Source organism: Zootoca vivipara, chromosome 10 (assembly GCF_963506605.1).
Source record: "Zootoca vivipara chromosome 10, rZooViv1.1, whole genome shotgun sequence".
NCBI classification, from domain to species: domain Eukaryota; kingdom Metazoa; phylum Chordata; class Lepidosauria; order Squamata; family Lacertidae; genus Zootoca; species Zootoca vivipara.
The window spans coordinates 69,435,321-69,568,420 of record NC_083285.1 but is presented as its reverse complement, the minus strand read 5'-3'; the positions used below and the strand labels follow the sequence as shown (position 1 = coordinate 69,568,420).

Sequence of the window (133,100 nt, the reverse complement as noted above, 5' to 3'; positions counted from 1 at the left end):
GATGTTGGGAGCTGCGGTGCAGAGCTCAGGCCTCCGAGAGGGGTGGGGTGAGGGTGCCGCTGACTGGTGATGGTGTTGGTGGGGGGGGGGCGAACTTGGTAAGAAGAGCCTGCTGGATCAGGCCAATGGCGCGTCTAGTTCAGCATCCTGTTCTCACAGTGGCCAAATAGATGCCTGTGGGGAACCTGCAAGCAGGATCCGAGCACCAGAGCAACACTCTCCTCTCCTGTGGTTTCCAGCAGCTGAGATTTGGAAGCAGCTGTGGGGCAGAACATAGTCGTCATGGCTAGGAGCCATCAATACCCCCTTCCAAAATTCTGCTGTGTTGGATGCTCATGAGTTCTAACGTCATGAGAGAGGGGGGAAACTTTCCCCGATTTGCTCTCTCCATGCCCTGCATCATTTCATGAACTTCGATCACATCACGACTCGCCTGTTCTCTAAAGTGAAAAGTCCCAAATATTTCTCCCTTTCCTCCTAGGGGGTCTGGAAACCGAGCCTTATGAGGAATGGTCGAAGGAGCTGGATATGTTTAGTGTGACAAAGGGCTGTCACAAGGAAAAGGGACCAAGCTTTTTTTCTCCTGCTCTGGAAGGCGGGACTCGATCCAATGGCTTCCAGTTACAAGAAAGGAGATTCCAACTCAACATCGGGAAGAACTTTCCGACTGTAAGAGGCGTTCAGCAGTGGAACGGTCTCCCTTGGCAGGTGGTGGACTCTCCTTCCTTGGAGGTTTTTAAGCAGAGATTGCATGGCCTTCTGACCTGGATGCTTCAGCTGAGATTCCTGCATTGCAGGGGGTTGGACTAGATGACCACTTCTGACTCTGTGATTCTATGATAGGGGAGTTGCTACATGCCCTAAGGATTGGTTTGTTTATTTCTCTCTTTCCATATGCTGGGGTTCGGCTTGCTTACTTCAGTGACCTGGTGTGGGCATCAGAGAGCAGTGAGAATTACGGTGAGTTGTCTCTCCTCTCCTCTCCCTCTTTCTCTTGGTGAGGAATGTTTGAATAGTCTGGTATGTTTTCAGGGAAAGCCCCAGGTCGCCATCCAGGAAGGATATGCTAAAAGTTTATAAGGCAAATTATTCCAACAGGACTTTGATGTGAGTGGTTGGCACAAGTCTGAGTCAGGGTAATCCACTCACTCAGTTAATTGCCTACCATTAAGATGAAGCAAAGGTTTTCAGGCCACATTTCAGGAAACTACGAGTAATAATAATAATAATAATAATAATAATAATAATAATAATAATAACAATAACAAATTTCTAAGCTTCCCATCTGGCTGGGTTTCCCCAGCCACTCTGAGCGGCTTCCAACAAAAGATTAAAAATACATTAAAACATCAGTCAAAAAAACTTCCGTAAACCGGGAACGTTATTCATACACCCGTGTTTGCACAACATAAAACTCATTTGAAGCACACTATTGTCCCACTACGTAAAAGCAAAATACTTCCTTGCTTCTGGGTCATGTTTGCCCTTAAACAAAAATTCAACTTGCCCTTTTGTGCTTCCTCCTATCTATGCAAATGCAAAACCACTAGCCTCTCACTAAACTCTCCAGGGGATATAAATGACCCAGAACGGTTTGTGTTTGTCTCAGATGAAGCGTGAATTGCCACCACAGCAGATCAATCATCCATTCATCCAGGTGGACAGGTGAGTAGCCAAGCTGGTCCCTTTGTCCAGGGTTCAACAGCAGCCAAATCCCTGCAGAAGAATCATACTGCACCGTGCAAGTGAATTCTCTTGACCTGGGTATGTTTTTCGGGGGCACCTCAATGCCCCAAGATCAGTGGTTTTCAACCAGTGTGCCATAGCACCCTGGGGTGCCATGAAGGATGGCCGGGGTGCCCGGGCAACACTGGGCTCTGTCCCTCTGTCCTTCCCTTCCTCCTCTGATGCCCTCTCGCGACTCTGCCTCCCAAAGGCTTGCACAGCTGTTTGTTGCAGCAGCCCTGGCTACAAGACCCACAGGCGAATGGTGCCTCTGGGGCTGGCCAGGGGGTTTTGGTTTCCAGGAGCTGAGGTGGCCTCGGAGTAAGCAAGCCAGCAGGTGAGGGAGCCCAGCCAGCCAGTCGACCAGCCCTTGCTGTTGGGAATGGACAGACAAGTCCCAGGCCCCTTTGGGGCAGTGTGAGGAGGCACCTCTCCTTGGGGCAGCAGGTGGGGCAGCTCAGAGACCAGGGATGGCAGCGGCAGCTACCCAGAGGACTCCCAAGGAGGGGAGAGGAGATAAGAAGCTGAAGGAACACTCCACAAAGGAGGTTGGATTTGGCAATTGTCATAACAGATGGGGGGGGCATTCCAAAGGTTTGGCACCGATCACCTCTCTCAGCTCCATCTCCTCTTTCGTCTTGACACGGAACAAAATAAAAAAATTGCTTCCAGTAGCACCTTAGAGATCAACTAAGTTTGTCATTAGGATTAGGTTTTGTGTGTGTCCGGGCTCCATGCAATCTGAGAGGGCCCTTTGGAGCCAGACAGTCAATAGCCCTGGTTAACTCTACATTCCAGCGGGCCACCAGGGAATTGGCTGAAAGGCCATCAACATGGGATAAAGCATCCCCTACCACTCTCTGGAAACCATTTGGATCCATTAAGTGGCGGGGGCGGACCATCCAAATTGGTCCCACCTCCCTGCAGAGGAGAAGGGTCGCGGAGAAGTCCAGTTGCACCAGGTAGTGATCTGACCATGGCACTTCTTTAGTTTCGCTTTTCCTTAGTGTCAGATCACCAACATCCATAGAGGTAAACACCAGGTCCAAGGCACGTCCGCGGCTATGAGTTGGGCCAGACTTATTCAGGGACAGCATGAGCGTCACAACCCCATAGTCACATTTGACTGGACTTAACCACCCAGAGGTCCTTTACCTTTACCTCTTTCTCCCCACAGAAAAGGAAGGAAAACTAAAGATGGGGGTTTTGGCTTTTTTTGGTCTCAGCTTCCTAATTGCTGCTCCTTTCTCGAGAGGTGAGTTCCATTCTTCCAGACAGAGCTAGGGAGGGACCTTGGGCTCCTTGAGGAAAGGTGGGATAGAAATGAAACAAACAAGCATACATACATACATAACTTTTTATTAGTAGAATATGAACTACAGTGGAACCTCGGTTTATGAACACCTCGGTTTATGAATTTTCGGTTTATGAACGCCGTGGACCCATCTGGAACGGATTAATCCAATTTCCATTACTTTCAATGGGAAAGTTCGCTTCAGTTTATGAACGCTTCAGTTTATAAACAGACTTCCGGAACCAATTACACCCATGCTTCGGGTTAAGTACACTTCAAGTTGAGTACTCCGCGGACCTGTCTGGAACAGATTAATCCACTTTCCATTACTTTCAATGGGAAAGTTCGCTTCAGTTTATGAACGCTTCAGTTTAAGTACTCCGGGGACCGTCTGGAACGGATTAATTCACTTTCCATTACTTTCAATGGGAAAGTTCGCTTCAGTTTATGAACGCTTCAGTTTATGAACAGACTTCCAGAACCAATTGTGTTAATAAACTGAGGTACCACTGTACAGTCATACCTCGGCTTAAGTACACCTCGGTTTGAGTACTTTCAGTTTAAGTACTCCGTGGACCCGTCTGGAACGGATTAATCCACTTTCCATTGCTTTCAATGGGAAACTTCGCTTCAGGTTAAGTACGCTTCACTTTAAGTACGGACTCCCGGAACCAATTACACTCATACTTCGGGTTAAGTACACTTCAAGTTGAGTACTCCGCGGACCCGTCTGGAACGGATTAATCCACTTTCCATTGCTTTCAATGGGAAACTTCGCTTCAGGTTAAGTACGCTTCACTTTAAGTACGGACTTCCGGAACCAATTACACTCATACTTCGGGTTAAGTACGCTTCAGGTGGAGTACTCCGCAGACCGTCCGGAACGGATTAGTCCACTTTCCATTGCTTTCAGTGGGAAAGTTCGCTTCAGGTTAAGTACGCTTCAGGTTAAGTACAGACTTCCGGAACCAATTGTGTTTGTAAACCGAGGTACCACTGTATAGGGAATTGATAGGTACAATTGTATAATATGCAGAAACAATATGAATATACAAATCAGATAAGGGAGCTGAGGGAAGTCCGGGGAGAGGAGGGGGGAAAGGGGTGGGAATGTAATTGGTTGTAGTGTTGACACAATATTTTACACACACACACACACGTATCTAAACAAATATCTAAACAAATAAATGAAAATCAACCCCAGGCCAGCTTCTGACTGGGCTTTTCTTTGACTCCGTGAGCAGCTGCTGAGGCCTCCTGGTGCCACATGGACTGGTTTCCATATGGTGGCTATTGCTACAAACTCTTCAGCAATAAATTGACCTGGGCTGAGGCAGAGGTAAGTGCAGCCTCTTGGATTGATCGGTTTACTTACATGCTGATTTTACACAACGAGCCGTGCCTAAAACGTCTTGCAGCAAACCTTAAAAACACCCAAACACAGAGCACTAGAAATACAAATATTGTAGTGAAGTAAGATTGTCAGGGCCGTCTTCAGCATATCTGGCGCCGTGGTGCAAAGCTCCCTCCGGCGCCGCCACCCATTTCCCAGAGTTTTTTAGGGAGGGCGGCGCTGCCGGTGGGGCTGGAGGAGGTGGGCAGCGGCTGGAAGCCGGCTCCTCTGGCGGGGAAGAGGTGAAGGCTGCATGGCAGAGACGGCCAGGGCGGTGAGCTGATGCCGGGAGGTGCCACGTCCAGCCTCTGCCTCTTCCCTGGCAGCCACCAGAACTTGGCGCCTCTATGGGTAAGATGACCCTGAAGATTGTCTTGCATAAATGCGGTCTTAACAATGAGTCCGTAAGTGACTGTGGAGGCCAATTCTGGATCCACACGTCCTTTTACAGTGGGGACATTGGTTTCTGGGCGGGAGTTGATGCCGGTTTGTAAATACAAATACAAATGTTGTTGTTGTTGTTTAGTCGTTTAGTCGTGTCCGACTCTTCGTGACCCCATGGACCAGAGCACGCCAGGCACTCCTGTCTTGCACTGCCTCCCGCAGTTTGGTCAAACTCATGTTCGTAGCTTCGAGAACACTGTCCAACCATCTTGTCCTCTGTCGTCCCCTTCTCCTAGTGCCCTCAATCTTTCCCAACATCAGGGTCTTTTCCAAGGATTCTTCTCTTCTCATGAGGTGGCCAAAGTATTGGAGCCTCAGCTTCACGATCTGTCCTTCCAGGGAGCACTCAGGGCTGATTTCCTTAAGAATGGATAGGTTTGATCTTCTTGCAGTCCATGGGACTCTCAAGAGTCTCCTCCAGCACCATAATTCAAAAGCATCAATTCTTCGGCGATCAGCCTTCTTTATGGTCCAACTCTCACTTCCATACAAATATACAAATACAAATACACAAATATACGAAATACAGAACAGGGGGGCCTGGAAGCGCAATGGTGCAAGCCCTTGTCTCAAATCTGCATGTGCTAATTCATAGGTATCTGGGGTGCCAAGTATTGGGGGCTGAGGGGTCTTCATCCCTCCCCCATTTTTCAAGGAGAGGGCTGCCCCTGTCCTTGGCAGGGGTGGGAGGACAGGTCATGTGCCCCAGTTAGGTATACGTGCGATTTTAGATGGAGGGCAGGAAAACAAGCTCTGCCTCCAGCTTTCAGGGCTTACTCTGAGCTATGGGATGCCACAAAAGTGCCCAGGACCCTCTTTCCCACCTCCAAACTCTTTGGGCTTCCATGCATGTTCCCTCATCCCTGCCCTTTACTGAATTCTCCCTGATTTCCTGCTCTTTGGGTAATTTTTTTTTAAAAAAAATTGACGCTTCTCCTGCCCTCTCTCAGGTCGCCTGCCAATATTACTTCCCCTACGGTCACCTGGCCTCCATCCACAGCATCCATCAATCTGCCGTGCTGGCCGAGTACATCATGAAATACCACAAAGATGGAACTAGTGTCTGGATTGGACTGCATGATCCCCTGAAGGTGAATTTGCTGGCTTATTTTAGCTTCTAAGGTGCTTTTGGACAAACGACTCCAAAGCAGATTGCGGGGGGCCTTGTAGGAAGATGCTGAACTTAATGTATTTGGAAATTCATTGGGATTCTTCATTGTTGTGAACCATTTTCATATATATTGATCAGTAGCAGAATAATTTATTTTTAAAATACTATGCACTGCGGCCGCACTGGCTGAGTGGTTATTATTTAATTTATTGCATTTGTATCCTGCCTCTCCTCCAAGGAGCGGAAAGTGGTGTACATCGAGGTAGGCTAGACTGAGAGCATGTGGCTGCACTGGAGGGAATGGTCTTTCACATTTGGTACAATGGTATTAGCAAATGATCCATAATGAATTGGGGGGGGAGTTTAAAAGTACTCCCCCCCCCAAAAAAAACCCCCAAGAGTCCTTTCTGTTGGGGATAATTCAGTCATAAATTCCCAGGTGTCAAAAAAGGTTCTTTATGTATGCAACAACTGCGTTTCGTTAGCCCCCAAATGGAAAACGAGCGAGGTCCCAACTAACGAAGAATGGCAACTTAAGTTGACAGAATATGCGCAGCTTGCAGACTTAACCTATAGAATAAGAGAACAAGAAGAACATACGTTTAGAGAAGATCGGAAAACGTTGATTGGATATACGGGAAATAACTGTGTACAGCTGAAAACCCTGGCAGCATTAATTCAACGGTGTAAATAAGTTTTGATGGATGCAATAATGGAATACTGAATAGTATAGTTTTTGTAAAATATGCAGGGATTTGTGATATGTAAAATAAACCGTGGAAAGAGAAGAAGGGAAGCCATTGATATCTTAAGGATGTAAAAAATGAGTAATTTAAATTGTAAAAAAGAAAATTAAATAATATATATATGTGTGTGTGTGTGTGTAAAAAAGAGAGTGAGCATCTGCTGCAAGGAGACTCCAGGTCTCCCTTCTGCCTAGCGAGAGCCTCGTCTGGGCATCTTTGCTCTCTTCCCTGACAACCAAACTGCTTTCTCAACCAAACTGGCATCTCAAGGCAGCCCTGTTTAGGGAAGCTTTTAATGTTTGATGGATTTCTGTATTTTAATGTTTGATGGATTTCTGTATTTTAGAATTTCTGTTTTGTTGGAAGCCGCCCAGAGTGGCTGGGGGAACCCGGCCAGATGGGCGGGGTATAAATAATAAATTATTATTATTAAATTATTATTTCCTGCTCACACAGAACCGGCAGTGGCGGTGGACGGATTGGTCTTCAAACAGATACAAGAACTGGAATGCGGGAGAGCCCAACAACAACAACAACAACGAGAACTGCGTTGAGCTTTGGGCTGACACAGGTGAGCCCAGAGAGTGAGCATCCTGCTCTGGCATCCGGAGCGGCGCACATGCGGGGGCGTGGCTGGTGCGTGTCCCAGAGAGCATGTCGCAGGTGGGGGGGTGCGTGGCACAATGTCACACACCCCGGGAATGACACCTGGGACGGACCACACACCCCGCACCCCCTTCCTCCGCCAGTGGGTGAGCCCAGGTGACGTGGAGATGTTGGCGGGGGGCAACAGGGCAGTCTTGAGCAGGTCGGCCGCCCTGGCGCTGAGGGGCGGAGATCGCTCCGGCGCCCCCGCCCTCACAGGGCGCTGCATGGTTTCCGCCCGGCGCCCTACCTAACGGCCCGGCGCCCTGGCGCACCGCGCCACCGGGGGTCTACCTAGAGCCGGCCCTGGGGGGCAATGAACTGAGCAGCCCGGTTGTGGGACCCCCTAGGAATGGAGGGTGTGCTTGCAGAATGAGAGATCTCTTTGAATCTTATTAGCCGTCGGGCTAAAGGTAAAGGTAAAGTTATCCCTGACTGTTAGGTCCAGTCACGGACGACTCTGGGGTTGTGGTGCTCATCTCGCTTTACTGGCCGAGGGAGCCGGCGTACAGCTTCTGGGTCATGTGGTAAACCAGAGCAGCACACGGAAACGCCGTTTACCTTCCCGCCAGAGCGGTACCTATTTATCTACTTGCACTTTGACGTGTTTTTGAACTGCTAGGTGGGCAGGAGCTGGGACCGAGCAACGGGAGCTCACCCCGTTGCGGGGATTCGAAACACCGACCTTCTGATTGGCAAGCCCTAGGCTCTGTGGTTTAACCCACACGCAACCCACGTTGGGGTAACGAAGTGCAAAATCATGTCAGGTTTCATTTGATTGGTCTGCAGGCAATAAGCATCAGAGGCTGCATAAAGCTATCTAGGAAAAGCACGACCTCATCTTAAAACCAAAGTATAAAAAAATCTATGATCAGAACTCATATTCCCTTTATTTATTTTTAATAAACATTTTTATTAGATTTCCCAATTTAAACATCTAATCCATTTTCAAATTATACAAATATCAATTAAACAATTAATCCAAATCTTCTGCTGAATTATACAAATTTAAATTTGACTTCCCATACTTCAGACTCAGAAAGCCCAGTCCTCTTATATTCACTGCTTTCTAATCAATCAAGTCCATATCTTATCCAATAGTCTATTAAAATCCTTCTGTCTTCTTTCAAGCCCCTGAGTTTTTTCGAGCAAGCGAGTTTAACCAAACCATATATGTTTCTGTGTGAAAGTATGCCTATGATTCCTCTATGAATTAACCCTGTCTCTTCGCCCCCTGGTATTTTGCCAAGTCCGTCCAAAAATCCAAAGATCCTTCTCACAGCCGACAGCAGCCAGCCGCAGCCATCTTAGAGCAATCCCCATAAATCAAATATTTCCTGCGATGTTTCCTCCAGGTCGTCCCCGATCACTGCTCCATATAGTGTTTCCAGGGGGAGAGATGCCAGATCAAACCTATAAACACACATCTAATATTCCCTTTAATACTCCCTTTAACCATTGCATCCTAGTTTTGGTGGCTGCAGTGTAGAACTTGTTTCTGTTTTCTGTAAACTTAAGGTTGGAGTCTGCCATCAAAACAGGAGAGGGGGGAATCTCAGCTCTTCAAGTAGAAAGAAAGTTGTGGGGAGTGTTATGTACTGAGCTGAATCCTAGAACAATAGGATTCAGAATCAGCAGTCTGATTGGTCCGCAGGAGCTACCCAATCCAACTCCAGGTGGAAGTGAACCCGCAACCTGATTGGCCTGCAGGAGCAGCCAATCAGACTGCAGGCAGAAGTCAATCCACAACCTGATTGGCCCACAGGTGTAGCCCTGAAGTAGCCAATCATGCAAGGCCCATTGTGTAAATAATGTATATAAGCTGAATAAAGAGCATGAAATTCACTCTCGGCTCCGAGTATATTTCAGGGAGATAAACTACTTGCAACTGGAGTAGCCTTGGGCTTTGCCATCTTGTACTTCTGACTAGTCTGGGTGTCATAGCTCTCTGACTATCGAGTTCTCCAACATCCCTAGCGATAACTCAGTGACATCCATTGCAATATTAAACCTTGGAAAATCTCAGACTGGAGCATGAGACACAGGTTCTCTTTTGCTTTGCAGGATACTTGAAGTGGAACGATGAGAACTGCAGATCTGATCGTCCATACCTCTGCCAGTACAGACGCTAGGATGGAGCCGCTGCTTCTCATCACCTGAGAAGGCAGGATCAGGAAGACACACCTTCCTTTAGATAAAGGAAAGGGGATATTCCTGCAAGGACCCCAGCTCTACATCCTTTTATGATCTCTCCTTGTTGATTGGCTGTTGATTTGCCTGCGCACGTCTCCTGGTTGTTGATCAGAAAATGTAACATCCAATAAACTTCATCTTTATCTCTTTGTTCATTGAATAAGATTTTACTTATTGCTTTCTCTGTATAGGAGTTGTGTAAGACTTAATCCTCCATGTAAAATATAAAATGCTCATTAAAAATACTGAAGGCAAGCCAACCTAAAAATTATCAAAAGGGAAGCAAAACTTGCATAATATATGAAAATGTGTGTTAAAATGACATGTGTGGGTTAGGTTTGCCGAACCAAAAGAAGTCTTAAGCCCGTTAATGATTTGCAGAGCTAAATATTTGAACGGAAATACACCTGAACCACTTTCAGTACTTTAAATGGGTTTGTATGTGTCTCGGTCTCATGTTTGGCCTGATCAGAATAACATCTGTGGGGACCCATCTTTGAGCTACAGGAAACCATGGCTAAGGAACCAGTGTTGTGCAGTGCTTAGTGAAGGAGCGTCTCCACCCCCATTGTTCTGCCTGGACACTGAGATCCAGCACCGAGGGCCTTCTGGCGGTTCCCTCGCTGCGAGAAGCCAAGTTACAGGGAACCAGGCAGAGGGCCTTCTCGGTAGTGGCGCCCGCCTTGTGGAACGCCCTCCCATCAGATGTCAAAGAGAAAAACAGCTACCAGATTTTTAGAAGACATCAGAAGGCAGCCCTGTTTAGGGAGGCTTTTAATGTTTAATAGATTATTTTATTTCATTTTTCTGTTGGAAGCCGCTGGGGAAACCCAGCCAGATGGGCGGGGTATAAATAATAATAATATATTATTATTATTATTATTATTATTATTATTATTATTATTATTATTATTATTTAGAGTGTCAGAGTAGGACCTGGGAGACCAGGGTCCAAATCCCTGCTCAGCCATGAAGCTCAGCGGGTGACCTTGGGGCAGTCACTCACTCTCGGCCTGGCCTACCTCATAGGGTCGTTGTGAAGATAAAATGAGGAGGAAGAGACCTGCATACACTACCTTGAGCCCCTTGGAGGAGAGATGGGATATGAAAGTGATAAACACATGAAAACAAGGCCACTTTCGGCAAAAGTCCTCTTCCTCAGCAGGTCTTGCCCCTATGAGGCAATTGGGGGGACTGAAGGTCCCTCAGCCGCCCTCCTCTCCCGGGTCTTCCCCAAGCAATCTGAGACTGTGTCTGAAACTAACCTCTCCTCTGCCCTCTTCACGCCTCTTCTGGTTCTGGGAGACCAGGAAGGAGAGCTTGTCACAGAAGGAGGGAGAGATACCTGTGACTTTTCACCAGCCAGACTCATCACTGCCCCATGGCCTCCCTCATTCCACTCTCCTGCTTCTGCTTCTCTCTGCCACAGAACCTCCCAATTCAGGGTTACCCCTTCAGCTTCCAACACCTCCTCTTCCCAGTCTTCTCCTCCTGCCCTCTCATCATCGTCCCACCACCAATGCCTGGGCTCTGAGCCTTCTCAGAAGCAGCTCGGCCAGGAAATCCTTGGTGCAGCGGGGAGGTCTGTACATCAAAAGGAATCCTGTACTGCTCCTGTTGCCCAACTTCCAGAACATGCACTCGGAGAACTGGGTCTTCCCAATAGGACGCCTGGTGTAAACTAGTGACTTCATGAAAATCACTGCAAGGGCCATCCAGTCCAACCCCTTGTCAAGCAGGAAACACCATCAAAGCATTCTTGACATATGACCGCTTAAAGACCTCCAAAGAAGGAGACTCCACCACACTCTTTGGCAGCAAATTTCACTGCCGAACAGCTCTTACTGTCAGGAAGTTCTTCCTAATGTTTAGGTGGAATCTTCTTTCTTGTAGTTTGAATCCATTGCTCCGTGTCCACTTCTGTGGAGCAGCAGAAAACAACCTTTCACCCTCCTCTATATGGCATCTTTTTATATATTTGAACATGGCTATCATATCACCCCTTAACCTTCTCTTCTCCAGGCTAAACATACCCAGCTCCCTAAGCCGTTCCTCCTGTAGGGTGTTTTTGGGGTGTTCTCTCTGTGACGTGTGGGGGGGGGGCTACTATCTGAGGGGGTACAAATTGCAACGCGCTTTAGTTCTGGGCTGCTTCACTCCTTGCAGGGGGGGGCCCTGCGCGCAAACAGATCAACAGCTGCATCGCTTTCTTACTAGCCTCATTGTGTTACCTCTGAAGGGAGACACAAGGGATGTATTTACCTGGGAGTCACAGAGACAGAGTCCAAGCTTCTGCACCAATACCTAAAACATGGACGGATCTAATATCGTGGCGTGGGGTGGGGGAGGGGAGGATTTTGCTTTTTGCAACGTTTTTTGGGGGGGACTGGGGAACCCACTTTGCAGCTCCCTCCCCCACTCCCAACCGTCCTTCCCCCCCCCAAAAAAATCCTCCTCTCCCCTCCCCTCCCGGCATATCCTTCCCTCACTCCGCCCCTACAACCCCAAATCCCCTCCCCAATATGTTGCTCCTCCTCCTTGCCATCCAGCTTCTGTTCCGGGATGGGGGTTTGTGTGATCCCCCCCTCCCAAACTGCCTGCTTCTCCCGGAAGTGGAGCTTCTATGCCGGGTTGCTCCTCTGCGCCGTAGCTCTCGGGGCGCGCGCTTTCGGAAAGGGGAGGAGGCGCGGCAGGGGAAATCCCACCCCCCCGTGGGAAAGAGAATCGGGAACGAGGGAAAAGAGGTAAAGGGGCCGCGGGGGCGGGGAGAAAAAGACGCAGAGACCCCCGCCAGCTCCCCAGAGCGCCTTTCGTGGGTCCCATCGGCAGGGCCTGGATCCCTGCACGCGAGCTGCGAAGGGGGCTTTCCTTGGCCCCTTTGGCGCCTTGGCAGGGGGGACATGGGGCGCCCACCCAGGGGGGTCCCCACGAGGACCCCCCCTTGCCCCGTTTCCCCCACGCAGGGATCCCTGAGAAAGGCGGGCCATGAAAGGGTTAACGGGCGCGGGGGACGCCTGGATAGAGACCCCCGTGTAAGGGGGGTGTCCTCTGGATGGAGAGATGGGGCGCGCAGGGCGAGGGGAGATCCAGGGAAAGAGAGGGGGGGTCGAGGAAGTGGGGGGGAGCATCCCTGGGGCAGGGAAGGGCAGCATTGGTGGGGGGGGGGAGAGATAGGGTAGTGGACGCCTCGGCTTCTCTATCCTGGCCAGAGAGGCGACCAGAGAGGGATCCCTGGAAAGCGGGGGGTCCAGTCCCCCCCACCCCTTCCTTCCTGCAAGTTCCATCCTCTTCCCACCCCATAAGCCCCCATAAGCCTGCCCAGTCCAACCATTGGTCCCCCTGGAGAGGAGAGGAAATCCCCAGAGGAAGAGGAGAGGGAAGAGGCCTTCTCCAAAGCGGCTCTTTGCCAGAAACCTTTTCCTCTCTCTCAGGCTTCCATCTTTAAGTGTCTTTTCCACTGCCTGGTTCATTGAGGATGAGGATAATGTACACCTGTCATCAGAAACAGGGGTGCAGAGTCCGTGGAAAGACGCTCAGGATTGATATAGAAGTTGAAAGCATTTCTCTTCCTCTTATTGTAGGCAGTGACAGAGAGTGACTGACAAGCTGAGATTCTTTCCAGTCAAAGGACCCATTTTCATGATAGACAGTGCCTGTGGCTGGAGGCTCTACACACAGGGTGTGCCTATACGGGCCAAAGACTGCCAGTATTAGCACAGGTGAGGTATGTGCAGTACGAATTCCAAAATAACTACAAAAAAAATCACAATATAATAAGAATGATTGTAGTATTTATACCCTGCCCATCTGGCTCCGTTTCCGCAGCCACTCTTGACAGCTTACAGAACATATAAAATACAGGAAAACATCAAACATTAAAAACCTCCCGATATAAGGCTGCCTTTAGCTTTCTTCTAAATGTCAGATAGTTACCCATTTCCTTGCCCTCTGCCTGCTTCCCTGTAACTTCGCTTCTCACTGGGGGGGGGGGGGGAGGACCAGCAGAAGACCCTCGAAGGAGGACCTCTGTCCAGACTGAGCGATGGGGGTGGAGACGCTCCTTCAGGCCTACATGACCGAGGCTGTTTAGGGCTTTAGGTTGCAGATCACAATGATCTCCAGAACAAGTCCGACGTACACTTAGCAGAGTAAGAAAAAACGCTCAGAGATAGCAAAAAATTCCTTCAGCAAATAAATTTATTACTGAAGGCAAGGAAGCATAACAGGATTCCATGCCTGAAAAATGCAACCACGGCAATTGAAAGGTCAGCACCAGCTGTGTGAATTGTGCTCAGAAATGTACTGGGAGCCAGTGAATATCCATTAGGACTGGTGTTATGTTGTCTCAGCGGCTGCTCCCATTCAGTTGCAGTTTACAAGTTGCCTTCAAAGGTAGCCCCATGTAGCGCATGACAATAGTCCAAGCGGGAGATAACCAGAGCATGCACCACTCTGGGGAGACAGTCGGCAGGCTGGTAGGGTCTCAGCCTGTGTACCAGACAGCTGCCCTGGACCCAGAACTGACCCTAACCCCATTCAGGACCAGGGAGTCCCCCACACCTGCCCGTCCTCTGTGCCCCCAACACAATGCTTCAATCTCTTAGCCACCATCCATCCTCCAACCGCCTCCAGACACTCACACAGGACCTTCACTGGTTCCAATTTAAAAGAGAGGAAGCACTGGGAATCATCAACATGCTGGGGAACACCCAGCCCAAACCCCCTGATGACCTCTCCCAGCAGCTTCATATAGATATTAAAAAGCAGGGGGGAGAGGATGGAGCCGTGAGGCACCCCACAAGTGAGAGCCCAAGGGGCCTGAGCACTCATCACCCATCACCACTTTTTGGACATGGCCCAGGAGGAAGGAGGGGAACCACTGCATAACAGGGCCCCCAGGGTCCAGAAGGATACCATGATCAAATGTCTCCAAAGCCACTGAGAGATCTAGCAGAACCAGGAAACAGGTTTTCCCTCGGCCTCTAGCCCTTTGGAGATCATCAGCCAGAGCAACCAGGGCAGTTTCAGTCCCATTATGAGGCCTCAATCCCGATTGGAAGGATAATGGGGGCAGAAGCTTTCCCGGTCATGCAGCTCACAAAAGGTCCAGGCACAATACTTTCATTAGCTTTGAAGGGGCCATTGGTTACTTGGTGGTCTTTTCTTCAAAAGACCAATATATTGAATACTTTTTCAGTGACGTATGATGTAAATAGTGCTTCTGTTTCCTTATTCCAAATAGGAGAGACTTTGATAAACAGGTCTGAGTTCATCGCTCCGCCTGAAACTGCTGTGTTAGCAGCAATGGAAGCCTGGGCAGTGTGGTTGGGGGTCCTGGGCTGCCTAGAACCCCTCCTCAGCCTGTCTGATATGGTCCCAAGGAAGGCAGAGCAGAATGTTTGGCACCAGTTTGGCTGCAGGAGTTCCTGGACGGAGGTGTGCAGGACAGCATCCAACGGTCTTAGAGAGGTTCTCCTCCAGAGCCTTTTCTTCTCCTGAGGATAGCCCACGAGGCAGCGAAGGTTTAGGATCAGGGTTTTCCTTCTCAATGGGCTCCCTTCCCCGGTTGACGAGCCCCATCTTCCCTTCCCTTTCCTCTGCAACATGGACAGAATCTGCCTTCCTGACTGTGAGATTCACTATTGTTCTCATCCTCTCCATCCACCAGGGCCTGCCTTCACCTGCAGCAGAATTCCCCAACCCACCAAGGATTTGAGACCCATCAGCTATCCTCACTTTGGTTTAGCCGGCCAGTTGAAGCCGTTGCTTGGATCACGGCCCCTGTTACACGCTGACAGCTTCTGGAAGCCACAGGTGAGCGCTGAGTGCAGGGTGGGGACCAAGGGTGGATAACTTACCTTAAAAGGTGCATGACATGTCCCCCACCAAAAGTACTACCGCTCCCCTAATAGCCCAGGACACCCTATAATGATGATATTTAAGATGGATCAGGAATAAATTCATATCTCAAGATAACACAACTTCAGGTTGCTAATGAGACAATACTGCGTATTTAAGGTTGACGTTTCCACTAAGTACAGTTATTCATTTGCCTTTAATATCCTGCGTCTCAGTGTCACAAACAGGATAGTCCTGTGTCAGAAGACAAGATCAGGCAGCACATCATCATTATAATGAACAATGGGGGTGGGTGTTTCCACCTGGGATTCCCAGGCTCCAACTGCTTTCCTTCAGCTTCTCCTGCTTTCTCCATGCAGTGTGAGGCATGTAGACGGAGGTCCATTTCCAAGAACATCAGCTTTCCTAAGCACCCATGCAGCTGACCCCAAGCGCCAAGCCTTGTCACTAGTTCTCTGACTGACCCAGAACACAGTCCCTGGAAAAGACGTAGACCTGGGTCTCACAGAATGGTCCATATGGACCTCCTGAGGCCAATGGGACTGTGCAGGGGATTCATGAAAATCTAGAGGGGGAAACGGGGTGGATGGAGGAATGATGAACCAGAGAAAGAGAGGGCCTGTTCATTGATAGAGAGCAGCTGATGATTGATGACTATGAAAGGTTCCTGGTGCATTGCTATCATTTGATGACATTGCATCTTCATTTCCTAAAAGCTGGGAACATGTGTAGGAGGTGGGGGAATGTAGGAGACGTTGAAATAAGAGAAGGTGCTAATGGCGCTTGGTGTGCCCTATTTTCTGTGTTCTCTTCCTTGAAACCCAAACAGGACTTCTTCTCAGCCCACCCTGAGGAAAGTGGTGGAGAAGAGAGTCAGAATTCCAGGGGACCGGGCACCTTTCGTTTCATTAGGAATAGACATCAAAATGTGTGAAATGTGTAATATGCTTCGCTGAATGAGCACAAATAGCTCACATCAACTATCTCAAAGAGCGAAGAAACCATTTAAAGGTATGGAGAGTGGAAAGAGTTTTAGTGAGAATGCAACCCTTAGAACACAGCAACGGGTTCACACAGGGGAGAAACCATTTAAATGCATGAAGTGTGGAAAGAACTTCACTTTCAATGCATCCCTTAGAAGACATCAACGGACTCACACAGGAGAGAAACCATTTAAATGCATGGAGTGTGGAAAGAGCTTCAGTTTAAATGCAACCCTTCGAAGACATGAACGGACTCACACAGGAGAGAAGCCATATAAATGTATGGAGTGTGGAAAGAGCTTCAGTCAGAGTGGACACCTCAGTATACATCAACAGACTCACACAGGGGAGAAACCATTTAAATGCATGGAGTGTGGAAAGAGCTTCAGTTTAAATGCAAACCTTAGAAGCCATCAATGGACTCACACAAGTGAAAAACCATATAAATGTATGGAGTGCGGAAAGAGCTTCAGTCAGAGTGGACACCTCAATATTCATCTACAGACACACACAGGGGAAAAACCATTTAAATGTATGGAGTGTGGAAAGAGCTTCAGTTTCAATGCGTCCCTTAGAAGACACCAATGGACTCACACAGGAGAGAAGCCATATAAATGTATGGAGTGTGGAAAGAGCTTCAGTGGGAGTGGAGACCTCAATATTCATCTACAGACTCACACAGGGGAGAAACCATTTAAATGTTTGGAGTGCGGAAAGAGCTTTAGTCGGAATAGAGAGCTTAAATTACACCAGCGGACTCACACAGGTGAAAAACCATATGAATGTATGGAGTGCGGAAAGAGCTTTAGTGATCATAGATACCTTAGAATACACCAACGGGTTCACACAGGGGAGAAACCATTTAAATGCATGAAGTGTGGAAAGAACTTCACTTTTATTGCATCCCTTAGAAGGCATCAATGGACTCACACAGGAGAGAAACCATTTAAATGCATGGAGTGTGGAAAGAGCTTCAGTCGTAGTGGACACCTCAGTATACATCAACAGACTCACACAGGGTACAAACCTTTTAAATGCATGGATTGCGGAAAAAGCTTTAGTAGCAGTAGAGCCCTTAGAAGACATCAACGGACTCACACGGGTGAAAAACCATATGAATGTATGGAGTACGGAAAGAGCTTCAGTCAGAATGCTGTCCTTAAATTACACCAGCGGACTCACACGGGTGAAAAACCATTTAAATGTATGGAGTGTGGAAAGAACTTCAGTGGGAGTGGAGACCTCAATATTCATCTACAGACTCACACAGGTGAAAAACCATATGAATGTATGGAGTGCGGAAAGCGCTTTAGTGAAAATGGAAAGCTTAGAAGACACCAACGGGTTCATACAGGGGAGAAACCATTTAAATGCATGGAGTGCGGAAAGAGTTTTAGTGAGAATGCAAGACTTAGAACTCACCAACGGATTCACACAGGGGAGAAACCTTTTAAATGCATGGCGTGTGGAATGAGCTTTAGTCAGAATGGATACCTTAAATTGCACCAGCGGACTCACATAGGGGAGAAACCACATGAATGTATGGAGTGTGGAAAGAGCTGCAGTTGCAATGAAACCCTTAGAAGACACCAGCGGACTCACACAGGGGAGAAAACTTGGAAATGCATGGAGTGTGGAACAAGCTTCAGTAACAGTGGAAACCTTAGAAGACATCAACGAACTCACACGGGTGAAAAACCATATAAATGTATGGAGTGTGGAAAGAGCTTCAGTGGGAGTGGAGACCTTAGAAGACATCAACTTACTCACACGGGTGAAAAACCGTATGAATGTATGGAGTGTGGGAAGCGCTTTAGTGATAATGGAAACTTTAGAAGACACCAACGGGCTCACGCCGGAGAGAAACCATTTAAATGCATGAAGTGTGGAAAGAGCTTCACTATCAATGCATCCCTTAGAAGGCATCAACTGACTCACACAGGTGAAAAACCATTTAAATGCATGGAGTGCGGAAAGAACTTCAGTTTCAATGCAACCCTTAGAAGACATCAACTGACTCACACCGGTGAAAAACCATATAAATGTCTGGAGTGTGGAAAGAGCTTCAGTCAGAATGCGGGCCTTAGATTACACCAGTGGATTCACACGGGTGAAAAACCATATAAATGTATGGAGTGTGGAAAGAGCTTCCGTCAGAATGGTGACCTTAAATTACACCAGCGGACTCACACAGGTGAAAAACCATATAAATGTATGGAGTGTGGAAAGAGCTTCCGTCATAGTGGACACCTCAGTATACATCTACAGACTCACACAGGGGACAAACCTTTTAATTGCATGGATTGCGGAAAAAGCTTCAGTATCAGTGGAGACCTTAGAAGACATCAACGGACTCACACGGGTGAAAAACCATAGGAATGTATGGAGTGCGGAAAGAGCTTTAGTCAGAATACGGGCCTTAAATTACACCAGCGGACTCACACGGGTGAAAAACCATATGAATGTATGGAGTGTGGAAAGAGTTTCAGTCACAGTGGACAACTCAATATTCATCTACATACGCACACAAGGGAGAAACCATTTAAATGTATCGAGTGCGGAAAGCGCTTTAGTGAAAATGGAAACCTTAGAAAAAAATCAACAGATTCACACAGGGGAGTAACTACCATATTTTTCGCTGCATAAGACGCACTTTTTCCCTCCTAAAAAGGAAGGAGAAATCTCTGTGCGTCTTATGGAGTGAAGGCCCGCTTGCAACAGCAGGCTTGGTGTGCCTTATGGTCTGGTGTGCCTTACGGAGCGAAAAAATATGATAATTAAATGTATGGAGTGCAGAAAGAGCTTAACTTTCAATGCAACCCGTAGAAGACACCCAACAGGTTCACACAGGGAAGAGGCCATTTAAATATATGGCATGTGGACAGAACTTCACTCAGAGTGGAACCCTTGATTTACATATACAAACTTGCACAAGAGACAAACCATGTAAATGTCAGGAAAGTAGATAGAGGGTCAGTCCTAGTGGAAGTTCTACATCAACAGACTTATGAGCAGGAAGAACTTTAATAGTTTAAACCGTACAAACCCCTCAACAACTCAAGGAGGAGAAGCAGTTTAAATGGAAAGATTTGCAGAAAATGCTTTAGTTACAATGGAGTGTTTAAGAAACATCTTGGGACTCTCAAAAGGGAGAATCCATTTAAATGTATGGAATGTGGGACCTGTTCCTCTCAGAGTCCACTTTTTTCTTCACAGCAATGAACTCAGCAGGAAATCATTCTTAAAAGCATGATGTGTATGTAAAGTTCTTGTGTTTATATGTAAAACTGAACAGTAATGAAATATTGAAGGCAATGTCTCACAATAGTGAGTATAATTTTAGGTGTAAGATACCTTTTGATAGAGAGGGGAAATCTGAATTGCTGGTGGGGAGTGAGGATTAGGGCTGGGCGATATACTGATATCTCATCCAATACCAGTTTCTAGACCACATCGTGATAACCTTTGAAAAACAATTGATATGGCAATAAACCGTGAATCACAGCGTGTGTTTCTGGGATGTGCCTGGAAGCAGCCGGCAGAAAACTTTGCTTCGTGAAGCCCCTGAAGATGCCAAGTTGCTGACTTCCCTCCCAGACGACAGGAAGCGAAACACACACCTCCATTGCCCTGTGTCGTTCCAGCCTCTTTCCTCCCTTGCTCCCTTCTGCTGGTGTGTGTGCCTGACTTAGTTATCCTGTGTGGTGCATTCTTTTACTGCTGAAACTGGATTTGCTCTCAGGAGCTAAATTTTGTGCCTCACTGGGGACGCAATGAGAACTGTATGCCTTGAAAGCTCAGAAACTATGACTGAAGAAGTCCTACTTTCCCTGTGTGTGTTTTTGACCTCAGTGTGGGAATTGCTCTACATGTGGCCCCTATCCCACTACTTGGCTCATGCCCTGGAGTTGCTCTACTCAGGCATGCAAGACAGGTGTGTGTGTGTCATACTGGTTTTTGCACCAAACTCTGTCACCCCACCACCACCACATGATCTCCAAACACTGCTTCTTCACCAGAACATTATCCCCGCTCCCTGCACGTTCCGAAGAAAACTTAAAATTCTGTAATTTAATGGGAGATTCCCTGCCCCTAAGCCTAATTGCAAGAGGGGGAAGGAGGGACTGCAGGTACCAGGGAAGTCTCCTGGGGGGTCCATCTTCACTCATGAACCCCATGGGGCAGCCCCAGAGCTACTGCTTATTCTGGGGTTTGGGGAAGATGGAATTTTTCCATAGTCCCAGAAGTTATTATTTATTTATTTTATTTATTTTTTTAAAAATCTTTTATTTATTGAATTAAACCATTACATATTCTTTGATACATATACCACCTTGAAACACTTAAACCATTAAATATTAATTTACACTTATATATGTACATTATTTACATTATTTAAACTAAACAAAAATATACTAGATTGTTAAGTCCATTAGTCTAAATTCAAATAAACTAAATCATATAAACACAGACTTCCCCTCATTCCCCGATGCAAATTGCGTCTATAACATTGAATGCACTTAATACTTCTTACCCTACTCTTACTAAAAATTTCCAGTACTTTCTTATAACATATTGTGCCATATTTCCCTATTTCATAATATAGCGGAACCTCGGTTTATGAACACCTCGGTTTACGAACTTTCGGTTTACGAACGCCGCAGACCCATCTGGAACGGATTAATTCACTTTCCATTACTTTCAATGGGAAAGTTCGCTTCAGTTTATGAACGCTTCAGTTTAAGTACTCAGCGGACCGTCTGGAACAGATTAATCCACTTTCCATTACTTTCAATGGGAAAGTTCGCTTCAGTTTATGAACGCTTCAGTTTATGAACAGACTTCCGGAACCAATTGTGTCCATAAACCGAGGTACCACTGTATATGGTTTACACAAGAGTCATTCTAGTGCTGCCATAGAGATTATGTTGCTATTGTCTTTTTTTAGGTATTTCTTGAACATATCCCATTTTTGTACAAATGATTGTTTTGTATTTCCCCTTAGTTGGGCCAGTTCTGCATAATCTAATAACTTGTTCTGCCCCCCCCCCCACTGTTGGTATTTTTTCACCTTTCCAATTTGATGCAATTAATAATCGGGCAGCGGCTGTTGCATATAAAAATATTTCTCTTATATTTTTTGGGGATGTCACTACTTAAGATTCCGAGAAGAAAAGCCTCTGGTTTCTTGCAAAAGTTATGAAGATCTTTTTCATCTCATCATAAATGAGATTCCAAAACTCTTTAATTTTTCGGCAAGTCCACCACATATTGTACATACCTGTATCTCCTTTTGTTTCTCCGCACCGCCAACATTTATCTGAGATCAATTATACATCTTGGAGAGTGTTGATGGTGTAAGGTACCATCTGAATTGCATTTTCATCATGTTTTATTTCATTGTATAACATGCCGTAAAGTTCATATTCGTTTTCCAGAGGGCTTCGCATTCACTCATCATAATGGTACGTCCGATGTCTTGTGCCCATTTAATCATTACAACTTTCACCTCCTCCTCCTTGACTTCCCAGTCAAGGAGGAGGCGGTACATTCTGGAAACAACTTTGGTATTTTTTTTAGCAGTTCTTTTTCTAACTTTGAGGATTCATCATTAAATCCATTGTTTTTGGTCTTGTTTAAATGTCTCAAAGAGCTGGTGGTATTCTAGCCATCCTGATAGTTGGTCTTTTATTTCTTCGTATCTCTTTAATTTTATTTGATTGTTTTCTTTTATTAATAATGAATTATAAGTCAGCCAGTTTCCTTTCATATTTTTCTTTTTGACTGTCTTTGCTTCTAAGGGAGAAATCCAACGTGGAGTTTTTGGTTCCAACAGGGCTCTATATTTTGCCCATACTTTAAACAATGAATTTATTCTTATGTGATTTGTAAAACTTTTGTGTACTTTAGACTTTTCATAATTTGGATAGGCATGCCAACCAAAACTTAAATATTGCCCCACAATATCTAGTACATCTGTGTTTTTAAGTTGAAACCAATATTTTATCCAAGAGAGGCATGCTGCTTCGTAATATAATTTTAGATTCTCAATAAGTAAGTTATGTTTTATCCTCTAAAACCCCTAACAAAGGCATGCAAGTCCTTATATAGACATTTTGAAATTGCCCACCCTGGAGCCCAAGACTGTCCCCAGAACCATCTTAAATACATCACAGAAGGGGTATAGCCCAAGACTGCCCCCAATACATCATACCTACATCAGAGGAGGGGCAGACTACAACAGAAATCTGGGTGTGCTATTTTTCTCCTGTCTGCCAGGTTACCTGATTGGATTACCTGGGCATCAGGGCCTATTTTTCCCCCTTATGATAACTACTCAATTCCTGAATACAGGTCACAGGTCACAGGCTCACCCTATTCATATCTTAAATGTGCCCTTAAGACAGGATTTGTGAGCAAAGAGACAGTGGGGAGGTTTCCCACTTTCACCTTGCAGAGAAATATTTGAGGTCCATTTGGGAGGGACAAAATGGTTCCAGGACTTTTTCCGTGGGCTTCAGACATGTGGTGTTTGTGTGTATACACAGTGAGGGGAAAAAATATTTGATCCCACTGCTAAATTTGCCCATTTGCCCTCTCACAAAGAAATGACCAGTCCATAATTTTAATGGTAGGTTCATTGTAGCTGTGAGAGACAGAACAACAACAGGAAAAACACCAGGAACCCAGAAGACAAAAGTCACTGATTGATGTGCATTATAATGAGTGAAATAAGTATTTGATCCCTTTGCAAAAGATGACTTAGTACTTGGTGGCAAAACCCTTGGTGGCAATTACAGAGGCCAGACGTTTCTTGTAGGTGGCCACCAGGTTTGCACAGATCTCAGGAGGTATTTTGTCCCACTCCTCTTTGCAGATCCTCTCCAAGTCAGTAAGATTTCGAGGCTGATGTGTAGCTACTCGAACCTTCAGCTCCCTCCCCAGATTTCCGATGAGATTAAGGTCTGGAGACTGGCTATGCCACTCCAGGCCCTTAATGTGCTTCTTCTTGAACCACTCCTTGGCCATGTGTTTTGGGTCATTGTCATTCTGGAATACCCATCCTCGACTTGGCTGAGGGAAGGAGGTGCTCACCCAAGATTTGATGATACATGGTCCCGTCCATCGTCCCTTCGATGCAGTGAAGGTGTCCTGTCCCCTTAGCAGAAAAACATCCCCGAAGCATAATATGTCCCCCTCCATGTTTGAGGGTGGGGGTGGTGTTCTTGGGGTCGTAGGCAGCATTCCTCCTCCAAACACGGCGAGTTGAGTTGATGACAAAGAGCTCGATTTTGGTGTCATCTGACCACAACACTTTCATCCAGTTCTCCTCTGGGTCATTCATATGTGCATTGGCAAACTGCAGACGGGACTGTACATGTTCTGTCTTGAGCAAGGGGACCTTGCGGGCTCTGCAAGATCTCATTCCTTCATGGCGTAGTGCAGGCATCCCCAAACTGCGGCCCTCCAGATGTTTTGGCCTACAACTCCCATAATCCCTAGCTAACAGGACCAGTGGTTGGGGAAGATAAGAATTGTAGTCCAAAACATCTGGAGGGCCGAAATTTGGGGATGCCTGGCGTAGTGTTACCAACTGTTTTCATGGTGACTATGGTCCCAGCTGCCCTGAGATCATTGACAAGTCATCCCCCCCCCCCTGTGTAGTTCTGGGCTACTTCATCACCGTTCTCCTGATCATTGAAGCAAAATAAAAAAAATCCTTCCAGTAGCACCTTAGAGACCAACTAAGTTTGTAATTGGTATGAGCTTTCGTATGCATGCACACTTCTTCACCAGACCCTTATATATAGGGAGAGGGTGGGTAGGGGTATTATTCAGAAGGGTGGTGGGAATGGGTGATTGGTTGATAGGTGTGGTAAACCTGTTGTCAACTGTTAACATTTTATTTTATTTTAATCTTTGCTGGAAGCCGCCCAGAGTGGCTGGGGAGACCCAGCCGGATGGGCGGGGTACAAATAATAAATTATTATTATTTTTATTAACGACTGCAATTGGTCTTACAGGAAAAAGCAAGGGGTGAGATGGCTAATGTCTCCGTAACACTAAAAATAGCTATATCATGTATAATGAGATAAGAATCCAATGTCTCTATTCAGACCAGGTCTCTCCATCTTTTTAAGTTTGGTAATAAGTTGCAATTCAGCAACTTCTCCTTCCACTCTATTTCTGAAATAGCTCCTGATCATTGCAACTCCACGAGATGAGATCTTGTATGGAGCCCCAGACTGAGGGAGGTTGGCAGTTATTTTGTGTTTCTTCCATTTGCGAATTATTACACCAACTGTTGTCACCTTCTCACCAAGCTGCTTGGCAATAGTCTTGAAGCCCAGTCCAGCCTTGTGCAGGTCTACAATCCTGCTCCTGACATCCTTGGACTGCTCTTTCGTCTTGGTCATGGTGGCTACTTTGGAATCTTCTGGATTGATTGCTTCTGTCGACAGGTGTCTTTTGTACAGGTACTGTAACGAGCTGGGATTACAGGTAAGACCTCTCCCTTACAGCAGGTGCTTCCATTACATACAGTGAAGATACCAGGTAGCCTGACATCTGGCTGGTTGATAGGGGATCAAATACTTACCGTATTTCACTCATTATAATGCACACCAATCTCTTACTTTTGTCTTCTGGGTTTCTGGGGGTTTTCCTGTTGTTACTCTGTCTCTCACAGCTACAATGAACCTACCATTAAAATTATGCACTGGTCATTTCTTTGTCAGAGGGCAAGCGGGCAAATTTAGCAGGGGATCAAAAACTCCCCCCCCCTCACTGTATATATGCTTGCTTGGAACATTTATTATATAAATATAATTAAACCTTAAAATTCTTACAATTGCATATGGTTGCATGAACTTTTAAGATCTCCCCATTTCCCACAATACATTTTTTCACACACTTTTTATCTACCATCTTCCCCAAAATAATAATAGTATTTACACTACCCCCCCCCCCACCAGCTGCAAGGCTTTCCTTCGCTTCACCCTGGAAAGTATTAGGATTCAATCCACCATCCCGATGGATTTCTGTCTGGGGCATGTGCTGCCTTTGGTCGCCTCCTGCCCTCTAAGGGATTATGGAGTCAGGGGGAGCCCTGGATTCCCCTCTTCCAGAGGAGGCATTAGCCGTGGGAACCAATTAAATCCGTCAAACCGTTGAATTTTGAAGATTATTTGAAGTTTCTACAGTTTTCTATATTGGATAGTCGGAGGAAAAAGTCCGATTCATGGTATCCGTTTATTGGTACAATTTTAAGGCTGCTTTTCTTCCTTTTCTTTTTTTAAAAAATGTATTTTTATTAAAGATTTCTTGAGTTACAAAAGTATGTGCGATGTCTCTCTCTCGTATTTTTTCCATGTAGTGTATCACCTTTTTAAAGGCTAATTTTCTGGGGCTCTTTGCTGTTGTGCATTTATGGTCCCTGTGTCAACGGTCATTGCCCTGGCCTTAGGTAGAGGCTGCGGTGGGGACTTGGGATTTTTGGGGAGCCGTTTAACTGCCCCCCCATTCCTGGTGTTAACAGCACCAATACCTCAAACATAGAATCATAGAATCATAGAGTTGGAAGAGACCCCAAGGGCCATCCAGTCCAACCCCCTGCCAAGCAGGAAACACCATCAAAGCATTCTTGACATATGCCTGTCAAGCCTCTGCTAAAAGTTCCAGTCTTTGGCCTTCATTCAGCCCAGTGTTGCCTCCAAGCAGCCGGTCTTGATTCAGATTCATTTCATGGACAATTAGTGGCCCAAAGTCACCCACTGAGCTTCATGGCTGAGTGGGGATTTGAAACATAGGCTCTCCCAGACCCTAGTCCAATTGTTTCTCCATTATTTTCTAACATTATATTTCCTGCACTTTCTGCTGCCTGGATCCGGGATCAGCCCCTCCGTTGCTCTCTAGATCCACAGAAGGAAGAGGGGAGGGGGGGAACCTTCCTCTCTCCCCCCCCCCACATTCAACTCTTCCTCTCTCCTCCCGGGTCCGGCACATCCTTCCCTCACACAGCACCCCCAACCCAAATCCCCATATGTTGCACTTCTTCTCCTTCTCCCCGCAATACTGCTTCTGTTAAGGGAATGGGGGGTGTGGAGAGCCCCCCCTCCCAAACTGCCTGCTTCTCCCGGAAGTGGAGCTTCTACACCGGATTGCTGCTCTGCGCCGTAGCTCTAGGGGCGCGCGCTTTCGGAAAGGGGAGGAGGGACCGCAGGGGAAATCCCCCCCCCCGTGGGAAAGAGAATCGGGAGCGAGGACAAAGAGGTAAAGGGGCCGCGGGGGAGGGGGGGAGAAAAGGACCCAGAGACCCCCCCCCCGCCAGCTCCCCAGAGCGCCTTTCGTGGGTCCCATCGGCAGGGCCTGGATCCCTCCACGCGTGCTGCGAAGGGGGCTTTCCTTCGTCCCTTAGGAGCCTTGGCAGCGGCTGAATGGGGCGCCCACCCAGAGGTTCCCCACGAGGACCCCCCTTGCCCCGTTTCCCCCACGCAGGGATCCCTGAGGTCTCCGCATGGAGAAAGGCGGGCCGTGAAAGGGTTAAGGGGCGCGGGGGACGCCTGGATAGAGACCCCCCTCGTCCCTTCTCTACTCGTCTTGGGGGGGGCTCCGGATGGAGAAACAAGGGGTGCGGAGGGGAGACACAGAGACAGAGAGGGGAGGTCGAGGAAGTGGGGGGGGAGCATCCCTGGGGCAGGGAAGGGCAGCATTGGTGGGGGGGGAGAGAAGAGCGAGATCGGAAGACCAGATTTTAGGGAGACGTCCCCATCGTGGAGAGGGGGGGGGAGCTCCGGAACGACCGTCTTGGTTTCTCCCTCCCACCCAGGAATCTGCCACCCCGTCAAGATAACCAGAGATGGATGGGATCCCTAGAAAGGGGGGGTCCAGGCCCCCCACCCCTTCCTTCCTTCCTGCATGCTCCATCCTCTTCCCACCCCAGAAGCCCCTTCCCTGCCCAGACTCATAGGTTCCGCCAAGTCCAACTGTTATGTATTAAGTTAACTGCAGTACTCCTTCTGGCCAACGTCGCTGCAGTTCTCACTCAGGTCCACAACATGCAAATAAAGGAAGTTTGTTACTGTTGCAAGTTACTGTTCAGTCTGGACTCAGAGCTGGTTGTTTTGAGAGCTGTGTCTTCATAATAATAATAATAATAATAATAATAATAGTAAATTATTTATACCCCGCCCATCTGGGCGGCTTCGAACAGAAATATTAAAATACACTAATTTCTTAAAGATTAAAAGCTTCCCTAAACAGGGCTGCCTTCAGATATGCTCTAAAAGTCTGGTAGTTGTTTTTCTTTTTGACATCTGGCGGGAGGGCGTTCCACAGGGCATTCCACAGGGCGGGTGCCACCACCAAGAAAGCCCTCTGCCTGTTTCCCTGCAACTTGGCTTCTCGCAGCGAGGGAACCGCCAGAAGGCCCATGGTGCTGGACCTCAGTGTCCGGGCAGAGCGATGGAGGTGGAGACGCTCCTTCAGGTATACTGGACCAAGGCCATTTAGGGCTTTAAAGGTCAGCACCAACACTCAGAAACGTAATGAGAGCCAATGCAGGTCTTTCAAGACCGGTGTTATGTGGTCCCGGCGGCCGCTCCCAGTCACCAGTCTAGCTGCTGCATTCTGGATTAGTGCAGTTTCCGGGTCACCTTCAAAGGTAGCCCCAGATAGAGCGCATTGCAGTAGTCCAAGCGAGAGATAACTAGAGCATGCACCACTCTGGCTAGACAGTCCACGGGCAGGTAGGGTCTCAGCCTGTGTACCAGATGGAGCTGAAGAACAGCTGCCCTGGATACAGAATTGGCCTGCGCCTCCATGGACAGCTGTGAGTCCAAAATGACTCCAAGGCTGCTGTAAGAGAGAGGGCTTGCAGAGAGCAGCCCACTCTGCTTACTTCCATCAGATGGGAGAGCAGCAGCAAGTCTGGGAGTTCAAATCAGGAACAGGAAGGGTTAAGACGGGTCCAGGGCTCTGCAGAGTCCTGGTGGCTCAGCTCCAGGTTGGTAGCAGGGAAGCAGGGGAGGAGCTAGCTTCAGCAGGGGCTGGAAAGGAGGGAGGAGAGAGAACGGCACCTCAGGAGCCTGGTTTGGGACCACGGAGGACCCATAGAGCAAGGAGGAGGGGCGTTTGGATGCCCAGTCTTAAAAGGGGGGTCAGAGCCCACAAGACGCCATTGTGGGCTTCTGCCCCATGCAGAGCAGACATGATTTGAGACATCTCACCACTGTATATAGCATGCACAATAAAACTATGAAAATCCAGAGGATGTGTGGAGTGCTTACTCGGGAGTAGCCAACACCCCATCTGTGACAGCAAGCCCACAATCTTTTGATGGCTACCCCGAGGGAAGAGGGCTGCAAATGTAGCAGCCGGCATGAAGTTGGCAGCATCTAAAGCAGAAGAGAGAGATGCCAAGGGAGGATTGGCATGCGTGAGGGGGGTAGCAGAGAGCAAGCTGCAGCCAGCACCCTGCAACTATGGAACGGCTCAAACACCAGGTAGGCACCCGGGCACAGGGGAAGCCAGGCTTAGTGAACCGAGCAGCTCTGAACACAGCCAAGCCGGAGGAGCGGAGGCTGGACAAGCAGAGAGGACACTCGGGACGGGCCAGCACTTTGTAGGGCGACCCTCAGCACAAGCTGGCTCTAAGGCTGAGAGGCATGGTGGCGTGGAAGTGCAGGAGGCTGAGAGGCGAGTCCGGGCAGAGGGGACAGACGGAGGGGAAAGGCAGCGGCCACAAGTTCCCATACAGTCCCGGGGAGGCAGCTGCAGTCCAGCACAGACCCCTCCAGCCAGATGTGATGCAGAGGGACAAAGCCCGCGCGCGGGTACTTTCAAACGCTGACGCGGGAAAACAGAGGGAAGAGAAAGGCGGGAGATGCCTTTACAATGCACCCAGCCACTTGGTGGAACACTGCCCCCAGAGGAAGGAATGGCGAGAGCAGGCAGGCACAGACACAAGCCTGGATGCCAGATCAGGAGGGGAGGGGCCAGGCAGAGCACCAACAACTGAGCCCTCCTGTAACACCCCACAGCACGACAAAGAGATGGAAGTAAGTCTGCAGCTGCCAAGAGGCCAGACCCAGGAGACAGTCGGGCTTCTCTGCAGGGGCAGCAGCAATGATTTCCTATCGGTGGACTTTGCTAGGCAGAATCAGATTCCCCTTTTCCCAAGGAAGCTTCCCATGAGCGTCTCGGCCATAGACGGCAGGGAATTGCAGGAGGGTGAGGTCACGCAACAGACCCCCTCTCGGAAGATGACAGTGAACAAGCACGCAGAAGTGCTAGCTTTGGACTTAATGGACAATGACCCTGTGGGCAGCCAGCGCCGGGGAGATCTCACCGTTGGAGATGCAGACGGCAAGGAGCACTGCAGGAAAGAAGGAGAATCCTCAGGATCGCACCACATCAGCTCCCCAGGCGGATGGAACGACGCAGAGGCGGGGATGCAGGAAGAGAAACTGAGCCAACTCACCAAAGAGGACACTTTTACCCAGAACATACGGAGGGACTTGAGGGAGGGAGAGGGGGCAGGGGAAGGGCTTGCAGAGAAAGAGGGGTTACTCTTTAGCAATGATGCCCGGTATATGCCCCAGGACTCCCTCAGAGGGAAGATTCTCAGGCAATATTATGACAACCCCACGGAGGGGCATGCAGTACATGTCTTCACGAGGCTCACACCCAGTAAGGCCAGTCTTGGGCGAAACCCCAGAGCCTTCCCAGAGCAGGGGGAGGGGGAGATTGGGGGACCACCTATTGAGGCATGGGGTGAGAGGAGGGAGACAGTACACCAACAACTGGATGGAGACGTGGCAAGGGGCAATGAGGCTTACAAGGAGGGGGCAGACCATCACAGGGGACTGGAGAAGGTCTTCCACGGAGGGGACAGGGTCTGGCTGTGGTCAGAAGGCCTTCCCATGGGAGGAAGGGGGAAGAAGCTGGCACCCAGAAGGCTGGGGCCCTTCAAGGTTCTGACACAGATCAACCCTGTCACCTTCAGGGGGGAAGTACCTACAGCGAGAAAGGTCCATCCCGTGGGTCACAGGTCTTTGCTCTCACACTTCAGGGAAAGCCCAAGGTTCAGAGGACGTGACACACATCCAACACAAGACGCTGACAGGAGGGAGGGGGAGGAAATCACACAAAAGACACTAGACAGAAGGGTGGAGGGAGAAGGCAGCCAAGAGGTTCCAGAAAGAAAGGAAGAGGAGGAGGTCTACAGTGCCACAGCGAGCCCGGGCTCCCCAAGGGGGGAGGGGGGGTTAAAATGTCTGATGGCCAGGCAGGACACTCCTGCTTCCCAAAACGCGGAGGCACCTATGCACACCATGCAAGGGGAGGGCCGCACACTGGAACTGCACGCTCCTTTCTCCCACAGATCCGAACCACCACATGTCAGTAGCACAGGGGACACAGAGGGGGAGGGCGATCCCAGGTGGGGAGCTTGGGAGACGCAGACCCAAGGAGCCCTCCGGGAATCGGAAGCAATTTTCCAGAGGGAGGAGGAGGATGACAACGGAAGGAACTACACGGACCAGCCACCCAGCACCGACTGGGAACAGGATTTTACACACACTACAGAGGAGGAAGACCTGTCAGGCTTCCAGCCCTCTTTACAGACATCAGACCAGGCAAACCAGGCCTCAGAAAGGGGGGGGAGCCTGGAGGGGGGGTGGATGTAAGAGAGAGGGCTTGCAGAGAGCAGCCCACTCTGCTTACTTCCATCAGATGGGAGAGCAGCAGCAAGTCTGGGAGTTCAAATCAGGAACAGGAAGGGTTAAGACGGGTCCAGGGCTCTGCAGAGTCCTGGTGGCTCAGCTCCAGGTTGGTAGCAGGGAAGCAGGGGAGGAGCTAGCTTCAGCAGGGGCTGGAAAGGAGGGAGGAGAGAGAACGGCACCTCAGGAGCCTGGTTTGGGACCACGGAGGACCCATAGAGCAAGGAGGAGGGGCGTTTGGATGCCCAGTCTTAAAAGGGGGGTCAGAGCCCACAAGACGCCATTGTGGGCTTCTGCCCCATGCAGAGCAGACATGATTTGAGACATCTCACCACTGTATATAGCATGCACAATAAAACTATGAAAATCCAGAGGATGTGTGGAGTGCTTACTCGGGAGTAGCCAACACCCCATCTGTGACAGCTGCACACCTGGTCCTTCAGGGGCACAGTTACCCCATTCAGGACCAGAGAGTCTCCACACCTGCCCGCCTCCTGTCTCCCACAAACAGTACTTCTGTCTTGTCAGGATTTGTCCTCAACCTGTTAGCCACCACCCATCCTCCAACCACCTGCAGACAGTCAAACAGGGCATTCACCGCCTTCACTGGTTCCAATTTAAAAAGAGAGGTAGAGCTGGGTATCATCCACATACTGGTGAACGCCCAGCTCAAATGCCCTGATGATCTCTCCCAGTGGCTTCATATAGATGTTAAAAAGCCTGAGGGGGGAGGAAGATAATGGTGGCAGGAGCTTTCCTGGTCCTGCACCCCCAAAAGCTCCAGGCATAATACTTTCATTAGCTTTGAAGGGGGCACTTGATACTTCTTCAAAGGACAAATATTCTGCATACTTTTTCATTGACGTATGATGAAAATAGCACTTCTGTTTTCCTCATTCAACATCGGACAGACTTTGATACACAGGTCTGAGCTCATCTCTCCATCCGAAACTGCTGTGTTAGCAGCAATGGAAGCCTGGGCAGTGTGGTTGGGGGTCCTGGGCTGCCTAGACCCCCTTCTCAGCCTGGCTGATATGGTCCCAAGGAAAGCAGAACAGAACGTTTGGCACCAGTTTGGCTGCAGGAGTTGCTGGAAGGAGGTGTGCAGGACACCATCCAACGGTCTTAGAGAGGTTCTCCTCCAGAGCCTTTTCTTCTCCTGAGGATAAACCACGAGGCAGCAAAGGTTTAGGATCCGAGTTTTCCTTCTGGGTGGGCACCCTTCCCCGGGTGACGAGCCCCATCTTCCCTTCACTTTCCTCTGCAACATGGGCAGAATCTGCCTTCTTGACAGTGGGATTCACTATTGTTGTCATCCTCTCCATCCACCAGGGCCTGCCTTCACCTGCAGCAGAATTCCCCAACCCACCAAGGATTTGAGACCCATCAGCTATCCTCACCTGGTTTAGCCGGCCGGTTGAAGCCGTTGCTTGGATCCTGGTCCCTGTTGCATGCTGACACAGGTGAGCACTCAGTGCAGGGTGGGGACCCCCCAAAACATGTCGGCCACCAAAGGTACTACTGCTCCCCTAGCACCCCAAGACATCCTATAATTGTGATATTTAAGATGGATCAGGCATAAATTCATGTCCCCAGAAATAACACATCTTCTGGCCATTAATGAATCAATATTACATGTTCAAGGTTGAAGTTTCCCTTAAGTACAGTTATCCATTTGCCTTTAATATCAAGCTTTTTCAGTGCCAGATTAGGATAGTCCTGCGTCAGAAGATGGGCACGAGGTCCGGCAGCACATCATTATAAAGAACAATGGGGGTGGGTGTTTCCATCTGGGATCCCCATGTTCCAGCTGCTTTCCTTCGGCTTCTCCTGCTCTTTCCATGCAATGTGAGGCATGTAGACGGAGGTCCATCTCCAAGAACAGGAGCTTCCCTAAGCACCCATTCAGCTGACACCAAGCGCCAAGCCTTGTCACTAGTTCTCTGACTGACCCAGACCACAGTCCCTGGAAAAGATGTAGACCTGGATCTCACAGAATGGTCCATATGGACCTCCTGAGACCAATGGGTCTGTGCAGGGGTTTATTGAAGATCTAGATCTGTTTCTTTCTGGTTGGTGACCTTGCAGTGACCTTCTGGTGAGTCAGGGGAGCCAGGTGATTAGCTGTGGGTGGAGCTAGTCAGTGCTTGGAGTGCAGCAACTGAAGAGGGAGCAGAAGGGCTTCTGCCTCTTGGATTTAGGTGACTGTCCAGGCTTGTGTGTCCAGGCGCGCAGTTTGACCCATCTTTTAGTTTTAGCTCAGCAAGTCTCACACATTTATTAGGGGGGGGGGAGCCTAGGCTTCTTCTTCTTCTTCACCACCGACTTCAAGCTTTTCAAGATGGAGGGGGAGGGAACAACTGTAGTCACTTGCAATTCCTGCGCAATGTTTGTTTTCTTGCCAAAGGATGTAGGCAGCTACACTTTCCGCAATTGCAAGTTGGTTGCCCTACTGGAAGGCAAGGTTGCCCTACTGGAAAACAAGGTCCAGCAACTTTGGGTCCGTGTTTCTACACTCCAGATGTATGGAGGAACGTGACTCATAGAAGTAGAAGGCCCAGGGATCGCTCTGAGTGTTTAGAGCTACACAATCGATTTGAAGTCCTCTCCCTTAACATGGAAGACGAGGAACAGACTCCGTTTGAAGATCTCTCCCTCATCACAGTTGATCAGGAATATGAAGATGAGCAGCAAAGTCAGTCCTCCGGGAATATGCAGGTAACCTTGGAAGAGACAGCACATGGAAGAATCCCGAACAAGCCTATGAAGAGGCGTGTAGTGCATAGCTGCCAAGTTTTCGCTTTTCTCGCGAGGAAGCCTATTCAGCATAAGGGAAAATCCCTGTAAAAAAGGGATAACTTGGCAGCTATGGTGTAGTGGTGATAGGGGATTCCCTACTGGGGTACAGAAGCAGTGATCTGTGGGCCTGACATGATGTCTCGAGAGGTGTGCTGTCTCCCCGGGGCCAAGATCAAAGATGTAACAGAACAGAACGGCTGCAAGGAATCACAAAACCCACTGACAAATACCCCTTCCTTTTGGTGCATGTGGGAACCAATGACACTGCAAGCCATAGCCTCCAGAAGATCAAAAGTGATTATGAGGCTCTGGGCAGGAAGTTGAAGCAATTAAATGCACAAATTGTCATCTCATCTGTCCTCCCAGTTGAATGACATGGCCCAGGGAGAGAGGGAAAAATAGGGGAAGTGAACAACTGGCTTCGCAAATGGTGCAACCAGGAACGGTTTGGATTCTTAGATCACGGTCTGCAGTTTCTTGAAGACGGACTTCTGGCAAGTGATGGGCTGCACCTCACAAGGGTTGGAAGGAATGTTTTTGCCATGAAACTCAAAAACCTCATCAGGAGGGCTTTAAACTGACTTATGTGGGGGAGGGAGACAGTGGTCCTGAAGGTAGGAGTCTATCAAATGCTGAAGATGATCATCCAAATGTCAAGGACCAAATGGAGCAAACAGCATGCAGACCTAGTGGCGGGAGGAAAATATCCTTAAATAAGAGACATGGGGGAATGATCAATGGTCTTCAATGTCTGTATACTAATGCACAGAGCATGGGAAATAAACAAGATGAACTTGAGCTCTTGGTACAGCAAACTAAATACGACATAATAGGCATCACTAAAACCTGGTGGGATGAGTCTCATGATTGGAATGTAGAAATAGAGGGATAGAATCTATTTCAGAGAAATAGACCAAACAGGAAAGGAGGAGGCGTAGCGTTATATGTCAGGGATGTGTATACCTGTGAAGAGATCCAGGATTTAAAACTTCAACGCCAAGTTGAGCGTATCTGGGTCAAAATTAAGGGAGAGAAAAATAACAGTGATCTCATTGTGGGAGTTTACCGGTACTATAGCTCCCCAAGCCAAACTGAGGACACAGATGATGCCTTCCTGGAACAGATGATCAGGCATTCAAAAGGAAGTGAGATAGTAGTAATGGGGGATTTCAACTATCCTGATATTTGTTGGATGTCAAACTCAGCCAAGAGCATAAGGTCGAACAGATTCCTCACTGGCCTTGCAGACAATTTCATTGTCCAGAAAGTGGGAGAAGCAACAAGAGGATCAGCCATTTTAGATCTGGTCCTAACCAATAGTGATGACCTGGTTAGTGGGGTAGAAGTGGCAGGATCATTAGGTGGGAGTGATCATGCTCTTCTGGAGTTTATTGTTCAGCGGAAAGGAGCAACCAAGCATACTAAATCTCAAATCCTAGACTTTAAGAAAGCCGACTTCAGAAAACTTAGAGAAACGCTGGGTGAAATCCCATGGACAGAAATGCTAAAAGGGAAGGGAGTTCATGACGGTTGGGAGTGTGTTAAAAGGGAGATATTAAAAGCACAACTTCAGGCAATACCAATGAGACGGAAACATGGAAGGTGCCTAAAGAAGCCAGGGTGGCTATCTAAATAACTTTTAACTGAGTTAAGATTTAAAAGGGAGATGTACCAAAAATGGAAAAAGGGGGAAATCACCAGAGAGGAATTCAAACAAATAGCCAGCACGTGTAGAGACAAAGTCAGAAAAGCTAAAGCACAGAATGAACTTAGACTTGCTAGCGGTCACTCTGACCTGCACATCACCACTGGACGTTTTACGGTCGATTGGTGACGTGCCAACTACAAAATAAACACCTCCACCAAAACACCACAGACCAGGATACAGATAAAATAAAACGAAGTTGCTTTATTGTGTGTTCATATGCTTAATGGTTGCAGTACAAATCTTAGGTTGTTCTAAATTTCAGATGGTTCCTATACCGGCCTATTACCTCTAATTATAAATTACCGGCCTATTACCGCTAAAGTCAACTAAGTAAATATTTATTAATAATCTCACAACTTTGTATCCCGTCTGACTAAATCACCACCTATTCTCCTTCCTCAATATATTAAACCAGCTCTCTCTGCATATAACCAACCACTCCTAGCTCAACACCAACTCCCACACCCTCAACCTCAACTCAACTCCAACCTCAACTGACTAACTACCACTCGGGAGGGGTTTTTATCCCTGGGCTGAGCCCGCCCCCGAGGGTTCTATCTGCTCTAAGCTTAACCCCTCACATGCTGGGTTTGTCTAGGTGGCGAATCGCCACATACCTCCCCCCATATTAAATTTGTAACAGGGCGTTGCTAGTTTTAAGTAACCCCCTGTTACAAATGGCATATTAAAAGGTCACACAACTAACTAATTTCCTAACATAAACATTTAAATCATGTTACTCTTACCTTTTAATTTCTTTTACAAATATAACATAACAGTTTCAGCAACAGTAAAAATACATACCCTTTTGAAACCTTTATTTACATGTAATAGCATATTTTACCCAGACATGCAATAGTTCATTACTGGCATGGTGACTCTTTTATGGCTCAGTCCGTGTGATCAGGTCTTCTTGATAATGCATCAGAACTGATCTTGGGACTCTCACAGGGGAGAACCCATTTAGATGTATGGAATGTGTGACGTGTTCCTCTCAGGGTCCACTCTTTTCTTCACAGCAATGAACTCAGCAGGAAATCGTTCTTAAAAGCATGATGTGTATGTGAAGTTCTTGTGTTTATATATAAAACTGAACAGTAATGAAATATTGAAGGCAATTCTCACAATAGTGAGTATAATTTTAGATGTAAGATACCTTTTGATAGAAAGGGGAAATCTGGATTGCCGGTGGTGAGTGAGGATTAGGGCTGGGCGATATATTGATATCTCATCCATACCGGTTTCTAGACCACATCGTGAAAACCTTTGTAAAACAATTGATATGGCAATAAACCACGAATCACAGTGTGTGTTTCTAGGATGTACTTAGATGCCCAGTTGCTGACTTCCCTCCCAGACGACAGGAAGCGAAACACACACCTCCATTGCCCTGTGTCGTTCCAGCCTCTTTCCTCCCTTGCTCCCTTCTGCCAGTGTGTGTGTCTGACTTAGTTATCCTGTGTGGTGTATTCTTTTGCTGCTGAAACTGGATTTGCTCTGAGGAGCTAAATTTTGTGCCTCACTGGGGACCCATTGAGAACTGTATGCTTTGAAAGCTCAGAAAACTATTACCGTACTAAAGACGTCCTACTGTCCCTGTGTGTGTTTTTGACCTCAGTGTGGGAATTGCTCTACACGTGGCCCCTATCCCACTGCTACTTGGCTCATGCCCTGGAGTTGCTCTACTCAGGCATGCAAGACAGGTGTGTGTGTGTCATACTGGTTTTTGCACCAAACTCTGTCACCCCACCACCACCACATGATCTCCAACCACTGCTTCTTCACCAGAACATTATCGCCACTCCCTGCACGTTCCAAAAAAACCTTAAAATTCTGTAATTTAATGGGAGATTCCCCACCCCCAAGACTAATTGCAAGAGGGAGAAGGAGGGGCTGCAGGTACCAGGGAAGTCTCCTGGGGGGTCCATCTTCATTCATGAACCCCATGGGGCAGCCCCAGAGCTACTGCTTATTCTGGGGGTTGGGGAAGATGGAATTTTTCCATAGTCCCAGAAGTTATTATTTATTTATTTTAATTTTTTTAAAAAAAAATTCTTTTATTTGTTGAATTAAACCATTACATATTCTTTGATACATATACCATCTTAAACACTTAAACCATTAAATATTAATTTACAATTATATGTGTACGTGCTCTTTTCTTACATTATTTAAATTAAACAAAAATATACTAGATTGTTAAATCCATTAGTCTAAATTCAAATAAACTAAATCATATAAACACAGACTTCCCCGATGCAAATTACGTCTACAACATTGAATGCACTTAATACTTCTTACCCTACTCTTACTAAAATTACCAGTACTTTCTTATAACATATTGTGCCATATTTCCCTATTTCATAATATATGGTTTGCACAAGAGTCATTCTAGTGCTGCCATAGAGATTATGTTGCTATTGTCTTTTTTTAGGTATTTCTTGAACATATCCCATTTTTGTACAAATGATTGTTTTGTATTTCCCCTTGTTGTTGTTTAGTCGTTTAGTCGTGTCCGACTCTTCGTGACCCCATGGACCATAGCACGCCAGGCACTCCTGTCTTGCACTGCCTCCCGTAGTTTGGTCAAACTCATGTTCGTAGCTTCGAGAACATTTCCCCTTAGTTGGGCCAGTTCTGCATAATCTAATAACTTGTTCTGCCACTCCCTTACTGTTGGTATTTTTTCACCTTTCCAATTTGATGCAATTAATAACCAGGCAGCGGCTGTTGCATATAAAAATATTTCTCTTATATTTTGGGGGGATGTCACTACTTAAGATTCCAAGAAGAAAAGACTCTGGTTTCTTGCAAAAGTTAATTTGAAGATCTTTTTCATCTCATCGTAGATGAGTTTCCAAAACTCTTTAATTTTTCGGCAAGTCCACCACATATTGTACATATCTCCTTTTGTTTCTCCGCACCGCCAACATTTATCTGAGATATTTTTATACATCTTGGAGAGTGTTGATGGTGTAAGGTACCATCTGAATTGCATTTTCATCATGTTTTATTTCATTGTATAACATGCCGTAAAGTTCATATTGGTTTTCCAGAGGGCTTCCCATTCAGTCATCATGATGGCACGTCCGATATCTTGTGCCCATTTAATCATTACAACTTTCACCTCCTCCTCCTTGACTTCCCAGTCAAGGAGGAGGCGGTACATTCTGGAAACAACTTTGGTATTGTTTTTTTAGCAGTTCTTTTTCTAACTTTGAGGATTCATCATGAAATCCATTGTTTTTGGTCTTGTTTAAATGTCTCAAAGAGCTGGTGGTATTCTAGCCATCCTGATAGTTGGTCTTTTATTTCTTCGTATCTCTTTAATTTTATTTGATTGTTTTCTTTTATTAATAATGAATTATAAGTCAGCCAGTTTCCTTTCATATTTTTCTTTTTGACTGTCTTTGCCTCTAAGGGAGAAATCCAATGTGGAGTTTTTGGTTCCAACAGGGCTCTATATTTTGCCCATACTTTAAACAATGAATTTATTCTTATGTGATTTGTAAAACTTTTGTGTACTTTAGACTTTTCATAATTTAGATAGGCATGCCAACCAAAACGTAAATATTGCCCCACAATATCTAGTACATCTGTGTTTTTAAGTTGAAACCAATCTTTTATCCAAGAGAAGCATGCTGCTTCATAATATAATTTTAGATCAGGAAGGCCAAATCCGCCCCTTTCCTTGATATCAATAAGTAAGTTATGTTTTATCCTCTAAAACCCCTAACAAAGGCATGCAAGTCCTCATATAGAAATTTTGAAATTGCCCACCCTGGAGCCCAAGACTGCCCCCAGAACCATCTTAAATACGTCACAGAAGGGGTGTAGCCCAAGACCACCCCCAATACATCATACCTACATCAGAGGAGGGGCGGACTACAACAGAAATCTGGGTGTGCTATTTTTCTCCTGTCTGCCAGGTTACCTGGGCATCCGGGCCAATTTTTTCCCCTTATGATAACTACTCAATTCCTGAATCCGGGTCACAGGCTCACCCTATTCATATCTTAAATGTTCCCTTTAAGACTGGATTTGTGAGCAAAGAGACAGTGGGGAGGTTTCCCACTTTGACCTTGCAGAGAAATATTTGAGGTCCATTTGGGAGGGACAAAATGGTTCCAGGACTTTTTCCGTGGGCTTCAGACATGTGGTGTTTGTGTGTATACACAGCGAGGGGAAAAAATATTTGATCCCACTGCTAAATTTGCCCATTTGCCCTCTCACAAAGAAATGACCAGTCCATAATTTTAATGGTAGGTTCATTGTAGCTGTGAGAGACAGAACAACAGGAAAAACCCCAGAAACCCAGAAGACAAAAGTCACTGATTGATGTGCATTATAATGTGTGAAATAAGTATTTGATCCCTTTGCAAAAGTTGACTTAGTACTTGGTGGCAAAACCCTTGGTGGCAATTACAGAGGCCAGACATTTCTTGTAGGTGGCCACCAGGTTTACACAGATCTCAGGAGGTATTTTGCCCCACTCCTCTTTGCAGATCCTCTCCAAGTCAGTAAGATTTCGAGGCTGATGTGTAGCTACTCGAACCTTCAGCTCCCTCCCCAGATTTCCGATGAGATTAAGGTCTGGAGACTGGCTAGGCCACTCCAGGCCCTTAATGTGCTTCTTCTTGAACCACTCCTTGGCCATGTGTTTTGGGTCATTGTCATGCTGGAATACCCATCCTCGACTTGGCTGAGGGAAGGAGGTGCTCACCCAAGATTTGTCAGAGGGCAAATGGGCTTTCCTTCGCTTCACCCTGGAAAGTATTAGGATTCAATCCACCATCCCGATTTCTGTCTGGGGCATGTGCTGCCTTTGGTTGCCTCCTGCTCAAGGGATTATGGAGTCAGGGGGAGCCCTGGATTCCCCTCTTCCAGAGGAGGCATTAGCCGTGGGAACCAATTAAATCCGTCAAACCGTTGAATTTTGAAGATTATTTGAAGTTTCTACAGTTTTCTATATTGGATAGTCGGAGGAAAAAGTCCGATTCATGGTATCCGTTTATTGGTACAATTTCAAGGCTGCTTTTCTTTCTTTTCTTTTTTAAAAAATGTATTTTTATTAAAGATTTCTTGAGTTACAAAAGTATGTGCGATGTCTCTCTCTCGTATTTTTCCCATGTAGTGTATCACCTTTTTAAAGGCTAATTTTCTGGGGCTCTTTGCTGTTGTGCATTTATGGTCCCTGTGTCAACGGTCATTGCCCCGGCCTTAGGTAGAGGCTGCGGTGGGGACTTGGGATTTTGGGGGAGCCGTTTAACTGCCCCCCATACCTGGTGTTAACAGCACCAATACCTCAAACATAGAATCATAGAATTATAGAGTTGGAAGAGACCCCAAGGGCCATCCAGTCCAACCCCCTGCCAAGCAGGAAACACCATCAAAGCATTCTTGACATATGCCTGTCAAGCCTCTGCTAAAAGTTCCAGTCTTTGGCCTTCATTCAGCCCAGTGTTGCCTCCAAGCAGCCGGTCTTGATTCAGATTCATTTCATGGACAATTACTGGCCCAAAGTCACCCCACTGAGCTTCATGGCTGAGTGGGGATTTGAAACATAGGCTCTCCCAGACCCTGGTCCAATTGTTTCTCCATTATTTTCTAACATTATATTTCCTGTTACAGGTAGGTAGCCGTGTTGGTCTGAGTCGAAGCAAAATAAAAAAATTCCTTCAGTAGCACCTTAAAGACCAACTAAGTTTATATTTTGGTATGAGCTTTCGTGTGCATGCACACTTCTTCAGATACGGTATCTGAAGAAGTGTGCATGCACACGAAAGCTCATACCAAAATATAAACTTAGTTGGTCTTTAAGGTGCTACTGAAGGAATTTTTTTATTATATTTCCTGCACTTTCTGCTGCCTGGATCCGGGATCAGCCCCTCCGTTGCTCTCTAGATCCACAGAAGGAAGAGGGGAGGGGGGGGGACCTTCCTCTCTCCCCCCCCCCACATTCAACTCTTCCTCTCTCCTCCCGGGTCCGGCACATCCTTCCCTCACACAGCACCCACAACCCAAATCCCCATATGTTGCACTTCTTCTCCTTCTCCCCGCAATACTGCTTCTGTTAAGGGAATTGGGGGGGGGGGGGGGTGGAGAGCCCCCCCTCCCAAACTGCCTGCTTCTCCCGGAAGTGGAGCTTCTACACCGGATTGCTGCTCTGCGACGTAGCTCTAGGGGCGCGCGCTTTCGGAAAGGGGAGGAGGGGCGGCAGGGGAAATACCCCCCCCCCGTGGGAAAGAGAATCCGAAACGAGGACAAAGAGGTAAAAGGGCGGGGGGGGGGAAGAGAAAAGGACCCAGAGACCCCCGCCAGCTCCCCAAAGAGCCTTTCGTGGGTCCCATCGGCATGGTGTCGATCCCTGCACGCGTGCTGCGAAGGGGGCTTTCCTTGGTCCCTTAGGCGCCTTGGCAGCGGCTGAATGGGGCGCCCACCCAGGGGGTCCCCACGAGGACCCCCCCTTGCCCAGTTTCCCCCACGCAGGGATCCCTGGGGCCCTGTGGGCTCCGCATGGAGAAAGGCGGGCCATGAAAGGGTTAACGGGCGCGGGGAACGCCTGGATGGAGACCCCCTCCTCGTCCCTTCTCTACTCGTCTTGGGGGGGGGGGCCCTCCGGATGGAGAGACAGGGGGCGCGGAGGGGAGACACAGGGAAAGAGAGGGGAGGGCGAGGAAGTGTGGGGGAGCATCCCTGGGGCAGGGAAGGGCAGCATTGGGGGGGGGGGAGAGAAGAGAGAGATCGGAAGACCAGATTTTAGGGAGACGTCCCCATCGTAGAGACCGTGGGGAGGGGGAAGCTCCGGAACGACCGTCCGTCTTGGTTTCTCCCTCCCACCCAGGAATCTGCCACCCCGTCAAGGTAACCAGAGAGGGACACCTGGAAAGGGGGGGGGTCCAGTCCCCCCCACCCCTTCCTTCCTTCCTTCCTTCCTTCCTTCCTTCCTTCCTTCCTTCCTTCCTTCCTTCCTTCCTTCCTTCCTTCCTTCCTTCCTTCCTTCCTTCCTTCCTTCCTTCATGCTCCATCCTCTTCCCACCCCAGAAGCCCCTTCCCTGCCCAGACTCATAGGTTCTTCCAAGTCCAACTGTTATGTATTAAGTTAACTGCAGTTCTTACCCTGCCCACTTTTGCTGCAGTTCTCACTCAGGTCCACAACATGCAAATGAAGGATTGAGAGTGCTGTTCACGGATTGCGTAGCTAGGGGAAGTTTGTTACTGTTGCAAGTTACTGAGTACTTGCAACAGTTCAGTCTGGACTCAGAGCTACCGGTAGAATAAAGAGCTGGTTGTTTTGAGAGCTGTGTCTTCATCCTTCTTACCCACCATTCAACACCAACCATTGGTCCCCCTGGAGAGGAGAGGGGAGAGGCCTTCTCGGAAGCGGCTCTTTGTTTCCGCAATCCCACCCTGGAAACAGCCAGAAACCTTTTCCTCTCTCTCAGGCTTCCCTCTTGAAAGTGTCTTTTCCAATGCCTGGTTCATTGAGGATGAGGATAATGTACACCTGTCATGAGACGCTCAGGACTGATATAGAAGTTGCACCTCAAAAGCATTTCTGTTCACCGAGGGCCTTCTGGCGGTTCCCTCCTTGCGAGAAGCCAAGTTGCAGGGAACCAGGCAGAGGACCTTCTCGGTGGTGGCGCCTGCCCTGTGGAACGCCCTCCCAACAGATGTCAAAGAGGAAAACAACTACCAGACTTTTAGAATACATCTGAAGGCAGCCCTGTTCAGGGAGGCTTTTAATGTTTAATAGATTACTGTGTTTTATTTTTCTGTAGGAACCCGCCCAGAGTGGCTGGGGGAACCCAGCCAGATGGGCAGGGTATAAAAAAAATTTATTATTATTATTATTATTATTATTATTATTATTATTATTATTAATTCTTTGTAGGCAATGTCAGAGTGACTGTCAAGCTGGGATACAATCCATCAGCAACTGCATGAATCTTCCCAGTCAAAGGACCCATTTTCATGATAGACAGTGCCTGTGGCTGGAGGCTCTACACACAGGGTGTGCCTATGCGGGCCAAAGACTGCCAGTTTTAGCACAGGTGAGGTGTGTGACCTCCCCAAATTTACAGACTGTATGTGAATTAGAATTTGTGGGTGGGATTATAGTTTATGGCAACCCTGTGATTTTCTCCACCCATAACATTTTGAGATCTCATATTGCAGTACAAATCCAAAATAACTACAAAAAATCACAATATAACAACAACAACAACTGTACTACCCCACCCACTCTGGGCTGCTTACAGTACATATAAAAGACTGTAAAACAACAAACATTAAAAACTGCCCAATACAGGGCTGCCTTCAGCTTTCTTCTAAATGTCAGATAGTGGTTCATTTCCTTGACCTCTGAAGGAACAGCGTTCCACAGGGCAAGTGCCACCACCGAGAAGGCCCTCTGCCTGGTTCCCTGTAACCTCATTTCTCGCTGGGAGGGAACCAGCAGAAGACCCTCTGAGTAGGACCTCAGTGTACAGGCTGAGTGTTGGGGGTGGAGATGCTCCTTCAGGTCTATAGAGCTGAGTCTGCGCTTTAGGTTGCAGATCTTTCTCCTCCATAATGATCTCCAGATCAAGTGCCACATATAATTAGCAGAGTAGGAGAAAACAGCAGCAAAAAAATTCAATCAGCAGAGAAATTTATTACTGAAGGTAAATAAGCATAACAGGAGCCCCCCAAAAAGCAAAAAATTAACTTACAATAAACTTCTTGTTGTTTAGTCGTTTAGTCGTGTCCGACTCTTCGTGACCCATGGACCATAGCACGCCAGGCACTCCTGTCTTCCACTGCCTCCCGCAGTTTGGTCAAACTCATGTTCGTAGCTTCGAGAACACTGTCCAACCATCTCGTCCTCTGTCGTCCCCTTCTCCTAGTGCCCTCCATCTTTCCCAACATCAGGGTTTTTTCCAGGGAGTCTTGTCTTCTCATGACGTTTGGCACCAGCTTGGCTGCAGGAGTTGCTGGAAGGAGGTGTGCAGGACACCATCCAACGGCCTTAGAGAGGTTGTCCTCCAGAGCCTTTTCTTCTCCTGAGGATAACCCATGAGGCAACGAAGGTTTAGAATCAGGGTTTTCCTTCTGGGTGGGCACCCTTTCTCCGTTGACAAGCCCCATCTTCCCTTCACTTTCCTCTGCAACATGGACAGAATCTGCCTTCCTGACTGAGGGATTCACTATTGTTCTCATCCTCTCCATCCACCAGGGCCTGCCTTCACCTGCAGCAGAATTCCCCAACCCACCAAGGATTGGAGACCCATCAGCTATCCTCACCTGGTTTAGCCGGCCGGTTGAAGCCGTTGCTTGGATCACGGCCGCTGTTGCATGCTGACACAGGTGAGCGCTCAGTGCAGGGTGGGGACCCCCCAAAACATGTCGGCCACCTAAGGTACAACTGCTCCCCTAACACCCAAACATCCTATAATTATGATATTTAAGATGGATCAGGAATAAATTCATATCCCCAGAAATAACAAAACTTCAGGTTGTTAATGAGACAATACTGCGTATTTAAGGTTGAAGTTTCCACTAAGTACAGTTATTCATTATTATTAAGTACAGTTATTCATTATTATAAAGCAGTGGTTCCCAACAAGTGGTCCGCGGACCCCCAGGGGTCCGCAAGCTATGCCAGAGGGGTCCGCAAGATCACCTCCCCAAGATGCGCGTACTGAGCGGCGCGCGCAGCCGGAGCACCACGCACTGCTGCCGCGGCGTGGCGCCCCTAGCAATCCGCTCTGCCGACTCGGGAGTCTCCTTGGGTCTCCTCAGAGGAGGAGGCGCCACGCCGAAAGCCCCAGAGCTCGCTTGCCTCCTTCCCGCCCCCTCCCTGCCTGTGGCCAGCAGCTCCAGACGCTGTTCTGTGGAGTTTTTGGCGTGGCTCCGCCTCCTCCGAGGAGACCCAATGAGACTCCCGAGTCGGCGGAGGGCGGCGGACTCGCTGCTGGGCGCCCCTGCTCCCTCAATTCAGGACCCGGTGGGAGGCTTTGAAGCGGGCGCGAGGTCGCCTCTTCACCTCGGCAGCTGCGCCTTCCCCTCCCCCACCCAGCCCACCCCCACCCCCAGAGAGAGAGGGGGCCACTGTTTTTTGGGGTGGTGGTCTTACCCCCTCTGTCAGTGAGGGAGCAGTGCGGGCGCCTTACAAATCAGCCCCCTTTGCACAGAGGGGTGACTGGGTGGGAGAAGCCCATGGAATGCAGGCGCTCTAGCCCCGAAGAGGCTGTCACCTTGCTTGCAAAAGCAACAGCCTCTCCCGGGCTGAGCCCCCTGCCTGCCTTCTGTTGGCTCTCCTTAAAGCAAGCGAAGTAATTGCTTTAGAGGAGCCCACAGAACGCAGGCGCTCTAGCCCCGAAGAGGCTGTAGCTCTGCTTGCAAAAGCAACAGCCTCTCCCGGGCTGAGCCGCCTGCCTTCCCTGCCTGCCTTCCGTTGGAACGCAGGCACGGAAGGCAGGAGGAGCACTTTTGGGATGCCCCATTCCCCCCTGCTGCCAGTTACCAAGCCTGCTCCGCTTGCTTTGCTGCGAGCTGGGAGGGGTGGTGGTGGACGGGAGCTCCTGTCAGTCCGTCCCTTCTCCCAGCTCGCTGTACCAGCAAGAAAAGCAAGAGGCGCTTGGGCGCTGTGCGTGGCTCTCCCTCCCTCTCTCCCTCTCTCCCTCTTTTTCTTTCTCTGACTCCTTCCTCCCTCCCTCCCTCCCTCCCTCTCTCTTTCACCCCTTCTTTCCTTAGCATTTGCTAATTTCCACCCGCTGCTTCTTGTCTGCTTCTTCTCTGGGGAACCTTTCCTAAAAATGGTCAACAACTTTGGGGGTCCCCCGCCTAAAAAAGGTTGTCAATTCTTGGGAATTTTTTGGGGGGGGGGCGCCGGAGGGATCTTCGCACCACGGCGCTGGATATGTTTCACTCAGCCAAAATTGTTTAATAAAAAGGTGCTAATGGAGCCAAAAGTTATTTTCTGCTGACTAGTAGGCAGGTAGAGATTTGCAGTCAGATTTCAGAGTGAAAGTTTCAAGTTTGGAACCTAATATTTCAGAAATAATGAACTCAAAGGACAGATTTAACTCATCTCATTAAGAACTGAAAATTAAAACTAACTGTATACTGATGGAGTACTCTGTTGTAACTGTAAAAAAACGTATAAAAAAGACTCTTAATTTGGCTCTCACTTTTTAATTTTAGGATTAGGAATTGATGGGGGTCCTTGTCACAATAGCGGCTCGATGAGGGGTCCTCGAGAAAATTTTGTTGGGAACCCCTGTTATAAAGAACAATGGAGGTGGGTGTTTCTGTCTGGGATCCCCATGTTCCAGCTTCTTTCCTTCTGCTTCTCCTGCTCTCTCCATGTAATGCGAGGCATGTAGACGGAGGTCCATCTCCAAGAAGAGGAGCTTACCTGAGCACCCATTCAGCTGACCCCAAGCGCCAAGCCTTGTCACTAGTTCTCTGACTGACCCAGAACACAGTCCCTGGAAAAGACGTAGACCTGGGTCTCACAGAATGGTCCACATGGACCTCCTGAGGCCAATGGGACTGTGCAGGGGATTCATGAAGATCTAGAGGTGGAAATGGGGGTGGAAGGAGGATTATGATGCAGAGGATGGGAAATGTCCAAAGGAATGATGAAGCGGAGAAAGAGAGGGCCTGTTGATGGACAGAGAGTATCTGCCTTTCCTGTGAGGAAACAATTGATGTGAAAAGGCTGTATTCCCAGATCATGCTGCTTTATTAACGATGATTGAGGACTATGAAAGGTTGCCGATGCATTACAGTACTATCTTTTGATGACATTGCATCTTCATTTCCTAAAATCTGGGAACATGGGTGGAGAATGTAGGAGACATGGCAATAAGAGAGGTTGCTAATGGTGCTTGATGTGTTCTTTTTTTCTTTGTTCTCTTCCTTGAAACCCAAACAGGACTTCTTCTCAGCCCATTCTGAGGAAAGTGATGGAGAAGACAAGTCAGAATTTCGGGGGAGGGAGCAACTTTCATTTCACTAGAAAAAAACATTATAATGTGTGAAATGTGGAATATGCTTCACTGAATGAGCACACATAGCTCACATCTCAAAGAGCGAAGAAACCATTTAAAGGTATGGAGAGTGGAAAGAGTTTTACTGATAGTGGAACACTTAGAGCACATCAAGGTACTCACATGGGCAAGAAAAGATTCCAATGCAAGGAGTCTGGAAAGAGGGGAAACCTCAATATACATCAGCGGACTCACACAGGTGAAAAACTATATAAATGTATGGAGTGTGGAAAGAGCTTTAGTAATAGTGGAAGCCTTAGACAACATCAACGGACTCACACAGGAGAGAAACCATATGAATGTATGGAGTGTGGAAAGCATTTTAGTGATAATGGAAACCTTAGAAGACACCAACGGATTCACACAGGAGAGAAACCATATGAATGTATGGAGTGCGGAAAGAGTTTTAGTGATAATGGAAACCTTAGAAGACACCAACGGGTTCACACAGGGGAGAAACCTTTTAAATGCATGGAGTGTGGAAAGAGCTTCAGTTGGAGTGGACACCTCAATAGTCATCTACAGACTCACACGGGCGAAAAACCATTCAAATGCATGGAGTGCGAAAAAAGCTTCAGTCACAGTGGAGACCTTAAATTACACCAGCGAACTCACACGGGAGAAAAACCATATGAATGCTTGGAGTGTGGAAAAAGCTTCCGTTTCAATGCAAGCCTTAAAAGACATCAACGGACTCACACAGGAGAGAAACCATATAAATGTATGGAGTGTGGAAAGAGCTTCAGTTTAAATGCAAACCTTAGAAGCCATCAACAGACTCACACGGGTGAAAAACCATATAAATGTATGGAGTGTGGAAAGAACTTCAGTTTAAATGCAAACCTTAGAAGGCACCAACGGACTCACACAGGAGAGAAACCATATAAATGTATGGAGTGTGGAAAGAGCTTCTGTCAGAGTGGACAACTCAATATACACCTACAGATTCACACAGGGGAGAAACCATTTAAATGCATGGAGTGTGGAAAGAGCTTCAGTTTCAATGCATCCCTTAGAAGGCACCAACGGACTCACACAGGAGAGAAACCATATAAATGTATGGAGTGTGGAAAGAGCTTCAGTTTAAATGCAAACCTTAGAAGCCATCAACAGACTCACATGGGTGAAAAACCATATAAATGTATGGAGTGTGGAAAGAACTTCAGTAAGAGGGTACAACTCAATATACACCTTCAGATTCACACAGGGGAGAAACCATTTAAATGCATGGAGTGTGGAAAGAGCTTCAGTTTAAATGCAAGACTTAAAACACACCAACGGAATCACACAGGAGAGAAACCATATAAATGTATGGAGTGTGGAAAGAGTTTCAGTCACAGTGGACAATTCAACATACATCTAGAGACTCACACAGGGGAGAAGCCATTTAAATGCATGGAGTGTGGAAAGAGCTTCAGTTTAAATGCAAACCTTAGAAGCCATCAACGGACTCACACGGGTGAAAAACCATATAAATGTATGGAGTGCGAAAAGAGCTTCAGTTTCAATGAGTCCCTTAGAAGACACCAACGGACTCACACAGGAGAGAAACCATATAAATGTATGGAGTGTGGAAAGAGTTTTAGTGATAATGGAAACCTTAGACAACATCAACGGACTCACACAGGAGAGAAACCATATAAGTGTATGGAGTGTGGAAAGAGTTTCAGGCACAGTGGAAATCTTGGAAAACATCAGCGGACACAGGGAAGAAACCATATAAATGTATGGCATGTGGAAGGAACTTCAGTCAGAGGGGAGCCCTTGATTTAAGTCAAGAAACTTACAGAAGAGACAAACCATATAAATGTCAGGAAAGTAGATAGAGGGTCAGTCCTAGTGGAAGTCCTATATCAACAGACTCATGAGCAGGAAGAACTTTAATAGTTTAACCATACAAACCCATCAACAACTGAAGAATAGAAGCAGTTTAAATGGAAAGATTTGCAGAAAGTGCTTTTGTTATAATGGAGTGTTTAAGAAACATCTTGGGACTCTCACAGGGGAGAACCCATTTAGATGTATGGAATGTGGGACGTGTTCCTCTCAGAATCCACTCCTTTCTTCACAGCAATAAACTCAGCAGGAAATCAGTCTTCAAAGCATGATGTGTATGTGAAGTTCTTGTGTTTATATGTAAAGCTGAACAGTAATGAAATATTTAAGGCAATGTCTCACAATAGGGAGTATAATTTTAGATACCTTTTGATAGAGAGGGGGAATCTGAATTGCTGGTGGGGAGTGAGGATTAGGGCTGGCCCCATAGCTGCCAAGTTTTCTCTTTTCTCGCGAGGAAGCCTATTCAGTATAAGGGAAAATCCCTGTAAAAAAGGGATAACTTGGCAGCTATGGCTGGCCCATATATTAATATCTCGTCCAATACCAGTTTCTAGGCCACATCGTGATAACCTTTGAAAAACAATTGATATGGCAATAAACCACGAATCACAGCGTGTGTTTCTGGGATGTGCCTGGAAGCAGCCGGCAGAAAACTTTGCTTCGTGAAGCCCCTGAAGATGCCCAGTTGCTGACTTCCCTCCCAGGTGACAGGAAGAGAAACACACACCTCCATTGCCCTGTGTTGTTCCAGCCTCTTTCCTCCCTTGCTCCCTTCTGCCGGTTTGTGTGCCTGACCTAGATATACTGTGGGTGTATTTTTTTACTGCCAAAACTGGATTTTGTGCCTCACTGGGGACCCACTGAGAACTGTATGCTTTGAACCCTCAGTAAACTATAACTGAAGAAGTCCTGCTTCCAGTGTGCATGTGTGTGTTGTTGTTGTTGTTGTTGTTGTTGTTGTTGTTGTTGTTGTTGTTGTTTTGACCTCTGCATGGGAATTGCTCTGCATGTGGCCCCTTCCCCGCTGATACTTAGTTTATGCCCTGGAGTTGCTGTACTCAAGCATGCAAGATGGGTGTGTGTTTGTGTGTGTGTGTGTGTGTGTGTGTGTGTGTGACTGGTTTTTCCACCAAACTCTGTCCCCCCTCCCCCTACCACATGATCTCAAAACACTGCTTCTTCACTAGAACTTATCCCTGCCTCCTACGCATTCTGAAGAAAACTTTAAATTCTGTAATTTAATGGGAGATTCCCCGCCCCTAAGCCTAATTGCAAGACGGAAAAGGAGAAGGAGGGGCTGCAGGTACCAGGGAAGTCTCCTGGGGGGGGCATCTTCACTCATGAACCCCATGGGGCACCCCAGAGCTGCTGCTTATTCTGGGGTTTGGGGATGATAGTATTGTCCCATTGTCCCAGAAGTTATTATTCTTCCAGCTAGAGGACCACAGTGCATATTGTTATTGTACTGATTTTATTGTTGTTGCTGCTACTGCTCTGCTGTCATGGACTGGCAGGGAGAAAGGGGGGGGGGAGGCACCAGCTGGGGAACAGACCAGGGAAGAAGGCTTGGATCTTGGGTATTGTATGCCCCCAAAGGCTATCCAAACTCCTAGCTCTAGGTCTAGCCAGTGTGGTGTAGTGGTTAAGAGCGGTAGACTAGACTCTTAATCTGGGGAATCAGGTTCGAGTCTCCACTCTTCCACATGCAGCTGCTGGGTGACCTTGTTCTAGTAACACTTCTCTGAAGTCTCTCAGCCCCACTCACCTCACAGAGTGTTTGTTGTGGGGGAGGAAGGGAAAGGAGAATGTTAGCTGCTTTGAGACTTCTTAGGGTAGTGATTAAGCGGGATATCAAATCCAAAATCCAAACTGTCGCTCTGGCCAATAAAAGGCTGATACTGGAGCCGTTGGGGGCCAGGCTGGTTCTTTCTTTTTCACCTCTCCTCTGGAAAAGTGCTCTTTCTTTTGGGCTTTGATTACTTCTGCCTCCTTCAGTGCCCACTGCACCATCAGCGAGGTACAATACTTTCCTTTGAACTTCTGTAGCCACGTAGGGCTCTCTCTCAGGACCGCTACCCAGGAGTATGCAAACTGCTCTGAACATCCAGGGTGTTTTGTCACACTTCGAAAGATCTGGTTGGTTAGGTCCAGGTCCTACGAGCCCGGGGGGAGGGGGGGTGTTTGCAGGGAGTCATTTGGGGTTCATCGCTCCACCGTATTTGCGTTTGCATTTGCCAAAATTATTCACCATGCCTTGTAATGGAGTCCATTCCTCCTATGAGTGTGCCCCCCCATTATGCCTCCTTCAGTGCCCACTGCACCATCAGCGAGTTACAAAACTGCCCCCCCCCATTCCTGGTGTTAACAGCACCAAGACCTAAAACATGGATGGAGCATTCTGAGGTCATGGCGTGGAGTGGGGGAAGGAAGGATTTTACAAAGTAACCATTGGGGGGGGCACTTTGCAGTTGGATTGCTGGGATCAGCCCCTCCCTCGCTCTCCTGATCCCCAAAAGGAAGAGGGGAGGGGGAAAACCTTCATCTCCCCCCCCACTAAATTCCTCCCCTCCCCTCCCGGAACATCCTTTTCTCACTCCGCCCCCACAACCCCAAATCCCCTCCCCAATATGTTGCTCCTCCTCCTCGCCATCCGGCTTCTGTTCCGGGAATGGGGGGGGGGAGAAGAGCCCCCTCCCAAACTGCCTGCTTCTCCCGGAAGTGGAGCTTCTACACCGGATTGCTCCTCTGCGCCGTAGCTCTAGGGGCGGCAGGGGAAATCCCCCCCCGTGGGAAAGAGAATTGGGAGCGAGGAAAAAGAGGTAAAGGGGCCGCGGGGGGGGGGAGAGAAAAGGACCCAGAGACCCCCGCCAGCTCCCCAAAGAACCTTTAGTGGGTCCCACCGGGAGGGCCTGGATCCCTGCACGGTGCTGCGAAGGGGGCTTTCCTTGGCCCCTTAGGCGCCTTGGTAGGGGGGGGACATGGGGCGCCCACCCAGGGGGTCCCCACGAGGACCCCCCTTACCCCGTTTCCCCCACGCAGGGATCCTTGAGGTCTCCGCATGGAGAAAGGCGGGCCATGAAAGGGTTAACGGGCGCGAGGGATGCCTGGATGGAGACCCCCGTGTAGGGGGGGGTTCTTCTGGATGGATAGATGGGGCGCGCAGGGCGATTCAGGGAAAGAGGGAGGGGGGCGAAGAAGTGGGGGGGGAGCATCCCTGGGGCAGGGAAGGGCAGCATTGGCAGGGGGGGGGGAAAGAAGAGAGAGATAGGAAGACCAGTTTTTAGGGAGACGTCTCCGCGGGGAAGCTCCGGAATGACCGTCTTGGCTTCTCCCTCCCACCCAGGAATCCGCCACCCTGTCAAGGTAACCAGAGAGGGATCCCTGGAAAAGGGGGGGTCCAGTCCCCCCACCCCTTCCTTCCTTCATGCTCCATCCTCTTCCCACCCCAGAAGCCCCTTCCCTTCCCTGCCCAGACTCATAGGTTCTGCCAAGGCCAACTGTTATGTATTAAGTTAACTGCAGTTCTTACCTGCCCACTGTTGCTGCAGTTCTCACTCAGGTCCACAACATGCAAATGAAGGATTGAGAGTGCTGTTCACGGATTGGGTAGCTAGGGGAAGTTTGTTACTGTTGCAAGTTACAGAGTACTATATAAGTGTTTCCCAACCTTGTGCCTCCAGCTGTTTTTGGACTACAACTCCCATCATCCCTAGCTAGCAAGACCAGTGGTCAGAAATGATGGGAATTGTAGTCCGAAAACAGCTGGAGGAAAACACAAGGTTGGAAAACACTGGGCTTAGCTACTGTTCAGCCTGGACTCAGAGCTAGAATAAAGAGCTGGTTGTTTTGAGAGCTGTGTCTTCATCCTTCTTACCCACTATTCAACATCAACCATTGCGTTCCCCCCCCCCCCTAGAGAGGAGAGGAAATCCCGAGAGGAAGCGACTCTTTGTTTCCGCAATCCCACGACATATAATTAGCAGAGTAGGAAAAAACAGCAGCAAAAAAATTCAATCAGCAGAGAAATTTATTACCAATACAGTACTTTTCTATGCCTGAAAAATGCAACCATGACACTTTAAAGGTCAGCACCAAGAGTTTGAATTGTGCTCGGAAATGCGCTGAGAGCCAGGGAAGATCCTTTAGGACCAGTGATATGTGGTCCTGGCGGCTGCTCCTAGGTCCACATTATTTGGAGTTTTTGAGTCACCTTCAAAGGTAGCCCCATGTTGAGCACATGGCAATAGTCTAAGCAGGAGATAACCAGAGCAGGCACCACTCGGGGGGGGGCAGTCTGCAGGCTGGTAGGGTCTCAGCCTGTGTACCAGACAGCTGCCCTGGACCCAGAACTGACCTGCGTCTCCATGGACAGCTGTGAGTCCAAAATGACCCCCAGGCTGAGTACCTGGTCCTTTAGGGGCACAGTTAACCCATCAGGACCAGGGAGTCCCCCCCACCTGCCCGCCCTCTGTCCCCCCAAATTGTTACTTCTGTCTTGTCAGGGTTCAACCTAAATCTGTTAGCCGCCATCCATCCTCCAACCACCTCTGGAAATGCGCACAAGGAATTGCCTGCCTTCACTGGTTCCAATTTAAAAGAGAGGAAGATCTGGGAATCATCCACAGTTTCAGTTCCAGGATGAGGCCTGAATCCCAATTGGAAGGATAATGGTGGCAGAAGCTTTCCTGGTCCTGCAGCCCACAAAAGTTCCAGGCACAATACTTTTATTAGCTTTGAAGGGGCCATAGGATACTTGGTGGTCTTTCCTTCAAAAGGCAAATATTTGGAATACTTTGACAGTGACATATGGTGAAAATAGCACTTCTGTTTTCCTTATTCAACATCGGACAGACTTTGATACACAGGTCTGAGCTCATCTCTCCATCCAAAACTGCTGTGTTAGCAGCAATGGAAGCCTGGGCAGTGTGGTTGGGGGTCCTGGGCTGCCTAGAGAACAAGACCCCCTCCTCAGCCTGGCTGATATGGTCCCAAGGAAAGCAGAGCAGTATGTTTGGCACCAGTTTGGCTGCAGGAGTTGCTGGAAGGAGGTGTGCAGGACACCATCCAACGGTCTTAGAGAGGTTCTCCTCCAGAGCCTTTTCTTCTCCTGAAAATAACTGACGAGTTAGCGAAGGTTTAGGATCAGGGTTTTCCTTCTCAATGGGCTCCCTTCCTTTCTCGGTTGACGAGCCCCACCTTCCCTTCACTTTCCTCTGCAACATGGACAGAATCTGCCTTCCTGACTGTGAGATTCACTGTTGTTCTCATCCTCTCCATCCACCAGGGCCTGCCTTCACCTGCAGCAGAATTCCCCAACCCACCAAGGATTTGAGACCCATCAGCTATCCTCACCTGGCTTTGCCGGCCAGTTGAAGCCGTTGCTTGGATCCTGGCCCCTGTTGCATGCTGACAGCTTCTGGAAGCCACAGGTGAGCACTGAGTGCAGGGTGGGGACCCCCCCCAAACATGTCGGCCACCAAAGGTACTACTGCTCCCCTAACACCCCAAGGCATCCTATAATTATGATATTTAAGATGGATCAGGAATAAATTCATGTCCCCAGAAATAACACAACTTCTGGCCATTAATGAATCAATACTACATGTTCAAGGTTGAAGTTTCCCTTAAGTACAGTTATCCATTTGCCTTTAATATCCAGCTTTTTCAGTGCCAGATTAGGATAGTCCAGAAGATGGGCACGAGATCAGGCAGCACATCATTATTATAAAGAACAATGGGGGTGGGTGTTTCCATCTGGGATTCCCATGATCCAACTGCTTTCCTTCAGCTTCTCCTGCTCTTTCCATGCAGTGTGAGACATGTAGACGGAGGTCCATCTCCAAGAACATCAGCTTCCCTGAGCACCCATTCAGCTGACCCCAAGCGCCTAGCCTTGTCACTAGTTCTCTGACTGACCCAAACCACAGTCCCTGGAAAAGACGTAGACCTGGGTCTCACAGAATGGTCCACATGGACCTCCTGAGGCCCATGGGACTGTGCAGGGGATTCATGAAGATCTAGAGGTGGAAATGGGGGTGGATGGAGGATTATGATGCAGAGGATGGGATGGGAAATGTCCAAAGGAATGATGAAGCGGAGAAAGAGAGGACCTGTTGATGGACAGAGAGCAGCTGCCTTTCCTGTGAGGAAACAATTGATTTGAAAAGGCTGTATTCCCAGATCATGCTGCTTTATTAACGATGATTGAGGACTATGAAAGGTTGCTGATGCATTACTATCATTTGATGACATTGCATCTTCATTTCCTAAAATCTCGGAACATGGGTGGAGAATGTAGGAGACGTCGAAATAAGAGAGGGTGCTAATGGTGCTTGATGTGTTCTTTTTTTCTGTGTTCTCTTCCTTGAAACCCAAACAGGACTTCTTCTCAGCCCACCCTGAGGAAAGTGATGGAGAAGAGAGTCAGAATTCCAGGAATAGACATCAAAATGTGTGAAATGTGTAATATGCTTCACTGAATGAGCACACATAGCTCACATCTCAAAAAGGGGAGAAACCGTTTAAAGGTATGGAGAATGGAAAGAGTTTAACTGATAGTGGAACACTTAGAACACATCAGGGGACTCACATGGGCAAGAAAAGATTCCAATGCAAGGAGTCTGGAAAGAGGTTCAATCAGAGGGGAAACCTTAATATACATCAGCGGACTCACACAGGTGAAAAACTATATAAATGTATGGAGTGTGGAAAGAGCTTTAGTAATAGTGGAAGCCTTAGACAACATCAACAGACTCACACAGGAGAGAAACCATGTAAATGTATGGAGTGTGGAAAGAGCTTTAGTAATAGTGGAAGCCTTAGACAACATCAACAGACTCACACAGGAGAGAAACCATGTAAATGTATGGAGTGTGGAAAGAGCTTTAGTAATAGTGGAAGCCTTAGACAACATCAACGGACTCACACAGGAGAGAAACCATATGAATGTATGGAGTGTGGAAAGCACTTTAGTGATAATGGAAACCTTAGAAGACACCAACGGACTCACACAGGAGAGAAACCATATGAATGTAATGAGTGTGGAAAGCACTTTAGTGATAATGGAAACCTTAGAAGACACCAACGGGTTCACACAGGGGTGAAACCTTTTAAATGCATGGAGTGTGGAAAGAGCTTCAGTTGGAGTGGACAACTCCATATTCATCTACAGACTCACACGGGAAAAAAACCATTTAAATTTATGGAGTACGGAAAAAGCTTCAGTCACAGTGGAGACCTTAAATTACACCAGCGAACTCACATGGGAGAAAAACCATATGAATGCATGGAGTGTGGAAAAAGCTTCCGTTTCAATGCAAGCCTTAAAACACATCAACGGACTCACACAGGAGAGAAACCATTTAAGTGCATGGAGTGTGGAAAGGGCTTCAGTTTCAATGCGTCCCTTAGAAGGCACCAACGGACTCACACAGGAGAGAAACCATATAAATGCATGGAGTGTGGAAAGAGCTTCTGTCAGAGTGGACAACTCAATATACACCTACAGATTCACACAGGGGAGAAACCATTTAAATGCATGGAGTGTGGAAAGAGCTTCAGTTTCAATGCGTCCCTTAGAAGGCACCAACGGACTCACACAGGAGAGAAACCATATAAATGTATGGAGTGTGGAAAGAGGTTCAGTTTAAATGCAAACCTTAGAAGCCATCAACGGACTCACACGGGTGAAAAACCATATAAATGTATGGAGTGTGGAAAGAACTTCAGTAAGAGGGTACAACTCAATATACACCTTCAGATTCACACAGGGGAGAAACCATTTAAATGCATGGAGTGTGGAAAGAGCTTCAGTTTAAATGCGTGCCTTAGAAGACACCAACGGAATCACACAGGAGAGAAACCATATAAATGTATGGAGTGTGGAAAGAGTTTCAGTCACAGTGGACAATTCAACATACATCTAGAGACTCACACAGGGGAGAAGCCATTTAAATGCATGGAGTGTGGAAAGAGCTTCAGTTTAAATGCAAACCTTAGAAGCCATCAACGGACTCACACGGGTGAAAAACCATATAAATGTATGGAGTGTGGAAAGAGTTTTAGTGATAATGGAAACCTTGGAAAACATCAACGGACTCACACAGGAGAGAAACCATATAAATGTATGGAGTGTGGAAAGAGCTTCAGTTGGAGTGGACAACTCAATATTCATCTACAGAATCACACAGGAGAGAAACCATTTAAATGCATGGAGTGCGAAAAGAGCTTCAGTTTCAATGAGTCCCTTAGAAGACACCTACGGACTCACACAGGAGAGAAACCATATAAATGTATGGAGTGTGGAAAGAACTTCAGTAGGAGTAGACAACTCAATAGACATCTACAGATTCACACAGGGGAGAAACCATTTAAATGCATGGAGTGCGAAAAGAGCTTCAGTTTCAATGAGTCCCTTAGAAGACACCAACGGACTCACACTGGAGAGAAACCATATAAATGTATGGAGTGTGGAAAGAGTTTTAGTGATAATGGAAACCTTAGACAACATCAACGGACTCACACAGGAGAGAAACCATATAAGTGTATGGAGTGTGGAAAGAGTTTCAGGCACAGTGGAAATCTTAGAAAACATCAGCGGACACACGGGAAAGAAACCATATAAATGTATGGCATGTGGAAGGAACTTCAGTCAGAGGGGAGCCCTTGATTTAAGTCAAGAAACTTACAGAAGAGACAAACCATATAAATGTCAGGAAAGTAGATAGAGGGTCAGTCCTAGTGGAAGTCCTATATCAACAGACTCATGAGCACGAAGAACTTTAATAGTTTAACCGTACAAACCCATCAACAACTCAAGAGGAGAAGCAGTTTAAATGGAAAGATTTGCAGAAAGTGCTTTTGTTATAATGGAGTGTTTAAGAAACATCTTGGGACTCTCACAGGGGAGAACCCATTTAGATGTATGGCATGTGGGACGTGTTCCTCTCAGAATCCACTCTTTTCTTCACAGCAATGAACTCAGCAGGAAATCAGTCTTCAAAGCATGATGTGTATGTGAAGGTCTTGTGTTTATATGTAAAGCTGAACAGTAATGAAATATTTAAGGCAATGTCTCACAATAGGGAGTATAATTTTAGATACCTTTTGATAGAGAGGGGAAATCTGGATTGCTGGTGGGGAGTGAGGATTAGGGCTGGCCGATATATTAATATCTTGTCCAATACCGGTTTCTAGACCACATCGTGATAACCTTTGAAAAACAATTGATATGGCAATAAACCACGAATCACACTGTGTGTTTCTAGGATGTACCTGGAAGCAGCCGGCAGAAAACTTTGCTTCGTGAAGCCCCTGAAGATGCCCAGTTGCTGACTTCCCTCCCAGACGACAGGAAGTGAAAAACACACCTTCATTGCAGTGTGTCGTTCCAGCCTCTTTCTTCCTTGCTCCCTTTTGCCGGTGTGTGTGTCTGACTTAGATATACTGTGGGCGTATTTTTTTGTACTGCTGAAACTGGATTTGCTCTCAGGAGCTAAGCTTTATGCCTCACTGGGGACCCACTGAGAATTGTATGCTTTGAACCCTCAGTAAACTATTACTGAAGAAGTCCTCCTGCCTGTGTGTTTTGTTGTTGTTGTTGTTCTTGTTGTTGTTGTTGTTTTGACCTCTGCATGGGAATTGCTCTGCACGTGGCCCCTTCCCCGCTGATACTTAGTTTATGCCCTGGAGTTGCTGTACTCAAGCATGCAAGATGGGTGTGTTTGTGTGTGTGTGTGTGTGTGTGTGTGTGTGTGTGTGTGTGACTGGTTTTTCCACCAAACTCTGTCCCCCCTCCCCCCACCACATGATCTCCAAACACTGCTTCTTCACTAGAACTTATCCCTGCCTCCTACATATTCTGAAGAAAACTTTAAATTCTGTAATTTAATGGGAGATTCCCCGCCCCTAAGCCTAATTGCAAGAGGGGGAAGGAGGGGCTGCAGGTACCAGGGAAGTCTCCGGGGGGGGGGTCCATCTTCACTCATGAACCCCATGGGGCACCCCAGAACTGCTGCTTATTCTGGGATTTGGGGATGATAGTACTTTTCCATTGTCCCAGAAGTTTTTCTTCCAGCTAGAGGACCACAGTGCATATTGTTATTGTACTGATTTTATTGCTGCTGGTGTTGCTGCTGTCATGGACTGGCAGGGTGAAAGGGGGGGGGGGGGAGGCACCAGCTGGGGAACTGACCAGGGAAGAAGGCTTGGATCTTGGGTATTGTATGCCCCCAAAGGCTATCCAAACTCCTAGCTCTAGGTCTAGCCAGTGTGGTGTAGTGGATAAGAGCGATAGACTAGACTCGTAATCTGGGGAATCAGGTTCGAGTATCCACTCTTCCACATGCAGCTGCTGGGTGACCTTGGTCTAGTCACACTTCTCTGAAGTCTCTTAGCCTCACTCACCTCACAGAGTGTTTGTTGTGGGGGGAGGAAGGGAAAGGAGAATGTTAGCCGCTTTGAGACTCCTTCAGGTACTGATAAAGAAGGATATCAAATCCAAAATCCAAACTGTCGCTCTGGCCAATAAAAGGCTGATATGGGAGCGGTTGGAGGCCAGGCTGGTTCTTTCTTTTTCACCTCTCCTCTGGAAAAGTGCTCTTTCTTTTGAGCTTTGATTACTTCTGCCTCCTTCAGTGCCCACTGCACCATCAGCGAGGTACAAAACTGCCCCCCATTCCTGGTGTTAACAGCACCAAGACCTAAAACATGGATGGAGTATTCTGAGGTCATGGCGTGGAGTGGGGGAAGGAAGGATTTTACAAAGTAACCATTGGGGGGGGCACTTTGCAGTTGGATTGCTGGGATCAGCCCCTCCCTCGCTCTCCTGATCCCCAGAAGGAAGAGGGGAGGGGGGAAACCTCTCCCCCCCACTAAATTCCTCCCCTCCCCTCCCGGAACATCCTCGTCTCCCTCCGCCCCCACAACCCCAAATCCCCTCCCCAATATGTTGCTCCTCCTCCTCGCCATCCGGCTTCTGTTCCGGGAATGGGGTGGGGGAAGAAGAGCCCCCTCCCAAACTGCCTGCTTCTCCCGGAAGTGGAGCTTCTACACCGGATTGCTCCTCTGGGCCGTAGCTCTAGGGGCGCGCGCTTTCGGAAAGGGGAGGAGGGGCGGCAGGGGAAATCCCCCCCCCGTGGGAAAGAGAATCGGGAGCGAGGACAAAGAGGTAAAGGGGCCGCGGGGGGGGGAGAGAAAAGGACCCAGAGACCCCCGCCAGCTCCCCAAAGAGCCTTTAGTGGGTCCCACCGGGAGGGCCTGGATCCCTGCATGCGTGCTGCGAAGGGGGCTTTCCTTGGCCCCTTAGGCGCCTTGGCAGGGGGGACATGGGGCGCCCACCCAGGGGGTCCCCACGAGGACCCCCCTTGCCCCGTTTCCCCCACGCAGGGATCCCTGAAGTCTCCGCATAGAGAAAGGCGGGCCATGAAAGGGTTAACGGGCGCGAGGGATGCCTGGATGGAGACCCCCGTGTAGGGGGGGGGTTCTTCTGGATGGAGAGATGGGGCGCGCAGGGCGATTCAGGGAAAGAGGGAGGGGGGCGAAGAAGTGGGGGGGAGCATCCCTGGGGCAGGGAAGGGCAGCATTGGCAGGGGGGGGGGAAGAAGAGAGAGATAGGAAGACCAGTTTTTAGGGAGACGTCTCCGCGGGGAAGCTCCGGAATGACCGTCTTGGCTTCTCCCTCCCACCCAGGAATCCGCCACCCTGTCAAGGTAACCAGAGAGGGATCCCTGGAAAAGGGGGGGTCCAGTCCCCCCACCCCTTCCTTCCTTCATGCTCCATCCTCTTCCCACCCCAGAAGCCCCTTCCCTTCCCTGCCCAGACTCATAGGTTCTTCCAAGTCCAGCTGTTATTAACTGCAGTTCTTACCTGCCCACTGTGGCTGCAGTTCTCACTCAGGTCCACAACATGCAAATGAAGGATTGAGAGTGTTGTTGATGGATTGGGTAGCTAGGGGAAGTTTGTTACTGTTGCAAGTTACTGAGTACTATATAAGCCACTTGGCTAAGCTACTGTTCAGTCTGGACTCAGAGCTAGAATAAAGAGCTGGCTGTTTTGAGAGCTGTGTCTTCATCCTTCTTACCCACTATTCTACACCAACCATTGTGGTCCCCCTAGAGAGGAGAGGAAATCCCGAGAGGAAGCGGCTCTTTGTTTCCGCAATCCCACCCTGGAAACAGCCAGAAACCTTTTCCTCTCTCTCAGGCTTCCACCTTTAAGTGTCTTTCCCACTGCCAGGATGAGGATAATGTACACCTGTCATCAGAAACAGGGGTGCAGAGTCCGTGGAAAGGCTCTCAGGATTGATATAGAAGTCGAAAGCATTTCTCTTCCTCTTATTCTTTGTAGGCAGCGTCAGAGTGACTGACAAGCTGAGATACAATCCATCAGCATCCGATGACAGTGACTGCATGAATCTTCTCAGTCAAAGGACCCATTTTCATGATAGACAGTGCCTGTGGCTGGAGGCTCTACACACAGGGTGTGCCTATGCGGGCCAAAGACTGCCAGTTTTAGCACAGCTGAGGCGTGTGACCTCCCCAAATTTACAGACTGTATGTGAATTAGAATTTGTGGGTGGGATTATAGTTCACGGCAACCCTGTGATTTTCTCCACCCATAATGTTTTGAGATCTGATATTGTAGTACAAATCCAAAATAACTACAAAAAATCACAATATAACAACAAGAAGAGATAGTGGTTCATTTCCTTGACCTCTGAAGGGAGTGCCACCACTGAGAAGGCCCTCTGCCTGGTTTCCTGTAACCTCATTTCTCATGGGGGGGGGGACTAGCAGAAGACCCTCTGAGTAGGACCTCAGTGTCTGGGCTGGACGATGGGCTTGGAGATGCTCCTTCAGGTCTAATAACAACACATTGGAGGTCCTGAGCCTCAATGAGGTTAGATTGGTCTCAACTAGGGACAGGGCCTTTTCAGCACTGGCCCCGACTTGGTGGAACGCTCTGTCACAAGGGACCAGGGCCCTGCGGGTTTTGACATCTTTCCGCAGGGCCTGCAAGACGGAGCTGTTCCGCCTGGCCTTTGCTTTGGGCTCTGTCTGACCCTTGTGTTTCCTCCCCCTTATGGTTTTGATTTATGGGCTACTATTAAAATGAGGCTGCATTTTAAATTGTATTTTAATCCGTATTTTAATTAACTGTTTCTTTCTTTTTCTATTACGTTTTATTGGTGTTAGCTGCCCTGAAACCATTTCTGGCCAGGGAGGGTGGGGTATCAATTAAAATTTATTAATATTATTATTCTTAACCTCATAACAACTTATCCCACCACCTGCTCTCAGCAGAAAGGAAACTGCCTTATCAGCTAAAATGTTCCAGTTAGAGAATACAACAACTTTGAATCGCAGAGTAAAACTACCAGAACCTTCTTGAACCAATAGACTAGGAATCATCTCTCTACATGAGACCAATACTTTTCTCTGCCTGAAAAATGCAACCGTGACACTTTAAAGGTCAGCACCAAGAGTTTGAATTGTGCTTGGAAATGCGCTGAGAGCCAGGGAAGATCCTTTAGGACCAGTGATATGTGGTCCTGGCGGCTGCTCCTAGGTCCACATTATTTGGAGTTTTTGAGTCACCTTCAAAGGTAGCCCCATGTTGAGCACATGGCAATACTCTGAGCAGGAGATAATCAGAGCATGCACCACTCGGGGGGGGGGCAGTCTGCAGGCTGGTAGGGTCTCAGCCTACGTACCAGATGGAGCTGATAGACAGCTGCCCTGGACCCAGAACTGACCTGCGTCTCCATGGACAGCTGTGAGTCCAAAATGACCCCCAGGCTGAGAACCTGGTCCTTTAGGGGCACAGTTAACCCATCAGGACCAGGGAGTCCCCCCCACCTGCCCGCCCTCTGTCCCCCCAAAAGGTTACTTCTGTCTTGTCAGGGTTCAACCTAAACGCCATCCATCCTCCAACCACCTCTGGAAATGCGCACAAGGAATTGCCTGCCTTCACTGGTTCCAATTTAAAAGAGAGGAAGATCTGGGAATCATCCACAGTTTCAGTTCCAGGATGAGGCCTGAATCCCAATTGGAAGGATAATGGTGGCAAAAGCTTTCCTGTTCCTGCAGCCCACAAAAGTTCCAGGCACAATACTTTCATTAGCTTTCAAGGGGCCATAGGATACTTGGTGGTCTTTCCTTCAAATGGCAAATATTTGGAATACTTGACGTATGATGAAAATAGCACTTCTGTTTTCCCTATTCAACATCGGACAGACTTTGATACACAGGTCTGAGCTCATCTCTCCATCCGAAACTGCTGTGTTAGCAGCAATGGAAGCCTGGGCAGTGTGGTTGGGGGTCCTGGGCTGCCTAGAGAACAAGACCCCCTTCTCAGCCTGGCTGATATGGTACCAAGGAAAGCAGAGCAGTATGTTTGGCACCAGTTTGGCTGCAGGAGTTGCTGGAAGGAGGTGTGCAGGACACCATCCAACGGTCTTAGAGAGGTTCTCCTCCAGAGCCTTTTCTTCTCCTGAGGATAGCCCACGAGGCAGCGAAGGTTTAGGATCCGAGTTTTCCTTCTCAATGGGCTCCCTTCCCCAGTTGACAAGCCCCATCTTCCCTTCACTTTCCTCTGCAACATGGACAGAATCTGCCTTCTTGACAGTGGGATTCACTATTGTTCTCATCCTCTCCATCCACCAGGGCCTGCCTTCACCTGCAGCAGAATTCCCCAACCCACCAAGGATTTGAGACCCATCAGCTATCCTCACCTGGTTTAGCCGGCCGGTTGAAGCCGTTGCTTGGATCCTGGTCCCTGTTGCATGCTGACACAGGTGAGCACTCAGTGCAGGGTGGGGACCCCCCAAAACATGTCGGCCACCAAAGGTACTACTGCTCCCCCAACACCCCAAGACATCCTATAATTATGATATTTAAGATGGATCAGGAATAAATTCATGTCCCCAGAAATAACACATCTTCTGGCCATTAATGACTCAATATTACATGTTCAAGGTTGAAGTTTCCCTTAAGTACAGTTATCCATTTGCCTTTAATATCAAGCTTTTTCAGTGCCAGATTAGGATAGTCCTGCGTCAGAAGAGGGGCACGAGATCAGGCAGCACATCATTATTATAATTAACAATGGAGGTGGGTGTTTCCATCTGGGATCCCCATGTTCCAGCTGCTTTCCTTCCACTTCTCCTGCTCTTTCCATGCAACGTGAGACATGTAGACGGAGGTCCATCTCCAAGAACAGGAGCTTCCTTGAGCACCCATTCAGCTGACCCCAAGCGCCAAGCCTTGTCACTAGTTCTCTGACTGACCCAGACCACAGTCCCTGGAAAAGACGTAGACCTGGGTCTCACAGAATGGTCCACATGGACCTCCTGAGGCCAATGGGACTGTGCAGGGGATTCATGAAGATCTAGAGGTGGAAATGGGGGTGGAAGGAGGATTATGATGCAGAGGATGGGAAATGTCCAAAGGAATGATGAAGCGGAGAAAGAGAGGACCTGTTGATGGACAGAGAGCAGCTGCCTTTCCTGTGAGGAAAGAATAGATTTGAAAAGGCTGTATTCCCAGATCATGCTGCCTTATTAACGATGATTGATAAACTATGAAAGGTTGCTGGTGCATTACTATCATTTGATGACATTGCATCTTCATTTCCTAAAATCTGGGAACATGGGTGGAGAATGTAGGAGACATCGAAATAAGAGAGGGTGCTAATGGCGCTTGATGTGTTCTTTTTTTCTTTGTTCCCTTCCTTGAAACCCAAATAGGACTTCTTCTCAGCCCATTCTGAAGAAAGTGATGGAGAAGACAAGTCAGAATTTCGGGGGAGGGAGCAACATACATTTCACTAGAAAAAACCATTATAATGTGTGAAATGTGGAATATGCTTCACTGAATGAGCACACATAGCTCACATCTCAAAAAGGGGAGAAACCGTTTAAAGCTATGGAGAATGGAAAGAGTTTAACTGATAGTGGAACACTTAGAGCACATCAAGGTACTCACATGGGCAAGAAAAGATTCCAATGCAAGGAGTCTGGAAAGAGGGGAAACCTCAATATACATCAGCGGACTCACACAGGTGAAAAACTATATAAATGTATGGAGTGTGGAAAGAGCTTTAGTAATAGTGGAAGCCTTAGACAACATCAACGGACTCACACAGGAGAGAAACCATATGAATGTATGGAGTGTGGAAAGCATTTTAGTGATAATGGAAACCTTAGAAGACACCAACGGATTCACACAGGAGAGAAACCATATGAATGTATGGAGTGCGGAAAGAGTTTTAGTGATAATGGAAACCTTAGAAGACACCAACGGGTTCACACAGGGGAGAAACCTTTTAAATGCATGGAGTGTGGAAAGAGCTTCAGTTGGAGTGGACACCTCAATAGTCATCTACAGACTCACACGGGAGAAAAACCATTTAAATGTATGGAGTACGGAAAAAGCTTCAGTCAGAGTGGAGACCTTAAATTACACCAGCGAACTCACATGGGAGAAAAACCATATGAATGCATGGAGTGTGGAAAAAGCTTCCGTTTCAATGCAAGACTTAAAACACATCAACGGACTCACACAGGAGAGAAACCATTTAAGTGCATGGAGTGTGGAAAGAGCTTCAGTTTAAATGCAAACCTTAGAAGCCATCAACGGACTCACACGGGTGAAAAACCATATAAATGTATGGAGTGTGGAAAGAACTTCAGTAAGAGGGTACAACTCAATATACACCTTCAGATTCACACAGGGGAGAAACCATTTAAATGCATGGAGTGTGGAAAGAGCTTCAGTTTAAATGCGTGCCTTAGAAGACACCAACGGAATCACACAGGAGAGAAACCATATAAATGTATGGAGTGTGGAAAGAGTTTCAGTCACAGTGGACAATTCAACATACATCTAGAGACTCACACAGGGGAGAAGCCATTTAAATGCATGGAGTGTGGAAAGAGCTTCAGTTTAAATGCAAACCTGAGAAGCCATCAACGGACTCACACGGGTGAAAAACCATATAAATGTATGGAGTGTGGAAAGAGTTTTAGTGATAATGGAAACTTTGGAAAACATCAACGGACTCACACAGGAGAGAAACCATATAAATGTATGGAGTGTGGAAAGAGTTTCAGGTACAGTGGACACCTCAATAGACATTTACAGACTCACACAGGAGAGAAACCATATAAATGCATGGAGTGTGGAAAGAACTTCAGTAGGAGTAGACAACTCAATAGACATCTACAGATTCACACAGGGGAGAAGCCATTTAAATGCATGGAGTGTGGAAAGAGCTTCAGTTTCAATGAGTCCCTTAGAAGACACCAACGGACTCACACAGGAGAGAAACCATATAAATGTATGGAGTGTGGAAAGAGTTTTAGTGATAATGGAAACCTTAGACAACATCAACGGACTCACACAGGAGAGAAACCATATAAATGTATGGGGTGTGGAAAGAGTTTCAGTCACAGTGGAAATCTTAGAAAACATCAGCAGACACACAGGGAAGAAACCATATAAATGTATGGCATGTGGAAGGAACTTCAGTCAGAGGGGAGCCCTTGATTTAAGTCAAAAACTTGCACAAGAGACAAACCATGTAAATGTCAGGAAAGTAGATAGAGGGTCAGTCCTAGTGGAAGTCCTGTATCAACAGACTCATGAGCACGAAGAACTTTAATAGTTTAACCGTACAAACCCATCAACAACTCAAGAGGAGAAGCAGTTTAAATGGAAAGATTTGCAGAAAGTGCTTTTGTTATAATGGAGTGTTTAAGAAACATCTTGGGACTCTCACAGGGGAGAACCCATTTAGATGTATGGAATGTGGGACATGTTCCTCTCAGAATCCACTCTTTTCTTCACAGCAATGAACTCAGCAGGAGTCGGCGTATGGAAACTGCTCCCAACATCCAGGGTGTTTTGTCACACTTCGAAAGATCTGGTTGGTTAGGTCCAGGTCCTATGAGCCCGGGGAGAGTGGGGCTGTTTGCAGGGAGTTCTCAGTCATTTGGGGTTCATCGCTCCACCGTACGTATTTGCGTTTGAATTTGCCAGAAATTATTCACCATGCCTTGTAATGGAGTCCATTCCTCCTATGAGTGTGCCCCCCCCCTTATGCCTCCTGCTTGAGTTGTCAGCCTTCAGTGCCCACTGCACCATCAGCGAGGTACAATTCTGCCCCCCCATTCCTGGTGTTAACAGCACCAAGACCTAAAACATGGATGGAGCATTCTGAGGTCATGGCGTGGAGTGGGGGAAGGAAGGATTTTACAAAGTAACCATTGGGGGGGGGCACTTTGCAGTTGGATTGCTGGGATCAGCCCCTCCCTCGCTCTCCCTCGCTCTCCTGATCCCCAAAAGGAAGAGGGGAGGGGGAAAACCTCACTCCCCCCCACTAAATTCCGCCCCTCCCCTCCCGGAACATCCTCCCCTCACTCCGCCCCCTCAACCCCAAATCCCCTCCCCAATATGTTGATCCTCCTCCTCGCCATCCGGCTTCTGTTCCGGGAATGGGGGGGGAGAAGAGCCCCCTCCCAAACTGCCTGCTTCTTCCGGAAGTGGAGCTTCTACACCGGATTGCTCCTCTGCGCCGTAGCTCTAGGGGCGCGCGCTTTCGGAAAGGGGAGGAGGGGCGGCAGGGGAACCCCCCCCCGTGGGAAAGAGAATCCGGAGCGAGGACAAAGAGGTAAAAGGGCGGGGGGGGGAGAAAAAAGGACCCAGAGACCCCCGCCAGCTCCGCAAAGCGCCATTCGTGGTTCCCGTCGATCCCTCCACGCGTGCTGCGAAGGCGGCTTTCCTTGGTCCCTTAGGCACCTTGGCAGCGGCGGACATTGGGCGCCCACCCAGGGTGTCCCCACGAGGACCCCCCCCCTTGCCCCGTTTTCCCCACGCAGGGATCCCTGAGGTCTCCGCATGGAGAAAGGCGGGCCGTGAAAGGGTTAAGGGGCGCGGGGGACGCCTGGATAGAGACCCCCCTCGTCCCTTCTCTACTCATCTTGGGGGGGGGGCCCTCCGGATGGAGAGACAGGGGGCGCGGAGGGGAGACACAGGGAGAGAGGGAGGGGGGTCGAGGAAGTGGGGGGGAGCATCCCTGGGGCAGGGAAGGAAAACATTGGCGGCGGCGGGGGGGGGGAGAGAGAGATAGGAAGACCAGATTTTAGGGAGACGTCTCCATCGTGGAGACCGAGGGGAAGCTCCGGGACGACCGTCTTGGCATCTCCCTCCCACCCAGGAATCCGCCACCCTGTCAAGGTAACCAGAGAGGGATCCCTGGAAAGGGGGGGTCCAGGCCCCCCACCCCTTCCTTCCTTCCTTCCTGCATGCTCCATCCTCTTCCCACCCCAGAAGCCCCTTCCCTTCCCTACCCAGACTCATAGGTTCTTCCAAGTCCAACTGTTATGTATTAAGTTAACTGCAGTACTCGTTCTGGCCAACTTGGCTGGAGTTCTCACTCAGGTCCACAACATGCAAATGAAGGATTGAGAGTGCTGTTCACTGATACAATCCATCAGCATCCGTTGACAGCGACTGCATGAATCTTCCCAGTCAAAGGACCCATTTTCATGATAGACAGTGCCTGTGGCTGGAGGCTCTACAGAAAGGGTTTCCCTATGCAGGCCAAAGACTGCCAGTTTTAGCACAGGTGAGGTGTGCAATCTCCCCAAAATTACCGACCGTATGTGAATTAGAATTCGTGGATGGGATTATAGTTTACGGCAACCCTGTGATTTTCTCCACCCATAACATTTTGAGATCTGATATTGCAGTACAAATCCAAAATAACTACAAAAAATCACAATATAATAATAACAACAACAGATAGTGGTTCATTTCCTTGACCTCTGGTGGAAGAGCGTTCCACAGGATGGGTGCCACCACCGAGAAGGCCCTCTGCCTGGTTCCCTGTAACCTCATTTCTCACAGGGGTGGGGGGGGGGGAAGGGACACTAGCAGAAGACCCTCGGAGGAGGACCTCAGTGTCTGGGCTGAGTGTTGGGGGTGGAGATGCTCCTTCAGAGCCAAGACTGGGCTTTAGGTTGCTGATTTTTCTCCTCCATAATGATCTCCAGATCAAGTGCGACATATAATTAGCAGAGTAGGAGAAAACAGCAGCAAAAAAATTCAATCAGCAGAGAAATTTATTACTGAAGGTTAATAAGCATAACAGGAGCAAAAAATTAACTTACAATAAAACCCTAACTTAGCAAACCAAAACAGCACTCAAGTAAGAAACACACAAGCAGAGTACAGAATAGCAGAATAGGAAGTGGGACCAGGCACCTTTCAATACTGTAATTTATAAGCAATTCAATGGCAGAGTAACCTTGGGACTGGATAACAAGCCTGGCTCACTCCAGTTCAAACCAGCTTCATCTGGTTCCCAAACACAAGGAAGGATCTCCTTTATCTCAGGTCGGGGACAGAGGGTGGCACTAAGGAAGGACTCGTTGCCACAGCCCTCCTTTGTGTGCGGAGTCCCCAGGGCGCAATACTTTCCCCGATGCTTTTCAACATCTTTATGCGCCCCCTTGCCCAGATTGTCCGGAGTTTTGGGCTGGGTTGTCATCAATATGCTGATGACACCCAGCTTTATCTTTTGATGGACGGCCGCCCTGCCTCGGCCCTGGACACACTGACCAGATGCTTGGATGCTGTGGCTGGATGGCTGCGTGGGAGACAGTTAAGCTAAATCCTTCAAAGACAGAGGTCCTCTGGCTGGGTCGGGACGACATGGAGTTGGGGGGCCATCTCCCATCTCTTGCTGGGGCTCAATTAGTGCCAGCTCCTTCTGTCAAGAGTTTGGGTGTAACCTTTAACGCCTCCCTTTCCATGGAGGCGCAGGTTACAGCCACAGCAAAGGTGCCATTTTTCCATCCCCACCGTATCAAGCAGTTGGTCCCTTACCTCTCTCCCCCTGATCTGGCCACAGTGATCCATGCGACGGTCACCTCCAGGCTTGATTATTGTAATTCGCTCTATGCGGGGTTGCCCAGAAACTCCAGCGGGTGCAGAATGCTGTGGCAAGGCTCCTTACGGGGTCCTTGCCATGGAATCACATTCATCCAGTGCTTTACCAGTGGAGTACAGGGTCAGATTTAAGGTGCTGTTTTTGACCTTTAGAGCCCTATGCGGCCTAGGATCCTTGTACCTACCGGACCGCCTTTAGGGGATTAGGTACTACTGCTCCCCTAACACCCCAAGACATCCTATAATTGTGATATTTAAGATGGATCAGGAACAAATTCATGTCCCCAGAAATAACACATCTTCTGGCCATTAATGAATCAATACTACATGTTCAAGGTTGAAGTTTCCCTTAAGTACATTTATCCATTTACCTTTAATATCCAGCTTTTTCAGGGCCAGTTTAGGATAGTCCTGCGTCAGAAGAGAGGCACGAGGTCAGGCAGCACATCATTATTATAATGAACAATGGGGGTGGGTGTTTCCATCTGGGAATCCCAGGCTCCAACTGCTTTCCTTCGGCTTCTCCTGCTCTTTCCATGCAATGTGAGACATGTAGACGGAGGTCCATCTCCAAGAACATCAGCTTTCCTAAGCACCCATTCAGGTGACCCCAAGCGCCAAGCCTTGTCACTAGCTCTCTTACTGACCCAGACCACAGTCCCTGGAAAAGACGTAGACCTGGGTCTCACAGAATGGTCCACATGAAGATCTAGAGGTGGAAACGGGGGTGGATGGAGGAATGATGAAGCGGAGAAAGAGAGGGCCTGTTGATGGACAGAGAGTATCTGCCTTTCCTGTGAGGAAACAATTGATGTGAAAAGGCTGTATTCCCAGATCATGCTGCTTTATTAACGATGATTGAGGACTATGAACGGTTGCCGATGCATTGTACTATCTTTTGATGACATTGCATCTTCATTTCCTAAAATCTGGGAACATGGGTGGAGAATGTAGGAGACGTCGAAATAAGAGAGGTTGCTAATGGCGCTTGATGTGTTCTTTTTTTCTTTGTTCTCTTCCTTGAAACCCAAACAGGACTTCTTCTCAGCCCATTCTGAGGAAAGTGATGGAGAAGACAAGTCAGAATTTCGGGGGAGGGAGCAACTTCCATTTCACTAGAAAAAACCATTATAATGTGTGAAATGTGGAATATGCCTCACTGATTGAGCACACATAGCTCACATCAACTATCTCAAAGAGCGAAGAAACCATTTAAAGGTATGGAGAGTGGAAAGAGTTTCACTGATAGTGGAACACTTAGAACACACCACGGGACTCACATGGGCAAGAAAAGATTCCAATGCAAGGAGTCTGGAAAGAGCTTCAATCAGAGGGGAAACCTTAATATACATCAGCGGAGTCACACAGGAGAGAAACCATATGAATGTATGGAGTGTGGAAAGAGGTTCAGTTTAAATGCAAACCTTAGAAGCCATCAACGGACTCACACGGGTGAAAAACCATATAAATGTATGGAGTGTGGAAAGAGCTTCAGTGGGAGTGGACAACTCAATAGACATCTACAGACTCACACAGGGGAGAAACCATTTAAATGCATGGAGTGTGGAAAGAGCTTCAGTTTAAATGCAAACCTTAGAAGCCATCAACGGACTCACACGGGTGAAAAACCATATAAATGTATGGAGTGTGGAAAGAGCTTCAGTGGGAGTGGATACCTTAGAAGCCATCAACAGACTCACACGGATGAAAAACCGTATGAATGTATGGAGTGTGGAAACAGCTTCAGTTTCAATGTGTCCCTTAGAAGCCATCAACGGGCTCACACGGGAGAAAAACCATATAAATGTATGGAGTGTGGAAAGAGCTTCAGTCAGAGTGGATACCTCAGAAGACATCAACGGACTCACACGGGTGAAAAACCGTATGAATGTATGGAGTGTGGAAAGAGCTTCAGTGGGAGTGGAGACCTTAGAAGACACCAACGGACTCACACAGGGGAGAAACCATATAAATGCATGGAGTGTGGGAAGAGTTTCAGTAACAGTGGTCACCTCAATATACATCTACAGACTCATACAAGAGAGAAACCATTTAAGTGCATGGAGTGTGGGAAGAGCTTCAGTCAGAGTGGACAACTTAGAAGCCACCAGCGAACTCACACGGGAGAAAAACCATATGAATGCATGGAGTGTGGAAAAAGCTTCCGTTTCAATGCAAGCCTTAAAATACATCAACGGACTCACACAGGAGAGAAACCATTTAAGTGCATGGAGTGTGGAAAGAGCTTCTGTCAGAGTGGACACCTTAGAAAACATCTACAGGTTCACACAGGGGAGAAACCATTTAAATGCATGGAGTGCGGAAAAAGCTTCTGTCAGAGTGGACCCCTTAGAAAACATCTACAGGTTCACACAGGGGAGAAACCATTTAAATGCATGGAGTGCGAAAAGAGCTTCAGTTTAAATGCGTCCCTTAGAAGACACCAACGGACTCACACAGGAGAGAAACCATATAAATGTATGGAGTGTGGAAAGAGTTTTAGTGATTATGCAAACCTTAGACAACATCAACGGACTCACACAGGAGAGAAACCATATAAATGTATGGAGTGTGGAAAGAGTTTCAGTCACAGTGGAAGTCTTAGAAAACATCAGCAGACACACAGGGAAGAAACCATATAAATGTATGGCATGTGGAAGGAACTTCAGTCAGAGGGGTGCCCTTGATTTACATCAAGAAACTTACACAAGAGACAAACTATATAAATGTCAGGAAAGTAGATAGAGGGTCAGTCCTAGTGGAAGTCCTACCCTGTTTCTCATATTTTAAGACATACCCATAAAATAAGCCATAGCAAGATTTTAAGCATTCAAGGAATATAAGCCATACCCCGAAAATAAGACATAGTGATAGGCGCAGCAGCAATGCCGGCCGCGGCAGGAGGAGGAGGAAAAAAATAAGACATCCCTTGAAAATAAGTCATAGTGTGTTTTTTTGAGGAAAAAATAAATATAAGACATGTCTTATAATATGAGAAACACGGTAAATGTCAGGAAAGTAGATAGAGGGTCAGTCCTAGTGGAAGTCCTGTATCAACAGACTCATGAGCACGAAGAACTTTAATAGTTTAACCGTACAAACCCATCAACAACTCAAGAGGAGAAGCAGTTTAAATGGAAAGATTTGCAGAAAGTGCTTTTGTTATAATGGAGTGTTTAAGAAACATCTTGGGACTCTCATAGGGGAGAACCCATTTAGATGTATGGAATGTGGGATGTGTTCCTCTCAGAATCCACTCCTTTCTACACAGCAATGAACTCAGCAGGAATCCTTCTTGAAGCATGATGTGTATGTAAAGTTCTTGTGTTTATATGTAAAACTGAACAGTAATGAAATATTTAAGGCAATGTCTCACAATAGGGAGTATAATTTTAGATGTAAGATACATTTTGATAGAGAGGGAAAATCTGGATTGCTGGTGGGGAGTGAGGATTAGGGCTGGGCGATATATTGATATCTCATCCAATACTGGTTTCTAGACCACATCGTGATAACCTTTGAAAAACAATTGATATGGCAATAAACCACGAATCACAGTGTGTGTTTCTAGGATGTACCTGGAAGCAGCCGGCAGAAAACTTTGCTTCGTGAAGCCACCTTCATTGCAGTGTGTCGTTCCAGCCTCTTTCTTCCTTGCTCCCTTTTGCCGGTGTGTGTGTCTGACTTAGATATACTGTGGGCGTATTTTTTTACTACTGAAACTGGATTTGCTCTCAGGAGCTAAGTTTTGTGCCTCACTGGGGACCCACTGAGAACTGTATGCTTTGAAACCTCAGTAAACTATTACTGAAGACGTCCTACTGTCCCTGCGTGTGTTTTTGACCTCAGCATGGGAATTGCTCTGCACGTGGCCCCTTCCCCGCTGATACTTAGTTTATGCCCTGGAATTTCTGTACTCAAGCATGCAAGGTGTGTGTGTGTGTGTGTGTGTGTGTGTGTGTGTGTGTGTGACTGGTTTTTCCACCAAACTCTGTCCCCCCTCCCCCCACCACATGATCTCCAAACACTGCTTCTTCACTAGAACTTATCCCTGCCTCCTACGCATTCTGAAGAAAACTTAAAATTCTGTAATTTAATGGGAGATTCCCCGCCTCTAAGCCTAATTGCAAGAGGGGGACGGAGGCGCTGCAGGTACCAGGGAAGTCTCCTGGGGGGGGGTCCATCTTCACTCATGAACCCCATGGGGCAGCCCCAGAGCTGCTGCTCATTCCGGGGTTAGGGGATGATAGTACTTTTCCATTGTCCCAGAGGTTATTATTCTTCCAGCTAGAGGACCACAGTGCATATAGTTGTTGTACTGATTTGATTGCTGCTGCTGCTGCTGCCATGGACTGGCAGGGTGGAAGGGGGGGGGAGGCACCAGCTGGGGAACCGACAAGGGAAGAAGGCTTGGATCTTGGGTATTGTATGCCCCCATAGGCTATCAAAACTCCTAGCTCTAGGTCTAGCCAGTGTGGTGTAGTGGTTAAGAGCGGTAGGCTAGACTCGTAATCTGGGGAACTGGGTTTGCTTCCCCGCTCCTCCACATGCAGCTGCTGGGTGACCTTGGGCTAGTCTGAAGTCTCTCAGCCCCACTCACCTCACAAGAGTGTTTGTTGTGGAGGAGGAAGGGAAAGGAGAATGTTAGCCGCTTTGAGACTCCTTCGGGTAGTGATAAAGCGGGATATCAAATCTAAAATCCAAACTCTAGGTCTGGCCAATAAAAGGCTGATATGGGAGCCGTTGGGGGCCAGGCTGGTTCTTTCTTTTTCACCTCTCCTCTGGAAAAGTGCTCTTTCTTTTGGGCTTTGATTACTTCTGCCTCCTTCAGTGCCCACGGCACCATCAGCGAGGTACAATACGGTCCTTTGAACTTCTGTAGCCATGTAGGGCTCTCTCTCAGGACCGCTACCCAGGAGTCGGCGTATGGAAACTGCTCCCAACATCCAGGGTGTTTTGTCACACTTCGAAAGATCTGGTTGGTTAGGTCCAGGTCCTACGAGCCCGGGGGGAGGGGGGCTGTTTGCAGGGAGTTCTCAGTCATTTGGGGTTCATCCCTCCACCGTATTTGCGTTTGAATTTGCCAAAATTATTCACCATGCCTTGTAATGGAGTCCATTCCTCCTATGAGTGTGCCCCCACCCCCTTATGCCTCCTGCTTGAGTTGTCAGCCTTCAGTGCCCACTGCATCATCAGCGAGGTACAATTCTGCCCCCCCCCCATTCCTGGTGTTAACAGCACCAAGACCTAAAACATGGATGGAGCATTCTGAGGTCATGCCGTGGGGTGGGGGAGGGTAGGATTTTGCAATGTAACCATTGTGTGGGGGGCACTTTGCAGTTGGATTGCTGGGATCAGCCCCTCCCTCGCTCTCCTGATCCCCAGAAGGAAGAGGGGAGGGGGAAAACCTCACTCCCCCCCACTGAATTCCGCCCCTCCCCTCCCGGAACATCCTCCCCTCACTCCGCCCCCTCAACCCCAAATCCCCTCCCCAATATGTTGATCCTCCTCCTCGCCATCCGGCTTCTGTTCCGGGAATGGGGGAGGGAGAGCCCCCTCCCAAACTGCCTGCTTCTCCCGGAAGTGGAGCTTCTACACCGGATTGCTCCTCTGCGCCGTAGCTCTAGGGGCGCGCGCTTTCGGAAAGGGGAGGAGGGGCGGCAGGGGAACCCCCCCCCCCGTGGGAAAGAGAATCCGGAGCGAGGACAAAGAGGTAAAGGGGCCGCGGGGGGGGGGAGAGAAAAGGACCCAGAGACCCCCGCCAGCTCCGCAAAGCGCTATTCGTGGTTCCCGTCGGCATGGTGTCGATCCCTGCACGCGTGCTGCGAAGGGGGCTTTCCTTCGTCCCTTAGGAGCCTTGGCAGGGGGGACATGGGGCGCCCACCCAGGGGGTCCCCACGAGGACCCCCCTTGCCCCGTTTCCCCCACGCAGGGATCCCTGAGGTCTCCGCATGGAGAAAGGCGGGCTATGAAAGGGTTAACGGGCGCGGGGGACGCCTGGATAGAGACCCCCCTCGTCCCTTCTCTACTCGTCTTGGGGGGGGGCTCCGGATGGAGAGACAAGGGGCGCGGAGGGGAGACACAGGGAAAGAGAGGGGAGGGCGAGGAAGTGGGGGGGGGGGAGCATCCCTGGGGCAGGGAAGGAAAACATTGGCGGGGGGGGGGAGAGATAGGAAGACCTTCGTGGAGACCGAGGGGAAGCTCCGGGACGACCGTCTTGGCATCTCCCTCCCACCCAGGAATCCGCCTCCCCGTCAAGGTAACCAGAGAGGGACACCTGGAAAGGGGGGTCCAGTCCCCCCCACCCCTTCCTTCCTTCATGCTCCATCCTCTTCCCACCCCAGAAGCCCCTTCCCTGCCCAGACTCAGGTTCTTCCAAGTCCAACTGTTATGTATTAAGTTAACTGCAGTTCTTACCCTGCCCACTTTTGCTGCAGTTCTCCTTCAGGTCCACAACATGCAAATGAAGGATTGAGAGTGCTGTTCACGGATTGGGTAGCTAGGGGAAGTTTGTTACTGTTGCAAGTTACAGAGTACTATATAAGCCAGTTGGCTAAGCCAGTGTTTCTCAACCTTTTTTGGGCCACGGCACACTTGTTCCGTGAAAAAAATCACGAGGCACAACACCTCCATAAGACATACCTCCATGCCCTGTAGAGCGAGACCATCGAGCGCCCCAGCCAGCCAGAGGGGCCTGGAACCGGCTGCTGTTGCTGCTGCTGTAGCAGCAGGGAGCGCGTGGAGCGCCCTGCAGCGCCTGGCCTCTTCTTTTGGGGGGGGGGGCTGCCCGAGGCCTGCCGCCTCGGTGCCTGGAACCGGCGGCTGCAGAGCGGAGCGCTCCGAAACGATGAGCGCACGGAGCGCCCTGCAGCGCCTGGCCTCTTTTCTTTTCTTTTTTGCTGCCCAAGGCCGGCGGCTGCAGAGCGGAGCGCTCCAAAATGGCGAGCGCTCGGAGCGCCCTGCAGCGCCTGGCCTCTTTTCTTTTTTGCTGCCCAAGGCCGGCGGCTGCAGAGCGGAGCGTTCCGAAGCGCCGAGCGCTCGGAGCGCCCTGCAGCGCCTGGCCTCTTCTTCTTCTTTCTTTTTTTTTGGGGGGGGGCTGTCCAAGGCCGGCGGCTGCAGAGCGGAGCGCTCCAAAGTGCCGAGCGCTCGGGGCGCCCTGCAGCACCTGGCCTCTTCTTCTTCTTCTTCTTCTTTTGGGGGGGGGCTGCCCAAGGCCGGCGGCTGCAGAGCGGAGCGCTCCAAAGTGCCGAGCGCTCGGAGCGCCCTGCAGCGCCTGGCCTCTTCTCTCTCTTTTTTGGGGGGCTGCCCAAGGCCGGCGGCACGTGACAAGGCAGCAAGTCGCCCTTCTCGCCGCGGCATGTCGCGGCACACCAGCCAGCCTCTCGCGGCACACTAGTGTACCGCGGAACAGCGGTTGAGAAACGCTGGGCTAAGCTACTGTTCAGTCTGGACTCAGAGCTAGAATAAAGAGCTGGTTGTTTTGAGAGCTGCGTCTTCATCCTTCTTACCCACTATTCTACACCAACCATTGTGGTCCCCCTGGAGAGGAGAGGAAATCCCGAGAGGAAGCGACTCTTTGTTTCCGCAATCCCACCCTGGAAACAGCCAGAAACCTTTCCCTCTCTCTCAGGCTTCCACCTTTAAGTGTCTTTTCCACTGCCTGGTTCATTGAGGATGAGGATAATGTACACCTGTCATCAGAAACACGGGTGCAGAGTCCGTGGAAAGACTCTCAGGATTGATATAGAAGTCGAAAGCATTTCTCTTCCTCTTATTCTTTGTAGGCAGCGTCAGAGTGACTGACAAGCTGAGATACAATCCATCAGCATCCGATGACAGTGACTGCATGAATCTTCCTAGTCAAAGGACCCATTTTCATGATAGACAGTGTTGTGGCTGGAGGCTCTACACACAGGGTGTGCCTATACGGGCCAAAGACTGCCAGTATTAGCACAGCTGAGGCGTGTGACCTCCCCAAAATTACAGACTGTATATCAAATAGAATTCCTGAGTGGGATTATAGTTTACAGCAACCCTGTGATTTACTCCACCCATAACATTTTGAGATCTGATATTGCAGTACAAATCCAAAGTAACGACAAAAAAATCACAATATAATAATAATAACAACAACAACAGCAGATAGTGGTTCATTTCCTTGACCTCTGAAGGAAGAGTGTTCCACAGGGTGGGTGCCACCACCAAGAAGGTCCTCTGCCTGGTTTCCTGTAACCTCATTTCTCACCCGGGGGGGGGGACTAGCAGAAGACCCTCGGAGGAGGACCTCAGTGTCTGGGCTGAGTGTTGGGAGTGGAGATGCTCCTTCAGGTCTTCAGAGCCAAGACTGGGTTTTAGGTTGCTGATTTTTCTCCTCCATAATGATCTCCAGATCAAGTACGACATATAATTAGCAGAGTAGGAGAAAACAGCAGCAAAAAAAAATTCAATCAGCAGAGAAATTTATTACTGAAGGTTAATAAGCATAACAGGAGCCCAAAAAAAGCAAAAAATTAACTTACAATAAAACCCTAACTTAGCAAACCAAAACAGCACTCAAGTAAGAAACACACAAGCAGAGTGCAGAATAGCAGAATAGGAAGTGGGACCAGGCGCCTTTCAATACTGTAATTTATAAACAATTCAATGGCAGAGTAACCTTGGGACTGGATAACAAGCCTGGCTCACTCCAGTTCAAACCAGCTTCATCTGGTTCCCAAACACAAGGAAGGATCTCCTTTATCTCAGGTCGGGGACAGAGGGTGGCGCTAAGGAAGGACTCGTTGCCACAGCCCTCCTTGGTGTGCAGAGTCCCCAGGGCGCAATCCTTTCCCCGATGCTTTTCAACATCTTTATGCGCCCCCTTGCCCAGATTGTCCGGTGTTTTGGGCTGGGTTGTCATCAATGTGCTGATGACACCTAGCTTTATCTTTTGATGGACGGCCGCCCTGCCTCGGCCCTGGACACACTGACCAGATGCTTGGAAGCTGTGGCTGGATGGCTGCGTGGGAGAGAGTTAAGCTAAATCCTTCAAAGACAGAGGTCCTCTGGCTGGGTCGGGACGACATGGGGTTGGGGGGCCAACTCCCATCTCTTGCGGGGGCTCAATTAGTGCCAGCTCCTGTCAAGAGTTTGGGTGTAACCTTCGACGCCTCCCTTTCCATGGAGGCTCAGGTTACAGCCACAGCAAAGGTGCCATTTTTCCATCCCCACCGTATCAAGCAGTTGGTCCCTTACCTCTCTCCCCCTGATCTGGCCACAGTGATCCATGCGACGGTCACCTCCAGGCTTGATTATTGTAACTCGCTCTACGCGGGGCTGCCCAGAAACTCCAGCGGGTGCAGAATGCTGTGGCGAGGCTCCTTACGGGGTCCCTGCCATGGGACCACATTCATCCAGTGCTTTACCAGTGGAGTACAGGGTCAGATTTAAGGTGCTGTTTTTGACCTTTAGAGCCCTATGCGGCCTAGGATCCTTGTACCTACCGGACCGCCTTTAGGGGATTAGGTACTACTGCTCCCCTAACACCCCAAGACATCCTATAATTATGATATTTAAGATGGATCAGGAATAAATTCATGTCCCCAGAAATAAGACATCTGCTGGCCATTAATGAATCAATACTACATGTTCAAGGTTGAAGTTTCCCTTCAGTGCAGTTATCCATTTGCCTTTAATATCCAGCTTTTTCAGTGCCAAATTAGGATAGTCCAGCATCAGAAGATGGGCACGACATCAGGCAGCACATCATTATTATAAAGAACAATGGAGGTGGGTGTTTCCATCTGGGATTCCCATTTGCCAGTTGCTTTCCTTCCGCTTCTCCTGCTCTTTCGACAGTGGAATTTGCTACCAAGGAGTGTGGTGGAGTCTCCTTCTTTGGAGGTCTTTAAGCAGAGGCTTGACAGCCATATGTCAAGAATGCTTTGATGGTGTTTCCTGCTTGGCAGGGGGTTGGACTGGATGGCCCTTGTGGTCTCTTCCAACTCTATGATTCTATGATTCCATGCAATGCGGGGCATGTAGAGCGAGGTCCATCTCCATCTCCAAGAACATCAGCTTCCCTGAGCACCCATTCAGCTGACCCCAAGCGCCAAGCCTTGTCACTAGTTCTCTGACTGACCCAGACCACAGTCCCTGGAAAAGACGTAGACCTGGGTCTCACAGAATAGTCCATATGGATTCATGAAGATCTAGAGGTGGAAACGGGGGTGGATGGAGGATTATGATGCAGAGGATGGGAAATGGAGGATTATGATGCAGAGGATGGGAAAGGAATGATGAAGTGGAGAAAGAGAGGGCCTGTTGATGGACAGAGAGCAGCTGCCTTTCCTGTGAGGAAACAATTGATTTGAAAAGGCTGTATTCCCAGATCATGCTGCCTTATTAACGATGATTGAGGACTATGAAAGGTTGCTGATGCATTACTATCATTTGATGACATTGCATCTTCATTTCCTAAAATCTGGGAACATGGGTGGAGAATGTAGGAGACATCGAAATAAGAGAGGTTGCTAATGGCGCTTGATGTGTTCTTTTTTTCTTTGTTCTCTTCCTTGAAACCCAAACAGGACTTCTCTCAGCCCATTCTGAGGAAAGTGATGGAGAAGACAAGTCAGAATTTCGGGGGAGGGAGCAACTTTCATTTCACTAGAAAAAACCATTATAATGTGTGAAATGTGGAATATGCTTCACTGATTGAGCACACATAGCTCACATCAACTATCTCATAGAGCGAAGAAACCATTTAAAGGTATGGAGAGTGGAAAGAGTTTTACTGATAGTGGAACACTTAGAACACATCAGGGGAATCACATGGGGAAGAAAAGGTTCCAATGCAGGGAGTCTGGAAAGAGGTTCAATCAGAGGGTAAACCTCAATATACATCAGCGGTCTCACACAAGTGAAAAACTATATAAATGTATGGAGTGCGGACAGCACTATAGTGATAGTGGAAACCTTAGAAGACACCTACAGATTCACACAGGAGCGAAACCATTTAAATGTATGGAGTGTGGAAAGAGTTTTAGTGATAAGGGAAACCTTAGAAGACACCAACGGACTCACACAGGAGAGAAACCATTTAAATGTATGGAGTGTGGAAAGAGTTTTGGTGATAATGGAAACCTTAGAAGACACCAACGGACTCACACAGGAGAGAAACCATATAAATGTATGGAGTGTGGAAAGAGTTTTAGTGATAATGGAAACTTTAAATTACACCAGCAAACTCACATGGGAGAAAAACCGTATGAATGCATGGAGTGTGGAAAAAGCTTCCGTTTCAATGCAAAACTTAAAACACATCAACGGACTCACACAGGGGAGAAACCTTTTAAATGCATGGAGTGCGGAAAAAGCTTCAGTTCAAATGGAAACCTTAGAAGCCATCAACGGACTCACACAGGAGAGAAACCATATAAATGTATGGAGTGTGGAAAGAGTTTCAGTCACAGTGGTCACCTCAATATACATCTACAGACTCATACAGGAGAGAAACCATTTAATTGCATGGAGTGTGGGAAGAGCTTCGGTCAGAGTGGACAACTTAGAGGACATCTTCAGACTCATACAGGAGAGAAACCATTTAAATGCATGGAGTGTGGAAAGAGCTTCAGTTTAAATGCAAACCTTAGAAGCCATCAACGGACTCACACGGGTGAAAAACCATATAAATGTATGGAGTGTGGAAAAAGTTTTAGTGGTAATGCAAACCTTAGAAAACATCAACGGACTCACACAGGAGAGAAACCGTATAAATGTATGGAGTGTGGAAAGAGTTTCAGTTACAGTGGACACCTCAATAGACATCAACGGACTCATACAGGAGAGAAACCATATAAATGCATGGAGTGTGGAAAGAACTTCAGTAGGAGTAGACAACTCAATAGACATCTACAGATTCACACAGGGGAGGAACCATTTAAATGCATGGAGTGTGGAAAGAGCTTCAGTTTTAATGAGTCCCTTAGAAGACACCAACGGACTCACACAGGAGAGAAACCATATAAATGTATGGAGTGTGGAAAGAGTTTTAGTGATAATGGAAACCTTAGACAACATCAACGGACTCACACAGGAGAGAAACCATATAAATGTATGGAGTGTGGAAAGAGTTTCAGTCACAGTGGAAATCTTAGAAGACATCAGCAGACACATGGGAAAGAAACCATATAAATTTATGGCATGTGGAAGGAACTTCAGTCAGAGGGGAGCCCTTGATTTAAGTCAAGAAACTTACACAAGAGACAAACCATATAAATGTCAGGAAAGTAGATAGAGGGTCAGTCCTAGTGGAAGTCCTATATCAACAGACTCATGAGCAGGAAGAACTTTAATAGTTTAACCATACAAACCCATCAACAACTCAAGAGGAGAAGCAGTTTAAATGGAAAGATTTGCAGAAAGTGCTTTTGTTATAATGGAGTGTTTGAGAAACATCTTGGAACTCTCAAAAGGGAGAACCCATTTAGATATATGGAATGTGGGACGTGTTCCTCTCAGGGTCCACTCTTTTCTGCACAGCAATGAACTCAGCATGAAATCAGTCTTAAAAGCATGATTACAGGTAGGTAGCCGTGTTGGTCTGGGTCGAAGTAAAATAAAAAAATTCCTTCAGTAGCACCTTAAAGACCAACTAAGTTTTTATTTTGGTATGAGCTTTCGTGTGCATGCACACTTCTTCAGATACAGTGAAATAGGAGTCCCCAGGCACTTATGTAGAGAAGGGGTGGGGAGGGGGTGGGGATGGGGAGGGGGGATCACTCAGAAGGGTGGTGGAATTTGGTGATTGACTGACTGATAGCTGTTGATGACCAAAAACGACTGCAAATGGTTTTGCATGAAAAAGCAAGGGTTGAGATGGCTGAAGATCGCTTATCATGTATAATGAGATAAGAATCCGATATCTCTGTTCAAACCAGGTCCCTCCATGGTTTTTTATTTTAAAAGCATGATGTGTATGTGAAGTTATTGTGTTTATATGTAAAACTGAACAGTAATGAAATATTTAAGGCAATGTCTCACAATAGTCAGTATAATTTTAGATGTAAGATACCATTTGATAGAGAGGGGAAATCTGAATTGCTGGTGGGGAGTGAGGATTAGGGCTGGCCCATATATTAATATCTCGTCCAATACCAGCTTCTACGCCGGATTGCTCCTCTGCGCCGTAGCTCTAGGGGCGCGCGCTTTTGGAAAGGGAAGGAAACCCCCCCCGGTGGGAAAGAGAATCGGGAGCGAGGACAAAGAGGTAAAGGGGCCACGTGGGGGGGGGGAGAAAAGGACCCAGAGACCCCCGCCAGCTCTCCAAAGCGCCATTCGTGGTTCCCGTCGGCATGGTGTCGATCCCTGCACGCGTGCTGCGAAGGGGGCTTTCCTTCGTCCCTTAGGAGCCTTGGCAGCGGCCGAAATGGGGCGCCCACCCAGGGGGTCCCACGAGGACCCCCCCTTGCCCCGTTTCCCCCACGCAGGGATCCCTGAGACCCTCTGGTCTCTGCATGGAGAAAGGCGGGCCAGGAAAGGGTTAACGGGAGCGGCTGGATGGCTGCGTGGGAGACGGTTGAGCTAAATCCTTCGAAGACAGAGGTCCTCTGGCTGGGTCGGGACGACATGGGGTTGGGGGGCCATCTCCCATCTCTTGCCGGGGCTCAATTAGTGCCAGCTCCTTCTGTCAAGAGTTTGGGTGTAACCTTTAACGCCTCCCTTTCCATGGAGGCGCAGGTTACAGCCACAGCAAAGGTGCCATTTTTCCATCCCCACCGTATCAAGCAGTTGGTCCCTTACCTCTCTCACCCTGATCTGGCCACAGTGATCCGTGCGACGGTCACCTACAGGCTTGATTATTGTAACTCGCTCTACGCGGGGCTGCCCAGAAACTCCAGCGGGTGCAGAATGCTGTGGCGAGGCTCCTTACGGGGTCCTTGCCGTGGAATCACATTCATCCAGTGCTTTACCAGTGGAGTACAGGGTCAGGTTTAAGGTGGTGGTTTTGACCTTTAGAGCCCTATGCGGCCTAGGATCCTTGTACCTACCGGACTGCCTTTCCTGGTATGCCCTGCGGAGGAACTTAAGGTCCACAAATAACAACACTTTGGAGGTCCTGAGCCTCAATGAGGTTAGATTGGTCTTAACTAGGGACAGGGCCTTTTCAGCACTGGCCCCGACTTGGTGAAACACTCTGTCACAAGGGACCAGGGCCCTGCGGGTTTTGACATCTTTCCACAGGGCCTGCAAGACGGAGCTGTTCCGCCTGGCCTTTGCTTTGGGCTCTGTCTGACCCTTGTGTTCCCCCCCCCTTATGGTTTTGATTTATGGGCTACTTTTAAAATGAGGCTGCATTTTAAATTGTATTTTAACCCGTATTTTAATTAACTGTTTCTTTCTTTTTCTATTACGTTTTATTGGTGTTAGCTGCCCTGAAACCATTTCTGGCCAGGGAGGGTGGGGTATCAATTAAAATTTATTAATATTATTATTCTTAACCTCATAACCACTTATCCCACCACCTGCTCTCAGCAGAAAGGAAACTGCCTTATCAGCTAAAATGTTCCAGTTAGAGAATACAACAACTTTGAATCACAGAGCAAAACTACCAGAACCTTCTTGAACCAATAGACTAGGAATCATCTCTCTACATGAGACCAATACTTTTCTATGCCTGAAAAATGCAACCGTGACACTTTAAAGGTCAGCACCAAGAGTTTGAATTGTGCTCGGAAATGCGCTGAGAGCCAGGGAAGATCCTTTAGGACCAGTGATATGTGGTCCCGGCGGCTGCTCCTTGGTCCACATTCTTTGGAGTTTTTGAGTCACCTTCAAAGGTAGCCCCATGTTGAGCATATGGCAATACTCTGAGCAGGAGATAACCAGAGCATGCACCACTCGGGGGGGGGGCAGTCTGCAGGCTGGTAGGGTCTCAGCCTGTGTACCAGACAGCTGCCCTGGACCCAGAACTGACCTGCGTCTCCATGGACAGCTGTGAGTCCAAAATGACCCCCAGGCTGAGTACCTGGTCCTTTAGGGGCACAGTTAACCCATCAGAACCAGGGAGTGTCCCACACCTGCCCGCCCTCTGTCCCCCCAAAATGTTACTTCTGTCTTGTCAGGGTTCAACCTAAATCTGTTAGCCGCCATCCATCCTCCAACCACCTCTGGAAATGCACACAAGGCATTCACTGCCTTCACTGGTTCCAATTTAAAAGAGAGGAAGAGCTGGGAATCATCCACAGTTTCAGTTCCAGGATGAGGCCTGAATCCCAGTTGGAAGGATAATGGTGGCAGAAGCTTTCCTGGTCCTGCAGCCCACAAAAGTTCCAGGCACAATACTTTCATTAGCTTTGAAGGGGCCATAGGATACTTGGTGGTCTTTCCTTCAAAAGACAAATATTTGGAATACTTGACGTATGACAGGGGTCCCCAGACTTACCGGCGTTTGGGCCGGTTCCCACCACGCCAATCACGCGGCGGGCCGGAGGACGGGGGAGCGCGCGCCTGTGCGGGCCGGCGGGCGGGGGAGTGCGCGCCTGTGCGGGCCGGCGGGCGGGGGAGTGCGCGCCTGTGCGCATGCGCACGGGCGCTTACTGGCGCGGCGGCGCGCTTCCAGGGTGGAAAAAGCGCCGAAAATCCATTGTGCGCATGCGTATGGGCCTCCCCCGACCCGGAAGTGCACCAGAAATGACCTCTTCCGGGTCGGGAGAGGCCCATACGCATGCGCACAAAGGATTTTCGGCGCTTTTTCCCCGACCCGGAAGAGCGCTGCCGCGCTGCGCGCCGTAAGAGCGGGCAGCGACGGCGGGCGGCGGGGGTCGTCGCGGGCCGGATTGGCAGGCCAATTGGGCCGCATCCGGCCCCCGGGCCGTAGTTTGGGGACCCCTGACGTATGATGAAAATTGGACTTCTGTTTTCCTTATTCAACATCGGACAGACTTTGATACACAGGGCTGAGCTCATCTCTCCATCCGAAACTGCTGTGTTAGCAGCAATGGAAGCCTGGGCAGTGTGGTTGGGGGTCCTGGGCTGCCTAGAGAACAAGACCCTCTCCTCAGCCTGGCTGATATGGTCCCAAGGAAAGCAGAGCAGTATGTTTGGCACCAGTTTGGCTGCAGGAGTTGCTGGAAGGAGGTGTGCAGGACACCATCCAACGGTCTTAGAGAGGTTCTCCTCCAGAGCCTTTTCTTCTCCTGAGGATAACCCATGAGGCAGCAAAGGTTTAGAATCAGGGTTTTCCTTCTGGGTGGGCACCCTTTCTCCGTTGACAAGCCCCATCTTCCCTTCACTTTCCTCTGCAACATGGACAGAATCTGCCTTCCTGACTGTGAGATTCACTATTGTTCTTATCCTCTCCGTCCACCAGGGCCTGCCTTCACCTGCAGCAGAATTCCCCAACCCACCAAGGATTTGAGACCCATGAGCTATCACCTGGTTTAGCCGGCCGGTTGAAGCCGTTGCTTGGATCCTGGCCTCTGTTGCATGCTGGCAGCTTCTGGAAGCCACAGGTGAGCGCTGAGTGCAGGGTGGGAACACCTCCCCCCTAAAAAAAACATGTCGGCCACCAAAGGTACTACTGCTCCCCTAACACCCCAAGGCATTCTATAATTATGATATTTAAGATGGATCAGGAATAAATTCATGTCCCCAGAAATAACACAACTTCTGGCCATTAATGAATCAATACTACATGTTCAAGGTTGAAGTTTCCCTTAAGTACAGTTATCCATTTGCCTTTGATATCCAGCTTTTTCAGTGCCAGATTAGGATAGTCCAGCGTCAGAAGATGGGCACGAGATCAGGAAGCACATCATCATTATAAAGAACAATGGGGGAGGGTGTTTCCACCTGGGAATCCCAGGCTCCAACTGCTTTCCTTCAGCTTCTCTCCTGCATTCTCCATGCAGTGTGAGACATGCAGACGGAGGTCCATCTCCAAGAACAGGAGCTTCCCTGAGCACCCATTCAGCTGACCCCAAGCACCAAGCCTTGTCACTAGTTCTCTGACTGACCTAGACCACAGTCGCTGGGAAAGACGTAGACCTGGGTCTCACAGAATGGTCCACATGGACCTCCTGAGGCCAATGGGACTGTGCAGGGGATTCATGAAGATCTAGAGGTGGAAACGGGGTGGATGGAGGAATGATGAACCAGAGAAAGAGAGGGCCTGTTGATGGACAGAGAGCAGCTGATGATTGAAGATTATGAAAGGTTCCTGGTGCATTGCTATCATTTGATGACATTGCATCTTCATTTCCTAAAAGCTGGGAACATGTGTAGGAGGTGGGGGAATGTAGGAGACGTTGAAATAAGAGAAGGTGCTAATGGCGCTTGGTGTGCCCTATTTTCTGTGTTCTCTTCCTTGAAACCCAAACAGGACTTCTTCTCAGCCCACCCTGAGGAAAGTGATGGAGAAGACAAGTCAGAATTTCGGGGGACCGGGCACCTTTCGTTTCATTAGGAATAGACATCAAAATGTGTGAAATGTGTAATATGCTTCACTGAATGAGCACAAATAGCTCACATCAACTATCTCAAAGAGAGAAGAAACCATTTAAAGGTATGGAGAGTGGAAAGAGTTTCACTGATAGTGGAACACTTAGAACACATCAGCGAACTCACATGGGCAAGAAAGGATTCCAATGCAAGGAGTCTGGAAAGAGCTTCAATCAGAGTGGACAGCTCAATATTAATCTACAGACTCACACAGGGGAGAAACCATTTAAATGTTTGGAGTGCGGAAAGAGCTTTAGTCGGAATGGAGACCTTAAAATACACCTGCGGACTCACACAGGGGAGAAACCATTTAAATGTATTGAGTGCGGAAAGTGTTTTAGTCGGAATGCTGACCTTAAATTACACCTGTGGACTCACACAGGGGAGAAACCATTTAAATGTATTGAGTGCGGAAAGAGTTTTATTCGGAATGCAAGCCTTAAATTACACCTGCGGACTCACACAGGTGAAAAACCATATAAATGTATGGAGTGCGGAAAGTGTTTTAGTCAGAATGGAGACCTTAAATTACACCTGCGGACTCACACAGGGGAGAAACCATGTAAATGTATGGAGTGCGGAAAGAGCTTCAGTTGCAATCTAACCCTTAGAAGACACCAACGGACTCACACGGGTGAAAAACCGTATAAATGTATGGAGTGCGGAAAGAGTTTTAGTCAGAATAGAGACCTTAAATTACACCAGCGAACTCACACGGGAGAAAAACCATATAAATGTATGGAGTGTGGAAAGAGCTTCATTTCGAGTGGACAGCTCAATATTCATCTACAGACTCACACAGGTGAGAAACCTTTTAAATGTATGGAGTGCAGAAAGAGTTTTAGTCAGAATAGAGACCTTAAATTACACCAGCGGACTCACACAGGTGAAAAACCATATGAATGTATGGAGTGTGGAAAGCGCTTTAGTGAAAATGGAAACTTTAGAAGACACCAACGGGTTCACACAGGGGAGAAACCATTTAAATGCATGAAGTGTGGAAAGAACTTCACTTTCAATGTATCCCTTAGAAGCCATCAATGGACTCACACAGGTGAAAAAGCATATAAATGTCTGCAGTGTGGAAAGAGCTTCATTTCGAGTGGAGAGCTCAATTTTCATCTAAAGACTCACACAGGGGAGAAACCATTTAAATGCATGGAGTGCGGAAAGAGCTTCAGTGTCAATGCAACCCTCAGAAGGCATGAACGGACTCACACGGAAGAGAAACCATATAAATGTATGGAGTGCGGAAAGAGTTTTAATGATAATGGAAACCTTAGAAGACACCAACGGACTCACACAGGCGAAAAACCATATAAATGTATGGATTGTGGAAAGAGCTTTAGTTGGAATAGAGACCTTAAATTACACCAGCGGATTCACACGGGTGAAAAACCATATATTGTATATTCCTGCGTATAAGACTACTTTTTAACCCAGGAAAATCTTCTCAAAAGTTGGGGGTCGTCTTATACGCTGGGTCGACTTATACGCCGGAATATAAGGTAAATGTATGGAGTGTGGAAAGAATCATAGAATCATAGAGTTGGAAGAGACCACAAGGGCCATCCAGTCCAATCCCCTGCCAAGCAGGAAACACCATCAAAGCATTCTTGACATATGCCTGTCAAGCCTCTGCTTAAAGACCTCCAAAGAAGGAGACTCCACCACAATCCTTGGTAGCAAATTCCACTGCCGAACAGCTCTTACTGTCAGGAAGTTCTTCCTAATGTTTAGGTGGAATCTTCTTTCTTGAAGTTTGAATCCATTGCTCCGTGAAGAACTTCAGTAGGAGTGGACAACTCAATATTCATATACAGACTCACACAGGTGAGAAACCATATAAATTTATGGAGTGCGGAAAGTGTTTTAGTCGGAATAGAGACCTTAAATTACACCAGCGGACTCACACAGGTGAAAAACCATATAAATTTATGGAGTGCGGAAAGAGCTTCAGTTTCAATGCAACCCTTAGAAGGCATGAACGGACTCACACGGAAGAGAAACCATATAAATGTATGGAGTGCGGAAAGAGTTTTAGTGATAATGGAAACCTTAGAATACATCAACGAACTAATAGAATCATAGAGTTGGAAGAGACCACAAGGGCCATCCAGTCCAACCCCCTGCCGAGCAGGAAACACCATCAAAGCATTCTTGACATATGCCTGTCAAGCCTCTGCTTAAAGACCTCCAAAGAAGGAGACTCCACCACACTCCTTGGTAGCAAATTCCATTGTCAGGAAGTTCTTCCTAATGTTTAGGTGGAATCTTTTTTCTTGTAGTTTGAATCCATTGCTCCGTGTCCGCTTCTTTGGAGCAGCAGAAAACCACCTTTCTCCCTCCTCTATATGACACCCTTTTATATATTTGAACATGGCTATCATATCACCCCTTAACATTCTCTTCTCCAGGCTAAACATACCCAGCTCCCTAAGCCGTTCCTCATAAGGCATTGTTTCCAGGCCTTTGACCATTTTGGTTGCCCTCTTCTGGACATGTTCCAGCTTGTCAGTATCCTTCTTGAACTGTGGTGTCCAGAACTGGACACAGTACTCCAGGTGAGATCTGACCAGAGCGGAATAGAGTGGTATGATTTAGATGCTACACTTCTATTGATGCAGCCCAGAATTGCATTGGCTTTTTTAGCTGCTGCATCACACTGTTGACTCATGTCAAGTTTGTGGTCTACCAAGACTCCTAGATCCTTTTCACATGTACTGCTCTCAAGCCAGGTGTCACCAATCCTGTATTTGTGCCTTTCATTATTATTTTTTGCCCAAGTGTAGTACTTTACATTTCTCCCTGTTAAAATTCATCTTGTTTGCTTTGGCCCAGTTATCTAATCCGTTTTGAAGTGTGATCCTGTCCTCTGGGGTATTAGCCACCCCTCCCAATTTGGTGTCATCTGCAAACTTGCTCAGGATGCCCTCAAGCCCATCATCCAAGTCATTGATAAAGATGTTGAATAAGACTGGGCCCAAGACAGAACCCTGTGGCACCCCACTAGTCACTACTCTCCAGGATGAGGAGGAGCCACTGATGAGCACCCTTTGGGTTCAGTCAGTCAGCCAGTTACAAATCCACTGAAGGTAGCATTGTCTAGCCCGCATTTTACCAGCTTCTTTACAAGAATATCATGGGGCACCTTGTCAAAGGCTTTGCTGAAATCAAGATAGGCTACATCCGCAGCGTTCCCTTCATCTACCAGGTTTGTAATTCTGTCAAAAAATGAGATCAGATTGGTCTGACATGACTTATTTTTCAGAAACTGACTTTGAGTGATCACAGCATTCCTTTCCAGGTGCTCACAGACCGTTTGCTTAATGATCTAGAATCTTTCCTGGTATTGATGTCAGGCTGACTGGGCCGTAATTGTTTGGGTCCTCTCCTTTCCCCCTTTTGAAAATAGGGACTACATTTGCCCTCCTCCAGTCTGCTGGAACTTTGCCTGTTCTCCAAGGATTTTCAAAGATTATTGCCAGTGATTCTGAAATCACCTCTGCCAGTTCTTTTAATACTCTTGGATGTAGTTCACCTGGCCCTGGAGACTTGAATACATCTAAACTAACCAAGTATTCTTGTACTACCTCCTTACTTATTCTGGGCTGTGTTTCCTCTGCTGAATCATCTGCTCCATATTCTTCAGGTCGCGCATTGTTTTCTTTTTTGGAGAAGACTGAGGCAAAGAAGGCATTGAGGAGTTCTGCCCTTTCTCTGCCCCCTGTTTGCATTTCACCCTCTTCTCCTCTAAGTGACCCCACTGTTTCCTTGTTCTTCCTTTTGCTACGGACATACCCATAAAAGCCCTTTTTGTTGCTTTTAACCTCTCTAGCAAGCCTGAGTTCATTCTGTGCTTTAGCTTTTCTGACTTTGTCTCTACACGTGCTGGCTATATGTTTGAATTCCTCTCTGGTGATTTCCCCCTTTTTCCATTTTTTTGTACATATCCCTTTTAAATCTTAACTCAGTTAAAAATTCTTTAGATAGCCACCCTGGCTTCTTTAGGCACCTTCCATGTTTCCGTCTCATTTGTATTGCCTGAAGTTTGCTTTTAATATCTCGCTTTTAACAAACTCCCAACCATCAAAACTCACACAGGGGAGAAACCTTTTAAATGCATGGAGTGTGGAAAGAGCTTCAGTCAGAGTGGATCCCTTAATTTACGTCAACAAACTTACACAGGAGACAAACCATATAAATGTCAGGAAAGTAGATAGAGGTCCAGCCGTAGTGGAAGTTCTACATCAACAGACTCATGGACAGTAAGAACTTTAAGAGTTGAAACCCTACAAACCTATCAACAAATTCAAAGAGAAGCAGTTTAAATGGAAAGATTGCAGAAAGTGCTTTACGTAGTTACAATGAAGAAGAGTTTGGATTTGATATCCCGCTTTATCACTACCCGAAGGAGTCTCAAAGCGGCTAACAATCTCCTTTCCCTTCCTCCCCCACAACAAACACTCTGTGAGGTGAGTGGGGCTGAGAGACTTCAGAGAAGTGTGACTAGCCGAAGGTCACGCAGCAGCTGCATGTGGAGGAGCGGAGACGCGAACCCGGTTTCCCAGATTACAAGTCTACCACTCTCAACAACTACACCACACTGGCTCTCACCAGTGTTAATGGAGTGTTTAAGGAACATCTAGGGAGTCTAAATTAAAAGAAAAATAAAAAATAATAAGTTGCATTACTGAAATAAATGCACTTTTCAACAATATTCTAATTTTCCAAGTTTCACCTGTATAATGGAGTGTTTAAGGAACATCTAGCGAGTCTCACAGGGGAGAACCCATTTAGATGTGTGGAGTGCAGAACGTCTTCCTGTCAGAGTCCACTCTTTTCTTTACCGCAATGAACTAGGCAGGAAATCAGTCATAAATGTATGACGTGCATTATTTGAAGTTATTGTCTTTACATGTAAAACTGAACAGCAATGAAATATTGAAGGCAATGTCTCACAATAGGGAGTATAATTTTAGATGTAAGATACCTTTTGATAGAGAGGGGGAATCTGGATTGCTGGTGGTGAGTGAGGATTAGGGCTGGCCCATATATTAATATCTCGTCCAATACCAGTTTCTAGACCACATCGCGATAACCTTTGAAAAACAATTGATATGGCAATAAACCGTGAATCACAGTGTGTGTTTCTGGGATGTGCCTGGAAGCAGCCGGCAGAAAACTTTGCTTCGTGAAGCCCCTGCAGATGCTGAGTTGCTGACTTCCCTCCCAGACGACAGGAAGCGAAAAACACACCTCCATTGCAGTTTGTCATTCCAGCCTCTCTCCTCCCTTGCTCCCTTCTGCTGGTGTGTGTGCCTGACTTAGTTATCCTGTGTGGTGTATTTTTTTACTTCTGAAACTGGATTTGCTCTCAGGAGCTAAGTTTTGTTCCTCACCGGGGACCCAATGAGAACTGTATGCTTTGAAACCTCAATAAACTATTACTGAAGAAGTCCTGCTGCCTGTGTGTGTGTTTTTGACCTCTGCATGGGAATTGCTCTACACTTGGCCCCTTCCCCGCTGATGTTTAGTTTATGCCCTGGAGTTTCTGTACTCAAGCATGCAAGGTGTGTGTGTGTGTGTGTGTGTGTGTGTGTGTGTGTGTGTGTGTGTAAGCATGTGTGCAAGCAAGATGGGTGCATTTGTGTGTGACCAGTTTTTGCACCAAACTCTGTCACCTCCACCACTGCATGATCTCCAAACACTACCGGTACTTATTCACCAGAACTTCATCTCTGCCCCCTGCGCGTTCTGAAGAAAACTTAAAATGCTGCAATTTAATGGGAGATCCCCCCCCCCACAAGCCTAATTGCAAGAGGGGGAAGGAGTCTCCTGGTGGGTCTGTCTTCACTCATGAACCCCATGGGGCAGCCCCAGAGCTACTGCTTATTCTGGGATTTGGGGAAGATAGTATTTTTCCATAGTCCCAGATGTTATTACTCTTCCTGCCAGAGGACCACAGTGCATTGTTATCCTACTTATTTTCCTGTTGTTGCTGTCATGGACTGGCAGGGTGAAAGGGGTGTGTGTGTTAGTACGCTTTCCAGCCCACATCTTAAGCGTGTGCATGGGCCTGGTGACTGGAGCACCTTCACCGACCTTCTGATCACAGGAACATAGACACAGCATTCCTGGAGAACAGGTCCTGGTGCAGTGGACTCACATCTGCTCATTGTGAGCACCAAAGCTCAGCAGAGTAAAACAGAAGCAAAGCTGTGGAGGTTTTGAAGCATACCTAATTTACAAATCACTACAGACATGCATGAGAGGAGCAGCTCTCATACAACCATCTTTTCTCTACACAGATGAAAACGAAAACATTTTTGTTCCAGAGACAGAAGAACTGAAGAGCAGCTTCTGCCCCCTCCTTTCTCATAACATGAAAGTAAAAAAAAAAAGATCAGGCGATTCTTGCAATGGGAGGGGTGAAAATGCCAACAACCTCCCCCTTTTCATACCAACCATTGCAGAATCTTATACATTTGCAATTTATGTACATATGCACTCAGTTGTTCTCTGTTAACAACTTTAGTCAGTACATCCGCAGGAATTTCTTTCCCTGGCATGTAGGACGCTTTTACAATTCTTCTTGGGATGCATTCTCTTGCATGATGAAGCTTAATTTGTAGGTACTTTGTCCTCTGTTTGCACCCTTCAGAGTGGCGTAAAGCTATGCAAGCTTTATTGTCCTGATAGACTTGAACAGGACAGGTAACCTTCACTTTTACATCTTCACACAGCTGTAATAACAACTCTATGTCCATAAGGGAAAGAGTCAAAGTGTTAAGTTCCGCTTCGCATGAACTTATGCTTACCGTTGCCTGCTTTCTACAAGACCAATCAAATAGACATTGATTATACAGATAGCACACACCTGAAGTTCTTTTGCTATCAGTTGCATCACTCCCAAAACTGGCATCGGCGTAAGTTTCAAGACCTCCAGATTTTTGGCTTGTAAGCCTTAATCTGTAATGCATAGTGCCCTTTAAATATCTCGCTATGCGTTTCAGTGCCTTCCTGTCTTGAATTGTGGGATGATTTGCATATCTGCTGAGCAGATTCACACTAACAGCAATGTCTGATCTAGTACACCTTGCGATAAAACTGAGTTTACCTAATACACTTCTGAAGAACGTGGTATCAGGAAACACATCAGCAATATCGTCATGTTGGTAACCTGTAACCATGGTGGTGTCTACAGCATTGGCATCACTCAGGTTCAACTTTTCAATTACATCATTGATTTTACGCGACTGATGTAGTAAAACATCACCCTGTGTATTCCTCGCTACCTCTAGAGAGAGATAATTGCTGACTTCTCTGAGATCTTCCATATCAAAGTGTTTGTGGAGCTTTGTGAGGGTGTTTTCTATATATATTCATTTTCCCATAAAAACAAGATATCGTCTACAAAGCACAAGCAGTAGAGCTTGTGCTGTTTACACTCTTTCACAAAAACGCAAGAATCAGCCTTCCCTTGTTGAAAACTCTGAGCTGTGGGAGATAGCCAGCCCAGCGTTCACCCTGCAGTCGCAGGCCAATGACGTCTCTGTTCAGGAATGCGATGTGCTCGGTTGCTGTTGTAATTCTCTGTAACCTGAAACGTCCGTCCTTGTCTGTACTGCGTGTGTCGTTGCTCTTCCAGCCGAGAGGAAGCATCTCTCGGCTGGGGAGTTTACCTTAAGTAAACAACTGTGTTTTAATGAGAACAGAGTGCTCTTCGTTATTTTCAGACACGTAAGCTGAAGCTTTCAAGCTGCCAAACACACTCTGCTGATTTGGACTGAGAAGAAAGGTTTTTGAGACCTTTGAAAGCAGAAACGCCACGGAGCGCGCTGGGCGTTAACGCGACTGGACATAGCTTGTGAGCCGATAGGTTTTTTCTACTTCCTTCTTCAAGATACTTCTACAAAAACCTAAGGAGAACAGCACTTCTGTCAGCTTGGTATGCCAGCATTGAGCGCCTTGTTTCAAGCCATACAGGGATTTTTTCAGTTTACAGACCATTCCCTGTTTTATCTGCACTCCATCTGGTGGCAACATGTGAATATTTTCATTGAGAATGCCGTATAAAAATGCTGCATTGACATCATGATGACTAATAGTCATACCTTCCTCAACAGCAATTTTCATCAACCGTCTAACACTTTCAAATGTCACTGTTGGTGAGTATGTTTCATGATAATCCTGATCAGGTATTTGAGAAATCCACGTGCCACTAGCCTGGCTTTGTACCTGACTATTTTACCACTCTGATCAGTTTTCGTCTTGAAAATCCACCTACTATCAACAAACTTCATGCCTGGTTCTGCTGGAACCAATTCCCATGTGTCATTCTGCTTCAGGGAATTTAACTCGGCTTTCATGGCGTTTAGCCAGGGTTCGGCATCCTTTGCAGAAAATTTTTGAACCTCCTTGAATCTGGTTGGTTCAAAAACCGAATCTTGAGTTGCTAGTAGCAGCTACATCAGTAAAAGCTGCTTTAGCAAATTCTTATGAGTATCGCTTCGGTGGTTTTGTCAGTCATTAATACCTAGCCTAGAAATATGCCATTTTGGCCACATTTACTTAACTTATTGTTCTGCAGAGTATGCACCCATACCTCTGAACCGATTTTTTTTAATGTTTCACATAAGATTTCTTCTTGTAAAGCATCTCATATGGGGTACAGTCAATGCCTGGCGAGTACCTTTGGTTGTACAGGTATGAAAAACAGCTTAAGGCTTCAGCCCAAAAGGGATTGGGTAGGCTAGAATTGTGCAACAGAGTCCTTATACCTTGTCGCAAGGTTTGATTCACTCTTTCACACAAACCGTTCTGCCACAGAGACCTGGGCATGGCAGTCATATGCTCTATGCCCTGTTCAGAAAGGAAATTCTCAAATTGCTCTGAACAAAATTCTCCACCCCTGTCAGTAAACAAGCAGCGTATGTGCTCATCGTGTACTATGCCATGCACAGAATTGCTGAAACTTAGAAAAAGCAGAATCGTTTGGGGTTCATCCCTCCACTGTATTTGCATTTGAATTTGCAAAAATTATTCACCTTGCCTTGTAATGGAGTCCATTCCTCCTGTGAGTGTGACCCCCCCATTATGCCCTCCTGCTTGAGTTGTTACACAAGAGGGACTCCCTGCCCTTCCAATATGTAGCAGATAAAATAATAGGTGAGGAAAAGCCTTTTGAAAAGACTGGTGGCCTTCTGCCAGCAAGGCCCACAGTGAGAAAGCCTATAGAAAAAAAAGACTCGTAAATAAATGCCCCCCCCAGTTGCACAGCCCCCCAGTCATGGGCAGAGAACTCGCAGTTGTGCCAAGGGGAGAGAGAGCCTGATCTCGGCAGCCTCCGGCCCTCAGCCAGACACCAGCCATCAAGCAAAACACAAAGTGAGGAAACAACTCTTTCCTCACAGCCTCAGCCCCTCTTGGCCGAGATAGAGGCAATAAAATACATAGACATACTCAGGAGAAGAAAGCAGAGATATTCTTGTTAAGTATGGTTTCGGATAATGTTCCCAAAGACAGGAGAAATATATTATTATATGCCTATGCAGCGGCTCGTCTTCTTATAGCAAAAAACTGGAAAGGGGAGAAAGTACCAACGATACATGAATGGCAAGTAAAATTAGTGGGATTTATGAATTTGGCCAAGATGACAGCAGCGATTAGAAATATATCAAAACAAAAATGTAAAGCAGAATGGAAATATGTAGAAAATTATTTAATCAAAAGAGAATTAAATACAAATTTAGTGATATGCTTCGATTGAAATGTATACAGAAAATATAGAAATTTCTTAATGAAGAGATTATAGGGATATATGGTGTGTGTGTGTGTGTGTGTGTGTGTGTGTGTGTGTTGATATTAGGTAAATAAGGAAATCTATAAGAAATTAAGTAAGATAAGATAAAGTAGGATTAGATAAAAATTGATAAAGGAAAGTGATGTTCAATTAATTGGAAGTATTTTTTTAAAGCTGTTTTGTATATACGTTTTATGTAGGTTGGGTTTTTTTTTGTTCTCTATGTATTTTTTTATATATGTCTTGTTAAAATTTCTTTTTTCTCTCCTTTGTATTTTTTTATTATTTGTCTTTGTAACTTTCATTAAGTATATCAATAAAGCTCTTTTTAAATATTAAAGAAAAAGACATTCTCAGAGCTGGGAGCCTGTTGTTGCCTGGGGGGGGGTTCCCCGCCCCCCCACAAACACACACAGCTGGCCTTCCAGCCCCAGCTCCCGTGGCTGAGCTGGAAACGCAAGTCTCAATGCAAAGCACACCAAAAGAAAGCTCTCCCCCCCAAAAAATGTGCAATGTAACTGCTAGCTTTCTTCAAGAATCTGGCAGTGGCAACCAGCGAATTTGCTCTCCCAGGAGGCCTTTGGCAGGAGCGAAGGCAGGATCCGCCCTCTTCCACAACACCACATTCTTCAGGTTGTCTGCAAACAGAGCAACATTCACAAAGCCCTCCCTTTTACCTGGGGAAGAAAGGCAGGCTCTCCTTCACGGGAGGTTTTTAAGGAGAGGTTGGACCAATTCTTTAGCTCAGATCCCTGCACTACAGGGGGTTGGACTAGATGGCCCCCGGGACCCCTTTCACCTCTACAATCCCATATGGAGACAATGGGGCTTGAACCCTTCTGCACACAAGGCAGAAGGGCTCACTACATGGGCTCCCAGTACGTTTCCGAGCACAATTCAAAGTGTTGGTGCTGACCTTTAAAGCCCTAAACGGCCTCAGCCCAGTATACCTGAAGGAGCGTCTCCACCCCCATCGTTCTGCCCGGACACTGAGGTCCAGCGCCGAGGGCCTTCTGGCGGTTCCCTCGTTGCGAGAAGCCAAGTTGCAGGGAACCAGGCAGAGGGCCTTCTCGGTAGTGGCGCCCTCCCTGTGGAACGCCCTCCCATCAGATGCCAAAGAGAAAAACAGCTACCAGACTTTTAGAAGATATCTGAAGGCAGCCCTGTTTAGGGAAGCTTTTAATGTTTGATGGATTTCTGTATTTTAATATTTTGTTGGAAGCTGCCCAGAGTGGCTGGGGAAACCCAGTCAGATTGGTGGGGTATAAATTATTATTATTATTATTATTATTAGTATTAGTATTATTATTATTATTATTCAGTATTTGATTTTTAAAATGGGACCCCATGGAGGTGGGGGGAAGTCCTGAGATTTGGAGGAATCTCTTTATATGGATGTACACTACTTTTTGATTCTTTGTTTATAACATTGTATTCGTAAAACCAAATAAAAAGAATTTCAAAAATATACATATGTAAGGAAAAATAAAGTTGATCTTACAAAGAATTTTTTTTAAGTTGATTTTTTTAAACAAATGCAAGCAGGGCAAAGCAACAGGGACATTAAAGCAATACTGTAATTTAACTACCCTATCAGGACAATGGCCCTGAGATTAAGTCTCATAACTCTACCAACTGAACTGTCCCAGGGGCTCATATTAGAACAAAATAAAGAACTCAAATATTATGTTAACTACAATCAGAAGGGGGAAAAGAATATCATAGAATGTCCACTTATGTATTATATTCGTTAGTTGCTTTTCTTACAGAGTGACCCCAAATGACTTACATTAAAACTAATGAAGAACACCCAATAAAAGTCTAAAAACAACTCGAGGGACGTATAAAGGGCCATGACTTGCAGATCCCATCCCACTAAACGCAGCCACAATGCCACCGTTCAGACTGAAAAGCCTGGGGGAAAGAAATGTCTTTGCTGGCAGCGTCGGTGGCGTACCTGGCGGCCGCGGGGAAACCATGCGTTGGACGGAGGCCGAGGGCAGGTTGTAGCGTGGAGCTTGGCCACCTCTCGGGAAGCTGGAGGGCACAGCGCGGCAGGCGGGAACGCCAAACTCGCGCTCCGCCGGGCTGTGCTCCGCCTCCGCCTCTGCCCACCAGCCCCGCCGGCCCTGCTTCTGGGGGGGCAGCTACCCCCTGCCCCGCGCTGGGCACGCCCATGCCCCCACCCCCAGCGCCTTGCAAGGCCGTGTTCCCTTCCTGAGCGCTGTGTGCGCCTTCCTCGCCTGCCGCCCCGTTTAATGAGGGAGGACAATCCGGACTTCCTTCCGAGGAAGCCTGGTTTGGATGGGGCTGTTCAGGGGCGACGGCAGGGGGGAAGCCCCGTCGGGGAGGCTGGCAGCGAGGCTTCCCACGCCCCTCCCACACACCAGCCCTTCCTCGCCCTGCTCCCGGGGGCCCTTTGTCCCTTTGCACTACTGTGTTCCCTTCCTGTGGCCGGCGTGCATTTGCTCAGCGCTGTGTGCGCCTTCCTCGACTGCCACCCCGTTTAATGAGGGAGGCCGTTGCTCCGCGGCTATTAGCCTCCTCCTCCGCTGCCTGACGACAGCCCGCTGATTCCTTGCAGCCAAGGGAGAGGCGGAGGAGGAGGAGCCATAGGGCTTAGTGGCTGGTTGCGCCCCCCGCAGCGCCCCTGAGAGACCGGCGCCCTGGCGCAACGAGCCACTAGACCCTATGGGAAAGACGCCTCTGCTTCCACAGAACATCCATCTTAGCATCTTCAAAGAGAGATAGTGTTGAAACAAAATCTGCCCTCATTCCCTTATGGGGTACACAAGAGCCCTTATAGAGTCCTTTGTAGGTTCTCCATCGGTAGGAGAAAATAACAGAGGCCAACCAGAGAATATCGAGAAGCAAAGCAGCTAGTAAGCCTGATCTTTATGAAAGCTGTTGCAACAGGGTGCTCCCCTCACATGCAGGAGAGAGGAGGAGGACCCAGAACAAGGGTGTGCCTGCCCTTATATAGACATTTTGAAATTTCCTGCCCTGGAGCTCAAGACCACCCCTCCATACATCATACCTACATCACAGAAAAGGTGGTCTATAACAGAAATTTGAATGTTGCTATTTTTCCTGTCTGCCAAGTTATCTGATAATGCCTTATCTGATTGCCTTTTCTGGTAGTCTGGCCATTCCTTTGAGATGGCAATTACTTAATTCTTGAGACAATGGGAAGGTTTCTTTCACCTCCTCCCTCCTTGCAGAGAAAAACTTGGTCAGCTTGGGAGTCAAAATGGTTTCAGGACTGTCTGCTGCCTGGTCTTTATGTACGTGTTTGCTTGGTACATTGATGAACATTTATTATATATCTAAGACCTTAAAATTCTCATAACAATAGGTAGAGGTGTCCTGACGAGTTATAATGTGCATTTATCCATCTATAGGGCCTGCCTTTCTGTAAGAAATTCAAGCTGGAAGATTCTTACAAATGAAAATGCAGAGCACCAAAATCAAAAACCAACAAACCTAACTATAAAACAGCAAAACAGGACAGTAAAACATCATAATCTAAAGCAGGGGTGTCAAACTCAAATTCATCGGGGGCCGCATCAGCAGTTTTGTCACCCTCAAAGGGCCGGTTGTATCTGTAGGACTATGTGTCCACTCTTTATTATCATAAATTATTGTCACTGCATTCAATTATTACTGTTTTTTTTGTAATAATGTATGTAATAACTAGCTCTGAAAGCAGAAACATAGTCAGAATAATGGCAAGTAGATATTCAAATGTACAATTATTGTACAATTTATTGAAAAATGATTTTTGGTAACTGCACTGGGTGGTGGAGGCTCGCTAGGGTTTCATGCAGGACCTTTGCAGAGCTACTAGTACCTGGAGATGCTGGGGTCCTTCTGCATGCAGGACAGATGTTCTGCCAGTGAGCCACCACCCTTCACCAAAGGGACTGGCTGAGGTTGACTCACTGGAGCTGCTCTCCTGGTTCCAGGGTTTAAGGGCCAGAAGTATAAAGCAGCATCCTATGTTTCTGAGGAGAGGGAGAGGGAGGGGGGAGGAAGGAAGGAAGGAAGAAAAGAGGGAGTGGGAGGGAGAGAGGAAGGAAGGAAAGAGGGGAGAGAAAGAAGAGTAGGAAATAAGGAAGGGAATGAAGAAGGAAAGAAAAAGAAAGAGGGAGAGAAGACGGAAAGGGAGAAAGAAGGAAGGAAGTAGAGGGAAAGAAAGAATAAGAATGAGGGAGAGGAAGAAAGATGGGAAGGAAGGAAGGAAGGAAGGAAGGAAGGAAGGAAGGAAGGAAGGAAGGAAGGAAGGAAGGAAGGAAGAAAAGAGGGAGCAGGGGGGAGAGAGGAAGGAAAGAGGTGAGAGAAAGAAGAGTAGGAAAGAAGGAATAAAGAAGGAAAGAAAAAGAAAGAGGGAGAGAAGACAGAGATAAAGAAGGAAGGAAGGAGAGGGAAAGAAAGAATAAGAACGAGAGAGAAGAAGAAAGAAAGGGAGGGGGGGTCGCCGCCTTGATTCAGCGCCAGAAAAGAGCGCAAAGGGACCCAGGGGCAAAAAGCATTTCCCGTGCAGCGTGAGGCAGCGGGTGTCCATTTTAGGAGAAGTGCGTAAAGCCTCAGAGTTGCACGTTCGTGAGGCTGAGCCGCTGCTGAGCTCACGTTCATGAGGCTGAGCCGTGGCAGGAGGAGGAGGAGGTGAGGCAAGAGGAGGAGGAGGAGGTGAGGCAAGAGGAGGAGGAGGAGGTGGCTTGGCGGGTCGGTGCCCGGCAGCGCCATGCGGAGAGTCCCGAGCCTCTGGGATGCAGCAGTGCTCTGTAGCACTTTGAATCCTCCTCCTCCACGGGGTGCTGCTGGGTGCTTTGTCTGTGCTTCAGCAGCAGCAGCAGCAGCAGCAGCAGCCGTTTCCAGGCTCCGAGCCGTGGCAGGAGGAGGAGGATTCAAAGTGCTACAGAGCACTGCTGCGTCGCAGAGGCTAGGGACTCTCCGTGCGGCGCTGCCGGGCGCTGACCCTGCAAGCTGCCTCCTCCTTCTCCTGCTGTGGCTCGGGGCACTCCACGCAGCGCCGCTCCGGCCGCCTTTCTACCCCCCCCCCGGCCCCAGCTGTTTGTCGGTGCTTTGTCGGCGCGGCGCTTCAGCAGCAAGGTCCCGCTGGTGGGTCCCGCTGGCTGGGGCGCTCGGCGGGCCACATGACGAGGTCTGGCGGGCCGGATTTGGCCCCCGGGCCTTGTGTTTGACGCCTGTGATCTAAAGCCTTATCAGCAACTGCAGGCTACAAAGGACCATTGGATGAGCCGACTGACAACAGGATAAAAGAGTCTTTTGTACCCAGCAAAGAACAGCTGTACAAAACTCTCCATAAGTTACTTCTTAAGGTATTGCAAGGCTTTTTTGTGCTTGGTTTTGCTCAAAAGAGCAGCACGTTTTTGGGCCACGGTGTCCCCAGGAAGCTGTGGATCCTTGTTTTTTGTGGTGCAGGCTGTGCGCCTGGCCATGGTGTGTGATTTGAGGGTGAATTAGGGGTGGCCCCATGCAAAAAGGCGAAGATCCGTGAGGATCCGTGCTTCAAAACCACGTTTTTGGGCCACGGTATTGCCAGGAAGCTGTGGATCCTTGATTTTTGTGGTGCAGGCTGTACCCCTGGCCATGGTGTGTGATTTGAGGGTGAGTTATGGGTGGCCCAATGCAAAAAGCGTGAAGTTCCATGAGGATCCATGCTTCAAAACCACGTTTTGGCGCCATTGCGGCCCCACGAAACAGTGGATGCGTGCTTTTTTTGGTGGTGCCTACAGACAAAGACGTGGTCTAGAGTATCATGGTGGTTTTATTTTGTTTCTATATAAAAATCACATGAATTCATGAGGATCCGTGCCTTGGAACCAAGTTTTTGTGGCGCTGCAGGGCAGCAAAGTTTTGGATCCACGGTTTTATAGTCCAGTCTGTAGTCGTGTCTTCCAGATGTGATTGGACACTGGGTTTGTTTTTAAAAAGTGGAGGATCCATGAGGATCCGTGTAGATCCGCGTTTTACCCTCTTCCCAGAGCGGGGTAGGCAACCTAAGGCCCCGGGGGCCGGATGCGGCCCAATCACCTTCTCAATCTGGCCCGCAGACGGTCCGGGAATCAGTGTGTTTTTACATGAGTAGAATGTGTCCTTTTATTAAAAATGCATCTCTGGGTTATTTGTGGGGTATAGGAATTTGTTCATCCACCCCCAAAAAAAACAGTCCCCCCCCCAAGGTCTGAGGGACAGTGGACCAGCCCCCTGCTGATAAAGGTTGCTGACCCCTGGTGCAGAGGCTTGGATTCTGTGACTCCTGTGTTATGGGGGAAATGGGGCTTTGGCTTTTGCACACACACACACACACACACACACACACACACACACACACACACACACACGAGACATCCAGGTAAAATACAGCCTGTTATAGAAAAATCTGGGTGCAAGGCTGCTCAGCCACCCAGCTGGTCAGGCAAGAGCCCGCGGTCGGAATAAAGGAAGGAGCAAAATAGCAAGGTTTATTGCGCAACAGGTTCGAGCCAAGACTGAGCAGGTGAAGCAGGGTTGCAAGAACTTTTAAAACATTCCCACCTAAATTCCAACATTCGGTTTCGTTGTATACCAGGCGTTCTAGTTTTAGGAAAGAGGCAGAAAAGCTGTTCTCTATCTACTTTCTCTTACCATTCATAGTTTTATAAATTTATATCCAGTTACCTCTTACTTGCATTTTTTCCAGACTAGAAATTCTCACATGCACAACCTTTATTACAGTATTTATTATTTATACCCCGCCCATCCTGGGGGTTGTATTAAAATACAATAAAACATCAGGCATTAAAAACTTCCCTAAAGAGGGCTGCCTTCAATAGTCTTCTAAAAGTCAGATAGTTGTCTATTTCTTTGACATCTGATGGGAGGACGTTCCACAGGGTGGGAGCCACCACCAAGAAGGCCTTCTGCCTGGTTCCCTGTAACTTGGCTTCTCGCAGAGAGGGAACCACCAGAGGGCCCTTGGAGCTGGACCTCGGTATCCGGGCTGAACGATGGGAGTGGAGACGCTCCTTCAAGGATACTGTGCTGAGTGATTGCGGAACAACTCCAGGCATGGAGCTGGAGGATGCCTGACCGAACCCAAAGGGTGCTCATCAATGGCTCCTCTTCATCCTGGAGAGTAGTGACTAGTGGGGTGCCACAGGGTTCTGTCTTGGGCCCAGTCTTATTCAACATCTTTATCAATGACTTGGATGATGGGCTTGAGGGCATCCTGAGCAAGTTTGCAGATGACACCAAATTGGGAGGGGTGGCTAATACCCCAGAGGACAGGATCACACTTCAAAATGACCTTAACAGATTAGACAACTGGGCCAAAGCAAACAAAATGAATTTTAACAAGGAGAAATGTAAGGTACTACATTTGGGCAAAAAAAATGAAAGGCACAAATACAGGATGGGTGACACCTGGCTTGAGAGCAGTACATGTGAAAAGGACCTAGGAGTCTTGGTAGACCACAGACTTGACATGAGTCAGCAGTGTGATGCAGCAGCTAAAAAAGCCAATGCAATTCTGGGCTGCATCAATAGGAGTATAGCATCTAGATCAAGGGAATTAATAGTACCACTGTATTCTGCTCTGGTCAGGCCTCACCTGGAGTACTGTGTTCATTTCTGGGCACCACAGTTCGAGAAGGATATTGACAAGCTGGAACGTGTCCAGAAGAGGGCAAGCAAAATGGTCAAAGGCCTGGAAACGATGCCTTATGAGGAACGGCTTAGGGAGCTGGGTATGTTTAGCCTGGAGAAGAGAAGGTTAATGGGTGATATGATAGCCATGTTCAAATATATGAAAGGATGTCATATGGAGGAGCGAGAAATATTGTTTCTGCTGCTCCAGAGAAGCGGACACGGAGCAATGGATTCAAACTACAAGAAAGAAGATTCCACCTAAACATTAGGAAGAACTTCCTGACAGTAAAAGCTGTTCGGCAGTGGAATTTGCTACCAAGGAGTGTGGTGGAGTCTCCTTCTTTGGAGGTCTTTAAGCAGAGGCTTGACAGGCATATGTCAAGAATGCTTTGATGGTGTTTCCTGCTAGGCAGGGGGTTGGACTGGATGGCCCTTGTGGGATGGCCCTTGTGGGATGGCCCTTGTGGGATCCAACTCTATCATTCTATGATTCTATGATTTGGATCCCTCCCAGTTGGGATTCAGGCTTCACCATAGGACTGAAGCTGCCTTGGTCGCACTGGTTGATGATCTCCGGCGAGCTAGGGACAAAGGTGAGAGCTGTTTCCTAGTTCTGTTGGATCTCTCAGCGGCTTTCGACACCATCGACCATAACATCCTTCTGGATCGTCTAGAGCTGGGGTCGGCAACCTGCGGCTCCGGAGCCGCATGCGGCTCCTTTACAGCTTTGCCGTGGCTCTCTGCCCCTGCCTGGCTCACGCAGCCTCTTTAACCCTATCGGGGCTTCCTACTCGCCGGCTCCGAAATGGTGGACTTGCCGAGGCTGGAAGAGTTGGGTGACGGAGGCACGGATAGCCCAGCCCTGATAGGGTTAAAGAGACACGCTTGCTGGGAAAGAGAGAGGTGGGCGCGGCTGCGAGAAAGGGCAGCTTTTGAGGAGCCGCTGAAATGGTGTTGCTGCTGCTGCTGCCGCCTCCTCGGGAGGCGGAGGTGGGGCGAGCGGGAGAGGTGTGTAAGGGGTGGGGGCTCGTCTCTTTCCTAGGGGGGAAAGAGGGGTAGGAGGGTGGTCGAGTGCTCTTGGTTCGCTTTATTTATGAGTTCTGTGTAGCAGAGGGGAGCTGGCACTGGAATTTTGTGAATCGGTTAAAATCTCAATTTTATATTAATTGTTAAAGTAAAGCCTCCTTGCTGGCTGCTTTTCGTTGATCAGTCCATTGTAACATCAGCGGGTTTGGAATGCACACCTATTGTCTTATCTGATCTCTCCCAATTGAGAGTGTCAATTGAAAGTGTAAACACATAGCACCTTTGAAGTCAGGAGCTGAAAAAGGGGTTTCCTCAGTCTTAGAGTCCCATCTGTTACTCATTCATAAAATGTATAAGGTCCTTTTTCCTGCCCCCTTTTGATGACAGGACGGAGGAAATAACAATTAAATGTTGGGGTGTTTTGACCTTTTGTTTGAATGATAAAAAAGTGGTTTCCTTTAACAAGATCTACCATTTGAAGTGTATTCCACAGGATGCAAGGCTGTTTTCCAATCCAAACCTGATAGTGACTTTTCTCTTTTATTTTCTCTTTCCACCCCTTTCCCCATGCTTCTCTCTCTTTCCCCACACTCCTCCTCCCCCCAAAATCCTTTTAGGATTTTCAGTTTTCGCTTCACTCCGCCCCTCACGGTGTTTCCCTCTCAAACTGGTCCTCCTTTTCATGTACCCCCCCCATCCTCATTGCATCCTTCTTCTCTCTGCCCCCCTTTGCCACACACACACACACACACACACACACAGAGAGAGAGAGAGAGAGAGAGAGAGAGAGAGAGAGAGAGACTGTTTGTTCCCCTGCCCCCTTTCCTTGCATGTCAGAACTGAAGCTTGAATAAGTTCTTCTTTCTGCTCTGCTACAATATAAACCTACCCTTCACATTCTTGAGCACTGTTCTTTCATTCACCCCCCTTTTTTGCTTGCTTCTGTTCTATAGCTGCAATATCAGCTCTCTCCCCCTTCAATACATACTTCAATACAGTAAATCTCTTGCTGATTGGTGCTGATTCAAAGTCTCTTGGAGGGCACCAGGTTGACAAAGGCTGCTTTACACAGCCAGCGTTCTACACTTCCCCACCTCTACTTGCTCCCCTGTGGTTTGTGTGTGTGCCCCACCCTCTTCGCCCGCTCTGCCTTTCCCCCCTCCTTCCCTTTGGAAAAGGGAATACTCTTCCATGCCTTTTTTCCTGCTCTGTAACTGGATTAGTTTTGAGCATGGAACAGCTGTATTAAAAATCCAGAGAATGCAATAAAGCATCACTTAATATTTGGTTAAATGATTATTTCATACAATCATAGAATTGTAGAATGGGAAGGGTCCCGAGGGTCATCTAGCCCAACCCCCTGCAATGCAGGAATCCTGCCCACAGCTGTGAGCCATCCCTGGGTAGGCTCGAACCACCAGCCTTGTGGTTAACAGCCAGACGCACTGACCCATCAAACTGTAAAGAGCAACTGGTTCTTATTATTAAACAATTCCTGCACCCGACATACAGAGGAAATGAATCATAAGCTATCTCTGTGCTGTGAAAAAACAACAACACCTCTACAGTATTGATTGTTAATTTCTGCCAGGCCAGACTGTTGCTCAAAGGAGCAGGAGTGGTGAAAGAAGTTTGCAGCCTTAATTTCATATGAAAACAGCTGTCTGGCAAACTGCTTTCTGAAGCACTTTCCCCCTCTTTTGAAAAGGCATGGGGCTTGGGCCAAGCAGGGAGGGGAGGGACTTCAGGCAGGGAGATGGGTGAGGGGCTGGGTGAGGTGCAAAGAGAGGTGGGTTTCGGTTAGGACCGTTAGGTGTAAAGGGGGCAGGGTTTGGTGAGCTGTGGGGGAAATAGGGTTGGCAAAGGGGATGGCGAGTGGAGCAAGCAGGGGTGGCAGCCTGTATAGGATGAGGGGCTTACATCTAGGCATGCTAGGAAGCCGCTACCCCTTTGGACAGTTTTAGAAATGGAGTCAGGGAACTAGGCTGGGAGTGGAGAACAGTGTGTTCTTTAGAGGCTGCTGCATCAGGCCAATGGCCCATCTAGTCCAGCATCCTGTTCTCACAGTGGCCAGCCAGACGCCTGTGGGAAACCCACAAGCAAGACCTGAGCACAAGAACTGTTAAGTGAAAGTCCTTTTTTTCTTCAGATTGACAGCTGACTGCACGATCCTGTATATATAGCATTAAGTTAAGAAACAATATATGCAGTGTTATATTTGTTTTAAATGTCGCAATGGTTTTGCGGCTCCCAGTTTTTTTTTCCTTCAGAAGCGGGTCCAAGTGGCTCTTTTTGTCTTAAAGGTTGCAGACCCCTGGTCTAGAGGGCTTGGGAGCTGGGGGCACTGTCATACAGTGGTTCCGCTCCTTCCTCCTGTGCCGTGTTCAAAGAGTGGTGGTGGGGGATGAGTGTTCAGACCCCTGGGCTCTCACTGGTGGGGTGCCTCAGGGCTCCATCCTCTCCCCCATGCTTTTAAACATCTATATCAGGGGTGGCCAACTCCCAAAAGACTGCGATCTACTCACAGAGTTAAAAACTGGCAGCGATCTACCGCCTTTTGGGGGGTTCAGGTCAAGGTTGTTGAACTTTTTCTGTGAAGGAAAGCCCTGTTTTTTGGGGTTCAGGTCGAAGTTGTTGAGCTTTTTAGAGAGGAGGAAAGCCTTGTTGGGGGGGGGGGTTAGGTCAAAGTTGTTGACCTTTTAGGGAGGAGGAAAGCCACATTTTTGGGGGGTGAAGGGCAAAAATGTTGAGCTTTCTTTTAGGGGAGCTAAAGTTGTTGAGCTGCTTTGCGGGGAGCCAGTGATCTACCAGTGATCTACCACAGACGTCCAGAGATCTACCAGTAGATCACGATCTACCTGTTGGACATGCCTGCCGCTGGGGTAGATCATCAGGGGGTTTGGGCTAGGTGTTCATCAATATGCAGATGATACCCAGCTCTACCTCTCTTTCAAATAAGAACCAGTGAAGGCAGTGAAGGTCCTGTGTGAGTGCCTGGAGGCGTTTGAAGGATGGATGGCGGCTAACAGATTGAGGTTGAATCCTGATAAGACAGAAGTACTGTTTTGGGGGAACAGAGGGCAGGTGGGTGTGGAGGACTCCCTGGTCCTGAATGGGGTAACTGTGCCCCTGAAGGACCAGGTGCCCCTGAAGGACCAGATCCACAGCCTGGAAGTCCACCAGGGAAGTGACAGCATGGATGTTAAAATCCCATAGGACAACCAATCTAGGTGTCTCCAGGAGAACATCTGCCACGACCTGAAGCAGCTTGGCCAGGAAATCCTTGGTGCAGCGGGGAGGTCGGTACACCAAAAGGAATCCTGTACTGCCCCTGTTGCCCAACTTCCAGAACATGCACTCAGAAAACTGGGTCTTCCCAATAGGACGCCTGGTGTAAACTAGTGACTTCCTGAAAATCACTGATAATCCCCCCCCCCATATGACCTGGGCTGCTGTGCATATGGTGGACAAGCAGCGGCAAGGACAGGCCCATCTGCTTCATCCAACCAAGTCTCTGTCACACAGGTCATTTTGTAGATAAAATGCGCAGCACAATCTCATTTCTCAATCACCTTGGTTACTGGTCATTTTTATAGGTGTGAATCTACAATGGAGAATGCAAAAGAGGATTGGGAAGCAATGATGCTACTTCCTGTATGCCATTTGACTGTTCACAATATCTATGAATTCATTTTATCATCCTGTTGTATTAGCATTCCACCCAGCCACCTCCTTAGAAACATGTGTGGTGTTTTAAGCTATTTACCTGAACGAATAATCTCCAGTAGCCTCTGGTATTTGCACAATTAATTCCTGGCATTAGCTGAAAAGACACACTTTGTCATCAAGCCGACCACAAGTCTGGGCATGGAACGTTTCCCCGTTTTAAGTGTCAATACTTAATTTTTTTACAAAGATTGAAAAAATCACGATCACCTTTCAAAAGTGGCAATGCTAAGAGAACATGATCCTGGAGCACATCATTTTGAACTTTCCCCCACTCTACAATGTCCTTTTTCAGGCAAAGTCACCTGAAGACTATGCCAAGTGTCTGGGAAGATTGGCTGAGTACCAAGAATGTGACCAGGAGATTAGGAATTTGCCACCAAACCTGCACAGGGAAGCCCTGGTGAGGTTGGGGACTGACGCTTCCTTCTTCCTTCCTCCTCCAATTCTGCATGTTGGTTCTTTGCATCCTCTATTCAGATTCAAAAGCTGGAAAGTGTCCAAGGAGTGTCCAGGACTGTTTTTAGAGCAGTCTGAGTTTTGCATTGCTTCTTCCTAATCATAACATTGCACATCTATTTGCACAGCACTTATGTGAGGTATTTCGCCTGTTTTCGTTGTAGAAAGCTTTACCCACCCTTGAAAACCTGGGGCATGTTGAACAGGGTGTTCTGATTTCAGGCTTCCCATTTGGGCATCTGGTGAAGAACAGATTGCTGGACCAGATGGGGCCCCTTTGGCCTAATCCAGCAGCCAGGCTCTTCTCAGATGCAGGGGGAGCTGGAAATGACACTCACCTGACATTGATGTTGTCAGATGAACCAGTTTTGTACAGCACTGTGCATGAAACAGAAGCCCAAGGTTGTTGGGATACCCACATAGCAGAAGTTCCCCCCCAGTTCCAATTGCGTCACAGAGACAGCTTAAGATTCAAAAATGTTTACTCCTGCAGAAGATAAGGCTTCAGTAATACAGTTCCGGACGTTGATCTATACAGATACAGATACAGATACAGATATATACAAGTAGAAAGCATTTATGTTGCTCCAGCAATCCAAGACATGGGGTGATTTGTACCCAGGAAAGCGATTCTATCCCCTTCCTGTGTGTACAGAAGCCTCAGAGATCCGCTGACTCCTCCTCCGAGCCCTTTCCTAACAACCAGGGTGAGCTCAAAACAGCTCACAAGAGCAACAAAGGATTAACAAACAAAAACACTACGGTAGTACAAAATAAATATCTAAGAGAGGGGATGTTGGGAGCTGCGGTGCAGAGCTCAGGCCTCCGAGAGGGGTGGGGTGAGGGTGCCGCTGACTGGTGATGGTGTTGGGGGGGGGGCGAACTTGGTAAGAAGAGCCTGCTGGATCAGGCCAATGGCGCGTCTAGTTCAGCATCCTGTTCTCACAGTGGCCAAAGAGATGCCTATGGGGAACCTGCAAGCGGGATCCGAGCACCAGAGCAAGACTCTCCTCTCCTGTGGTTTCCAGCAGCTGGGATTTGGAAGCAGCTGTGGGGCAGAACATAGTCGTCATGGCTAGGAGCCATCAATACCCCCTTCCAAAATTCTGCTGTGTTGGATGCTCATGAGCTCTAACGTCATGAGAGGGGCGGGGGGACTTCACCCGATTTGCTCTCTCCATGCCCTGCATCATTTCATACATTTCATATATTTTTAAAAAAGAAACCAGAGGTATTTCTGTTGAGCACAATCCCCGAGAATGTTAAAAGCGCTAACAGAATGCTGATGATGTACGGAATAGTAGCGGCAAGAATTCTGTTAGCGAGAAATTGGAAAAACAACAACATACCCAGCATACTTGAGTGGCAACTATTAATGAAAGAATATGCACAGCTAGCAAAATTCACAGGAAGAATTAGAGGACAGACGAGACAAAAAAAATTAAAAAGGAATGGAGGATATTTTACGAATATTTAGAAACAAATTAAATAATTAAGCCAACCAGCAGATCGTACCTGAGCCCGAAATGGAATAATCGAGCGATAATGATGTAAATAAATTAAGAACTGTGCGACGCAATAGAATTTAATCTTATGAGTTACAGACAGGTAAATTGGAAGTCAAATCTTAAATATATATTTCTTTCTTTTCTTTCTTTTTCCCCTTTTTTCCCCTTCTCCTTTCCTTCTTTTTTTCTGCGTCCATATGATATGAGGTATATTTTTTGTTTGTTTGTATTCTTCCTTTGTAATTGTGTGGTTTTTTTCCTTTGGATTCATTTGAGATAGATATTTGTCGTGATTTTTGCTTTTGTAATGCTGTTGTTTACTGTGATCTTTTAAATGGAAACTAATAAAAATTTATTTTTTAAAAAAAAGAAAAAAGAAAAAAGAAAAGAGTGGACTCTGAGAGGAACACGTCCCAGATTCCATACATCTAAATGCGTTCTCCCTTTTGAGAGTCCCAAGATGTTTCGTAAACACTCCAGTGTAACTAAAGCACGGGCGTCAAACACAAGGCCCGGGGGCCAAATCCGGCCCGCCAGACCTCGTCATGTGGCCCGCCGAGCGCCCCAGCCAGCGGGACCCACCAGCGGGACCTTGCTGCTGAAGCGCCGCGCCGACAAAGCACCGACAAACAGCTGGGGCCGGGGGGGGTAGAAAGGCGGCCGGAGCGGCGCTGCGTGGAGTGCCCCGAGCCACAGCAGGAGAAGGAGGAGGCAGCTTGCCGGGTCAGCGCCCGGCAGCGCCGCACGGAGAGTCCCTAGCCTCTGCGACGCAGCAGTGCTCTGTAGCACTTTGAATCCTCCTCCTCCTGCCACGGCTCGGCGCCTGGAAACGGCTGCTGCTGCTGCTGCTGAAGCACAGACAAAGCACCCAGCAGCGCCCCGTGGAGGAGGAGGATTCAAAGTGCTACAGACCACTGCTGCATCCCAGAGGCTCGGGACTCTCCGCATGGCGCTGCCGGGCACCGACCCGCCAAGCCACCTCCTCCTCCTCCTCTTGCCTCACCTCCTCCTCCTCCTGCCACGGCTCAGCCTCATGAACGTGAGCTCAGCAGCGGCTCAGCCTCACGAACGTGCAACTCTGAGGCTTTACGCACTTCTCCTAAAACGAACACCCGCTGCCTCACGCTGCACAGGAAATGCTTTTTGCCCCTGGGTCCCTTTGCGCTCTTTTCTGGCGCTGAATCAAGGCGGCGACCCCCCTTCCCTTTCTTTCTTCTTCTCTCTCGTTCTTATTCTTTCTTTCCCTCTCCTTCCTTCCTTCTTTATCTCTGTCTTCTCTCCCTCTTTCTTTTTCTTTCCTTCTTTATTCCTTCTTTCCTACTCTTCTTTCTCTCACCTCTTTCCTTCCTCTCTCCCTCCTGCTCCCTCTTTTCTTCCTTCCTTCCTTCCTTCCTTCCTTCCTTCCTTCCTTCCTTCCGTCCTTCCCATCTTTCTTCCTCTCCCTCATTCTTATTCTTTCTTTCCCTCTACTTCCTTCCTTCTTTCTCCCTTTCCGTCTTCTCTCCCTCTTTCTTTTTCTTTCCTTCTTCATTCCCTTCCTTATTTCCTACTCTTCTTTCTCTCCCCTCTTTCCTTCCTTCCACTCTCCCTCCCACTCCCTCTTTTCTTCCTTCCTTCCTTCCTTCCTTCCTCCCCCCTCCCCCTCCCTCTCCTCAGAAACATAGGATGCTGCTTTATACTTCTGGCCCTTAAACCCTGGAACCAGGAGAGCAGCTCCAGTGAGTCAACCTCAGCCAGTCCCTTTGGTGAAGGGTGGTGGCTCACTGGCAGAACATCTGTCCTGCATGCAGAAGGACCCCAGCATCTCCAGGTACTAGTAGCTCTGCAAAGGTCCTGCATGAAACCCTAGCGAGCCTCCACCACCCAGTGCAGTTACCAAAAATCATTTTTCAATAAATTGTACAATAATTGTACATTTGAATATCTACTTGCCATTATTCTGACTATGTTTCTGCTTTCAGAGCTAGTTATTACATACATTATTACAAAAAAACAGTAATAATTGAATGCAGTGACAATAATTTATGATAATAAAGAGTGGACACATAGTCCTACAGATACAACCGGCCCTTTGAGGGTGACAAAACTGCTGATGCGGCCCCCGATGAATTTGAGTTTGACACCCCTGTTCTAAGGGTTGCATTCCAACTAAAACTCTTTCCACACTCCATACATTTAAATGGTTTCTCCCCCGTGTGAGTCCGCTGGTGCAATTTAAGGTATCCATTCTGACTAAAGCTCATTCCACACTCCATGCATTTAATTGGTTTCTCCCCTGTATGAACCCGCTGGTGTCTTCTAAGCGTTTCATTTTCACTAAAGCACTTTCTGCACTCCATACATTCATATGGTTTTTCACCTGTGTGAGTCTGTAGATGAATATTGAGGTCTCCACTCCCACCGAAGTTATTTCCACACTCCATACATTTATATGGTTTTTCACCCGTGTGAGTCCGTTGGTGTAATTTAAGGCCCACATTCTGACTGAAGCTTTTTCCGCAATCAATGCATTTAAAAGGTTTGTCCTCTGTGTGAACCCATTGATGCCTTCTAGGGGATGCAATGAAAGCTCTTTCCACACTTCATGCATTTAAATGGTTTCTCCCCTGTGTGAACCTATTGGTGTATTCTAAGGTATCTATGATCACTAAAGCTCTTTCCGCACTCCATACATTCATATGGTTTTTCACCTGTGTGAGTCCGCTGGTGTAATTTAAGCTCTCTAGTCCGACTAAAGCTCTTTCCGTACTCGAAACATTTAAATGGTTTCTCCCCTGTGTGAGTCTGTAGATGAATATTGAGGTCTCCACTCCCACTGAAGCTCTTTCCACACTCCATACATTTATATGGCTTCTCTCCTGTGTGAGTCCATTGGTGTCTTCTAAGGGGCGCATTGAAACTGAAGCTCTTTCCACACTCCATACATTTAAATGGTTTCTCCCCTGTGTGAATCTGTTGGATGTATACTGAGGTGTCCACTCTGACTGAAGCTCTTTCCGCACTCCATACATTTATATGGCTTCTCTCCTGTGTGAGTCCGTTCATGTCTTCGAAGGGTTGCATTGAAACTGAAGCTCTTTCCACACTCCATACATTTATATGGTTTTTCACCAGTGTGAGTTCGCTGGTGACTTCTAAGGTATCCACTGTGACTGAAGCTCTTTCCGCAGTTCATGCATTTAAATGGTTTCTCCCCTGTGTGAACCCGTTGCTGTTTTCTAAGGGTTGCATTCTCACTAAAACTCTTTCCACTTTCCATACCTTTAAATGGTTTCTTCGCTCTTTGAGATAGTTGATGTGAGCTATGTGTGCTCGTTCAGGTTACAGGTAGGTAGCCGTGTTGGTCTGGATCGAAGTAAAATAAAAAAAATTCCTTCAGTAGCACCTTAAAGACCAACTAAGTTTTTATTTTGGTATGAGCTTTCGTGTGCATGCACACTTCTTCAGATACACTATCTGAAGAAGTGTGCATGCACACGAAAGCTCATACCAAAATAAAAACTTAGTTGGTCTTTAAGGTGCTACTGAAGGAATTTTTTTTATTGTGCTCGTTCAGTGAAGCATATTCCACATTTCACCCATTTTGATGTCTATTCCTAATGAAATGAAAGCTGCCCAGTCCCCTGGAATTCTGACTCTCTTCTCCATCACTTTCCTCAGGGTGGGCTGAGAAGAAGTCCTGTTTGTGTTTCAAGGAAGAGAACACAGAAAATAGGGCACACCAAGCGCCATTAGCACCTTCTCTTATTTCAACGTCTCCTACATTCCCCCACCTCCTACACATGTTCCCAGCTTTTAGGAAATGAAGATGCAATGCCATCAAATGATAGTAATGCACCAGGAACCTTTCATAATCCTCAATCATCAGCTGCTCTCTATCAATGAACAGGCCCTCTCTTTCTCTGGTTCATCATTCCTTTGGACATTTCCCATCCTCTGCATCATAATCCTCCATCCACCCCCGTTTCCACCTCTAGATCTTCATGAATCACCTGCCCAGTCCCATTGGCCTCAGGAGGTCCATGTGGACCATTCTGTGAGACCCAGGTCTACGTCTTTTCCAGGGTCTGTGATCTGGGTCAGTCAGAGAACTAGTGACAAGGCTTGGCGCTTGGGGTCAGCTGAATGGGTGCTTAGGGAAGCTGATGTTCTTGGAGATGGACCTCCGTCTACATGCCTCACACTGCATGGAGAAAGCAGGAGAAGCTGAAGGAAAGCAGTTGGAGCATGGGAATCCCAGGTGGAAACACCCACCCCCATTGTTCTTTATAATAATGATGTGCTGCCTGATCTCGTGCCCCTCTTCTGACGCTGGACTATCCTAATCTGGCAATGAAAAAGCTGGATATTAAAGGCAAATGGATAACTGTACTTAGTGGAAACATCAACCTTAAATACGCAGTATTGTCTCATTAACAACCTGAAGTTGTGTTATCTTGTGATATTAATTTATTCCTGATCCATCTTAAATATCATAATTATAGGATGTCCTGGGCTATTAGGGGAGTGGTGGTACCTCTGGTGGGTGACATGTTGCGCACCTTCTGGGGTAATCTATCCATCTTTTGTCCCCACCCTGCACTCAACGCTCACCTGTGGCTTCCAGAAGCTGTCAGCATGCAAAAGGGGCCAGGATCCAAGCAACAGCTTCAACTGGCCGGCTAAACCAAAGTGAGGATAGCTGATGGGTCTCAAATCCTTGGTGGGTTGGGGAATTCTACTGCAGGTGAAGGCAGGCCCTGGTGGATGGAGAGGATGAGAACAATAGTGAATCTCACAGTCCGGAAGGCAGATTCTGTCCATGTTGCAGAGGAAAGTGAAGGGAAGATGGGGCTCGTCAACCGAGAAAGGGAGCCCATTGAGAAGGAAAATTCTGATCCTAAACCTTCGCTGCCTCATGGGTTATCCTCAGGAGAAGAAAAGGCTCTGGAGGAGAACCTCTCTAAGACCGTTGGATGCTGTCCTGCACACCTCCGTCCAGGAACTCCTGCAGCCAAACTGGTGCCAAACATTCTGCTCTGCCTTCCTTGGGACCATATCAGACAGGCTGAGGAGGGGGTCTAGGCAGCCCAGGACCCCCAACCACACTGCGCAGGCTTCTATTGCTGCTAACACACCAATTTCAAGTGAGGAGATGAGCTGTTTATCAGAGTCTCTCCTATTTGGAATAAGGAAACAGAAGCACTATTTACATCATACGTCACTGAAAAAGTATTCAATATATTGGTCTTTTGAAGAAAAGACCACCAAGTAACCAATGGCCCCTTGAAAGCTAATGAAAGTATTGTGCCTGGACCTTTTGTGAGCTGCAGGACCAGGAAAGCTTCTGCCCCCATTATCCTTCCAATCGGGATTGAGGCCTCATAATGGGACTGAAACTCCCCTGGTTGCTCTGGCTGATGATCTCCGAAGGGCTAGAGGCCGAGGGAAAACCTGTTTCCTGGTTCTGCTGGATCTCTCAGTGGCTTTGGAGACCTTTGACCATGGTATCCTTCTGGACCCTCTAGGGCAGTGTTCCTCAACCTTGGGCCTCCAGCTGTTTTGGGACTACAACTCCCATCATCCTTAGCTAGCAGGACTAGTGGCCGGGGATGATGGGAGTTGTAGTTCCAAAACAGCTGGAGGCCCAAGGTTGAGGAACACTGCTCTAGGGGCGCTGGGGCCCCTGTTATGCAGTGGTTCCCCTCCTTCCTCATTTTGGAGCCCAAAATGGCTCCCGCGACTCCACTCGGTGGTTCTCGGTGACTCTACTGAGTCTCCCGGGCAGCGGAGGAATCGCGAATCGGAGTTCTGCTGGGCTGCTAAGCCCCCGGAACACTCTTCCCGGGGGTTTTGTGGGGAATCCGCATGCCCCGCTGATTCCCCCCCCTTCTGCGATGCCAGAGACCTCGGAGCTCGAGGTATCTGCGTCCTCTCGCCAGCGCGATGAACCGGAAGTTGAGGAGAGGTTAGTTTCAGACACACTCAGATTGCTTGGGGAAGACCTGGGAGAGGAGGGCAGCTGTGGGACCTTCAGTCCCCCCAATTGCCTCATAGGGGCAAGACCTGCTGAGGAAGAGGACTTTTGCTGAAAGTGGCCTTGTTTTCATGTGTTTATCACTTTCATATCCCATCTCTCCTCCAAGGGGCTCAAGGTAGTGTATGCAGGTCTCTTCCTCCTCATTTTATCTTCACAACGACCCTATGAGGTAGGCCAGGCCGAGAGTGAGTGACTGCCCCAAGGTCACCCGCTGAGCTTCATGGTTGAGCGGGGATTTGGACCCTGGTCTCCCAGGTCCTACTCTGACATTCTAAATAATAATAATAATAATAATAATAATAATAATAGCTGGGTTTCCCCAGCGGCTTCCAACAGAAAAATGAAATAAAATAATCTATTAAACATTAAAAGCCTCCCTAAACAGGGCTGCCTTCAGATGTCTTCTAAAAATCTGGTAGCTGTTTTTCTCTTTGACATCTGATGGGAAGGCGTTCCACAGGGCGGGCGCCACCACCGAGAAGGCCCTCTGCCTGGTTCCCTGTAACCTCACTTCTCGCAATGAGGGAACCGCCAGAAGGCCCTCGGAGTTGGACCTCAGTGTCCAGGCAGAACGATGGGGGTGGAGACGCTCCTTCACTAAGCACTGCACAACACTGCCTCCTTAGCCATGGTTTCCTGTAGCCCAAAGATGGGTCCCCAGAGATGTTATTCTGATCAGGCCAAACATGAGACCGAGACACATACAAACCCATTTAAAGTACTGAAAGTGGTTCAGGTGTATTTCTGTTCAAACATTTAGTTCTGCAAATCATGCCAAGTGAAAGTGCTTGTTGGCCATGGCTGAATTTCAGAAGCTACAAGTGGGGATGGTGACCAGGTTCATTCCAGGCGGCCAAAAGAGCGAGCTTGGTGGAGTTTGCATCCTCGCAAGCAGAATGACCTCCGTCTTCCCTGTGACTGCTTGTGATCAGGTTGCAGGACTGATTTTCATAAACCTTTCTTTGCCCTGAAAGTCCCATCGCTGCTCTCAGGCTTAGACTCACAACTCTGCTGCCTCCCTTCAATATTTTGAAATGTAAATCAGGCAAACCTAACCCACACATGTCATTTTAACACACATTTTCATATATTATGCAAGTTTTGCTTCCCTTTTGATAAATTTTAGATCGGCTTGCCTTCAGCATTTTTAATGAGCATTTTATATTTTACGTAAATGGCTTAGAGGTCATGGAGGATTAAGTCTTGCACAACTCCTATACAGAGAAAGCAATAAGTAAAATCTTATTCAATGAACAAAGAGATAAAGATGAAGTTTATTGAATGTTACATTTTCTGATCAACAACCAGGAGACTTATGCAGGCAAATCAACAGCCAATCAACAAGGAGAGATCATAAAAGGATGTAGAGCTGGGGTCCTTGCAGGAATACCCCCTTTCCTTTATCTAAAGGAAGGTGTGTCTTCCTGATCCTGCCTTCTCAGGTGATGGGAAGCAGCGGCTCCATCCTAGAGTCTGTACTGGCAGAGGTATGAACGAGCATATCTGCAGTTCAAATCGTTCCACTTCATGTATCCTGCAAAGCAAAAGAGAACCTGTGTCTCATCCTCCACTCTGAGATTTTCCAAGGTTTAACATTGTAATGGATGCCACTGAGATATCGCTAGGGATGTTGGAGAACTCCTGATAGTCAGAGAGCTATGACACCAATACTAGTCAGAAGTGCAAGATGGCAAAGCCCAAGGCTACTCCATGACTTTCTTTCTACTTGAAGAGCTGAGATTCCCCCCTCTCCTGTTTTGATGGCAGACTCCTACCTTAAGTTTACAGAAAACAGAAAACAGTTCTTCACTGCAGCCACCAAAACTAGAATGCAATGGTTAAAGGGAGTATTAAAGGGAATATTAGATGTGTGTTTATAGGTTTGATCTGGCATCTCTCCCCCTGGAAAGGCTCTATGGAGCAGCGACCTGGGGCGACCTGGAGGAAACATCACAGGAAAGATTTGATTTATGGGGATTGCTCTAAGATGGCTGCTGCTGGCTGCTGCTGGCTATGAGAAGGATCTTTGGATTTTTGGATGGACTTGGCAAGATACCAGCATGCGAAGAGACAGTGTTAATTCATAGAGGAATCATAGGCATAATTTCACACAGAAACATACAGTGGTGCCTCGCTAGACGAATGCCCTGCTAGACGAAAATTCCGCTAAACGAAAGGATTTTCTGATCGGAGGTTGCCTCGCTATACGACGAGGTTTTCTATGGCCACCGCTTCGTCTTGCGAAAGTGGCCATAAAAACCTCCGATCAGAAAATCAGGGCATTCATCTAGCGAAACGGGAACACCGCCGCCTCCCGCCTGCCTCCCCCAACACGGAAGGCAAGTTCAGAGACGTCCGAAGTTGCCTTCTGTGTCAGGGGAGGCAGGTGGGAGGCGGCGGAGGGAGACTGCCGCCGCCTCCCCCGACACGGAAGGCAAGTTCAGAGACGTCCCAAGTTGCCTTCCGTGTCGGGGGAGGCGGCGGAGGGAGAAGCTCTTCTCCTGCCGCCGCCTCTCGCCCCTCGACAGGCGGGATGGGGGGGAAGCGGAGGGTGTTTCTTCTGCTTCCCCCCATCCCGCCTGTCACACAGAGGGGATCATAGGGCGCTTCTCAAGCCCCTATGATCCCCCCTCTGTGACAGGCAGGATGGGGGGGAAGCGGAGGGTCTTTCTTCCGCTTCCCCCATCCCGCCTGTCGCACAGAGGGGATCGTAGGGCGCTTCTCAAGCCCCCACGATCCCCCCTCTGTGACAGGCGGGATGGGGGGGAAAGCGGAGGATTGGCGGGCGCTGCTTGGGGAAGGCAGGCGGGCAGGTGGCAACAGCCTGTGGAAGCTCCGGGGCTGTTGCCATCTCCCTGCCTGCTTCCCCGAGCTGAAGCGCCCGGGGAACGGAGCCGAATTGTGGCGCGGAGGGGGGGGGCTTTTGCCGTTTACCTTCCCTGAGCTAAGGGGGAGGCAAACGGCGAAAAGCCCCCTCCCGCGCCACACTTCGACTCAGGGGCTGGCTTGGCGGCAGCGGGAAGGGGGGGAAAATTCCTCCCCTTCTTCCCGCCACCACCAAGCCAGTCCCCGAGCTGAATTGCGGTGTGGCGGGGGATTTTCGCCGTTTGCCTCCCCCTCGCAGCGCCGCAATTCGGCTCCGTCCCCCGGACGCTTCGGCTTGGGGAAGTAGGCAGGGAGATGGCAACAGCCTGGGAAGCTGCGGGCTGTTGACTTCTCCCTGCCTGCTTCCCTGAGCCGAAGTGCATAGGGGGACAGAGCCGAAGATCGGCGGGCGCTGTTTGCCGGGCTTGACAAGCCCCGCAAGCAGCGCCCGCCGATCTTTGTGTGACAGGCGGGGGTGGGGGGAAAGCGGAGAACGATCTCCGCTTTCCCCCCACCCCCGCCTGTCACACAACACAGATCCGAAGATCGGCGGGCGCTGTTTGCCGGGCTTGGCAAGCCCCGCAAGCAGTGCCCGCCGATCTTTGTGTGACAGGTGGTGGGGAAGGCAGGCAGGCAAGAGAGCAAGCGCCTGCCTGCCTGCTTTCCCCGCCGCCAGTCCCCCGGAGCCCATAGGAACGCATTGATTAAGTTTCAATGCATTCCTATGGGAAACCGGGACTCTCTAGACGAAAAATTCGTTACACGAATTGACCCATGGAACGAATTAATTTCGTCTAGCGAGGCACCACTGTATATGGTTTGGTTAAAGTCGCTTGCTCGAAAAACCTCAGGGGCTTGAAAGAAGACAGAAGGATTTTAATAGACTATTGGATAAGATCTGGACTTGATTGATTAGAAAGCAGCGAATATAGGCTTCCGGTCCGTCGCGCCGGTGAAGAAGGATGCAGGGACTTCGCACTCCGAAGTCCCTGGCCTCGCGGAGGGGGGGGGGGAAGTCCGCAGAGCAAGCGGACTCCCCACAAAAGCATCGGGAAGAGCGTCCCGGTGACTGATGTGCCCAGCGGCTGCTCCGTTTGCGATTCCTCCGCTGCCCGAGAGCTCAGTAGAGCGATCGAGAGTCAGCGGAGTGGAGTCGCGGGAGCCATCTTGGGATCCAACTTACCTCCTAGAAGCGAAGCTCCAAGTCCTTACCCGGCAAGCGGCGGATTCTTCCAAGAAAATAAAAGATTCGGTCAAAGTAAGCGAAATCTCCATTTGGACTTTTGGACTTTAAAAATTTTAATTCGGAAAATAGGGAGAGATTCAAAAACGGAAGTCGATCTCTTCCTAATGGTCAATTAAGAGGCGCATTAAATATTCCAAAGCCGAAAGGAATACTTTGTTTTTTGCACCCAAAAGAAACAATGACTTTTCACCCCTTTTCAAACCCCGGAGCCGACACCTCTTGAGGAACAGCAAGTGCGCAAAGGGGTAAAATTTTTTGACAGCTGTCAAAGCTGTCAAAGCTGTCAAAAGACAAGAAAAATTTATCAAAACCCTTTAAAAGTTTAATTGGCTGCAAGATCATATTAAAAGAGAAGTATCTGGACTTAAGAGATGATTTATTGTGGAAAAGTTAAAGACAATGGAAGGAGCAGCCAAGATGGAGGAAAGCGTGAGTGAATGGAAATCTCCAGTGTGCTCTGTCTCCTAATCTCCTGCCTGTATGTGGTTAGAAGGAATGAAAACTATGTATTCACCAAGCTTCCAAGAGGCAGTTTTGAACTATTTAGGGATTCTGAAGGACATTCACAGGACATTGCAACACTCCAGTCTAACATGTTCAGAGACTTGGGTTCAAGATCAGGACTCAGAGGATAATGTTGAAAGCCAGCTTGAGATCAAAGAACAAGAAGTGGATATTGTAAAAACTGAGGTGGATTACAAAAAATACGACTTGGAGGAAGTACAACAAGGATTTGGAAAGGAAAAAGACAGCTGTAAAGAACAACAAAATGAAATAAAGACTCAAGAAAAGAAGACCCCTGGAGGAACTGAAATTTGGGGATGGGAAACAGAGGGAAAGGAAAGGCAGAAAGAGGGGGGGCAGAGGCCTGGATTGGGAAATGGGAAAGATGTGGGGTGGGATAAAAATTTTTTAGTGAAGGTATATTTAGGCTGAATGAATAACAGTTTCTGAAATCTTGGCTTGTCAAAGGAAATGCTGATCCGATTGGGGGGAAGGTACCGGAGGGGAGAGGGGGGGGGCAAGTAAAAGTAAAATGTTAAGTTGTAGATTAAGAAAAGGAGTGGATAGAAAAATTGGAGTTTTCTGGAGGGAAAAAAAGAATGGCTGGGGAAAGGAAATTTAGATTTGTATTAAATGTTTCTTTTTGGCCAGGTGTCTGGGCAGAGGGCCACCCCCCTCCCTCTCCCCACTTGGAAGCACCCGGTGGCAGGGGGTGCTCTGAAGGGGAGTGAGGGGGTGGAGGGAAACCCAGACACAAAAATGGATCTCCTTTGGAAGGTCTCACCCCATGGAGGCATCTTGTGGCAGGAGGTGACCCGTTGGGAGGGGGCATGAAAAAGGAGGAGGATAATGTGAATATTTAAAGGAAAAGATTTCAATTATGAATAGAAAATCTGCCATAATTATGTTAAGAAATTAAGAAGACTAGGAAGAAGAGATCTGAGGAACCCATAAGTACAATGTTAAGTTACAAGAATTGGTAAAAGAAAGTTTTTTGTTTTGTTTGTTTTATGTGTGTGTGTTTAAGGAATGGCTGAGAGAAATCCAAACCAGGCTACTCTTCCGCACCTGGCCTCCTGGTGGCAGGGGGGGGGCTGAGGGTGGAGGAGTGGGGGGGGAGGACAAAGTTAGCCTTAAAATGGACCCCTTCGGCTCTCAACGCCTACTGGTCTTACTAGTGGCAGAAGTGGACTGGTGGGGGAAGGGAGGGTGGAGGGACAGAAAGTATATATATTGGTGTATTTTATGTTTTGTCTGTTTTTATATAAAAAACCAATAAAAATATTTTTTTAAAAAAAAGAAAGCAGCGAATATAAAGGCTTCCGGTTTGTCACCCGATCTGACCGGCGGGGTTTGTCTCGAGCTCCGAGGCAGCCCAGTCGCGGGGGTCATTTTGAACGTCAGCGTTACCCTAGCGAAGTGAAGCTTCGAGCTGGAGGTGGAGAGCGGCAGATTCTTCCAAAGTATAAGATCCGGAAAATTGGACTCCATGAGTAAAAGACTGAAACCTCCCCCACCAACATCTCCACGTCACCTGGGCTCACCCACTGGTGGAGGAAGGGGGTGCGGGGTGTGTGGTCTGCCCCAGGTGTCATTCCCAGGGTGTGTGACATTGCGCCACGCACCCCCCACCTGCGCCAGGCCCCCTTGGATGCGCGCCAGAAGCTCACCCTCTGGGCTCACCTGTGTTAGCCCAAAGCTCAACGCAGTTCTCGTTTTCATTGTTGTTGTTGTTGGGCTCTCCCACATTCCAGTTCTTGTAGCTGTTTGAAGACCGATCCGTCCACTGCCACTGCCGGTTCTGTGTGAGCAGGAAAGCAGTTTGGTTGTCAGGGAAGAGAGCAAAGATGCCCAGACAAGGCTCTCGCTAGGCAGAAGGGAGACCTGGAGTCTCCTTGCAGCAGCTGCTCACTCTCTTTTGCACACACACACACACACACACACACACACAAACACACACATTATTAAATTTTCTGTTTTACAATTTAAATTACTCATTTTTTACATCCTTAAGATATCAATGGCTTCCCTTCTTCTCTTTCCACGGTTCATTTTGCATATCATAAACCCCTGCATATTTTACAAAAACTATACTATTCAGTATTCCATTATTGCATCCATCAAAACTGATTTACACTATTGAATTTATCTTAATGCTGCCAGGGTTTTCAGCTGTACACAGTTATTTCCCGTATATCCAATCAACATTTTCCAATCTTCTCTAAACATAAGTTCTTCTTGTTCTCTTATTCTTTACGTTAAGACTGCAAGCTGCGCATATTCTGTCAACTTAAGTTGCCATTCTTCGTTAGTTGGGACCTCGCTCGTTTTCCATTTTGGGGCTAACGAAACGCAGTTGTTGCATACATAAAGAACCTTTTTTGACACCTGGGAATTTATGACTGAATTATTCCCAACAGAAAGGACTCTGGGATTTTTTTTGGGAGGGCGTACTTTTAAACTCCCCCCCCCCAATTCATTATGGATCATTTCCCAATACTCTTGTACCACATGTGAAAGAACATTCCCTCTGGGGCAGCCACACACTCTCAGTCTAGCCTACCTCGATGTACATACATTACTCTGCTACTGATAAATATATATGAAAATGGTTCACAACAATGGAGAATCCCAATGAATTTCCAAATACATTCTGGGGGGGGAGGCACCCCGCCCTCTTATTAAGTTCAGCATCTTTTTTCAAGGGCCCCCGCAATCTGCTTTGGAGTCGTTTGTCCAAAAGCACCTTAGAAGCTAAAATAAGCCAGCAAATTCACCTTCAGGGGGTCATGCAGTCCAATCCAGACACGAGTTCTATCTTTGCGGTATTTAATGATGTACTTGGCCAGCTCGGCAGATTGATGGATGCTGTGGATGGAGGCCAGGTGACCGCCAGGGAAGTAATGTTGGCAGGTGATCTGAGAGAGGGCAAGAGAAGTGTCATTTTTAAATTTATTTTTACCCAAAGAGCAGGAAATCAGGGAGGATTACATAAAGGGCAGGGATGAGGGAACATGCATGGAAGCCCAAAGAGTTTGCAGGTGGGAAAGAGGATTTTGGGCACTTTCGTGGCATCCCATAGCTCAGAGTAAGCCCTGAAAGCTGGAGGCAGAGCTTGTTTTCCTGCCCCCCATCTAAAATCGCACATACAGTATACCTAACTGGGGCACTGATATCACATGACCTCTCCTCCCACCCTTGCCAAGGACAGGGGCAGCCCTCTCCTTGAAAAATGGGGGGTGAAGACCCCTCAGCCCCCAATACTTGGCACCCCTGATACCTATGAATTAGCACATGCAGATTTGAGACAAGGGCTTGCACCATTGCTCTTCCAGGCCCCCCTGTTCTGTATTTCGTATATTTGTATATTTGTATTTGTATATTTGTATTTGTATTTACAAACCGGCATCAACTCCCGCCCAGAAACCAATGTCCCCACTGTAAAAGGACGTGTGGATCCAGAATTGGCCTCCACAGTCACTTACGGACTCATTGTTAAGACTGCATTTATGCAAGACAATCTTCAGGGTCATTTTACCCATAGAGGCACCAAGTTCTGGAGGCTGCCAGGGAAGAGGCAGAGGCTGGACGTGGCACATCCCGACATCAGCTCACGGCCCTTGCCACCTCTGCCATGCTGTGGCCACCAGCTAAGCTGGGAGGCGCCGTGTGCAGCCTTCACCTCTTCCCCGCCAGAGGAGCCACCCCCCAGCCGCTGCCCGCCTCCTGCAGCCCCGCCGTCCTCCATAAAAAAACTCTGGGAAATGGGGGCGGGCGGGCGGAGGGAGCTTTGCACCACGGCACCAGATATGCTTAAGACAGCCCTGACAATCTTCCTTGGCTACAATATTTGTATTTCTAGTGCTCTGTGTTTGGGTGTTTCTAAGGTTTGCTGCAAGACGTTTTGGGCACGGCTCGTTGTGTAAAATCAGCATGTAAGTAAAGCGATCAATCCAAGAGGCTGCACTTACCTCTGCCTCAGCCCAGCTCACTTTATCGCTGAAGAGTTTGTAGCAATAGCCACCATATGGAAACCAGTCCATGTGGCAGCAGGAGGCCTCAGCGGCTGCTCAGGAAGTCAAAGGAAAAGCCAGTGTAATGGGTTAGCCAGTCAGAAGCTGGCCTGGGGTTGATTTTCATTTATTTGTTTAGATACTTGATTATATATATATATATATATATATATATATATATATATATATATAATTTTATTAAGAGAAATTTAAATCAGTACAATTTGTCAACACTACAACCAATTACATTTTCCCCCTTTCCCCCCTCCTCTCCCACCCCCCTCCCCGGATTTCCCTCAGCTCCCTTATCTGATTTGTATATTCATGAAATTAAAAGACGCCTGCTTCTTGGGAGAAAAGCAATGACAAACCTAGACAGCATCTTAAAAAGCAGAGACATCACCTTGCCAACAAAGGTCCATATAGTTAAAGCTATGGTTTTCCCAGTAGTGATGTATGGAAGTGAGAGCTGGACCATAAAGAAGGCTGATCGCCAAAGAATTGATGCTTTTGAATTGTGGTGCTGGAGGAGACTCTTGAGAGTCCCATGGACTGCAAGAAGATCAAACCTATCCATTCTGAAGGAAATCAGCCCTGAGTGCTCACTGGAAGGACAGATCGTGAAGCTGAGGCTCCAATACTTTGGCCACCTCATGAGAAGAGAAGAATCCTTGGAAAAGACCCTGATGTTGGGAAAGATGGAGGGCACTAGGAGAAGGGGACGACAGAGGACGAGATGGTTGGACAGTGTTCTCGAAGCTACGAACATGAGTTTGAACAAACTGCGGGAGGCAGTGGAAGACAGGAGTGCCTGGCGTGCTCTGGTCCATGGGGTCATGAAGAGTTGGACACGACTAAATGACTAAACAACAACAACAACAACAACAACAACAACAACAATGTTTATAGGGGACACGACTGAACGACTAAACAACAACATTGTTTCTGCATATTACACAATTGTACAATTCCCTATACCAGGGGTCCCCAGACTTACTGGCGTTTGGGCCGGTTCCCACCGTGCCGATCGCGCGGCAGGCCGGAGGATGGGGGAGCGCGCGCCTGTGCGGGCCGGTGGGTGGGGGAGTGCGCGCTCGTGCGCATGCGCACTTACTGGCGCGGCGGCGCGCTTCCAGGGTGGAAAAAGCGCCGAAAATCCGTTGTGCGCATGCGTATGGGCCTCCCCCAACCCGGAAGTGCACCAGAAATGACCTCTTCCGGGTCGGGAGAGGCCCATACGCATGCGCACAAAGGATTTTCGGCGCTTTTTTCCCGACCCGGAAGAGCGCTGCCGTGCTGCGCACCGTAAGAGCGGGCGGCGGGGGTCGTCGCGGGCCGGATTGGCAGGTCAATTGGGCCGCATCCGGCCCCCGGGCCGTAGTTTGGGGACCCCTGCCCTATACAGTGGTACCTCGGTTTACAAACACAATTGGTTCCGGAAGTCTGTACTTAACCTGAAGTGTACTTAACCTGAAGCGACCTTTCCCATTGAAAGTAATGGAAAGTGGATTAATCTGTTCCAGATGGGTCCGCGGAGTACTCAACCTGAAGTGTACTTAACCCGAAGTATGAGTGTAATTGGTTCCGGAAGTCCGTACTTAACCCGAAGCGTACTTAACATGAAGTGAACTTTCCCATTGAAAGTACTGGAAAGTGGATTAATCCGTTCCAGACGGGTCCGCGGAGTACTTAAACTGAAAGTACTCAAACCGAGGTGTACTTAAGCCGAGGTATGACTGTAGTTCATATTCTACTAATAAAAAGTTATGTATGTATGTATGTATGTATGTATGTATGTATGTATGTATGTTTGTTTCATTTCTATCCCTATTTCCTCAAGGAGCCCAAGGTCACTCCCTAGCTCTGTCTGGAAGAATGGAACTCACCTCTCGAGAAAGGAGCAGCAATTAGGAAGCTGAGACCAAAGAAAGCCAAAACCCCCATCTTTAGGTTTCCTTCCTTTTCTGCGGGGAGAAAGAGCTAAAGGTAAAGGACCTCTGGATGGTTAAGTCCAGTTAAAGGTGACTATGGGGTTGCAGCGCTCATCTCGCTTTCAGGCCAAGGGAGCCGGCATTTGTCCACAGACAGCTTTCTGGGTCATGTGGCCAGCAGGACTAAACTGCTTCTGGCACAAGAGAACACTGTGACAGAAACCAGAGCGCATGGAAATGCCATTTAACTTCCCACCACAGCAGTACCAATTTATCTACAGTACTTGCACTGGCGTGCTTTCGAGCTGCTGGGTTGACAGGAGCTGGGACAGAGCAACGGGTGCTCACACTGTTGTGGGGATTTGAACCACCGACCTTCTGATCGGCAAGCCCAAGAGGTTCAGTGGTTTAGACCAGGGGTCAGCAAACCTTTTCAGCAGGGGGCTGGTCCACTGTCCCTCAGACCTTGTGGGGGGTCAGACTATATTTTGAAAAAACGTATGAATGAATTCCAATGCCCCAGAAATAACCCAGAGATGCATTTTAAATAAAAGGACACATTCTACTCTTGTAAAAACATGCTGATTCTCAGACCGTCTGTGGGCCAGATTTAGAAGGTGATTGGGTCAGATCCGGCCCCTGGGCCTTAGTTTGCCTACCCATGGATTAGACCACAGTGCCAACTGTATCCCAGGTAGGCAGCCGTGTTGGTCTGCCGTAGTCGAAACCAAAAGAAATAAATTCCTTCCAGTAGCACCTTAGAGACCAAATAAGTTTGTCATTGGTATGAGCTTTCGTGTGTATGCACAATCTGAAGAACTTTGCATACACACAAAAGCTCATACCAATGACAAACTTAGTTGATCTCTAAGGTGCTACTGGAAGGAATTTTTTTATTTTGTTCCGTGTCAAGACGAAAGAGGAGATGGACCTGAGAGAGGTGATCGGTGCCAAACCTTTGGAATGCCCCCCATCTGTTATGACAATTGCCAAATCCAACCTCCTTTGTGGAGTGTTCCTTCAGCTTCTTATCTCCTCTCCTCTCCTTGGGAGTCCTCTGGGTAGCTGCCACTGCCATCCCTGGTCTCTGAGCTGCCCCACCTGCTGCCCCAAGGAGAGGTTCCTCCTCACACTGCCCCAAAGGGGCCTGGGACTTGTTGTCTGTCCATTCCCAACAGCAAGGGCTGGTCGACTGGCTGGCTGGGCTCCCTCACCTGCTGGCTTGCTTACTCCGAGGCCACCTCAGCTCCTGGAAACCAAAACCCCCTGGCCAGCCCCAGAGGCACCATTCGCCTGTGGATCTTGTAGCCAGGGCTGCTGCAACAAACAGCTGTGCAAGCCTTTGGGAGGCAGAGTCGCAAGAGGGCATCAGAGGAGGAAGGGAAGGACAGAGGGACAGAGCCCAGTGTTGCCCGGGCACCCCGGCCATCCTTCAAGGCACCCCAGGGTGCTATGGCACACTGGTTGAAAACCACTGATCTTGGGGCATTGAGGTGCCCCCGAAAAACATACCCAGGTCAAGAGAATTCACTTGCACGGTGCAGTATGATTCTTCTGCAGGGATTTGGCTGCTGTTGAACCCTGGACAAAGGGACCAGCTTGGCTACTCACCTGTCCACCTGGATGAATGGATGATTGATCTGCTGTGGTGGCAATTCACGCTTCACCTGAGACAAACACAAACCGTTCTGGGTCATTTATATCCCCTGGAGAGTTTAGTGAGAGGCTAGTGGTTTTGCATTTGCATAGATAGGAAGGAGCACAAAAGGGCACTGTTGATTATTGTTTAAGGGCAAACATGACCCAGAAATAAGGAAGTATTTTGCTTGTAGTGGGAGTGTGGGACAATAGAATCATAGAATAGAATCGTAAGTTGGAAGAGACCACAAGGGCCATCCAGTCCAACCCCCTGCCAAGCAGGAAACACCATCAAAGCATTCTTGACATATGCCTGTCAAGCCTCTGCTTAAAGACCTCCAAAGAAGGAGACTCCACCACACTCCTTGGTAGCAAATTCCACTGCCGAACAGCTCTTACTGTCAGGAAGTTCTTCCTAATGTTTAGGTGGAATCTTCTTTCTTGAAGTTTGAATCCATTGCTCCATGTCCGCTTCTCTGGAGCAGCAGAAAACAACCTTTCTCCCTCCTCTATATGGCATCCTTTAATATATTTCAACATGGCTATCATATCACCCCTTAACCTTCTCTTCTCCAGGCTAAACATACCCAGCTCCCTAAGCCGTTCCTCATAAGGTATCGTTTCCAGGCCTTTGACAATTTTGGTTGACCTCTTCTGGACACGTTCCAGCTTGTCAGTATCCTTCTTGAACTGTGGTGCCCAGAACTGGACACAGTACTCCAGGTGAGGTCTGACCAGAGCAGAATACAGTGGTACTATTACTTCCCTAGATCTAGATCAGTGTTTCTCAACCTTTTTTGGGCCAAGGCACACTTGTTCCATGAAATAAATCACGCGGCACACCACCATTAAAAGACGGGGCAAATCCTGGGGGTTGGGAATGGGTGGGGGACTGAGGAATAGGGAGGGTGGGGAGACAGGGGGGAAAGGAAGTAGGTCGACCCACTGGCACACACACACACACACCAAAAAATGAGACTGAGAGAGGTCATTCCCACAACATTTACCTGCTTTGCCAGCCCTGGATGAGGTTGGTGTACTTGCTGAGAGAGCCCTCGAGCACCGCCTCTGTCGTCCTGCCTGCCGCCAGCCCCCCGCTCCCTCTTGGGCTGGCCGTGGCTGAGCTGGGGCTGCTGCTGCCACCACCGCCGCCTCCCTCCGGCCTCCCCGCTGGTGTAGCCACCGCCGCCGCTGCTCCTTGGCGGCCCGAGAGCCCTCCCTGGCTGGCGGAGGAGGACGGCGAGGAGGTGGGGCTGCTGCTGCGGCTGCTGCTGTTATTGCCGCCGCTGGACGGGGCTGCTGCTGCTCCGGAGTCCCTGCCGCCCTGCGCCGCTGCCGCCGCTGCCTTCTCCATGGAGCGCGCGGGGAGAGCGCGAGGAGGCAGCCTCGGCTGCCGACGGCGGGCTGGGAAATACCTGACTCATACGCAAGGAGGGAGAGAGGAAGGGCCGGAGAGAGAGACCCGAGGGGCAGCCTCCGCCGCCTCCGCCTCCTCCTCCTCCTTCTCCCGGGATTGCGGAAAGCAGCGGCGTCGGCGGCGCTTTGTGTCCGGCGGCGGAGATATCCGCCCCGTCCCTCGATGTTCCCGCTTCCAAGCCTGGCCCCTCAGCCCAGGCGCGCGGCCATGAAGCGCTGCCTCGCTCAGGGAGCGAGCGCGAGGAGATGACGGAGAAACACCCTTTGCGCCCCCGCGCCCTCCAGACTGACCCGGCCAGCTTCCTTTCCGGCGGGTCAGCGCTGCCTATTGGCGGCCGCAAATCGCCCTTCTCGTCGCCTCATGTCCCGGCACACCAGCCAGCGTCTCGCGGCACAGTAGTGTGCCGCGGAACAGCGGTTGAGAAACGCTGATCTAGATGATATACTCCTATTGATGCAGCCCAGAATTGCATTGGCTTTTTTAGCTGCTGCATCACACTGCTGACTCATGTCAAGTTTGTGGTCTACCAAGACTCCTAGATCCTTTTCACATGTACTGCTCTCAAGCCAGGTGTCACCCATCCTGTATTTGTGCCTTTCATTTTTTTTGCCCAAGTGTAGTACTTTACATTTCTCCTTGTTAAAAGTCATCTTGTTTGCTTTGGCCCAGTTGTCTAATCTGTTAAGGTCATTTTGAAGTGTGATCCTGTCCTCTGGGGTATTAGCCACCCCTCCCAATTTGGTGTCATCTGCAAACTTGCTCAGGGTGCCCTCAAGCCCATCATCCAAGTCATTGATAAAGATGTTGAATAAGACTGGGCCCAAGACAGAACCCTGTGGCACCCCACTAGTCACTACTCTCCAGGATGAAGAGGAGCCATTGATGAGCACCCTTTGGGTTCAGTCAGTCAGCCAGTTACAAATCCACTGAATGGTAGCATTGTCTAGCCCACATTTTACCAGCTTCTTTACAAGAATATCATGGGGCACCTTGTCAAAGGCCTTGCTGAAATCAAGATAGGCTACATCCACAGCGTTCCCTTCATCTACCAGCCTTGTAATTCTGTAAAAAAATGAGATCAGATTAGTCTGACATGATTTATTTTTCAGAAACCCATGCTGACTTTTAGTGATCACAGCATTTCTTTCTAGGTGCTCACAGACCGTTTGCTTAATGATCTAGAATCTTTCCTGGTATTGATGTCAGGCTGACTGGGCCGTAATTGTTTGGGTCCTCTCCTTTCCCCCTTTTGAAAATAGGGACTATATTTGCCCTCCTCCAGTCTGCTGGAACTTTGCCTGTTCTCCAGGAATTTTCAAATATTATTGCCAGTGGTTCTGAAATCACCTCTGCCAGTTCTT

General features: G+C 48.1%; 9 protein-coding genes across 17 annotated transcripts; 8 read left to right on the top strand and 1 right to left on the bottom strand.

Moving 5' to 3' along the window:
* Positions 1-1,523: 1,523 nt before the first annotated feature.
* LOC118091516 (C-type lectin lectoxin-Thr1-like) lies at positions 1,524-9,702 on the top strand. The gene is made up of 6 exons (XM_035128601.2): positions 1,524-1,665; positions 2,903-2,980; positions 4,264-4,358; positions 5,807-5,947; positions 7,170-7,284; positions 9,423-9,702. The coding sequence occupies exons 2-6, from the start codon at positions 2,923-2,925 to the stop codon at positions 9,488-9,490; spliced, it is 477 nt and encodes a 158-aa protein (XP_034984492.2). The 5' UTR covers positions 1,524-1,665; positions 2,903-2,922; the 3' UTR covers positions 9,491-9,702.
* A 2,464-nt stretch (positions 9,703-12,166) lies between these two features.
* Positions 12,167-25,074, top strand: LOC118090873 (zinc finger protein 850-like). Of its 4 annotated transcripts, none has more exons than XM_060279276.1 (4): positions 12,188-12,295; positions 13,133-13,270; positions 15,220-15,365; positions 16,240-25,074. In XM_060279276.1, the coding sequence occupies exon 4, from the start codon at positions 16,367-16,369 to the stop codon at positions 18,767-18,769; it is 2,403 nt and encodes an 800-aa protein (XP_060135259.1). In that variant the 5' UTR covers positions 12,188-12,295; positions 13,133-13,270; positions 15,220-15,365; positions 16,240-16,366; the 3' UTR covers positions 18,770-25,074. The 4 variants fall into 4 exon arrangements, with proteins under 4 accessions (XP_060135262.1, XP_060135259.1, XP_060135261.1 ...); XM_060279278.1 differs by having other exon boundaries at positions 13,133-13,275; XM_060279279.1 differs by lacking the exon at positions 13,133-13,270 and having other exon boundaries at positions 12,167-12,295.
* Positions 25,075-25,137: 63 nt separating this feature from the next.
* On the top strand, positions 25,138-51,016 carry LOC132592709 (zinc finger protein 347-like). 4 transcript variants are annotated; one of them, XM_060279283.1, is made up of 5 exons: positions 41,750-41,891; positions 43,515-43,674; positions 44,838-44,968; positions 46,808-46,904; positions 47,544-51,016. In XM_060279283.1, the coding sequence occupies exon 5, from the start codon at positions 47,722-47,724 to the stop codon at positions 49,429-49,431; it is 1,710 nt and encodes a 569-aa protein (XP_060135266.1). In that variant the 5' UTR covers positions 41,750-41,891; positions 43,515-43,674; positions 44,838-44,968; positions 46,808-46,904; positions 47,544-47,721; the 3' UTR covers positions 49,432-51,016. The 4 variants fall into 4 exon arrangements, with proteins under 4 accessions (XP_060135269.1, XP_060135266.1, XP_060135268.1 ...); XM_060279284.1 differs by lacking the exon at positions 43,515-43,674 and having other exon boundaries at positions 41,853-41,891; XM_060279286.1 differs by lacking the exons at positions 41,750-41,891; positions 43,515-43,674; positions 44,838-44,968; positions 46,808-46,904 and adding exons at positions 25,138-26,665; positions 32,446-32,576.
* Positions 51,017-52,082: 1,066 nt separating this feature from the next.
* LOC118078703 (zinc finger protein 883-like) lies at positions 52,083-59,437 on the top strand. 3 transcript variants are annotated; one of them, XM_060279281.1, is made up of 3 exons: positions 52,083-52,316; positions 54,782-54,926; positions 55,877-59,437. In XM_060279281.1, the coding sequence occupies exon 3, from the start codon at positions 56,027-56,029 to the stop codon at positions 58,118-58,120; it is 2,094 nt and encodes a 697-aa protein (XP_060135264.1). In that variant the 5' UTR covers positions 52,083-52,316; positions 54,782-54,926; positions 55,877-56,026; the 3' UTR covers positions 58,121-59,437. The 3 variants fall into 3 exon arrangements, with proteins under 3 accessions (XP_060135264.1, XP_060135263.1, XP_060135265.1); XM_060279280.1 differs by lacking the exon at positions 52,083-52,316 and adding an exon at positions 52,769-52,860; XM_060279282.1 differs by lacking the exon at positions 52,083-52,316 and having other exon boundaries at positions 53,306-54,926.
* A 1,069-nt stretch (positions 59,438-60,506) lies between these two features.
* On the top strand, positions 60,507-71,605 carry LOC132592710 (zinc finger protein 420-like). Its single transcript, XM_060279287.1, has 4 exons — positions 60,507-60,664; positions 64,161-64,291; positions 65,243-68,166; positions 71,484-71,605. Exon 3 carries the CDS (start codon positions 65,421-65,423, stop codon positions 66,996-66,998), a length of 1,578 nt encoding a protein of 525 aa, XP_060135270.1. The 5' UTR covers positions 60,507-60,664; positions 64,161-64,291; positions 65,243-65,420; the 3' UTR covers positions 66,999-68,166; positions 71,484-71,605.
* Positions 71,606-71,668: 63 nt separating this feature from the next.
* LOC132592711 (zinc finger protein 709-like) lies at positions 71,669-74,283 on the top strand. The gene has a single exon (XM_060279288.1). The coding sequence runs from the start codon at positions 71,669-71,671 to the stop codon at positions 73,088-73,090; it is 1,422 nt and encodes a 473-aa protein (XP_060135271.1). The 3' UTR covers positions 73,091-74,283.
* Positions 74,284-81,191: 6,908 nt separating this feature from the next.
* Positions 81,192-83,132, top strand: LOC118077815 (zinc finger protein 665-like). Its single transcript, XM_035101540.2, has one exon. It carries the CDS (start codon positions 81,201-81,203, stop codon positions 82,620-82,622), a length of 1,422 nt encoding a protein of 473 aa, XP_034957431.2. The 5' UTR covers positions 81,192-81,200; the 3' UTR covers positions 82,623-83,132.
* Positions 83,133-86,816: 3,684 nt separating this feature from the next.
* Positions 86,817-95,038, top strand: LOC118078815 (zinc finger protein 709-like). The gene is made up of 2 exons (XM_060279290.1): positions 86,817-86,941; positions 87,811-95,038. Exon 2 carries the CDS (start codon positions 87,939-87,941, stop codon positions 89,352-89,354), a length of 1,416 nt encoding a protein of 471 aa, XP_060135273.1. The 5' UTR covers positions 86,817-86,941; positions 87,811-87,938; the 3' UTR covers positions 89,355-95,038.
* Positions 95,039-119,372: 24,334 nt separating this feature from the next.
* LOC118078701 (C-type lectin mannose-binding isoform-like) lies at positions 119,373-130,351 on the bottom strand. The gene is made up of 6 exons (XM_060279275.1): positions 130,296-130,351; positions 128,640-128,717; positions 126,712-126,806; positions 125,518-125,658; positions 124,424-124,541; positions 119,373-119,659 (listed from the first exon to the last, which is right to left on the bottom strand). Exons 2-6 carry the CDS (start codon positions 128,695-128,697, stop codon positions 119,592-119,594), a joined length of 480 nt encoding a protein of 159 aa, XP_060135258.1. The 5' UTR covers positions 128,698-128,717; positions 130,296-130,351; the 3' UTR covers positions 119,373-119,591.
* Positions 130,352-133,100: the final 2,749 nt, after the last annotated feature.

Excerpts from the sequence above, each read along its gene's own strand:
- LOC132592711 (XM_060279288.1), top strand. The coding sequence starts at position 71,669 with ATGGAGAGTGGAAAGAGTTTCACTGATAGTGGAACACTTAGAACACAC.
- LOC118078701 (XM_060279275.1), bottom strand. The coding sequence starts at position 128,697 with ATGGGGGTTTTGGCTTTCTTTGGTCTCAGCTTCCTAATTGCTGCTCCT. Across the intron at positions 126,807-128,639 it reads TGCTGCTCCTTTCTCGAGAG|CCGCTGAGGCCTCCTGCTGC; the intron begins GTGAGTTCCATT and ends CTTCCTGAGCAG. Across the intron at positions 119,660-124,423 it reads TGAGCTTTGGGCTAACACAG|GATACATGAAGTGGAACGAT; the intron begins GTGAGCCCAGAG and ends TTTGCTTTGCAG.
- LOC118077815 (XM_035101540.2), top strand. The coding sequence starts at position 81,201 with ATGGAGAGTGGAAAGAGTTTTACTGATAGTGGAACACTTAGAACACAT.
- LOC118078703 (XM_060279281.1), top strand. The coding sequence starts at position 56,027 with ATGGAGAATGGAAAGAGTTTAACTGATAGTGGAACACTTAGAACACAT.
- LOC132592710 (XM_060279287.1), top strand. The coding sequence starts at position 65,421 with ATGGAGAATGGAAAGAGTTTAACTGATAGTGGAACACTTAGAGCACAT.
- LOC118091516 (XM_035128601.2), top strand. The coding sequence starts at position 2,923 with ATGGGGGTTTTGGCTTTTTTTGGTCTCAGCTTCCTAATTGCTGCTCCT. Across the intron at positions 2,981-4,263 it reads TGCTGCTCCTTTCTCGAGAG|CTGCTGAGGCCTCCTGGTGC; the intron begins GTGAGTTCCATT and ends CTCCGTGAGCAG. Across the intron at positions 7,285-9,422 it reads TGAGCTTTGGGCTGACACAG|GATACTTGAAGTGGAACGAT; the intron begins GTGAGCCCAGAG and ends TTTGCTTTGCAG.
- LOC132592709 (XM_060279286.1), top strand. The coding sequence starts at position 47,722 with ATGGAGAGTGGAAAGAGTTTTACTGATAGTGGAACACTTAGAGCACAT.
- LOC118090873 (XM_060279279.1), top strand. The coding sequence starts at position 16,367 with ATGAGCACAAATAGCTCACATCAACTATCTCAAAGAGCGAAGAAACCA.
- LOC118078815 (XM_060279290.1), top strand. The coding sequence starts at position 87,939 with ATGAGCACAAATAGCTCACATCAACTATCTCAAAGAGAGAAGAAACCA.